At 56.4% G+C, this 120,835-nt stretch overlaps 1 protein-coding gene and 1 long non-coding RNA gene across 4 annotated transcripts; one reads left to right on the plus strand and one right to left on the minus strand.

Moving 5' to 3' along the window:
* Nucleotides 1–56,309: 56,309 nt before the first annotated feature.
* On the plus strand, nt 56,310–57,330 carry LOC117070062. The gene is made up of 2 exons (XR_004431758.1): nt 56,310–56,405; nt 56,539–57,330. It is a non-coding gene; the product is annotated as an uncharacterized LOC117070062 (long non-coding RNA).
* Nucleotides 57,331–57,514: 184 nt separating this feature from the next.
* On the minus strand, nt 57,515–101,967 carry ELFN2 (extracellular leucine rich repeat and fibronectin type III domain containing 2). 3 transcript variants are annotated; one of them, XM_033188667.1, is made up of 2 exons: nt 101,817–101,967; nt 57,515–60,403 (listed from the first exon to the last, which is right to left on the minus strand). In XM_033188667.1, exon 2 carries the CDS (start codon nt 60,004–60,006, stop codon nt 57,544–57,546), a length of 2,463 nt encoding a protein of 820 aa, XP_033044558.1. In that variant the 5' UTR covers nt 60,007–60,403; nt 101,817–101,967; the 3' UTR covers nt 57,515–57,543. The 3 variants fall into 3 exon arrangements, with proteins under 3 accessions (XP_033044558.1, XP_033044568.1, XP_033044578.1); XM_033188677.1 differs by lacking the exon at nt 101,817–101,967 and adding an exon at nt 78,629–78,925; XM_033188687.1 differs by lacking the exon at nt 101,817–101,967 and adding an exon at nt 69,007–71,376.
* Between the last annotated feature and the right edge of the window lie 18,868 nt (nt 101,968–120,835).

A 120,835-nucleotide genomic window follows, 5' to 3' on the forward strand; every position in this document is an offset into this window, starting at 1 on the left:
CCACACAGAACTGCGAGCTCCTTGTGGGCCAGACCGTGCACCTGCTCAGTGCCCAGCACACAATAGATGCATAATAACTGCTAGTTCACCTGAAGTTAACTGATAAAAGGCCCTCTGGGTCTCAGCATCAGCAGGTGCAAATGTCCGGAGGCCTCGAGAGCTATGAGAACGTTGGTGCCTCCAGGAGATGCAGGAGTACCTAGAGAGGCCACATCACAAGCCAGGAGCATGGGGAGCTGGGCTCTGACTTGCTGGCCCCCTGAGTCTCTCCAGGGCATCTCTGCTCACCTTCCTGCCATTCTGCCGCTCCTTGCTCTGGTCAGCAGGGGGCTCCCACCACACGTGGATAAGAGGTTTCAACACTACAGCCAGACTGGGTCCCAGGACTGACCGGCTGTCCCTTGCAGGGATGGGATCTCTGTCCACAGTAGAGCCCTGGCCCGGACATCCTAAAGGGGGAGGCACCTGATCTACCAGGGCCCAAGGGCTCGAGCAGCCCAGTAGACACCCATGGACACAAACAAGCATGGGCCTCCCTGCCACCCGTGCTGGGCACAATCACCCCGCTGGGGCTGGCATCGGGCCTGGCACTGGGAGACTCTCGTACTCTGGCTTTCTGGCTGTGGGGCCCCGAACGAGTTGCTTACCCTCTCTGGGTGGGATTTTCCTCCCTGAGGGGTTGGGCCAGGTGAGTTCCATGATGAAAACTTTGAATGGGGACTTCCACATGCAAAAGGGGCCCTTGAGGGTCTCAGGCCCCAGTGCAACACAGCTCCTGCCCTGGGAGGGATGGCAGGGGAGAAAGATGAGCAGGTACCATGAAAGCCATTACTGTGAGAGGGCACGGGGGTGGGGGTGGCAGCGGCAAGAGCCACCCAGAGGGCCACGGTGAAGGCTCACCTCTCCCCTGTGTCTTAAACAGGTTTCCTAAGTTCTCTGAGCCTCAGGTTTCCCATCTACAAAAGGGAAATAATTAAATATATGTAAAACGCTAAGAACAGCATTGGGCAGCTCCTGGGATGTTACGTGCTACTATTATTATGATCACAAGGCAGACTGTGGGCATGCATTCATGGAGCTACAAAAACATGGAGTTGGGGCCATTGGAGGGGGCAAGATTCATGTGGGCAGTGGGGCAGTGGGGGAGATCTGGGAGGACTTCTTGGAAGAGGTGTGCTTAGGAAAGATAAGCCAAGTGGAGGCCTCAGCCTTCCAGCCAGTGGGGCCAGTAGGAGACAGGACAAGGATGCAGGTCAAGGCAAGGTATTTCTGGAACTCCGTTGGGCCCCAAACACAAGCCCCAGTGGGTCAAAAGAAAGCAAGGTTGAGGGAGGCTGGATGCCGGCCGGGACTGAGCTGTGTGCACAGTGCAGGATCCTTACAGCTCTGGGGCCGCAGCTCTGGCTGCATGAAGCTCTGAGTGGGACATCCAGTAATGTGGCTGCTGAACGGAGACATCACAGCCTGAGGGAGGACTAACTTGGCACAGAAGGCTCTGGGTTGGAATAGACCAGGGCAGCGGGGCTTGAAGAAGGCAGAATGGGCCCCTGCCAGGTACCTGGGGAGGAGGAGCCCCTCCATCTTGAGGCCTGGCACACAGAGCTGCCGGGGGACAAGAGATGGGGGCAGGCAGCCCAAGTCGAGTGGCAGGTGTGAAAGACCTGGAGAAATTGATTTATTAGGGACATGAAAGGAGCTAAATATGTTTGCTGGCTCAGCAATGACTCAGGCTTTCCCCAGGGGTCTGCAAGGGTAAGCATCAAAGACAGGCCTGCTCCCACCAGGACACTGGCAGGCTCCAGCCCCTCCTTCCCTGCAGTGGGAGGACCACCTCCTACCCCAAGTGTCCTGAGAGCCTGGCCTCTGAGGGGTACCAGAGACCCAGCCACTCACACCTGCATGCCCCCCAACTCTCCAGACTGCACCCAGAATGGCTGAAGAATGAAGCCAGAGAGTGAGACACATCTGGGTCAAAATCCTGACCTTGTCCCAAACTGCCATGTGAAGCTGGCCCAGTGGCAGGCCCTCTCTGGACCGTCCCCACGAGTCAGCTCCACCTCCCTCCCTGTCTGGCAATGTTGTCCCATCCATTTCGGCTTCTTCCTGACAGCACAGCCTCCTCTGCCCAAGATCCACCAAACCACCCTCCAGGAGAAAAGCCAGACTCCGCAGGGCCTCGCTGGGGAGAGCAAGCTCTTCCCGTGGCAGTTCCAGGCCAGGCGCTGGGCTCTGGAGAAACGTGGGCGAATCTGGTCTGCAGGCAGGGCCAGCGGAGGAGGAAGAAATGACCTTGTGGTGAGGAGTGACAGTAAGGATGAGGGAAGGGGGGCTGTGGGGCCTGGGGAGACCAAAGCACAGAGACCCCACCCAGGAGTCTGGCACATTTGAGAAGCGGTGAATTCTTTGGTGGACCTGGAGGAGGCCTGCCTGGAATAGCGGGACTTGGAATAGAACGGAAGTGGAGCCACACTGGCCAGCCTGCATGGGTGACTTTACCAGGACGATGACGGGGAGCCAGGGAAGGGTTCAAAGCAGGAGAGAGACTCTGCTGGAGGCCGTCTGGGGATAGCCCCTCAGATTGACCACTCAAGGGATGGATTAAGGAGGCTAGGTGGGCCACAGGGGGCTGGAGAAGGTGAGGGAGGAACAGAGCGGTTGCTGAACAGGAGGAAAGAGGCTTGAAGGGCCTCCGGGACTAAGACTTGTGGGAGGTGACAGCATTCCCCAAAACAGCCCAGCAAAGGGCAGGTGGGGGGAAGGAGTTGGGAAGAGGGGAGGTGAACAGGTCAAACTGTGTCAGAGGGGCAGCAGGGCCTCCCCATGGACACCTTCAGCTGCGAGTTAGACAAGTGCCCTGGGCTCAGCAGACAGCCCTTCCCACCTCCTCTTCCGCCCCCTCTTATCTCCTCCTCCTCTCCCCCCTCCCACCTCTCCCACTTGCCCCTCCCTCCCCTGTCTACCCAATTCCACCCCCTCCCACTTCTTGGCCATTTAGTCTTGGCTCAGTGGTGTGTACTGGCAGGCACCTGGGTCCTGGGGTCCACCTGCAGGCCTGGGTTCCAATCCAAGTGTGTGGGTTCTTAACAGCACGTGACCCTCAAAAGTAACTCACAAAGACCCAGGTTTGCCCTGGACACCCCTGCCCACCCCCACCATGCCCAGCATCAATATGTCATGGCCAAAGCCGCCAACCAGGGAGCACTCACTAAGGCCAGTGCCTCCCCCTACATGCTGTCTTCTAACCTCCAGCACCCCCTAAGCAGGCGTGACTATCCTCACTTTACAGAGAAGGGCCGCAGGCTCGATCTGGCCCAGCCAAGAAGGACCTGAGCTGGCATGGAACCAGCGCTATCTGATTTGTTCTGATTTGAAACCTGTGTCAGGGCGGCCACAAACTCATCATCCATAATAGGCCCTTCCTATGAGTGCTAGAATCTGGATTTCAGGGGATGCCAGGACAACAGGCACAAACCAGGATTGCTCCAGGCACCCCAAGACATATGTCTGATATGACCCTAGATATCAGACATATGCACAAGGCGCAGCAAGGAACTGGGGTCACTCTGGGTGGTCCTGTGGACTGGAAGAGTTGTGCCCCGTGGCTGCTTTATCCTGGAGAAGGAAAGGACAGCTGTTTCCTCCGGCTCAGCCTCTACCACTACCAATTCACCCAGAGAACTTTTCTCCATGGTGAGTCTCCCCAAGTCCTACCCCAAAGTGGCACCGTGTGGACTGACACTAAATTGGGTAAACCTGGTCTACTGCATGCCCTCAGCAGATATTAGCTGTCACTATTACGTTCTTGATGGAGTCTCCCTCGAGAGGGCTGAGATCAAGGACTCTGAACAGGACAGAAGCATGGAAGGTAATGGGGGCTGTCTATGCCATCCTGCCAGCTCTCCTCCTGCAGGAAGCCCTCCCTGACCACCCCTGTCCCCAGGGCTCCTTTAAGACTACAGAGCTTTCACAATGTGGCTTTTGGTGGGGTGGCTTCCTCGTCTGGGGTTGCAAGGCTCAAAGTTTTTGTTCAGCTGCCGAACGCCAAGGCCTACAAGCCCTCTCCTTTTCCATCCTTCTCCACTTCTGTACAGGTCCGTCCAGCCCCATCCAGAAATGCCCTGGCCTATAAAAGTATCCTTCCTGTTCTTTCATGAGGAAATCAAGGTTCACAGACATTCAGGGACAAGCCCTAAATCACCCAGCACAGAGGCTCCATGAAGAAGGCCAAGGCAAAAGGCGCTGGCATTTGTAGAACATACTTCATCTCATCCTCCCAGGAGCCCACAAGGTAAACAGAATTATTCCCATTTAACAGACGAGGATGTGGAGGCTCGGAGAGCTTGTGACTTGCCCAGAGTCACATAGCCAGGAACAGGCATCTGATCCGATTGTTAAGGCCAGGAGGACCCACTGGCCGGAAGGCTCCAGCAGAAGGGGAAGATTAATTCTGTGACCTTTCCAGTCCCTTTGATCCTTTGAAGCTAAAGCTTAATTCTTCTCTTTCTCCTTCCCCCAAGGGATTTTTAGTTCATAAATAAGAGCCCAGAGGGGACCAACCTTTGATCCAAAGAAATGATTTTTTAAGAAAACATCCCCTATTTAAAAATTAATAAAACATGCTCATTGCAGAAAATTGGAAAGCGCAATGAAGAGGAAGAAAAATCTTAGACCAAAAAATGAATGAGATCATGTCCCCTGTTGCAACATGGCTAGAGCTGGAGGCCATTATCCTAAGCAAAAAACATAGACCGGAGCAGAAAACCAAATACCGCATGTTCTCACGTATAAGTGGAATCTAAACAATGACGACACATGAATACCAGGAGAGAGACAACAGACATTGGGGCCTTCTGGAGGGTGGAGAGTGGGAGGAGGGAGAGGATTAGAAAAAAATACCTGGTGGGTACTATGCCTATTACCTGGGTGACAAAATCGTCTGTATACCAAACTCACATGGCAGTTGATCTATATAAGAAACCTGCAGATGTATCCCAAACCTAAAAGTTTAAAAACAAATAAACAAAAGAAAAAACTAGACCAAGAATTCCTCTACCTGATATTTTTGTAAACATTTCAGAATATTTCCAGCACACCTCTATGCTTTATGTGTTATGTCTCTGCAATGATACAGCAAATGCAGTTTTGTAACCTTAACACTTAAGCCTTTTTTTTTTTTTTTTTGAGACAGAGTCTCGCTCTGTCCCACAGGCTAGAGTGCAGTGACATGATCTCAGCTCACTGCAACTTCCTCCTCCCGGGTTCAAGCAATTCTCCTGCCTCAGCCTCCCGAGTATCTGGGATTACAGGCATGCGCCACTGCACCCGGCTAATTTTTGTATTTTTACTGGAGGCGGGCAGGGTTCCGCCATGTTGCCCAGGCTGGTCTCGAACTCTTGACCTCAAGTGATCTGGTGATCCGCCCGCCTCAGTCTCTCACAGTATTGGGATTACAGGTGTGAGTCACCGTGCCCGGCCTAACACTTAAGCCTTAAGACTATGAAACCCAGATGTCCACGTGTATACCAGCCAGGACAGGTTAGGTTACACCGTGGCAACAAATATCCCCAAATCTCAGTGGCTTCACACACCACAAGAGGTTATGTCTTGCTCACACCGTATGCGCTGGGATTGCAGGGGAGGGGTTGGCATGGAGTCTCTGCTCATAGTCACTCAGGGACTGAGGCTGAGGAGGTGCCATCATGGCATGAATTGCCCGGATCGCTGTCTGGATGTGACACACCACTTCTGCTCACATTGCATTGACCAAAACATGTCACATAGCTACCTCACTGCAAGGGGAGATGAAATACCATCCTACCACCGGCCCTGCAACATGGGAGGACAGTAATACTTGGTGTGCGGCACTAGTGCCGATTATGGCTAGGGTGACCAATTGTCCCCATTTTCTCAGGACCAAGGAGTTTTTCAAAACGCAGACTTTCTCATGCTAAAACTGGGAAAGTCCTGGGCAACCCAGGAGGACTTGTCTGCTCCAATCGTACCACATTGTGTGGCCTTCACACACTCACTTTTCAAAACTGCACAGCAGCCATCTCGTAGATGAACCAAGGTTTCTGTCCCCAGTCCCCTATTGCTGGAGACTCAGAGTGTTTCCAGTATTCCATGTTTATAAATATATTGTCTTAAATACCTCCATGGATAAACCCATGTCTACATGGCTTCTCAGAGGTGCCATTGGTGGCCGTTTACAGGCTCACAATACCTGTTGTCCATATGTAATTCAAAACGGTTGGACAGATACAACTTGCCTTCTGCAGCAGAAGCATGTGCCTGCTTTCCTTACCTTCTCCTGGAGCCCAGAGCAGTCATTCTCTAATTGTGGCCTCCAACTCACCTGGAGAGCTCTTAAAACAGATTGCTGGGCCCCAGCCCTAGAGTTTCTGATCCACTAGGGGTGGGGTGAAGCCTAACCTTTGTGGTTTTTTTGTTTGTTTGTTTGTTTTTTGAGACGGAGTCTCGCCGTTGCCCAGGCTGGAGTGCAGTGGCGTAATCTCGGCTCACTGCAAGCTCCGCCTCCCGGGTTCACGTCATTCTCCTGTCTCAGCCTCCCGAGTAGCCCGGACTACAGGAGCCCGCCACCACGCCCAGCTAATTTTTTGTATTTTTAGTAGAGACGGGGTTTCACCATGTTAGCCAGGATGGTCTTGATCTCCTGACCTCGTGATCTGCCCGCCTCAGCCTCCCAAAGTGCTGGGATTACAGGCGTCAGCCACTTCCCCCTGGCCAACCTTTGCATTTTGAATGTGTTCCCAGGCAATGCTGATGCGGCTGTTTTCTGAATTCCGAATCACACTTGAGAACTATGGATGCCATGGCTTTTTTTGTTTTGTTTTGTTTTGTTGTGTTGTGTTGTGTTGTGACGGAGTTTCGCTCTTGTCGCCCAGGCTAGAGTGCAATGGCTCAATCTCGGCTCATCGCAACCTCCACCTCCTGGGTTCAAGTGATTCTCCTGCCTCGGCTTCCCGAATAGCTGAGATTACAGGCATGCACCACCAAGCCTCGCTAATTTTGTATTTTTAGTAGAGATGGGGCTTCTCCATGTTGATTAGGCTGGTCTCAAACTCCCGACCTCAGGTGAGCCACCGCCTCAGCCTCTCAAAGTGCTGGGATTACAGGCATGAGCCACCGCGCCCGGCCGGATGCCGCCGCTTTGTCACAGGACAGGTGACCCTGCTCAGCTACTCACCAGAGGTCTAACCTGGAGCAAATTCTGCAATTAGCCTCTCTTAGCCCAGGTTCCTATCTGTGAATTGGAGCCATTGGGAAGATGGACTGCCAGGGTAACCAAGAGTTCAGTTAAAGCTAGTTACAGTTATTCAGTGGTAGATGAAATAACTTTATGTTTTAAAATATTTGTGAGTTTGAATGGAATTGCATTGATGAATATTTGTATTCCTTTCATATCCGAGTGGGAATGAAGATTTTCCCTGTGAGGGTTAAGCATTTGTGTATCCTTTCTAGTGTGAATCATTGCTCCTGCCCTTTGCCCATTCATTCACCTGCGGGTTTCTCTGCCTTTCCTCTCTGTCTGCCCGGGCTCATTACAGAGCACAGATAAACCCCCATGGCCGTTCTTGATTGCTAGAGATTTTTCCAAAGCTGTTGCTCACCTGTCTGCTGGGGCCATTTTTCTGGCTTTCAGAGTGGCTGAATCCATCTGACTTTCCCATTTTTATTTTCTCTATCACTTTTAAGCTTAGATTGGAGCCCTTCTCCAGAATGTGACAATATAAAGGAAATGGATTTTGAATGATGAGATTTCCTGCACCTTGAGGGGTGGTGGGGGTGGGGGAATCCTGGCTCACCTCAAACGCTGTGGTGGTGATAGAAGGCATAGTCGGAAACCAAGGATCCCTCAGCACCAGGACAACACCTCACCCTCAGCTCTCCCCAGTATTAGCCACGCTGTCTCTCTCCTCATCTGTGGAGTCCCCCTGCAGAGAGGCACAGAGCAGGCCAGAGCTGGATGCGCTGCTGGAAGGTTAAAGGCGTCATCCTCAGGTTGGAGACAGGATGACCGAAGGTGTAAGAACTGACCAGAGGAGTTGGACAACTCCCAGCTCAGGTCTCTCCTCGACTGCTTTGGCCGTGTGAGCTTTGCCTCTCCGAGTCTCTGTTGTCTCATCTGTAAAATGGGCCTGACCATGCGTGCCCAAGTCAACGGAAGGATTTAACTAGATCAGCGCCTGAAGTCGGTGCCGGGCGCTGAGTATACGCGCCCAGTACACAGGGCTTGAGCTCATTACACGCCCCAATTCTGTTCCTGGGGTGGTGGCGTGAACCCCACCGCTTTTGCCTTTGATTGCACTGAAAATATCCAGCACCGCTGATATCAAGGGCCCAGGGCCCTGCGGAAATGAACTCCGAGACTTGGGAGCCCAGGTTTCCACGCGCGACCCCCAGCCCCTCTGGCTGCAGCTCAGCCCCATCGGCCCTGCGCGGGAACAGTGTCACCCGGGCACCCGGGCCAGAACAGGCCACGCGTGTCCCAGGAGCGCGGGAGGCTCCCACGTCCCCTCCCCCTACACCGCTCCTTTAGCTGGCAGACCGGGTCCTGCGCGCGTCTGAGCCGCACCGAGAGCCTCCCGCTCCCGCGCCATCCAGGCGCGCTGTTGGGGCCTGATTTCCATTATAATCAGCCATAGATCTCCCGAAAAGGCTGGGAGCGGCCGCCACCGCCCACCGGGGAAGCTCCCGAGGGTGGGCGCCCCTCTCCCCACCATCCCTGCCGCTGCCCCGGAGGGAGCCTCGTTTTTAAAAGCTTTCGATAAACCGTCCGTGCTCAGGAGGCAGCTGGGAGACACCTAGGATGTCGTTCTCTGCATTAAAGAGGGGGACGGCCGTGTGAGGAGGTGGGAGAGGAGGCGGCGCAGGAGTAGACCAGGCTCAGAGGCAAGGAGGGGAGGAGGGAAACTGAGGCAGCCGCGGGGTGGGGAGAAGTTTCAAGGTACATTCTCACTGCAGCCTCACAGCGACCCTGCGGGTGAGTTATCTACTATGCCCCACTTTACAGGTGGGAAAACTGAGGCCTGGAGAGGTTTCCAGTCTTCCAAGCTGGCAAGTGGCTGAGCGGGGACCCTTTTCTGAGTTGGGAAATTCAGAGCCTGTGACCTGCCCAGCACATTGCCTTCTGCCCAAAATGGGCAGGGTAGGGGCAGGATGCTCTGTGCATCTCAAGATGGGAGAACAAACCCGAAAGGGAAAGAAGAGGGGACTGAGGTCCGGCACACACTTGGAGCTCATCTGGTCCAGAAACCCGTGGGCCCGCAGAACCTAGTTTGAACCCCAGCTCTGCCACCTCCCAACCATCCCCCAAGGGATGGGCAAACTACAGCCCCTAGGCCAATCCTGTCCATCAACGGTTTTGGTACAACCAGAAACCAAGCATGTTTTTTTTCTTTTCTTTTCTTTTCTTTCTTTTTTTTTTTTTTTTTTTTTTTGGATGGAGTTTCCACTCTTGTTGCCCAGGCTGGAGTGCAGTAGTATGATCTCGGCTCACTGCAGCCTCTTCCTCCTGGGTTCAAAGAAGTCTCCTGACTCAGCCTCCCAAGTAGGTGGGACTACAGGTGTCTGTCACCACATCCGGCTAAATTTTTTGTATTTTCAGTAGAGATGGGGTTTCACCGGATTGGCCAGGCTGGTCTCAAACTCCTGACCTCAGGTGATCCGCCCTTCTCAGCCTCCCAAAGTGCTGGGATTACAGACATGAGACACTGCGCCCAGCTGGGTTTTTTCTAATTTTGAATATTAAAAAGAAATTCCTGACATGTGGAAATTACATGAAATTTGAATTTCCATGTTCATCCACATTTTTAATTAAAATACAGCCACACCCACTTATTTCTGCTACTGTCTATGGCTGCTTTCCCTCTATGGTGGCACCATTGAATAGTTTTGACCAAGAAGCATGGCCCATAAAGTAAAAAATATTTACTACGTAGCCCTTCCCGGAAAAGCTTTGCCCATCCCTGCACTAATGGGGCAATGATGAAGCCTCTACGCCTTGGTTTTCTCACCTGGACAAATGGGAATGCTATTAAGTGAGGATGAAGTGAAGGCTGGGAAAGCCCTGAGCACAGTTGGAAACACCTGTCTTAGAAATGCCTTTGGCCTGGCCGGGCGCGGTGGCTCAAGCCTGTAATCCCAGCACTTTGGGAGGCCGAGACGGGTGGATCGCGAGGTCAGGAGATCGAGACCATCCTGGCTAACACGGCGAAACCCCGTCTCTACTAAAAAATAGAAAAAACTAGCCGGGCGAGTTGGCGGGCGCCTGTAGTCCCAGCTACTCGGGAGGCTGAGGCAGGAGAATGGCGTAAACCCGGGAGGCGGAGCTTGCAGTGAGCTGAGATCCGGCCACTGCACTCCAGCCTGGGCGACTGCGAGACTCTGTCTAAAAAAAAAAAAAAAAAAAAAGAAATGCCTTTGGCCAGGTGCAGTGGCTCACACCTGTAATCCCAGCACTTTGGGAGGCTGAGGCAGATGGATCCCCTGAGGTCAGGAGTTCGAGACCAGCCTGACCAACATGGAGAAATGCCATCTGTACTGAAAATACAAAATTAGCTGGGGGTGGTGGTGCATGCCTGTAATCCCAGCTACTCGGGAGGCTGAGGCAGGAGAATCGCTTGAACCCAGGAGGTGGAAGTTGCAGTGAGCCAAGATTGTGCCACTGCACTCCAGCCTGGGCGACACAGCAAGACTCCATCTCAAAAAAAAAAGAAAAGAAAAGAAAAAGAAAAAAAAAATGCCCTTGACTTTTGCCAAGCCCCTGCTGCTTGCTGCCTCCCCATCCCGAATCACAGCTACCTGGGTGGATGCACCTTGAACTCAAGATGTTCATCTCCTGCCCCCATTCATCCTGCTTGTCCTCACTCCAAGCTTATCAACCTGGCCTCCAGCCGCCCTCCCCAGTCAGTGACCCAGCCTGACCGGTTCCACCTCCAGAACCCAGCATAATCCCTGCCCCACACTGGTTCTTAGCAAACATTTTCTTTCTTTTATTTTTTTGAGACGGAGTTTCACTCTTGTTGCCCAGGCTGGGGTGCAATAGCACAATCTCAGTTTACTGCAACCTCTGCCTCCCAGATTCAAGCAATTCTCCTGCCTCAGCCTCCCAAGTAGCTGGGATTACAGGCATGCGCCACCACCCCCGGCTAATTTTGTATTTTTAGTAGAGACGGGGCTTCACCATGTTGGTCAGGCTGGTCTCGAACTCCTGACCTCAAGTGATCCTCCCACCTTGGCCTCCCAAAGTGCTGGGACTACAGGCATGAGCCATTGTGCCCGGCCTCAGCAAACATTTTCTAGATGGATGGATGGATGGGTGGGTGGATTCTTTGCAGTCTTTCTCCATTCCCTCAACTCTGGCCTCCATCATCTCCTCCCAGGTCTCCCTGCTCCCCCTCTTCATTTCATCCCCGACTCTGCAGCCAGGGTCACCTGCCTCCTCCCTGGCTCCCCAGTGCAGCACAGGTGCTGAGCCACCATCCTCCACCAAACACCCAAACTGCTAGCACTTCCTTGAGCCCAGGAAGTTGTATCAAGCTTCCAGGTGTTTGCCCATTCAGTTTCCTCTGCCTGGAACCTTCTTTATTCCCAATCCAATGGGTTTTGCATCCTCTGCTTGACCCCCTAAGTCTATAAAGCCTTTCCAGGTCTCTGCCCCTTCTTCCACTGCCCCAGTATACAAAGCTATCTTGGTACCAGGGGGACTTTGGTACCTTTATGAATATGCATGAGTTTCTCCTGGTGAGCCTGTGAGCCTCTTGAGGACCATAACTGTGACTAGTATTTCTCTTTTTTTTTTTTTTTTTTTGAGTCAGAGTCTCACTCTGTTGCCCAGGCTGGAGTGCAATGGCATGATCACGGCTCACTGCAACCTCCACCTCAAGCGATTCTTCAGCCTCAGCCCCCCAAGTAGCTGGGATTACTTGGGGGGTGCCCGCCACCACACCTGGCCAATTTTTGTATTTTTAGTAGAGATGGGGTTTCACCATATTGGCCAGGCTGGTCTTGAATTCCTGACCTCAAGTGATCCACCCATCTCGGCCTCCCAAAGTGCTAGGATTACAGGCATGAGCCACCGTCCCCGGCCTATGACTAGTATTTCTGAATCACCAGTCCCAGCAAAGGCATGGCCCAGAGAAGACAATAAATTTTTAATAAATGAGTCAATGAAGGAAGGAAGGAATTAATACAGCTGGGATCATCTCCCTCCCTGGCTCAACAACTTTCAGACACTTCCCAGATTCCCTCTGTCAAGGCCCAACCTGGTCTTCAAGTCTTCAAGCACTGTACAAAGTGGCTCTGGTTCACCTCCCAACCTTGTCTCAAGCTGTATCTCCCACACGGTCTTCCCAAAGCAGTCCTGACCTCCAAGCCTCTGTTCACGCAGTTCCCCCTCCCTGTTTATCCTCCTCAGCCTACCCCGATTTGTGCCTGTGGGGGCCCTGGCCATCCTTGGAGATCTTACAGGGCTTCAGGGATCCAGGGGCGCCTGCAGTAGAGACAAGTTACCTCCACATTTCCCAAATCCCACAGCAGAAGGCAGTGAGTACGGGGTTTGACCAGGAGGACCTGGGTCCCGAATGAATCCTGCCAATGTTTACTATGGTGATGTCATTTCGGCTCTTGGAGTAAAGAGGAAGAGTCCACTTTACTTGTCTCCCGGGGCTGCTGTGGGGTTAAAGTCTCTAGCACACAGTAGGTACTCAATAATGGACAGCTAGTTCCAGCCTGTAAACAACCCTTCTGCCCAGAGAGGAGGCTCAGAGAGCCGACCTAGAGCTCCCCGCAACCTGCCCCAACCTTCTCTCTCTCTCTCTCTCTCTCTCTCCCCCTCTCTCTCTCCCCCCCCTCCCCCGTCTCTCTGCACCTCCTTTTCTCTCCCTCTCTCTCTCTCCCCCTCACCTCCGACAGTGCCTGCAGCCAGCGACTGATGCTGGTGTGAACAGAATGACAATGAGGCCAGGACCTAAGTGAGCCCATCGGGGAACCTAAGACTGTGGCAGAGGCTCAGATGAAGCCAGGGTTTGGGAGGGGCTGGACAGGGACGGGGCGGGCAGGGCAGAGCAGGGGTAGGAGCAGAGCAGTGCTTTGCCACTGACCCTACAGCTGGGACTCAGCTTTCCCTTCTGCCCAATGGGTGAACCATTCCCTCCTCTCAGGTTTTGTCTTGAGTACCAAGGGCCAAGTGAGAGTCTGGGATGAAAAGGGACAGAGCCAGCCAGGGCAGGAGCCAGGGAGCAGGGCAGGGGCAGGGTGGGGCCAGGGGATGGGGTTCACAATGGAGATGGGGCTGGGGCAGGGCCCAGTCAGATTTCTGATTCAGAGCAATCCAGATTGCTTGGGCAATCAATCAGACAAAATCACTCCCGGAGCAGGAAAAGAGAGTAAGAGTATTGGTGGTGGCGGGGGCTGGGGAGGGCGGAGGGGGGGTGGAGGCAGGGTGTGCAGGGAAAAAGGAAGAAAGAGAGAAAGAAGAAGGAATCTGAGAAGGGACCATGAAGGGGAGGGGGAGAAGCCATCCCCTGCCAGAGTCCTGGAGGCAGCCCCACTGGTGCCAGCCTTCTCCTTTGGCCGGTGGGACCCCTGTGGCCAGAGGGCCAGGGACTCACCCAGGCCCCAGTGAGGGGGAGGCAGAATGGCCAGAATAGGTGGGAAGGCGGGCATGGGAAAGGGGTAAGATGGGAGGTAGGGTGTGTCTGGCACAGGCCTGTGTAGCCAACAATCAGAGAGACGGCTGCCCCTCCTTTTGAAGTCGACACGACGGGCGGAGAGGCTGACTCTTGCCACACGGCCAGCTCATCCCACCTCCCTGCCTTTGCCCAAGCCAGTGCCCTGCCTAGGGTGCCTTTCTTTCCCTACCCTCACCCCAAACATTGAATCCTCCTCCCTAATTCCTCCAGCCTTCTCTCCAGCCCTAACTTCCCTCAGCAATGACTGTCTCTCCCTCACCCTCAGAGCTTGGTGTGAGCGGGGTTACAGTCTGGTGGCTTGCTGGCATCCCATAAATGTGCTTAGTCCTCACAAGCAGCATGGACGCGCATCACAGCCTGGTGGTTAAGCTCACAGGCTTGGGACTCCACCGGGCCAGGTTCTAGTCCCAGTAGCTTCGTTTTCACAAAGTAGTTGCTTCATAAATTCTGGGTCCCCTCCTCCTGTTCCATTGCTAGCTCAGAATGTGCACACAGCAGGTGCCCAATGGTGGCTTCTGGGCTGAGGTGCCCTTCTGTTCCCTAGTGGGCCCCTTGTCCCTGAAAGGACACATAGATGTCACCCCTGCCTTGGCCTCCAGGCCCAAGCCTGAGCAGCGAAGCTTGGAAGAAAGGCCCCATTGCTCATTCCCCTTGAGTCTGCAGCTCGGGCAATCAATCGGTCGCCATGGAAACCAGCCTTCCAATCGGAAGCAGGCACTTCTTGGCTGCACCAGCGCCACCTACCCACCCACTCAGGCCTGGCTGTGCAGTCCCTCACCTAGGACTGCCAGGGGTTGGGGGCAGGGAGGAGAAAAGGGAAGCTCTGGCATAATTAGGGCAAACCTGCTTGTATCCCTAAAGCCCTGAGATTCTCCAAAGAGAGAGCATTTTCTTGGCCTGGGGGTCACTACTCCAGTGACCCCCCTGATTTTTACAGGGTTCATTCCCATAGAGTATGGCCCTTGGTAATCAGAACAAAACCTGAGGGAAGGGAATGCTTCACCCATTGGGCAGAAGGGAAAGCTGAGACCCAGCTAGCTGTAGGGTCAGTGGCAAAGCTCGGCGCATGCCCCCTCCCTGAGCCACCAGCTCCTCCCCGCTTCTCCTTGGCCTGAGGAATGGGGCAGGGAAAGGAGAGGCAGAAGAGTTTCTGGCCTGCTGCAGCCAGCACCTGCCTTCCCACTAAATCTACGCCTAGCACTTCCAGGGCCCATTAGCGCCTGGCCCACCAGGGCCCATTAGCCAGCATCTATGGGCCTGCGTACCCACCTGCCCACCCACGCCCAGCTGCAGCCTCCCGCTCAGGCCCCTCCTTCCCCCACTGTCAGCTGAGATTGGACAGAGCCCAGGCTCTGAGTCACGCAGCCCCACGTTCAACAATTGGCTCCTCGCTACTGAGCCTGAGCAAGCCAGGAAACCTTTCTGAGCCTCAGTTTCTCTGTTTCGAAAATGCAAAGAATTACTCCTGCCTTACAAGGGAGTGAAGAGGAGTAAGAGTGCATAGGAGCTTAACACAGGGCCTGGTAGGTACTCAGTAAAAGGGAGACCACCTTCCCTGTCCCTGTTCCCTCTCAGTACCCAAGACTATCCCTTGGAGCTGAGCTAAGGCATCCACCTGCCAGGAGAAGGCAGAACACAAATGCTACTATTCTTAATAACCAGCCCAGGAAAGCAAATTACAAATGAGATTTAGAGAAGGGCAGCAACTTGCCCCCCGGCCCCAACACTGGGAGGGATGGGTGGGATTTGAACCCAGGTCTGTCTGACTCAGACCTGAGCTGTCTCTGCTGCAGCCCAGCCTCTCCTGACCCTGACCCAGCCCTGTTCCAGCCAGACAAAGCCTGTCACCCTGGGCCACTAGTGCCCAGCTCTGCACTGACAGAGTACCTGCTATGGACTTGGCATGCCAGGTGCCCACCACCACATACAGCACCCCTAGCACTCACAGGGCTGCAGAAGGGAAGTTGAAGGGATGTTGAGTCATGCTGGGGGATCTGACCTGGTTGAGGATGCTGGGGAGACTTCTGGAAGGAAGGAAGGAGGAGGCTAGACCAGCTCCTGGCCACCACACAGCTGACGCTGCTGCATGCTGTTTGGAGCTTTTGCCCTCTGCCTAGAAGTCTTCCATTATGGTGCCGTGTCTGCTGGGACCTACAGGGCGCTCCACAGGGAACCATGTGGTCATGTACCTCAAGCCCAGCCTAGCAGGGGTCAATTGTCTCAGCCCCACCCCTCCCCACCCCCAGTATCCTCTCTCCTTTACAGATCACTCATTAAGTGCCAGACACTGCAGAAGGCACACTGACTAATATTAAATACTAGCCCAGCTACCCTGCTGGGCTGTCCCTCTTAGAAAGGAGGAACTGGAGGGTTAAGTGGATTTCTTAAGGTCGTGCAGCTGGTAAATGGCAGAACCAGGATTTGAACTCAGGTGTGTATGACTTCAAAGGAAGACACCACTGAGGCCTCCTCTACTGGGTCTGCCTCCCCCCACCCCTGGCTCCTCAATGACGACTCCTGTAGGACAGGATGGAGCAGCTTGCTTCCAGCTATTATCAGATTTCTGCTTCCCCCTTCTCTCCTCTAGAAAACAAACTGATTCATCAAATTACACCTTTAATCTGTCCTAGGGAAGGGGAGGAATGGGACTCAGCCTCCCCAGCAGGGAGCAGGACGGGTAATCAGCCCACCCGTCCTCCCCAGCTCAGGCACAGCCACCCATGCTCTATCCTCCCGTGATTAAACACTAATTGCCGCCATGCTCTCAAATTGAGTATTTTAATTTCCAGAAACGCAAAGTACATTTCAATCAGTTCCTCTCCCAAACCATTCCTTCTTAGGAGCCAGGACAAGAACATAAGCCCCCCAAGGCCGTAGACAGCTGAGCCCAGCTCCTGCACTCCTGCCATCCCTCTCCCCCGCAACCGTTTCTCTCCTTCCCACATACCCCGTGGCGGGGCTGTGGGCACTCGAAGTGTGTGGGAGCATCCAAGAGACCCTACAATTCTCAGTTCAGAAAAGTGAGGCAGCCCCCCCACAACCATGGGGTCAGACAAGGGGACGGGGACTGTCCGCTAGAGGCAAGGTCCAGACTGCCTGCTCCTCACCTGCCCCCGACCCTCTCCCTGCACACGGTCATTAGATTCTCATTCCAGCCTTCGGAGTGGACAGAGGCTGGGCAGGAATCCCAGTGGGAGCAGAGACTGGAGGACTGGACACCTGGCCCTTAGTTCCAACTCTGCTACACATCTCCCCTCTCTGGCTCTTAGGGTCCCCATCTGTCCCAGGAAGGGGCTGGGGAGGGGCTCACAGTCATAGCTGGAAGGTATGTACTTCCCAGGCACAGGCCCAGGGCCAGGACCCAGCTGGCTGCAGATTCCCCTGGGGGTTCTCAGGAGGGGCCAGAAATGAATCTTGCTCTGTGGCCCAGGCTGGAGTGCAGTGGCACCACCTTGGCTCACTGTAACCTCCACCTCCCAAGTTCAAGAGATTCTCCCGCCTCAGCTTCCTGAGTAACTGGGATGACAAGCACCTGCCACCATACCCAGCTAATTTTTGTATTTTTAGTAGAGATGGGGTTTCACCATGTTGGCCAGGCTAGTCTTGAACCCCTGACCTCAAGTGATCCACCTTCCTTGGCCTCCCAAAGTGCTGGGATTACGGTCATGAGTCGCGCCTAGCCAAACTGGCATTTTTAAAAGGCTCTCCAAGCTGGGCATAGTGGCTCATGCCTGTAATCCCAGCTACTCAGAAGGCTAAGGGGGGATGATCCCTTGTGGCCAGTAGTTGAAGACCAGCCTGAGCAACATAGTGAGATTCTGTCTCTTAAAAAAGTAAAAATAAATAAGTAAATAAAAATTAAAATGATAAAAAGCCTCTCCAAATGATTCCAATATGTAGCTGGGGTTTGGGAACTGCCAGGCTAGTGCAGTCCTCTCTGTTGACAGGCATGAATATGGGCCCAGGGAGGGTGAGCCTCTAGCCCAGAATCACACAGCAAGTGAGAGATGCTAGCCAGAAGATAGCTAACAACCCTTCCAGTTTGGACATTTCAGAAAAGCAGGTGAACAAACACACATAGTGAAGGGAAACAGGAGTGTAGCACCCACTGTCACGGAGAGGAAGGGTTGCTGAGAGGTCTAGTCAAGAATTCCTACTTGAGAACCGCATTTCCTCCACAATGTTAGCTGTAGGTCTTGAGCAAGTTACTCCATCCCTAAAAATAAAGATGGGGCTAGGGATTTAACTGAGGTCTCTCCAAGGCTCTGGAACCCTCCTTCCAGGCCAGCTGGAAGCATAATAAATAACAATAGCAGACATTTGTTGAGCATTTACGAAGTCCAGGAACTGAGCTAAGCCTTCCGCGTGGACTGCTTCTTTCTAGCCACTCCACCATCCTAAGAAGGGCTATCTTATTTCCCTCTACCTCTCCTACAGGTGAGCAAAGCGCGGCTCGGGGAGGTAGCTCCCGCTGGAATCGAGCAAAAACGTCTCGGCTGGGAATCGAACCCAGGGTCGGTCAGTAGTGGCCGCGCTTTAGGACCCGGCGGTGCACCGAAGACCCAGCGGAGCGGCGCGCACCCCGGGCCCAGAGCTCGTTAGCCGGGCGCCGCGGGGGCCTTCATTAAAGCTCAGCGACGCGCAGGCTGCCCGCGGCGGTCCCGCCTGGGCGCTCCGGGCTGGCCTCGACCTGCGGCGTCGGCCTGGGAGCATCTGGGAAGGGGGCACGGGGCGGGAATGGGTAGGGCCGCCAATGCTCAGGGACTGTCACCCACCCCCTCCCCAAAGCCAGGGAGTAGCGGGGAGCGGGGCGAGTGCACTCGGGTATTGGGGAGAGCATCAAATCGGGGTGGGGGGGCCGGTGTCACCGAGCTGTCCCCAAACCTCCAACGGCCAAGGCCGAGCCACCCCCGCCCCACCCCCACACACTATGCACCCATTTCACAGATGGCAGGTCCTAGCTCAGAGGGTTAGGGCAGGCCCAGAACCGCCTCGCCATCGCCCGTTCCCAGGCCTGATAGAGAGGTTGGAAACGAGGGTGGGAAGGGAGTGAGGACCTGTAGGCTCTGCCAGAGAACTTGGACGGGGGCGGGGCGAGGCATCCAGGAAGAAGCCCCCACCCAGCCTTGGATAGGATAGGGTAGTATAGGATAGGAGGAGTAGAGAAGGGCCATGGGCTCCGGTGGCCGCAGGTCCCACCGGCATCCGCCAGGGTGGGGGCAGCAGGAGCAGGAACCCGCCTGCCTCCGCACCTCATCGACTCCCCTCTCCCGCCCGATTCCAGTCTCTGTGCCCGGTTGGCCACCCATCCCCCAAGACCCTCCGGGGGCCTCCATCCTCCTCCCCGCTCCCTGCTCTCTCCTCGCCTCCTCCCGCTTCTCTTGCCGGAAACTGATCCTGTCCCCTCCATCCCACTCCACCGGTTGACTGAGGTCACCGCCCATCTCTCCACCCCCGCTGTGTGATTCTAGAAGACCATCTTAACCTCTCCGAGCCTTAGTAAGTAGGCAAGTGGAAAAAGAAGTGAGAAGATTCGGGTGATGTAATGCCAGCCTTTAATGGGTTAAAAAGGGGGAAATGTATGTGTATGTATTTGCTTTTCTATGCATATGTTTGCTTGTCTGCGCCGACAGCCTGGAAGAGGAGGGAAGTCGCTGGCGAAGCTGACTGCCTCCAGGGAGGGAGCCTGGTCCCTGGGGAAAGGGTGCGAGGAGACTCGGTATTGCACACATCTCTTAAATATTCAAATGTGTAAATGCATTAGCAATTCCAGCTAATAAACAAAATAAAATACAAACATTTACAAAACTAAAATTTAAGAATAATATTAGTGAAGATGAAGCCAGAGAGTGTGAAGCCAGCAGACACACAGAAGTTTCAGTGAACCGCCCCTGTTTTGATCGTCGCTGCTCACTAGGTTTGCTGTCCGCTGCTCTGGGTCCCCGTCTCCTCCCCATCTCCCTCTGTCTTCTGGCCTCACACCCACCTCGCCTCCCCCTCCCTGCAGCCCCTCCCTGCGCTGAAGCCCCTTGCACCCCTCCCCATCTCCTCGGAGGGTGGCTGGACGCAGGACGGAGGAGCAGGGCTGCGGTGTAGCCATGGGGATGATGGAGAGTGGGGGCAACCGAGCCATCTGCAAGTCCCTAGGATCCCGTTTGGGAGGGGATTCCCAGTCCAGCTTCAGATATCTCCCCACCTCACAGACGCAGGGTCCCAGTGTAACCTTTGATGGGTGGAAGGGTTGGGAGTGAGAACTAAGAGCAGGGGGCGTGGCCGGGCGCCGTGACTCCCAAAGGATTACAGGATTACTCCTGTAATCCCAGCACTTTGGGAGGCCGAGGCGGGCAGATTGCCTGAGCTCAGGTGCTGGAGACCAGCCTGGGCAACATGGCGAAACCCCATCTCTACTAAAAATCAAAAAATTAGCCAGGCGTGGTGATGGGCGCCTGTAATCCCAGCTGCTCAGGAGGCTGAGGCAAGAGAATTGCTTAAACCTGAGAGGCAGAGGTTGCAGTGTGCCGAGATCGCGCCACTGCACTCCAGACTGGGAGGCAGAACAAGACTCAGTATCGAAAAAAATATAAATATATAAAATAAAAATTAAAAAGTGGTGGGTGAAGCCCCTACTGGACCACTGGAATCCCTTCTACATGCCCCTCCAAGACAAACGCCCCCAACATGCACACACAGCCCAGCACAGCATCAGCCTACACTCCATCCTACATGCACCTGAACAACCTCTGGCCTGCCCATCCCCCTCTTCTCGGCTCCTCCCCTCCCTGCCCCTTTCAGGACACAGTCTTGACGAGAAGGTCCCTGGAGATAGCAACAAGTAACTAGCTATCAGTAGGCCAGGCTGAGGGTGTGGCAGACATGGCCTCAAGGCAGGGCAGGGTGGGGCTGGCCCAGGAACCAGGGACCTTTTCAGAATGGGGCTCAAGGACAGGGAGGGGTGTTCCATGACAGGAAAGAGGGAATCACCCTTGCAGTCCCAGAAAGCTTGTCCAAGGGAAGTCTTGGAGCTCCCCTAGAAAGACCCCCTCTCTAGTCTTCCTGCCTCCAGCTCGTCCCCTCCAGGCCACCATCCCCGATGCACAGTTCAAGGCGCTTGACACGTGCTGGCTTTTTTTTTTTTTTTTTTTTTTTTTTGAGACGGAGTCTCGCTCTGTCGCCCAGGCTGGACTGCAGTGGCCGGATCTCAGCTCACTGCAAGCTCCGCCTCCCGGGTTTTTTACGCCATTCTCCTGCCTCAGCCTCCCGAGTAGCTGGGACTACAGGCGGCTGCCACCTTGCCCGGCTAGTTTTTTGTATTTTTTAGTAGAGACGGGGTTTCACCATGTTAGCCAGGATGGTCTCGATCTCCTGACCTTGTGATCTGTCCGTCTCGGCCTCGCAAAGTGCTGGGATCACAGGCTTGAGCCACCGCGCCTGGCCAATACGTGCTGGCTCTTAACAGGGCTTTCCCAATGCACACCTGCCAGGCCTGTCCCCAACCTCCCCTTGAGGATCAAGTTCATGCAGTACAGGTTGACATTCGGAGCCCTCAGGAGGGCCTCCCTGGCCTTCCAGGTGCAACCTCCTTTCTGAAGCTCTAGCCTCCACCTCAACCTGTGCTCTCCGCTCCGTTTGGAGTGAAAGGTACCCACCCGCCTGCTTTCTGTGAGAGCACTGCGCAGTCTGCAACCACAGCCTGGCCCCCAAGTGAGTGGAGAACCTAGAGGCCAGGGTCTGACTCATTTCTGAGTCCTCAGGGCCCCTTGGACACAAGGAGCCCAGAAGGGCAGGGGAGTGATGGCAAGTTCTGCAGATCAAGAGGGCTGAGCCGGGGCCCAGTGCCAGGCAGAGACACATCCCTGCCTTAACCACAGACCTGCAAGGCTGGCCTGATGGCTCCCTTTAACAGGAGAGGAAACTGAGGCCCAAAGCAAGTGTCTTCTCCAAGGCCACACAGGCCTTGTTTTGGTTCTTGAATCAGTTGGCACCCAGCTGGGAAGAGCCTGGAGGGCAGGAGGAAAGGCAACGCCAGGGGATTCTACCCCTCTCTGTCTGCCTTGGGCATGGCTCTGGCCAAATCTACACCCTCCAGAGCTCCAGCTGCTGCCAGAATTGCTCCTCCTGGTGCCATGGTGCTGAAATTCCAGCAGAGCCACCTCCTCCCTCTGTCCCCCTGGCCTCAGGAAGCAGCAACTTCCTGCTTTCCTACAACGCTGTGATCGCATTGTCCCTTTCATTTTTTTGTTTTGTTTTGTTTTTTTGTTTTTGTTTTTGTTTTGGGACTGAGTCTTGCTCTGTCACCCAGGCTGGAGTGCAGTGGCACAATTTTGGCTCACTGCAACCTCCGACTCCGGGATTCTAGCGATGCTCCTGCCTCATCCTCACGAGTAGCCAAGATTACAGTTGTGTGCCACCATGCCCGGCTAATTTTTGTATTTTTAGTAGAGATGGGGTTTTACCACCTCTTTGGGATTTCCCAAAGTGCTGATATTTCCCAAAGTGCTGGGATTACAGGCATGAGCCACCGCGCCAGGCCTTCATTGTCCCCTTCTAACACTTCCAATCCCCTATGGTAAGTTCCCCCCGTTCCACTCTATTTCATTTGGCCCCGAGTCCTGAGTGAGTGACCCCTGTGCAGTCCCTGGCCCCATTGCCCCAGCTGTTCTTCACTGATGATGGCCGACGCTGCCTGACCTCCAGGTTCCTCAGACTCACTGAGTTCTTTGGCGCCTCCGGGCCATGTTGCATGCTGTTCCCCCTGCCCGGACTGATCTTCCTGAAGCCCTTTGCCTGGCTGGCTCCATCTATCCCTCTGCTCAGCAGCCTCTTAGCGGCGCCCTCCGTGACTCCCAGTCTTCATCCAGTTTGCTTCCTCATCCCTCACAAGGCCCTGGCTCCCCCAAAGCCCTGGGCACTGCCTGTACTTAGGCATCATCTGATTATTTGCTTCTTGCTGGGTGTTGCCGTAGGCCCCCAGCTCAGGAACTCCAGGAGGGCAGGGCACATCTGTCTTCCTCACAGCTGCAGCCGTGGCTCCAGAGACTGACGCTGTGCCTGGGTGGAGGCGTCTTCAGTCAATACTTACCGAATGCATGACTCCATGGAAGGATCAAGGAGTGGAGGACAAGACTGGCAGATGGACGTATGGACTGGGCCAGATCACAAAAGGTCTTAAGTATTAGCGTAAGAAGGTGGGTGGGGCCAAGGAAAGATCTTTCATTTTCCCTTCCCTTTACCAGATGCTTGATTTTGTTGGGTCCCCAGGCTTACGTTGAAAGCGTAATAAATGTGTTTCCCGTATCCTAAAATCTTCCCAGCCACCCTGGCCCTCCCCAGTCACACACACAAATTGAGCCTGGGAGGCCCAGCAGGGCATGGGGGTGGAGGCTGTGCCAGGCAGTATGGGTCACCTGGAGGCCAGAGGCCCTTATCAGGTTCTTCTTTGCCCTGGGCGGCCTCTTGGGCCTTGTTGCTGACTCCACGCCTGTCCCCTCCCTTACCCAGACAATCCAGAGGAGGCATGGTGTCAGCATAGCCCAAGGCAACCCTCAGGGCCTACAGAGTCACCCTCAGAAAAGAGACACTGGGACCCGAAAAGAGGCATGGCGGTCCCTGGTTGCTCCCCATTAAACCTTGGCCCGGCTCAGGCCCTGCGCTCTCCTGGGCAATGCTGTGTGGCTCCGCTGAATATGTGAGCACCAAACTTGGAGGTCTTAATCCTGGGGGCTCATAGCACTGTGGGGCTGCTGTCTCTCTTCCTCAGTGAAGTGTGGGCATGGCCGGCATACTTCCACCCTCACAGGGAGAGGCAGAACAGAGAGGAGGTGCAAAGGCAGTGAGAAGGGGCGCACAGCTGGAGAGAGTCCCGTAGCCTCTCTGTGCCTCAGTTTACCAGTCTGTTAAGAGGGGGTTGTCTCATTATGTTAAGTAAGATAAGCCAGATGCAAAAGAACATATATTTTATGATTTCACTGATGGGAGGTACCTGGAATAGTTTAATTCATAGAGACGAAGACCAGCGGTTACGGGGGGTTGAGGTGGGAGGGGGCGTGGCACAGGGCATGCAAGCTTCTATTCGGGATCATGCAGAAGCCCCGGAAATGAATGATGGTCATGGCCACACGGGATTGTGAATGTACCGAATGCCACAGACCTGTATACTTACAAAGCTAAAATGGTCAATTTCATGTTATGTACATTTTACTGCAATTTAAAACACACACATAAGAGGTGGACCTCCCCCCCTGTGCGGGGCTGGTTGGGGGGGTCACACCAGGGAAGGGCCTGGGGACATGAGCCCGGAGGAGCTGTGCTGAGCCCCCCGAAGTAGTAGTGGAAGGGCTGCAGAGTTTTGACCTCCTTCTCAGTCCTGGGACCATTCCTGAGCTCAGGACAGGGCTGAGAGCAGGTGGAGCCCAAGGACCTGGGGTGGAGCCAGAGGGGTCCTGGGCGCTCTGCTGGCCTCCCTCGACACCCAGCCCCTCACCTTGTCTGCACCCCCATCTGCAGCTCAGCGAAACTCTTTCCCTTCCTTTAGAGGCTGGCATAGACCATCAGGCCTACCTTCCAGGAGGGGAGACTGAGGCCCCACCAGGCTCACAGACACCCCCATAGTCAAATGACCTGGTCCATTCCAAGTGGAGCCTGTGACCCCACCCCACCCCTGAGCTTCTCTCACTGCATTTAAGCCCAGCCTAGCCCAGCACTGGGAGCTGTTCTGGAAACAGGGCACTGTCTGCCCCAAGTCCTGCCTGGAACTGGCACCCCACCTACTCCTAAGTGCCCCTCTTAGTTGGCAAATGCCTAGAGAGTCTCCTTCCTTCCCTTCTGTGCCACAGCCATCCTGAGAATATCCTCACAGAGAAGAAAGAGGCAAGGAGATTCCTAAAAAAAGCCAAATATGCTGGTGAGAAGCTGCTATTAACCTCCTGGGAAGCTCCAGAGAAGAAATAGCAGGGAGCGGGGAGGCTGCCCGACTCCTGGGCAGTGATGGAGAGCCAGGAGGCGGTGTCAGGTGGCAGGTGGGTGGAGAGGCGGCCGTGTCCAATGATTCCCATCACACATTCAGCGTCTGGCAGCTCCCACTGAGTGAGTACCTGCTGAATGCTCAGGGGCCTCTGCAGGCGCGGCAAACCTTGAGGCCAGAGCCAGGGGTGCCAACTCCATGGTACAGATGAGAAAAGTGAGGCCCAGGTGAGGCAACAGGCACGTGGGCGTAGCCAAGATCACACAATTGAGGAAGGCCGGGGCTGCAGCTTTCAAACCACGTCTGTCTGAAGCTGAAGTCTAGGAGAGAACTAGATGGATGGAGGGCAGCAGGGCAGAGATTGGACTGAGAGAGAGAAGGAGAGAGGGAGGGAGAAGGGGAGGGATAAAGAGGGATGGAGAGAAAGAGGGAGAGAGAGCAAGTGAGCTGGACCATGAGGGGCACCCACCGACCTCACCAGCAGCCAGGGGGCAGGGGTCACCATGGAAACTGTGTGCTTACTGGCAATATGGCAGCATGGGAGGGGCGGTGCAGTCTTGAGTGGGTTAGGTGGGCCTCAGAGGCTCGCACGGCAGTGGTGTAGGGCAGGAGCTGAAGGAGTTCAGTCCCTCCCACCTTACTGCTGTCCCCTCTGGAGTCCTGCTGCTCCACCACTATGGCCAGGCATCCTCTCTCCTTGCCTGTCTCAGGTCCTCCTGTGCAGCTGTGGAGGACGGAGCTAGGTAGGCAGTACCTGCCTTTCCTCTCCAGCTCTGGGCTGAGCCCACTGTGCTCACCAGCCTGGGCCTAGAGGAGGAGGGAAAGTCTAAAGCCCTGGGTCCTGGTCCCTGCTCTGTCACTGGTGTGCTGTGCAGCCCTAGGCAAGCCACCTTCCCTCACTGGGCCATATTTCCAAGATGGTTGAAGGTTTCCCGGAAAATTCTATTTCTGGGGCTTTCACACTGTCTGAGAACAGCCCCATCTCAGAGAAATCTCTTGGATGCTATTTGGAGAGAACTGATTCTGGAGTCCAAAGCCTCAAAGCCTGACTCCCATCCCATCGTTAAGCACCTGCATGTGCCAAGCACTGCTTCAGAAGCCAGAAATACTGGTTTCGTTGGTGAACTCAAACCCCTGACAGTTCTGAACCTTGGTTTCCTCGTCTGCAAAATGGGTCAGTGAGGACAGAGCCCCTCCTCAGAATGAGGAAGAGGCACAAATGAGACCATTTAGGGGAATTCTTCCTACAGGCAGGTCGCTACCAGGATCCTCCTCCTGCTGGGGCCTTGTGGTCAGACAGACCTGGGCTCCAAGCCTGGCTCACCCACTCGCCATTTGCACTGCCCTGTAGGAGCCCTGACCCTGACATAAGACAGGCACAGGAGTGGCCTGCCATCTGCGTTAGTCATCCCAACCTGTCCCCTCGCCCCCCCATCACCGCCGCACCTCCATGCATTCTTTACACTCCTTCCCAAGAAAGGATGAGGGCTTGGGTCCATGGAGACCGAGCAAGTCTTCCCCTGAAGACTTGAAGAGGCACGGACAAGCCGAGTGAAGCAGAGCTTTCTACATATCCATCCCCTGCTCAAAAACCTTCCATGGCTCCCTATTGTCCTGCAAGTGACCCAGCTCCTCCCCAGCATTCAGCCATCCAGAATAGGCCCATCTGCCCCTTTCTGCCATTACTGCCCTTTCTCTAGCCTCCCTCTAGCAGCACCTGTTCCCCAGTGTCTCCTGCGCACCCCCTGTCCTCTTGCAGAGGAGAGGGAGAAGAAGGGCCATTCCAGGCAGAGGGATCATCCTATGCAAAGGCTCCGTGATGCGATGGGAGGAGTGGGGCGCACTGGGGCCCTCCCCCGAGGTGCAGCCCGGTCCTGCGCTCTGCTGAGCGGAGTCCTCCCTCCCGGGCCGCCCCAGTCCTGGGTCCCACTGCTGCCCCTGGGTTTTTTCCACCTTGCTCTTCCGGAAATCCACTCAAATTTCTCCGGGCCGGGAGCCGCTGGGCTTCACTGTTGATTTTTCACAAGTGATTATTGGCGGTAGAATTTGTCACGTGCACAAAGAAAGGAAAATGAACCTCTCATCAGAGCCAGTCTGTGGGCCCCTGAGGAGACTCAGCTTCAAGAGCTGGGGAACAAGGTGTGGGCGGGGGCACAGGAAAGGGAAGGGGGGAGGGGAGGGAAAGGGAGGGGAGGGGAGGGGGTAGGGCTGCCTAGGGCCAGGCCCAGATAGGTAGGTCTGTTTCAAGCCCCCATTCATTGGAAGATGGGGAAATTGAAGCTCAGAGAGCCTGAGAGCCTTGCCTGAGGTCACACAGTAGCTAAGAGACAGCTTACCTGGGCCCACTCAGCACCCCATGAATGCTGGCTCAAGTCACAGAAACAGAAAGGAATATGGCAGATGGTCTGGTCCCAGGCCTCTTCAATTTCACAGAGAGACTGAGGCCCTCAGAGGGACCGGAACTTGCCAAGGACACACAGTGAGGCCACAGCAGGGCGGAGACTGGAAGGCAGAGACTCTGCTACAGGCTCCTGAACTTCAGCCCAGCTCCTTCCTCTGTCCAAGGAATCCCATGAGTGAGGCAGGTGGGGGCCCCAGCTGCAAAGGTCTGCGTCCCAGGTCCACTCCTCCCTGCTCCCCCGCCCTTATGCCCCTGGGCTCTGAATGGGTGGCTTTGGGACAACCTGCCATCACTGAGCCTCAGTTTCCCCACCTGGAGATGGGCACTACACCCGCCCATTTCTTGGTCTGCTGTGAGGGTTCCCATCTGCTGGCTGATGCCCGCCTCTCCTGCTCCAGGCTGCCTCCAGTCTGAGGTTGCTGTCTCTCAGCCCCCGCCCTGGGCTCCACTGTTGGTTTCACGCCTCCTCCGCCTCCACCTTGGCCAGCTTCCCTCATTGCTGTGAGCCGAGCCTGTCTTACTCCCTCCCCAGTGCTCCTGCTGCTCAGCCGTGAGGATGATCAACACCCACCAGGCTGCCAGCCACCAGCAGGAGGGAGCGCAGAGAGCGCGCCTGGCTGGCACCCACCCCTCGGCTCCCAGACCCACCCTCCCAGACCCCAGCCTCCCCCACTCATCTCCAGTTTGCACCCATTTCAGTCCCCCCAGTCCTATCCAGCCCCTCCAGCTCCCAAACCCTTTCTAATCCTCCCCACACCCTCTCCAGCTCTCCCAAGCCTCCTGACCCTCATCTTCCCCAGTTTCCTCCAACACTATTGCTCCTTACACCCTCACACCCTCCCTGGATCCCTTAAGCCAGGCCTCTGTCAGAGAGCGAGTGAGACAGGGCAGTGGGTGGAGGCATGCACCACTGCCCACACCCACCTGCCCATGCCTCCCTGCCTACGCCCCTGCCCACGCCCCCTGCCCATGCCCACCTGCCCATGCCCACCTGCCCATGCCTGCCTGCCCATGCCACCTACCCACACCCCCCGCCCATGCCTCCCTGCCCACACCCACCTGCCCATGCCCCTGCCCATGCCACCCTGCCCACACCCACCTACAACACAGTGGTGGCAGCCACCACCCCTCCCACAGCCCAGTCACCACACTCACACAAGTCCTACACACACTGCTCCCACAGATACCTCCTACACTCACACACAAATCTACACGCACACATACACCATCACCCAGGAGCCCTGACCCCATCCCAAACCTCTAGCGTCGCCAGCTCTCAACACCAGGTAGACAGGGCACTGGGAGTGGACAGGAGGGGCAGCAAGACACAGGCTCAGGGCGCCCGGAGCACCCCCTGCTGCCCCCACACAGGCAGCCTTCCTGGTCCTGGCCCAGTGCCAGCCTCGATTCCTGGGAACACATTCCTCCCGGCCCTCATCCTGGTGCCTCTGATGTGGCAGGAGGAGAGGGACGCTATGACCCACTGTGGCCACACTATCACTACCCCCCTTCCACAAGAGCTACATGCACGTGGCCCTCAGGGGAAGCCCGATCCCCAGCATGGCTGACATCCACAGTCCTCAAAGGCTGACCTCTGCAAACTGCTTCTCCTGTCCTGGCACCACCATGAGCGTCCCCTCTGCCACAGGCAACCCGTCCCCGTCCATGTCTGCCCTCACCCTGCTCCTCAGGTGTGCAGGGGGCGCTGAGGGGTGAGTTCCCCCAATGGGCATCATGATCCCATGCTGCCTCCATGCCCAGAGCACACATCCCCCCCGCTCTGCCAGGGGTTCCTCCCCACTCTCTTCCCTGCTGTCAGCACCACTCTCCCACCAGGAGCCAGCTGAGGTACCTGTCCCTGTGGGGCCACGCTCCTGAGAGTCCCTGCAGAGTAGGCCTCTCTCCTCTGGGTCCCCCTTCACGCTGCCTCCATCACAGAGATCCACTTGGCCCACTACCTGCCTGTGCTCCCCTCTGGTCCCACCAATCTGTGTGCACCTTGCATCCTGCCACACTGGCTTCCTCCTCGTCATCTGCAGTCTTTTCTCCTCTTTGGATGTCGTTGTGCAGTTTCCTCTCTGCCCCTCCCTCCTCATCATCTTCAGAAACCACCTCCTCCAGGAAGCCTTCCCAGATGCTCTGCAAGGTGACACTGGGAAGTGATGTGCCGGCTTTGGACCCAGGATGATCTGGGTTCTCTCCCTATCTGTGTGACCTCAGCAAGTCGCTCCACTTCTCTGAGCCTTAGTTCCTTATCCATAACATGCATTAATAACATTCCCTGCCAGGGAGTCAAACGCCCTGGCGCACAGTAGGTTCTCCACAGCCCTGAGTCACATCTGCTCCCCTGCAAAGGGCCATGTCCTCCTTGTTTTTTATTTTTGTTACTGTTGTCTTTTTTTTTTTTTTTTTTTTTTTGAAATGAAGTCTCACTCTGTCGCCCAGGCTGGAGTGCAGTGACACAATCTCAGCTCACTGCAGCCTCTGCCTCCCGGTTCAAGCAATTCTCCTGCCTCAGCCTCCCGAGTAGCTGGGACTATAGGCACACGCCGCCATGCCCGGCTGATTTTCGTATTTTTAGTAGAGACGGGGTTTCACCATGTTGGTCAGGATAGTCTCGATCTCCTGACCTCGTGATCCGCCCACCTCGGCCTCCCAAAGTGCTGGGATTATAGGCCATGGCCTCCCTGCTTTTACCCTCAGCAGGGGGTGTTTTCTTTGTCCCATTGTTTATGTCCACTGTCACCCTCTTTCCCCATTGGCCCTGACATCTGCTGACCCCAAACCGCCCCCAGAAGCCCAGAAGCGGTACTGAGCACTTCCCATCCACCCTCGCCTGGAATCCTCTCCACCATCCTCTCAAAAACACTCACTAACCTCTCTGGGCCACAGATTCTTGGTTTCTTTGTCATTAGAACGGGATGATAACACCGGCCCAAAGTTGATGTGAGAATTAAGGGAGATAATTCGGGAAAAGCACTTGGCTCAAAACTTGGCAGCCACATCACGCCTGGGTTTATAGTTGAGAGTCTATTATTGTTCTGGCCTGGAGGAGCTCTGCCTGTGCACACGCTGGGCACTTTCCCAAACCTCCCAGACCAGGCCCCAGGAAAGGCTGGCCTTGAGGACCCTGGCCGAGGAGCGGGTGGGGTGAGGCTGAAGCAGGTTCCCCACCCACTCAGAGTCCAGAGTGCCCTCCGGCCTCCAGCACCTCCTACCCCACCCCTCATTCCCTCCCAACCCAGGCCCTGGGTGGCCCTGGCAGCTGCTCTGTCCCCACCCCACACACCCCTCCTGCCTTCCTCCTCTTATTTCTTCTTGAAATCTCTTCTCCAAAAGTTCATTCTGAAAGAAATCGATTTTCAAGCTGTTCGGAGATACAATTTGGTTTTTCATTTTGAAGAAATGATGGTGGAGGAAAAGTTTGGAGACTTAATCACCGGGGAAAGCCATGGAAATAAAGAATTCCTCTGCCCTTGGTTGGAAGCTAGGGGCCTGTGTTCATTCTCTTGCCGTGACAGCAGAAAACAGGTGCACATGGAGAGGCACGGCTCCTGTATGACACACATATGTGCACACCACATGCAGCACACACATGTTGTGAACACACACATGCATATGGACTGTGCACACCAAGACATACACACACACAGCCCTCAGTGAAACACCGTGGATGCCTCCAGCCCCCAGTCCCCTCAGCAGTGCAGGAACAGGGTATGGCTGGATTCTCTCCACCCCCAGCTCTCTGTCTCTGTCCCACGCCCTAATGCATCTTGCTCTTGGAATGACCCCATCTTCATTATCATTATTATTATTTTTTGAGGTGGAGTTTCCCTGTTGTTGCCCAGGCTGGAGTACAATGGCACAATCTCAGCTCACTGCAACTTCTGCCTCCCAAGCTCAAGTGATTCTCCTGCCTCAGCCTCCCGAGTAGCTGGGATTTCAGGTGTGCACCATTACACCAGACTAATTTTATATGTTTCGTAGAGATGGGGTTTCAACATGTTGGCCAGGCTGGTCTCGAACTCCTGACCTCAGGTGATCCGCCCGCCTCGGCCTCCCAATGTGCTGGGATTACAGGTATGAGCCACCACGCCCGGCCTCCCATCTTCATTATTTCCTGAAAGGCTTGACTTCCACTGCTTTCCAAAGGTTCTTTCCAAATCTGAAGCAGGTATTCATAATCAGACATCGCTGCCTCACTCAAGAAGCGTCGCGAGCTCCCGATGACCTGGCTGGACAATAATCACATCCAAAACCATGGGCAGAACCACCCACACCTCTGGCCGTGGAAGCACCTCTGCATTCCATGTCACTTCTGCCTCAGCAGCCCCTGACAGGAAGGGCAGCTGCTGGGACTGTGCCTGGGGCCTGCAGCCGCACCCCTCATGTCATAGATAAACACGCTTACCCAAGAGGTTGAGGGACTCACACAAGATTGTACAGGTGCTGGGTGGCAGAACACACACACACACACACACACATCACTGGCTGCATCTCTCATTATCAGTTCATTCTTCTGTATCTGGAAGATTTTCAAGAGTTCACTATGAAGATGGGCCCCTGGGAAAGTCATAATGTCTAACATACTAAGGCAGGGAACCCCCAAATTCCTTGGATTGGAGGACAGAACAGGCCCTAAATTCCATCTAGTTCAACCCCTCTGATATTTGAACCCCTTTACAGTACCCTTGCCTACAGCTCTTCAGCCTGCACTTGCATACCTCCAGGGCTGGGGAGCTCGCTCCCACCTGCCCATCTCTGGTCTCTTGTGAAGACTGGAGTCCCTCGTTCTGCTGAGCTGAACTCTACCCCCGGGGAGTCTCCCACCTTAGGTCTTGGGTGTCTGCTTTGGGGCTCCAAGCCTTCTCCTCTTCCGGCTGTCCTCAACCTCAGGAGCCCAACTGGGATGCCCTCGCCATTCCAAGTCTCTTGGCAGAGGCCGGTGTGGGCCATGTTGAGGCTGGAAGTTCACAGACACGTGCGCACATGTATGAGGCATTTGGCCTTCAGGCTGGGGAAGGAGGAGAGCAGGACCCGTCTTCTTGGGGGAGAACACCCCTTGGGGCTGGGGGTGCCAGGTGAGGGGCACTGTGCACAGAGCAAGAACAAGGCCTCCTTCTCACAGAAGTCTTAGCAAGGGTCTTCCAGGTTCAGTGGAGACAGGTGTGGCTGCGGGGTTGAGAAACAAAGTGCCCTGTGTTAGGGGTCAGGGAAGGACTGAGGGCTTCCTGAGGTGTGAAAGGACGAGAAACGGGGCTGAGGTGGGCACAGGACCCCAGATGAGGGAGGGGCAGCCTTCCTGGAGTGTCTCCAAGCTGGTCAGTCCCCTGGCGGTGCAGGGGAAAGCAAGGTCCGGAAGGTGAGGCCTGGCCCCGGGCCAGACCAGACCTCGGAGCACGGCTCCTGTGTCCAAACCCTTCCCCATGGTCTGGGTCTCTCTCTCCTGAAGAACGGGCTGTCCCAGGGAGGATACTCAGGGGCTTCCCTTCCCTCTCTCTGTCCTCAGCTCCCAGAGCCCACCAATCTGTGTCCTATCTGAGGAATGTGACACCCGAGGGGACCTGAGGAGCGGGAAGGTGGGAGAGGATGTGGAGGTCAATCAGACCCTGCCAGCAGGACAGCAGAGCATGAGGGGTCAGGAGAAGATCATAAATATGATTGCTTGCTTGGTGGAAGCGGCATCATGGGAGGCTTCCTGGAGGAGATGAGGTAGGAAGTGAGCCTGAGGGGCTGGGGAGGTCTGCGTCTACCCATCTTACACACTTACCCACAAGCTGGTTTCCCATTTGCTGAGCGTTTACTGCATGCTGGGTGCTTTACATGTCAGCAGGGCAGTCCACGATCTCTACAGAGCATCTGTCCTGCATGCCAGGCACTAGCCTGGGCTGGGCTGGTTGACTGTGATGGGCAGTCCTGGATCCCTGCTCCCCACGGCAATGTGATATACCCGGAAAGAGGCCAAACCCGGGCACCAGGAGGCCTGAGTGCAGATCCCAGCCCCACCACTTACCTGTCGTGCAGTCCAGAGGTGGCATAGGACTGTGTGCTTGTGAGAGCCAGAGGCTGATGGGATGGAGGTGGCCCGGTGGCCCTGCCCTGGACTCTCCCCACAGGGGCAGGTGGTAGAGAGGCACCGGTGCACAAGGCCCAGCCCTGGGGACCCACGGTGCCCCCGGCCCAGATTCCCTGCACCTGCCCCAGTTTGGGGCAGCCCGGCCTACTTCTCAAGGATGTTTGGAGGTTCCTGAGAGGCCCCCCAGGGGCCCTGCCCACACCCACCTCCAGCATCTGCTTCCTCCTACAGTCACACAATCTGACCCCCAGTCTGGCACAGGCTAAGTCCCAGCACGGGGACTCCCTTTGCATCCCCTCCTCCCCCAGGGACATCAGATCTGCCAGTCCCTTCCTCCTCCTGCCCTGCCCTGCCCTGCAGATAAGGCACTGGGTGGGAGGGGGGTGCAGGTGGGACCTTGCAGGGCACATTCGTCAGCCCACGCTGTGGTTTACACCCCACCCTCACCACCATCATCTTACACCTCCAGCCCAGGACACTCCAGCTTCTGCTTTCAAGGTGGGGTTGTGCCCACGGAAGTTAAGGCTCAGATTTTGAAATTTGAAATAAAAATTTGAAAGTTGTGTCAGAGAGAGCAACATTGGAAGGAGATTCCAGCCAATCCCTGGGCACAGAAGGCCTAAAAGCCAGCATTCCCCGAGGACAGTCAAGAGGTAAGTGGGCGCAAGGCTCCTGTTCCCGAGAGATGCCCCCTGTGAGATCAGGGAGCCAAGGCAGTGAGGAGCGGTGAGTGCTCACAGCAGCACCTGGTCCTGGCAGGCAGTGGGAACACGGTGTGAGGCTGCCCCGGCTGTGGATGGAGAGGGCTGCTGGCTCAAAGGACACAGCACCCAGAGACACCCTTGTCGGAGAAGGGAGCCCCACAGCTGGAGTCACAGACGCCCAGGAGTGAGCGGTTTCAAGGAGAACCTGATTCAACGGCGAAACCCCCATGTGTGCCGAGTTTGTCTAGAGTTTGTCTAGAAGGGGCCAGGTAGTAGTATAAACAGCAGGAACAGGGTGGGAGCCAAGGAAATGATTCAGTTTTGCTCCTGGAGGCAGAAGAAGTTCCATTGCTGCCACTTGAGTTTGCAGCCTGAGAAGGTCCCTCTGGCATGCAGTGTGCAGCTGACTGAGCAGACACTGTCGGGCGGCTGCAGGGGACTCGGTGACCTCAGTGAGCTTCGGCCACCCAGGGGGTGAGGGGAGGGACCCACTCACTCAGGCCCACTTCTGACCCCACGTTGCTGAGGAGGCTTTAGAGACAGCCCCAGGACCTATCCCCTCTTCCTCCCTGCCTCCCCACTGCAGGCCCCTAGACCCACCTGCCAGCCCCTTCCCCCTCCCCGGGCCTGGGCCCCTGGGAGCTGAGAGTGTATGTGACCCCAGAGCCCCCAGTCCTGTCATTAGCGCCGATTACTGCCATCAGCACCCCAGGGTGGGAGGCGGCAGCTCTGGCAGAGTGTCAGGAGTGCCAGGCATCCCTGCTCCACGCTGGCTGTGGGTAGCCACCGAGGGGGGCACCGAGAGGCGGGATAGGCAAGGTGGTGCTTCCCCACAACCCGAGGCCTCCAGGCAGTCTCCTTTCACCCCACCTCCAGCAGCCTTGGAGGGGCCCTCCCCTCTCAGAACTCCCCCACCCCTACCCCCTGCCCTATTCCATCTCCCACCCCTGCCTGAAAGTCAGGAAACCAGGCTCTGCCCTCTAATCCTGTCCCTGCCTCAGTGGGCCGTGGGACCCTGGATACATGGCTTCTCCTCTCCGGGCCTGGTTCCTTCTATTTTAAATGAGGGGTACCATTTCTTGATTCCCTTCCAGCTGCATCAGTCAACCCTCCTCCCTTGCAGTCCCCTGGGCCGAGTGGCCACCTGCCTGCCTCTCCTCCCTCCTCCTTCCTCTCCTCCTCCTCCCCTCTCTCCTCTGGGTCCTTCTCCCATCTCTTCCTCTCCCTATTCTCTCTTCTCTCCCTCCTCCTCTCTGTCTTCTTCCTGTTCTCTAGTCCCTTGCTCTTCTCCTCTCCTGCCCCCACCCCCAGCAACTTCCTGTCTCCCCGTCAATTAGACTGGCTCTGGCAGGAGGCTCAGAGAGCAGGCTAGGGCACCCAGCTGGAAAATTGGGTGTCGAGAGCTGTCTGGAATCCTAATGCCCTAGCCCTGCCCTCCTCCCCCTCCCTCACCTCTCCTCGAGTGACAGGTGCCGGGTGCTGGCATTGACTCTCTCAGTGGGGGCACCCTCCCACTGCTCTCATCCTGCCAGGCCTGCAGTCTCCTCTCACTGCCCCAAAGGCTCCTCTCACTCTGCCCCTTCCCCATGCTCCCACGTTCCCCTACCCTCTCGACCTCTGACCATCCCCGAGTTCAAGGCTTGGAGGAAAGAGCACTGGGCTGGGACTCCACACCTGCATGCTGGCCAGGCCCCCTTTCGAGGCCTCAGTTTATGTGTCTGCGAAGCGAGGCTCCACCTCGGAGCCCTCCCCGCTCAGGCTGTGTGACCCCCAGATGCATCAGCTTTTCAGCCAAAGCAGAGGGCTGCTGTGCGGTCACTCCTAACCTACTCTGGTGGCAGCCCCATTTCAAATCTTGTTTTTATTTTCACTGGGAATGGCTCTGGGCCAGGGCATTAGGATTCCAGTTTCTAGCAGATTGTCTCCTTCCTGTTCTGTTGCGGGAGTTGCCTCACTCATCTTTGTGCCTGCCTGGCCCCCGATAGACTGGGCTGCCCGACTCAGAGCCGGGAGCCACCCAGGGCCGGTGGGCATTCAGGTAACCTACGTCCTGGCCACCAGCGCCACCTAGTCTCATCCCGGGCAGCCCAAGAGGGTGCCCCTCTGGAAGTGGAAGGTACACACGCCTCACTCCCGGACCCCATGCCCTACCCTGTGGGTGCCGTAAGTTCGCAAGGTTCAAGGATGCCAATGGTTCACCCAACTCAATCGTTTTCTTTCGTTATTATTACTTTTTACTCTTCACCCACGTACTAAAGTAACCCCCAACAAGTAGCCTTCTTGTCCTCTACCACGCACACCTCCCCAGAGGGTGGAGCCTGCGCAGACTCCCAGAGGTGACTCCAGCAGCCTTTGGGGAACCGTCACTATCAATCAGGCACCTGCTCTGTGTCAGGCACATGCTGGGATTCCGGGGACACAGCAGCGGACCCTGCCAGCAAGTCCTCTTGTCTCACATTCTACAAACAAAATAGAAAAATAGTTCATTTCAGAGTGGCCGGTGGCATGAAGGAAAGAAAACAGAGTGAGGGGATGCTGACCCAGGGTAGGGCCAGATTGGAGGGCTCAGGGAAGACGCCACGGGGGAGGTGACCCTGAGATGCGCCCAAAATGATAAGAAGCTGGCGTGGCAAAGTTGGGATATATATACCATTCTAGATGGAGGTGGCGGTAAGTGCAAAGGCCCTAAGGCTGGAACACTTGTGGTTGTTTGAGCAACACGTGGCCAGTGTGGCTGGGGCAGGAAAGTGGCAGGGGAGGCTCTCCCACCCAGATCACATCCTGCCTGAATGGCCACTCCTGGAAGGAGTTAGTGATGCATTCTAAGGGCAAGAAGTAGCCACTGGAGGCTTTGTAGGAGAAATGCACTCTGATGTTCGTTTTTAACGATCTTGCTAGTTCTGGCTGCTGGGCACAGATGGGGGTGAAAGAGATGGCCAGGGCTGAAGCAGGCAGGCCAGTAAAGAGGATGCTGCAGTGATTCAGGCAAGGGGCCAAGTAGCTTCATAGAAAAGCAGAGAAGTGGCTCTGGCCTATACAGAGACCACAGGATGGGATCTACTCAATGTGTCCTGCCCATGAGAGCAGTAAGCCCTTTCCTGGAACCCTCTCCCATGTTCTCACCTCCGCTGTCCCTGAGCTGCGTACCTTGGTTCCTTTTGATTCCTTCTCTCCACCAAAGTCCTTCCTCCTCTTGTATCCAGTCTTCAGCATGCGTCGTGAGTCCCCAGCTCTATCTGGTTCTGCGACTGACCCAGTGGGGAATTAGGTCCTCAGGGAAAGGGGAGTGGGGAGGAGCAGAGGCCCTCATGGGGTCTAGTCCAATTGAGTTACTTTTATAAAAGACAGCCAGACCATTCGTGCGGCAAAGATTCACCTCCGGCTGTTTTTCAGCCTGTAGCTTATTATGGTAAGAGTGTCTGTTCCCTTTTCAGCCTTAAGTCACTTTACAAAGGCCACACTTCTATTACCTAGGCCTGGGTGATGCTAGGGTCCAGGACAGCATGGAGCGTTGTAAGCGAAGGAAAAGGCAAGAAACCGCACAGTGGGGAAAGATATTTGCAACAGGACTTTTAATTACAAATCAATGAGAGAAACGGAGATAACCTCATAGAAAAATGGACCGATGGCCCGAATAGGCATTTCACAAAAGAGGACAATCAAATGGCCCATAAAGATATGAAAAAGTGCTCAGCTTCATCATCAGGGAAATGCAAATTAAAATCACAGTGATTAGCAATTTACACACCCACCAGAGGGAGTAAAGCGCCAAAGCTACAACCTAACCTAGCCAGGCTTGGCCAGGAGGCAGCAGCCCAAGTGGAACTTTCATCTCTGGTGGATGGCAGTGTAAACCTCTGCAAGCACTCTGGAAACTCGAATGGTATCTAGGAAAGAGGAACACACATTTGCCCTATGACTGAGCGATTCATTCCTAGGTTTACACTCAACAGGAGCGAGTACATATGCCCAAGAAAAGACGTGTGAAAGAATGCTCATACCAGCTTTCTTCATCGTCTTGCCAAACGGGAAACTACCCAAATGTCCATCAACGGTTGAATGCATAAATCCATTGTGGCGCATTTCACAGCAACGAAAATGATCCAACCGCTGCTCCGATCCACATGAATGAATCATGACGCGTTGCTGAGGGAAAGACGCCAGTCTCAAACAAGGATGTCGGACAGGATTCGGTTCATGTGGGGCCCAAAGCAGGTTGGAAGTCAGGACAGCAGTTCCCCTCGCAGCCCTCGAGGGAGAGGCTGGCAGGGCTGCGAAGGGCCTCATGGAGCACTGGCCATGTTCTTCATCTTCATCAGGAGGCTGTGCCATGGTTGTGTTTACTTTGTGAAATATCTATTGTTTTGATTGACATGCTTTCTGTATGTGCGTATACACATGTATATTCACTTCAGTTATCATTAACTTCACAAATAATAATACACTGCAGAAGGTATTTAGAGTAAAAGGAATGACCACTCCCTACTCCACATGACTTAGGTATGTGACCTTCCGTACCTTTTTCTATGCAATTGTATGGCTTAGTTGAGTGTGGAAAAAGAAAAAAAAAATACACATACACACACAACCCCCTCCCCAGTGACAACCCCAGACATTGCCAAATGTCCCCGGGGGTAGGACTGCCAGAGTAAATACAGGACGTACAAATGGGATCCTACCATATCTTATGGAATTGTTGCTATCTTTCATTTAATACAAGGGTTCTCACCCTTGTCACAACTAACATTTTAGGCTAGATATTTTTTTTGTAAGCTGTCCTATGCATTGTAGAATGTATGACAGCATCTCTGGTGCCTTCCCACCAGATGCTGGTAGCACCTAACCATCCCCAGTGACAACCAAAAATGCCTCCAGACATTGCCAAATGTCCCCTGGGGTTAAGGCTGCCAGAGTAAATACAAGACATCTAGTTAATATGCACTGTCTGAAATTCAGCTCGAACCGGCTGCCCTGCATTTTTATTTCCTCAACCTGGCAACCTACCTAGGGGGCAAAATGACCCCTGGTTGAGAAGAGACGACATCTCTCGTTGCTGGGTCCTTTTCAGGACGGGAGGATACCCCCTCATTCTTTTCAGTGCTCTGCTGTGTTCCATGACGGGGACAAGCCATAGCCTGTCATAGCCCTTGGGATGGACACGGTGCTCACTAGCCAGTGGGAGGTTTTCTGCCACAAATGACAGAAATCCCTGCTCAGCCTCACGCGGGCCATAGGCCCATCCACAGTGCTGCCTGGCAGGGAGCATTGGCCCCTTGTGTGTTCTGCTCTTCCCCAACTCGAGTCAGACTCATAGGTCGGCCTCCACATCCAGGCTGGCGGGGTCCGAGGCCACCTGCGGGCCCTCCCTGATGTCTCATTGGCTGAGACTGGTCACTGCCCACACCTGACCTGTCACTGGCAGAGAGTGTGCTCACCCTGAGACCCATCAGGAGGCCCTGCCGTGGTGGTGAGGTGGAGGTGGAGGTGGCGCTGGCTCTCCTTCTGAGGCCCCTGCAGCGTGCGGTGAGCCACGGGATCATTAGGACAAACGCAGTCTGGGAGCCAGGCGGGCAGCAAACGCCATGTGCCAGTTCCGCATTTGCCCTGTTGCGAAAATGCACCATCTATGCCCACAACAACCAGAGGCTCAAATCAGATGGCGGTGCCCACGGGCTGGAAGTCCCTCTGTATACCAGCTGTTCTTCTAAGCTAGAAACGTAGCTCTTCAGGCCCCGTGTGACCTGTGCCCATCCTCCCACCAGCCAGTTCTTCCGCCTTCCTCTCTGGCTTCCTTGCTCCTCCTCTTCAAACCCCTGCCCTACCTGGCAGCCTTTGCATCTGCTGTTCTCTTTGCCTCGGATCATGCGTCCTAGGCTTCCTCACATTGTCAAGTCCCTTCTCAGACCTCACCTCTGCAGCGGGGCCACCCCTGAGCACCCATTGATTGTGGCCTTGTCTCCCCACCCAAGAGCTTTCCTTCCCAAGTTTTGCCAGAAGCCCCATCAGACATGTACCCTTAAGTGTCAGCTCCTGGAGGGCCCAATTCCTGGTGACTGCTGTGGTCTCGGGCCCTTCTGAGTACAGTCCGTGGCCGGGGGAGCCTCTCCACTCACACCGAGTGAACTCAGCAAGAGAGGGTGCCATTGTGCTCTGCAGAATGCAGTCCGGTCCCATATCCACAGCCATGAAACCCAAATACTCCCAGAACCAGAACCATACTCCTTTTCTTTTACCTATTTGCCAGCAAATCTGACCCAGATTGATGGAACAGTGTTCGGTATCTTTGTTTATCCCACTTACTGTGCTATGTGTGCAGCTTGCTGAAGAAATAATATGTTTGGTCAGGGGGTTATCTTGGGCTGAGTTCCCCAAAAGGAAAGCCTGAGACGGGACTTGAGTGCAGGTGGTTTTTTGGAAGGTGACAACAGAATCCAGGAGGGAGCAACCAGGGAGAGTGAGATGCGGGTCGGGAGAAGATAATACAAGGGTGGTTAGGGAGGTCACTGCAGAGGGCACTGCAGGAGAGGGCAGTCGACTTCTCTAGGACCTCCTGAGCAATGTGGAGTGCTTCTCTGAAGGACTAGAGGCTGCTGGGCACTTACCCACCTGCCCCTGGGCTTTACCAGCTGAGGGCTACCCCAAGGGCATTCACTCCCCAGAATTCCCCAGACGCACTCGAGGTGGGCTGAACACTCCAGAAGGTCTACAGCATGGGGCGCGCCCAAACCCCATGGAAGAGTAACACAGGATGGGGCCTATGCGCCAAGTTAGCTTCCGAAAATCTGAAACACGTTTGGCCCAAGGGATTCAGGGTTCTAGAGGTGGAATTTCTGGGTTGGAGCACCCTGGAGGGAGTCTTGTGTGTAGTTGGCAAGTTTTGAAACAGCAAAAGCCCTCTGGCTGTCTACGTTTCACACTCCTGGCCAGGTGTGAGCGTCTTTCCTCTACACCTGCACACCAACCTCAGGCGTGCCAGCTAAATAGTAATAGTCACGGCAGACACTTACACGTGCTGTGTACGGGGCTCTGTTCTAAACGCCGATTCCTCACAATGACTCTGTGGGGTAGTACTGGGTTTGACACTCATTTTTTAGGTGAGGAAACTGAGGCACAGAGGGTTACACACTTTGTCCAAGTTTCTACAGCTGGTAAGTCCAGAGCAGGAGGGATATTAACCACAGCACGGCACTGTCTCTAACAATATCATCGTCTTTTTAGGTTTCTGCCAATCTCATGAGTGAAAAGTGATCAGGAGTTTGGCAAATTCATGTCTTGTTTTGTATTTCTCTGTTGTGATCAGCTAGGTATAGGCACGGGAACAAATAACAGAGACTCAAGCCAGACATGTATTGCTTAAGTAAAATCAGGAAGACGGCAGTCTAGAGCCAGCATGTCAGCTCCACTGCATGGTTTTGGCCACCCAGACCCCTCCTCTTGTTACTTTGCTGTGTGTGATCTCTGTCCCCAAGGTCTCCTCATCGCCCTATAAGGCTGCTGAAGCCCAACCATCATGTCTCATATTCCAGACACAAGAAAAAGATAAAGAAAAAGGAAATAAGGAACACCTGTCAGCTGCCTTTTTAGGATGATTCCTGGAATCTGCTACTTCTCATTGGCCAGAACTTGAGCACGAGGCCTCATGCTAGACGGGACGTTGGGGAGTGTCTTAGTAATAGACCACATGCCTGACCGAAAATCAAGGGTTTTGCTCCTATGGAAGAAGGGAAGGTAGATACTGGAGAACAGCTTGTGATCTCTGCCACAACAGAGGAGTATCATTGCATAGGTTTCTTGGCCATTTTTATTTCTTCATTTAAGAATTCGTTTCCTACTCTCCTTTTCCTCTCACACTAATCATCCTTTTCTTACTGATTTTTAGCCACACTTCTCATGGGAAACTCACTACACTTCCCAAAACCATCTGTAGCAGTGCTTGGCTCAAAGAATTTGTGTCAAAATCAAATGGGAGCCACAGTGATGGGCCCAGCTCAGCACCTGGCTCACATTAAATGCCTCACAAATGTCGGCTTCCTTCCCTTGAGTCAGAGGTTGCAAAATTGTTGGCGTGTCCCCAAAACCCCCTAGAGTGCAACAACTTGGAGCCCAGGCTCGTTGAAAGACAGGGCCTGGGCCTTTGTGTTTTTACCAACTTCCCTGGGTGAGAATGATACCCACTGAAGTTTGAATGTGCCCTCAATTGTTGACAAACTCTATACTGTCATTGACTTCCTCTTGGTCAGCAGCATGAGCGTGGCCACTCCCTCCGCACATCACCGTGCCTGCATCTGAAGCCGAAGTGAAGTCCCACCACCAGCCTTCTCTTTGCCAGGAGAAAAAGCCCCACTTTCTCACTCATCCCTTGCATGGCAGGGTTTCCCAGCCCTTCTAAATGCTATCATTCTCAGCAGATGGACCTGGCAGGTCAACCTCCCTGCTAGTGTAGTCACCCTGGACTGACCGTAGCCTCTCCAGGTGGAGTCTGGCCAGTGCGGGAGAGCACAGAACTCTCACTTCCCCCAGCCCAGACCCCGTGATTCTATTCACATGGCTCACGGCTGCATCGGCCCTAGAAACAGCTTTGTCACTCCGTGAACCTATGGTAAGTTCAAATCCCCCACAGTCTCCAGGAAGTAGGAGTTCTGTGTTGATGGTTACATCTGCACATGCTACAAGTGGCACGAAACCTTTACTCAAGTGAGTTCAAGCAAGAGACATCAGTTCACATGAAAAGGCAGAGGCACAAAGGTCCAGGTCCCCCGGGGCGAGCCTCAGTCCACAGGGTCTGTTCTCTTTCCACTTGGACATCTCAGTATTTCACAGAGCGGGCCGTAGTGTTTCCTAAACTGCAGAGTTTCAGGCATCTGCATCCCGATTAGATACAACCATTTCTAGAGGAGGATTATGATATCCCTTCCTTGCCTTGCCCATTTCCTCTTCGTGGTTGGAACTGGGTTCCGTGGCCATTCCTAAGCCAATCACTGGCAGGGGGAGTGGGACTACCATTTCTGGCAGGTGCCAAGATCCAGAGGCATGAGTGGGTGATGGGCCTTCTCAGCATGACTGGAAGAGCCTGTGAGATGATTTAATAGATGAGGGGCACAGCCAGATGTGGGCCCACTGGCTGCTATCATCCCGCAAGTGAAGGGTGGTGTGGCTTGCACCCCAGGGGGGATGGGTACATGGAGAGGAGCAGCCAGATTCAGATGAGTTTTCAAGGTCAGGTCAGTATGAGATGAGGGGAAGGTGGAGACTAGTTCCAAAAAACGACCCATCATGTTGGCTTGAGTGGCAGGGGACTGCCACTTACATAGGAAGCAGGAGGCTTGGGGGCTGCTGGGCTAACTGAGATGGACATGGGGCTGGAAGTCACCAACATATATCCATATGTTGGTATTTGAAGCACTGGGACTTGGGGGAGTGCGCTAAGTAGGGAATCAGTGAGTCGACACTTTAGTACCCCTGGGACTGTCTCCAGCTGTGGCAGGAATCCAAGTGAGAGATGGAGACCTGGATTAAGCCCACCCTGCAGAGAATTGAAAATATAACTTGTAAGACTCCATGATCTAATCCAAGGAAGGAGGAAGGGAAGGAGAGGAAAGAGTTGAAGTAATTCCCGAGTTTGGATCTCAGAAAGGCTCAGATGGTGTGAGGTCGCTGTCACTGACCCTCAGCACAAGGGGCTCGGCTCTGCCCTGACTGGCCTGGTCCTTCTTGGGAGCCTTCCCCTGGCCTCCCTGGCCAGGCCGCTGCCACTCCCCTCTTCCTTTACCCCACTCGGAGGTTCTCCTGGCTCTCGGCCCTCTATGGGGCCTATTTCTTTTGAACAAAACATCTGCTTCCATTGCTGTATCTGCAACACTGTCGCAGCCTCCTTCATTCAGCCAACATTCTTCAGCGGCTTCTACCTGGGCCAGGCCACCCTCCATGAACGCTCCTCAGCTCTCAAGGCTTCTGTGCCTCGATGCAGTTTCGTGAAGCAAGTGTAGCTCACTCCATTTCACAGAAGTGGAAATTGAAGCTCTGGAGTTCGGAGGAGCACTCCGAGGCCCAGTGCCTGACCACCGTGGGGCAGGGTAGATGAGCCCCAAACTTGGAGCCTACCCTAGGAAGTTTCTTGGCTTTGCTCAGGAAAGAATTCAAGTGTGAGCTGGTGGTGGAAGAAAGAGCTTTATGGAGACAACAGTGTTACAGCTCTGTGATTGCCCCTGCAGAACAGGGCTACCCCACGGGCAGTGTGCTGAGAGCAGCAGCTCAGGGGCAGTTCCACAGTCATGTTTATACCCACTTTTAATCACCTGCAAATTAAGGGGCAGGTTATTTAGAAATTTCTAGAAAAGGAGCTATGACTTCCAGGTCATTGCCATGGAAAGTGGGGGGTAACTTCCGGGTCACTGCCATGGAAAAGGTGGTAACTTCTGGGTATTGCTACGGACAAAGGTAAAACTGATGGTGCTGGTGGTGGGCATGACTTCTAGAAAGAGGTGCTTTCAGGGCCTCTTCCTGTTTTAGCCACTCTTCAATCTGGTCTAGAGTTGAGTCTCCATCTCCTACCTCAACCACACTCCTTCCCTTGACCCTGGTGGTCAGTCCAGCCCTATGTTCATAGCCTGGCCTGGGGTGTCTCATCATGGATTTACAGGTGTAGAGGCAGCCAGGCCTGGGATGGGGACATGAGCCCCTGGAGTCAGGGAGAGTGGGCAGCCTGGCCTTGCCTATGTTAATCAGCATTTGTTGGGCCTCAGTTCCCTGGTCCATACATGGAGGGTAAAAATAACTACCTTTCTCTCATTAAGAGTACAGCAGAAATCAAATGGCCTCATGCCTACCTCATGGCTCTCTTGTGAGGTGTCACTGGAAGCTCTGCGTGTGAGCACAGTGTGGACACACAGTGGGTGACTTGTCCTTCAGTGAAGTCCTCCAGGTAAGAGCCGTGGACCACGCACCTCTGTACACCCCACCCCATCCCCCCCTTAGCAACCTCCGTCCGGCTGGCACAGGGACAGCTCAGGGACAGACTGAGGGGAGTCGATGAGCAGCTGTCAATGGGGACTCAGTGGGGAGACTTCCACTCTCAGGTCCTAAAGTCAAAAAGTTCCTTAGACCGAAAGGAGCTGGGAAAGCAGGGGCCATGGACCAGAAATGGGAGCTGCAGGAACTGAAATATACAGAAGCAAAACAGGAGGCAAGAGCAGCTCTGGCCACCAGGAAACAAAGCAGAGCAAAGAAGAGGTTCGCACAAGGCAGAACAAAAATGGAAAGGAAGAACCAAGATGGCCCAGAAGCCTCACTGCAGTGGGCAGAGTGAAGCGCAGCGTTCCCCTCTAGTGCTGTGTGATGGGTGGACTGTGCCCCCTGGAATGGTGTTTACAGCAGAGACCGAGCCACTCGAGGCTCCACTGTCTCCTGGGGTTACTTCCCGCATTTAACCCTCACCTGAAGCATGTCAAAGGACCTTTCTAATAAACAGCTAAAGGACAGCCACATCCCGGCACCTCCCCAGAGACAGAGGTGCTGCCTCCTTTAGGCTTTTCCACCGCAGGCGCCAGCCAGGGCTGGTGCCTCACATGGCACCTAGAAGAAGACTTGTGAGTTGACCCTCAGAGCAAGAAACTAGGTAAAGAAATGGGGCCATGTGATGCTGCTGAGCAGCAGAAGAGAGAAAAATGTGCTTTTTACTTAGCTGGAAAGGGTAAAAGGAAGATACCCCAAATGTAAAGTGACTTTCTGAGTCCCCCTCCTCCCTACCCCTTCTCCTGCCTTCCATGAGTAGCCAGTTCCATCCCGCCTTCCTCCCACTCCCAGGAGAAGTTCCTGCCAGCGCCACCCAACTCTTGAGCCCAAGTGATGCCATCTCCCCTTCCACCTCCCCAGTCCCCACGGGGTCATTCCCTCCTCTATGAGCAGCCTTCCAAGCCCACCCTGCTCCTGCCCAGACACAAAACAGCAAAACCACTTCCTCTTCCTTTTCCTCCATTTATAGCCTTTTCCTCCAAGCAGTGGGTTCATCCCACACCATCTGACTTCTACCCCCAGGCCCCATTAACCCGGAGCCCAGGCCTCCCCCTAGTATTTGCCAGGCCCGGGCATGAATACAAAGGGAAGCCCAAATCCTGTGTGTCTAAATACTGAAAAGTTCTCCATTCAGCTAACAGACTGTTAGAATATCCTCCTGCCTTGACAAATGTACCTTCATGATGACCTCTAACAGGTTTGAATTTCAAATTCCTGGCCTCCCTGAATGTGGTGGCCTATGGAAAGTCAAGTCCCATTCCCTGGCCCACAGGACACCCTCTTCTCCTCCCCACAGCACTATCTCACAACTTAAAGGATCTCACAGGCATGCATAGCGACTGCGACCCCACGCATTCAAGCTCTGCCTATAACTCCCACACACAGCTACTCCTTGGTCATCTCTCATGCCTAAGAGTGCCCACATGGGTGGCACGGTCCACCCTGGGAAGGACAGGCCTTGGAAACATGCCCAGGGCCCCACTGGACAGTCAATCCTGGCATCCCAGGTGCTTGGAGCATGGTCAAATGGAAAGTGTCTGGGAATGCCCGTGGGCCCTGCAGGCTCATCAGCCTGTGGGGAAGAGCAGGGAGCTAAGGGAGAGTCAGAGTAGACCATTCTCACATACATGCCCTGTGGCAGGGACCCCCTTGACCCTGGTCCCGCCTGCCTCCTCCTCCTCCCGTCTCTGGGTTATAATAGAAATAACTGCCAAATGTGACCGACCTCCTCTTCCCTGGTCATGCTTCCTATGACCACAGGAAGGCTCTCCCCACTTCCAACACTTATTTTTGAGGCTCACTCTTCTCATCTTTAAAGGAAGGATTTGGAGCAGATATCTCAGCAGGAACCAGAATTTTAGCAACAAGACAGGGGATGCAGGGGTTGACAGGGCCGGCGCAGGCCCCGGGATTATTGTACGGCTGGCGTCTCTTGACACTCCACTAGCCTAAAGTTGGGATGTTTGGCCATGCCCGATCTGGGACTCAGGTCTTTGGGCCCTGATCTCTAGGGGGAACAGGCAAAGTCTGGGAGTAAAGTGGGTTGGAACTCCATCCAGGTCTTCTGGGTATTCTGTGCTTGCTTGGGGCAATTACTGTCTCTGAGTCTTTCCCCCAAGTGTTGAGCAAGGGTGAGGCCCCTACTTCACGGAGCTGCTGAAGAAATAAACACACCCTGGTCCACGCACCGGATGTGAGGCATCAGCCCAACCCTGCCAAATCCTCTTAAAGCTGCAGGACAGATGTTTGGGTTCTGCAGATCAGATGCTCTTCTGAGAGCCTTGGAAGGAGGCAGTGAGGCAGAGAGATGCTTCAACCGCCATCGTCCCTGCCCTAGGATGAGAGTCCACAGCCCATTGTCAGCACCCAAGGGGTACCCATGCAGCTGCTGTGATCCTGGCACCAGCAGCCCAGGACCCCTCGAGGGACCATTTCGTTCCCTCAGCAGCCCCATGAAGCAGAAACAGGCGGCAGCTTCCTTGGTGGGTCAGTCCTGCACAGTTACTTTACAAGTCAGTCCAAAAGGCCACCCTCGACTCTGGTCTGCAGCCCTCCTGACAATTCCATCCACCTCTTGGTTTCCTCTTGTGAATTTTTTTCCTGCTTAAATTAGTTACAGAGAATTCTGTTCTCTGCAATAGACCCCGGACTGAGGTTTATATATATTCACAGCCATGGTGCTAAATATATGGGGACTGGGCCATACAATTTGTTTGAAAAGTGAGAAGACAGAGGGGTGGATGGGTGAGTTTTCTCCCCTGGACCATTTGCAGATTCTGGGAGCTATCTAAATCAAGGGATGCAAGAGTTGCCGGAGGAGTTTCACCCCACTGGGAACTCCTTTACACGTGACCTTGCTTAGTTTGACAAGGACCAGGAGGACGGAAGATGCACTGTCTGAGATGCAGGTGAGGGTGGTTTTAGAGGAGGCCGAGAGAGAGGGTGTTTTGGGGTGGGGACTGGGTAGGAATGGGTGTGGTGGGCTTGGTGCTAAGGAGAGGGGAGAGCTGACAGCAGGCTGGGGCCCTAGGCCTGGGGAAGGAGAAGGGGCTGCTAGCGTATGCTGGAGAGGCAGCCCAGGCCTCAACTGGAGGTTGGGCCCTAGGAGTCAAGTCATGAAACCCTCCAGGCAGGAGTGGTGGGGAAAGCAGAAAAGCCCTAGCTTCCTGACATGTCCCCACATGCCTGAGGGAGGGGGCAATGGCTGAGCTCCCAGCATGGCAAGGCCAAGAGCAGCCTGGACAACAAGGAGCAGCAGGAGGCCAGAACCGTCACCTCCAATGCACACCTGGCATCAGGTCTCCTTCCTTGCAGACAAAGGGCCTTGGGAAGGTAGCTCACGGGGCCCACCAGTTCCCCATGTGGGAGTCCTCAGATGCAGAGACCAGGAAGCTGCAGATGGGACCTGTAATCCAGGGGAACTGGGGTAAAGTGAGACCAAGAGCAGAACTCAGAATTGGACTCCCCAGCCCCACAGTCTGGGAAGAATGTGAAGAAAACACCTGAGCCAGAAGGGATCACCTAAGCCTCCCTTGGCCAAAGAGCAGACAGTAAAGGCTTTCCTGGAAAAAGGGGCTTGCAGACCCCAACCTCACGACACCAACAGGATGGAAGCCTCGGGGAGGCCAGAGTGATGGCGGCAGCAGGGAAGGAGCGCCTGGGATTCAAGGCCAGGCACAGGGCCACGGGGCAACCTCAGGGATGAGGGGCTCCGGAAGAAGCACAAGGGCTGCCAGGAAAGAGCTGGGGGTGCAGAGCAAGACAGACTGGCCTGGCCACAGCCCCAATGGGACAGCCGCACTGGGCCTGTGTGAGGGCACTCAGAGGGGCCGGGGGCCTGGTGGGGCCCAGGCAGGAAAACGGTGAGGGGCCAAGCCCTGGGTCATCCCAGAGGGTCCCCCACAGTTCAGCCAACTCCCATGGACGCAGAAAGGGAGCAGGAAAGCCCCATGGACCACAAGAGCCAGCAGGACACAGCTCCTGTAGACCCGAAGGAATGTGAGTCTGGAAGGCCTGGAAGGCCAGGAATGAGTGCCACACTATGACACCAGTCACAGGGAATAGCTCAGAACGAGGGAGTCCATTTAAAGCAAGCCACAACAAGCCAGGCCAAATCAAGGGGTCTTCCTGGAAGAGGGGTTGGTAGCAGTTGGAGAACAGGAGTTCTGAGAAAGGGCAGGTGGGCTCTGCCTCTGGGAAGCAAGGAGACTCGGGCTGGGCAGTGGGCTCCAGGCTGCGCCCGAACAGAGGCTTGGGCCGTTAGGCCTGAGGTCACTGGACGCTGGCCTGAGTGCTTCAGCGGGACCAGAGAGACAAGGCATCTCCTAAATCTGAGAAGGAGTAGGAGTGCTTCCTGGCTGTGAACAAAATGAACAGCAGATGGTGGGAGGGCACCAGAGGAGCGGGTGGGACAGGGGTCCAGGACAGGCTGCCCAGGTTGAGCCCAGAGGAGGACCAGTGGGTCCCACAGAGACCCTGGACCCACCAATGACAGCAGCAGGAGGAGGCCAGCCTCTGAGATGCTGGGCCTGGGGCTGAGTGCCTGGAGCCCTGCCTTCAGAGACTAAAGGAGACCCTGAGAACCAGTGAGACGCAGTGATCCCCTAAACCCTGCAGCCAGCCACAAGGGCTTCTTTTAGGTGCACCTCTGGAAGGAAAACATTTATAGTTATTAAGGCAGGGGGAACTTGAGGGAGGGGAATATTCAGCTAAACAACTAAACAGAAAAGGAAGTTCCTGGCCCAGAAGCTACGAGGGTCACCAGAGTCACCTTGGAACTGTCAACTCCTTCAAACCAAGCCCCAGCAGAGCCCAGGGAGCTGTGCTGAGGACACCTAGCTTCCTTGGAACCCTGCTACGGGGAAGAACATTAAAGAAGCTGGAGAAGGAAGCCTGCCCGGGCTGGAGAGGGCTGGGTGGTCAGTGAAGTCTGAGTTAGAGATATCTTGGAAAAATAGAAGGAAGAAAAAGGAGGAAGAACTTATATACCAGCAGCTGAGCCCTTGGGCGAGGCTTGGGAAGAGCACCCCACTTAGAGGGCATGACACAGAACGTGTCAAAGTGGGGTGCCCCTGGCAACAATGGTCTTGTCTACAGCACCCAGACCCTTGTCCCACCTGAAATATCCAGTTCCTGGGGCCCAGCTGTAACCCAACATTGTCCACGAGGTACAGCCACACTTCGAGACATTCGTCCAACAGACGGAGGAACTTCCCTTCACCCCAGAAAAAATTACACGTTTATGCCATAAAGTCACCTTTTTGTCATCTACATTTTGTGTCACGATATCTGAGCCTGTGCAGTGTTTCAAATATTCGCCAACGTCCGTGAGCCACTACGAATAAATAATTGTAAGTAAGGCATTAATTCAGAATTGGGGTTTTCTTTTTAAGTGATGGCTCGTATGTTAAGATGCAAGCACGGGTGAAAAGGTATGGAGGCTCACAGCGTTTGCTCGGTTTTCAAATGATCGAAGTGTGCAGAAAGGGAAGCAGATCTGCCACACTTACAAAGTGGGGGTTAGCTAAGGACATTTCCCTAATTGCCTTTGTAAACAGGACCAAAATTAGCCCCAAGCCCCAAAACACGTGTGTTAAATGTGCTCCGTTTAGAAACAGAATCACTTCTGAGTTGAAATGAAAAGGCAAGGGTGTTTGCGTTTGTAACATTAAGGAATAAAAGTGACTTTCTAAGCCTGAGTAAGAACTGTTTGGCCAGATCTCCACCCACTGGAGCAAAGCCATCCCGGAGGACACTTCCACACTCCAGGGGCCGCAGGGTTCCCCCCGCCCAAGGCCGGCGGAGGCAGCCGAGGGGAAGGGCCTGGACTTGGACTCCCGAGGTTCATGGACCACTTTGATCACCTCTTAAGTTTCCTGAGGAGCAGAATGAGTCCTTCAACAGAAGCAGCTCCTGCTGATGAAGAGAACGGGGACCCAGTGCGACAGGCAGGCAGCTGAGCAGGGGTTCCTGGAGCCCAGGGTTGGGTCTGGGGACCATAGGGCAGCCCTGGCTGAGGGCCCTGAGGGGACAGAGCCTGTCAGGGTCCAGGGCCTACCCCTCTGTGCTTCCCACAAATGTGTACCGCTGTCCTCCTCCTCCTCCCTTGGTGCAGGCTCACACTGAAACCTCCCTCACGAAGGAGGCCTGGGGCTGGCAGGAAGCAGAGCAAAGGAGGGACCCTGGCTGGCTGTGGCCCTCTTGGGACGGCTGCACTGAGCCTGTGTGAAGGCACTTGGAAGGGACAGGCATCCAGCTGGGGCTCAGGCGGTAGAAGGTGAGCAGCCTCAGGCTCTGGGCCATCCCAGAGGGTACCCAGAGTACAACCAACTCTTAATGGAGATAGTCAGGGGGAGCAGGACAGACTTGTGGGCCACCAGAGCCACTAGAACACAGCTCCTGCAGACCTAGGGCTGGGCTGAAGGCCACAGGGTGACATCAGGGAATAGCTCAGACCCACAAAGTTTAGAATACCCCATAGCAACCCGGGGTGAATCCAGGCCTTCCTGGAGGAGAGTTTTGTAGCAATTGGAGAAGAAGAGTCTGAGAAAAGGGTAGGTGGGCTCTGCCTCTAAAAAGCAAGGAGGCTGGGGCTGGGAGGTGGGCCCAGGCTGGCCCCGAACAAAGGCTTGGGCGGTTCAGCCTGCAGTCACTGGACGCTGACCTGAGTGCCTCAGCCTGACCAGAGACACAAGGCATCTCCTAAATCTGAGAAGGAGCAGAAAGCCCGAAGGACCAGAGAGGATCACTTCCCAGCCATGGAGAATCGCAGCAGATGGTGGGAGGGCACCAGAGGAGGGGTGGGCCAGGGGCCCAAGACAGGCTGCCCAGGCCAGGCATGGAGGAGGACCAGTGGGTCCTACAGAGACACTGGACCCACCATAGACAGGGGCAGAAAGAGGCTGACCTCAGAGACTGTGGTCACTGACTGGGGGCTTTTAAGTCTAGGAATGCTCCCACATGGCCCTGCCTCCCTGTACAGGGCTCTGAATCCTGGGGTGTGGGAGGCCAGGGCAGCAGAAAATTGAGTGACAGTACACAACAGAGGGACGTCTAGGCTTTTGGGAAGGGAGGTCATCAGGCTCCCCACCCATCAGACACTGTAGCATCTGGGCGCACACTGACCCTGGAATTGAGTTTCCTGTGGCCCCCTCTCTCTGGCAGACCTCCTTCTTTTTCCTTGACCACAGGCAGTTACCCCCGCCGTCCACTAAGCCTTAGACCCATGACTGGGGTTCCCAGTGGGAAGGGAAATGGGGAAAAGGACACCGAGGGTCATGGCAGTGCAACGTGGGAGGAATACAGCATAGACCGTGGCCCCGTAGCTTTAAATAAGAAATTTATTGCAAATATAGAAATTGATTCTCTCCATACAGGAATCTCCGAGTTGAGGAAAACAATTTCGTGCCATTCAGTTTTAAAACAGGAAATTGAGGGCAGGGAGAGGCAGATATAGGGAAGAGAAAATAAAGTTAACCCCCACCCCCAAAAGAAGAAAAGGAGAGGGTTCAAGGCCCTCAGAGGAAGGAAAGGTTTGTAACACAGCAAGGGTTCACAGGTTCAGAGCCCAGGGCCTAAGCCCAGCTCTGCAGGACCCAAACCAGGTGCCCAGCCACAGCCAACTTGGGGACTGGCGGCTCCGGAGGGAGGGAGGGAGGAGGGAGGGAGGGAAGGAGGTGTGGCCACCACTGCAGGAACTCCAAGCCCCTGTCAGCCCTGTGCTGGAGTGCGGAGTGGCAGAGGGGCAGGAGGAAGGAGGAGCAGGCCCAGACCATCTTGCCCGCCCTACAGGACCCCCTTCCTCTCCCTCCTGCTCAGCAGGACTGCCTGACCTTTAGTGAGGGCTGAGGCTGCCTCTGGAGGCAAACAGTATGGACCCTGGTTTTGTCTTAGAGGTGGAAGGACCCAGGGTCAGGGAGGGAGTGTGTCGGGATGGAATCTGAGCGTGAGAGTTAGAGGAGGTCCCCTCTCCTGGGGCTCAGCCACCTCCGGAGCAGCCACTTCGTCAGAGAGGAGAGATGGCAATGGGGTCGGGCAAGGCTGCCCCAACCTTCACACTGGCTTCCACGGGCAAAGTAAGCCCCTTAGGGCTGAGTTTCCCCACGCTCCCCAGTGGCTTGCCCCACCCATCCACATTGATGGAAAGGGGGCTCTGCTGGGCCAGGAATGGGCAGGGGCAGAGTAGTAGGGGACAGAGGCGGGGCTTGGGGGACAGGCAGCCACTGCAACCCCACTCCCTCCAGTCTCGTGTTCACACCCACCCACCCACCCTTCTGGCTCCTCTTGTCATTCAGAGCTTGGCTCCCTGTCCCCCCATCCCACAAGGGATGCTCCCTGACCAGCCTTGCCCCTCCCCACCCCATCACCCTATTTTAATTTTCTGCAAAAGGCACCAGTCACTAGAGAGCATTGGGTCTATTCCTTCCCTGCACTTAGGCCCCTTATAAGCCAGGACCTGTCACTGTTGTCCCTCTTTCCTGATGCCATCCCAGCCTTAGCACTGTCGCTACCTAGTTTCTTTTTTTTTTTTTTGAGACAGAGTCTCGCTCTGTCGCCCAGGCTGGAGTGCAGTGCCTGGATCTCAGCTCACTGCAAGCTCCGCCTGCCGGGTTTACGCCATTCTCCTGCCTCAGCCTCCCGAGTAGCTGGGACTACAGGCGCCCACCACCTTGCCCGGCTAGTTTTCTGTATTTTTTTTTTAATAGAGACGGGGTTTCACCATGTTAGCCAGGATGGTCTCGATCTCCTGACCTTGTGATCCGCCCGTCTCGGCCTCCCAAAGTGCTGGGATTACAGGCGTGAGCCACCGCGCCCGGCCTAGTTTCTTGACTCTAACTTTCCTTTCCTCTCCTTTCCTTCTCTGCACTTCTCTTCCCCTCTCTGTTAAATTTCCAGGAGGGGGTGGGGCAGCCGACCAACTTCCAGTTGAGAACATGGATGACTCTCAGCCAGCCTGACACTCCCCACTGCTGCTGCCTTGCCCCAGCTGCCTCCCGAGGGCGATCCAGGCCTGGCCTTCCCAAGTGGGTCTTTTTACTCCCACCCTCCTCACTCACCTGACAGCCCTTTTCCCAGACCTACCCAGACACGGACTCCCCAGCCTCAACACAGGCTGCCCCCACAGGCCTCCTGCACTGCCCCAGGAAGGGAGCCCAGGTGAGGAATCTTTGGTGGGCAGAGAGACTCCTCCTGCCGTGGGGAGAAGCAAGGCCGGGACCTGTGACGAGGTTTCCCCACCAACCAGGCTTTCCTGCCTTCCTTCCAGAGCTCTGTGTTTTGCTTCTGGAAGGCCATAAGCTCCAACGGAGGGTTAGCTGCACCTGCTGTGCCCTCCAGGAAGGGGTAGATCCATCGTGCTACTTCCCAGAAACGGCTTCAGAGGACCTTCTCCAACAGAGGCAGGCAAGCCCAGGTGTGACCTCGTTCGGGCCCAAGGCAGGAGGCTTCCGTCCAGGGCGCAGCACCCACATGTCCTCCAGCCAGCTTGGCCCCTCGCTCCACCGGGCCCCCATCTCCCCTCCCTCCCTGTGGCCCCCCTGTCCTCCTCTCCTGGTGTCTGCCCTGCTGGCCTGCCCCAGACCACAGCCCAGCTCCACCATGCTCATCACCATCACAACCCAGACCTTGGATGGCAGCGTTTTGTGAATACTTCCTTCCTGCCTGGGAAAAACTCATCCTGAGCAGGATGTGGGACACAGATGCAGGCCAGCCTCTGGGTGGGCTCTGGCCTGGCCGGGAGGCCAGACACCTGAGTTTAGACCCTGCTCGGCCTCACAAAGAACCACGTGAACTGGGTCTTCAAGGCCAGTTCCCCAACTGGATGATCAGAGTCCTGCTCTTTAGAAGGGCCCCTGTCCCTGCAGTCAGAGAGTCTGAGGTTTTGATAGATATCTTCACGCAGGAAGGATGGGGAAATGGCAAGCACGGGCCCCTAACTCCTGCTGCTGGGAACCCTCTCTGGGGCCCACCCCAGGCATGCTCCTTCTTCCCACGGGTTCCTTTCTCAAAGCCCCCAGCCTCTGCATGAAGCCCCCCACGAAGCCTCAAGCTCCTGGCCTCCTATACTCAGCAGTGTGACTGATCCTCCACCCCAGCTGGCCAGCCAAGTCACCAGGCCTCTGTCTGGGAGCCCTGACTTCCTCATCTGCAAAACGGGAACAAGCACGACTGACAGTCCCTTCCACAGGGATACAAGCCCTTGAGGAGGCTTCCCTGGGGCTGCCCTCCCTGGCATGGAGGAGGAGAAGGAACTACAGACGAGGGAGGTGGCAGTGGAGAGAGGGAGGGAGGAACGGAGGTGGCACTTGGGCCCAGTGCTAGAAACACAGGAGGTGGGTGTGGGGCAGGGCTGTGTCTTGGTGGCACCTGTTTTGGGTCTGTTTTTGCAGAGCTGACCCCTCCCTGGGTTTCAAGAGCTGCTCGTCAGATCACAACAGACGGAATGTGGGAAAGGAGGGCATCAGAGAGGGGGCGGGGGAGTCTGGACAAACTGGCACATACACGACAGATGTTTGCTCAGAAAAATACAGTAAAATCGTCATGCAAATATAACAGGGAGTCTGCTTCCTCACACCCCTGGCTTCTCTGCCTGCTTGCTTTTCTCAGTTGTGCCAACTGGGTGTGAGGAGGGGTTGGGGGCAGGTTTTGGGGGCCGGGGGAGGTCTGCTCCGCGTATCCATGCCGCCCCCTCCCCTCCTCGCCCCGGGAGAACAGTCTTTTCTTTGCAAACGTCACTCTCAAAGTGAGCCCTGGGCTTTGTCCACCCAAAGTTGGTGTGAGAGAGGTGCTCAGCTGAGCCCAAGCCTCCTAGCCCTCTGCTGTCCTCCCCTACCCCCTGCCCCCAGCAGGAAGGTCGTTGGGGTCCCCTAGGGGATGGCACTAGCTTTCCTTGTCAGAGCCCCTCCCCACCAACAGTGCTGGTCTTGGTGCCACTCCAGTGCCTACCCTCACCCCTCAGTCACACTCCCCAAATCTCAGGAAACCCAAGACTGGAGGTCTCCGACAGGGCCGTGGGGAGAGCCAAGGCCCCCTATGCTGAGGTGGGTGGGAGCCAAGGGACTTGTTGCTAGGCAGGCAAAGCTGCTAGTCCAAGCGCTCCCACACCCCACTGGCCCAGCTCCCCGCCAGAGGTGAAGGATGATGGACTTCGGCCCATCAGCATCCTGACTGGTCAAGACCCCAGTATCAGGACCCCAGATGTGCCTCCCAAAAGAGCTGGCCCCAGGAGCTGCTGCCAGGCTGGCCCTCCCTCACCACCCTCTGCCACCGCCTACACGGACAGAGAACCGCAGAGCCCAACGGTCACTCTGGACACCAACTGCCAGGCACAGGGTTACCATGGTGACAGAGGCCGCCTCGGAGGGGGCGGGGCGCCACAAACCCAACCTGCTCCCCGCCCCTCTCGGGTGGGGGCCTCACTGTTTGTGCTTTGTTTGATGTTGGGTGGGGGGGGGTCAGAAAAAGGGGAGTGGCCATTGCCATGGAAATATGGGAGCCCCTCTGGCCAGGAGACCAGGCCTGGATGAGCAGCCCAGAGTGGGTGGGTAAGAAAGCCCTCCTTCCCCAGGTGGGCAGCTGAGACAGGGGCCGAGATCCCACGATGGGGTCGGGCAGGTGGGGACGCAGGCCATGGGGACAGGCAGGAAGTCCCCCATGACAGCTCCTCCCTGTAGCCCCCCAGGCATCACAGTAGGGGTCTCGGAGGACCAGAGAAGCTGAGGCCGGGGGCCTGCACCTGAGATGTCCTGGTAGCCGGCCTGCCCACCACACGCCCTACTCTTCCCAGGCCACGTGGAAGACACTTGAAGTGGGCTGGTGGAATGTCGCCCTGCCTCGGCTCCTTTCCCATCAACAGGACCCTCTCCCTTCTCCTGGCTGCTGGCATAGGGGGCAAAAGCCCCCCAGGATTCTGAATCACAGCTGCACGCTCTGGGGGCATTGCCATGTGGCTTTCTAGGAAGAAAAAGCACTGCCTGACTCTCAAGTCCCTCAGCCCCAAGGGGAGAACTTCAGAAAGGGATGTAGGGTGGGCGGAAGGCGGGAAGGGGTCCACAAGGGAGCTGCAGGGGGTCTGGGACAGGACTGGGCTGGGAAGTTGGGGGACTTGAGGCTAAGCTGCTGTGTGACCCTGGGGTTGTCCACTCCCTTCTCTGGGCCTCAGTTTCCCCCTCTCTAAAGTGGAAGAAGACATTGCCCATTGTCTGTCTAATGCTAAATCTGCAGGTGACTTGACCCCCAGCTTGGGCGGGGACCCTCTCCCTACCCCAGAGGGGCTTCAGTCCCTCTCTACCCGAGCCTTCTTGGTCCCCACACCTGTTTCTAGCCCCAAACCCCCAGACCCCACACCCTTTCTTGGCTTCCTTCCTCCCCCCACTGGCCCCCGGCCCTGCACACCCCAGTAGAGTCCCTGGGCAGCACAGTAGACGACTGGTTTCGGTATCAGTTTGTAAACTTTAAGGAAAATGTGTCTCTGTTTTCCTGTCCGTTATTGTCAGATGTTGGTTTGTTCACAGTCGGGTGGTGGTCAGGTGTGTGTGTGCGTGCGTGCGTGCGGGTCTGCATGTGCGTCCTCTCCTGGGCCTCGGCCCCCGAGTCTGCTCCCCGCCCTGGCCGCCTGGGCCCTTCCCCCATAGGGCCCCCAGCCCTCTGGCTCCGACCTCACCAGGGAGGAAGGGGGGTCACAGCTTCTGCTGGGCCGAGACCCCCTTCCAGTAATCGAGGATGTCATGCAGATCCTCATCCTTGGCAAACTGGACCTTCTTGCGCAGGGCGTGACCAGCGGCCATGTACACCTCCTCCCGGTGGTGCTTCTTGTAGGGCCGGAAGCGCTCCCAGATCTTGTGCGTGCTCTCGGATGAGTACTCAGGGCTGGAGGAGTACCCTGAGTAGTAGTGTCTGGGGGAGAGCTGTGAGTAGGTGGAGTCACGCTTGGAGCGGGTCAGCGGCTTGAGGAAGGACACGCGCTGGCTCAGGCTGTCGGCACCCTCCTCGTAGTACAGGGCGGGAAAGCTGTGCCGGTGTTCGCTGCAGTGGTAGGCTGGCTTCACCTCCAGGTGGTGGATGCCCCCGCCCCCACCGCTGCCCCCACCACTGCCCGCCGGCACCAGTGGGAGCCGGTCCAGCGGGCTGTTGAGGGGGCTGCCCTTCTCGATGTACTTGGAGTCGCCCTTGGCCAGCCCTGTGGCGGCCGGATGGTCGGGCACGTCCAGGCTAAAGACCTTGGCGCTCTTGATGGAACCACTGGACGACACGCTGCAGGTCTTGCGGGTCACGGCCGCGTCGGCACTCAGCTGGCGCTGTAGTGGGTGGTGGGAGCTCTCTTTGTAGGGAGGTGAAAGGAAGCTGGGCCGCTCCAGGGCCCCGGGGGCAGTGGCTGAGGAGGCGGCAGCAGCTGCAGGGAGGGACTGGCACTCGAAGGCCAGCTCGGGGTCCCCACTGCCACTGCCGCCTCCCAGAAAAGAGGCCGAGTCCAGTTTGAGGGCATCAATGCAGTTGTTAATGATCTGGTTGACCTTGTCCACCTCCTTGGCAATGGTGGAGATCTCTGCAGCAGAGCCCTGGCCGTTCTCGAGGTCCGGGAGGTCATCCTCGGGCCGAGCCAGACCATCCCCACCGGCGCCTGTGCGCACCTCAATATAGTTGCCTTTGGTGGCCACCTTGGGCGTGTCCAGCCCAGCCTCCAACCCCTTGGCGGTGGGCAGCTTCTCCCCGATCATGGAGGGGATGGAGGCCATGCGAGACACGGGCAGCACGGGAGGCTCACCCAGCTTCTGGGCGGCATGCACAATGGAGCCAGCATCCACATCAGCCCCATAGCGCATCTCCAGGATGGTCTTCTTGACACTGACGGACTTCTGCTTCTCCTCCTGCATGCGCCGCTTGCGCAGGCAGTAGTACACGGCTCCCAGCACGATAACCATGCCGAAGAGGCAGCCCAGGATGGTCATGATGTAGTGGGTCGTGGTGGAGGTGCTGGGCGCCAAGTCTCCGGGGACGGGGTCCCGGGTGGTGAAGGTCAGGCAGGTGTGGTTGAAGCGGCGGCTGTTGCGCAGCGAGGTCACGCAGAAGGTGTACTCCGTGTGCGCACGCAGTTTGTCCAGCGTCACAATCTCCTTCTTGTTCTTGAGGGTCATGACGTCGGAGAAGTAGCTGTTGTTGTACTGCACCAGGACGTACATCTTGCTGTAGGGGTGTGGGATGATGACCACCAGGGTGGCCGAGGTGAAGGTGACGTGGTGCAGCTTGATGGCGGGCCCTGCCGACGCATCCGTGGTGGACGAGGCTGGCGGCTCCACCGAAAGGATCTCATCGGGGTTGAAGCCCGAGTTCTCGTCCGGCTCCCTCTGGGCATCGGTGGAGTAGGGTGTGGGGTGACTCACGGGCCGGGCGGGCAGCGAGCCGTTCCGGCACTTGGCCTGGAGTACGGTGATGGCATTGAGGCTGTGGTAGGGCCGGGGCACCAGCAGCGGGTAGCCGGCAAACTCCCGCGGCGACTCGCACTGCAGGCGGTCGTAGTTCTTGGTGACGTTGTTGAAGACCACGAGCCAGGCCAGGAAGCCGAAGAGGTCGCACTCACAGTTGAAGGGGTTGCCGGCCAGCTCACACACCATCAGGCTGGCGAGGCTGGCAAAGGTGGCGCCGTCCAGGCGGCTGAGGCGGTTGGAGGACAGGTCGATGCTGATGAGGCTCGGGCACTCGGAGAAGGCGGTGGGCGTCACCACCTCGATGAGGTTGTGCTGAACAAAGAGGAACTGCAGGCGGCTCATGCCACGCAGCATGCCCTCCGTCAGGTTGCTGAGCTTGTTGTAGCCCAGCTGCAGGACCTGCAGGCTCGACTGGCCCAGGAAGGCACCGTCCTCGATGTAGGAGATCTCGTTCTTGGTAAGGTTGAGGTCGGTGAGGTTCCCAAAGCGGTTGAGTGAGGAGTAGAGCACAGCTTTGAGCTTGTTCTCGTTGAGCCGCAGGTCATGCACGGTGCTGTTGATGTGCTGCGGGATGGTCTCGTAGGGCGGCTGGTTCTGGCTGCAGATGGCCAGCCACACGTAGCCCTTGTCGCCCTCAATGAGCCAGCAGTCGGCACTCACGACACCCGGCCGGCACACGCACAGCAGCGCCACCGCCCACAGCCCCAGGCGCAGCATGGCGCTGGCCTTGGAGTGAGGGGCCGGGGCAAGGCAAGGGGTGCCTAGTGGCCAGAGGCTGGGGCTGGCAGTACAGTCCTCCCTGGGGCCGCCACCATCTTGGGGGCAACCCCCAGCACGGGGGCCCCAGGCAAGGTGGGTACAGCTAGTGCCAACTGCTGGGGGCCTTCTAGGGTGCTACAGCAGGCACTAGGCCTGGCTGGGGCTGGGGGCCCCACGGCAGGGTTGCTCCTTGTCTCTTGCTAGGAAGGTACAAGAGTTCTCAGGGCTTGTCTTCCTCCTTGGCTTCCGGGCTCAGAACTTCAGACGATTCCCACAGGAAGCTGGAGAGTGCCGCACTGAGCAGGGAGTGAGAGAGATGCGGGCAGGAAGGAAGAGACCCATGTGCACCTGGTTCCTGAAAGGCAGCATCGAGAGTGGGTGACAGATCAGTGTGAGGGCTCAGAGCAGCCCTGTCAAGCTCCAGCGCAGGCCCCCCGTCCCTTCTCCACACCCCGTCCCAGGGCCTCTGTGCCAGCAAGCACTCTGGGGTCCCTGTTACATCAAAGAAGTGGGGTTGGTGGGTGGCAAGAGGCAGGAGGGGGCCCAGGGGCTGGGATGGAGGGAGAAAGAATAGTGGGAGTAGGGGCAGAGTCTGAGGACCATGGGCACAGAAGGGACACCGGAGAGAAACAGGTGGGCACAGGTGCAGACACACACCCCCCAGCACCCTGGAGACCACGCTCATCCCCCCACCTGCACAGAGAACCACATGCCCTCACATGAGCCAGACCTCCACGGCATGCACACGCAGACAGCTACACACACACACGAGCACACCTACAATCTGCACACGACAAGCAGGCGCATACACACACGTCCACATACCCAAGCGGGCACCCCTGAATCCAGATAAAGAATTAAGAAGCCCAGCAAAATGCCTCCTTTCCTCCAGGCCCAAAGATAAATAATTCATTTGTTGTGTAACTGCTCTTGTTCCAAAAATAATTCCCTTGTCTCAGCTTCCATGGGGGAGGGGGAGTAGAACATCGCAGCTGTCGGGCCCCCCAAGCAGGGGGACGCAGAAGCCAGGGTCTCCCACAGTGGGAGGGCGTGGGGACAGCTCGCCCCACAGGCAGAGCAGAGACAAGGGAAAGAAAGGCAAGCCTCTGGGAGGCCAGAGGTACCCCAGCATCGTCTCCCCAAAGTGCCTTCCCTGGAACACCTTGATCCTTGGGAGGGGGCCAGCCTTCTGGAATAGCATGGCTGAGGCCCGGCTCCCCTTCCATGGCTGGAGAGTCAGAAGCCCAGAGAGGGACAGAGATTTGCCCCAACTAACACAGCACAGCCTGGACCAGGATCAAGGTTCCCAAGGCACTGAGCCCAAGCCAGAAGTCAGGAGGCCTGGAGCCCCACATCTACTCAGCCCAGTCAGCTAGGTAAACCACAACATCTTCTGAGTCTATTTCCACAACTACAAAGTGGGCCCCTTTCCGGCCCATTTGATGGGGGAGAAGAAGCAGGGGACTCACGCTGCCCATTTCCAAGATGTAGAAGGGTAGGGGAGGCACCACGGGGGTCACCGTGGCAGACCATCTGCATCAACCCTCACTTTCCAAGTGGGGAAACTGAGCCACAGACTCAGGGGAGATTTGGCCAGGTTGCCCAGCAAGCTGGACACAGCTCCTTGGACAGACCCCAGCCCCAGCCCCCACCCTGTGCTCTCAACTATGGAAACAGCCCAGCAGGGGCCAGGGATGTGAAGATTAGGTCTGAGAAATCCACGTTTGGACACAGAAAGTCAGAGACGTTTCACAAGAGCCACCTCTGCCTCTCTCTCCTCCTCCTCCTGGGAAAGTCCAGGAAAGAGCACTTAAAACAATGTTTAAACCTTTGCCATTAAAGCAAAACCAATTTACAGCACTGAGCCCCAGAGGGCTGGAACAGAGGAAAGGGAAATGGGTGCGGAGGCGGGGTTAATCCCATAGGAAGTCCGAGGTGGGGATGGTGAGGTGAACAGGGAGTCCAGATGGCCCGCTGGACTAAAGGCTGACGCTATGTCAGAGGCTGTGATGATCTGGACCTCTGAGGCCAGCCTCACACCTCCCCAGTCGCTACAGAACCAGCTTGGGGGGTGCCACAAGGCAGCCAGGCAGCAAGGGGTGCCCAGGCAGCAGACAGCAGCTCTGTCCTTGGCTGTGCTACACAAAGGTCTCAGGGCTGCAGAGACCTTGGCCCCATCCAGTATGGCCACTGGCTCCTAGGGCACCCCAGGCCAGTTCTATTCCTCTCTGAGCCTCAGTTTCCCCTCCCACAGGTAGCAAGGTTGTACTGGAATTGCTTGCCACTTCAGAGATCCACGAGCCGGCCTGTCAGAGGACCCTCGTCTGCTCCAATGCAGTCCCTCCTCCTCATCGGGGAATGTCTGGGGACCGCATTTGTATGCAGGTGCACACGCAGGTGGCTCAGAGTGCCGATGCAGGGGTGTGCTGACGTGTACAAGTCAAGGATGTGCGGGCAGGCGCGTGTGCACACGTCCTGTGCATCAGCTGCAGGGGTATGTGCTTGTGTGTGGAGGGGCGGGAAGGTATGTGTGTCGGGGACGTCCCAGGGAATGCAAGCACCCATCTATGTTATAGTTGGCATGTTTAAGTACATGTGTGTTCTGTGTTCTACACGTGTGTATGTGTATGCCTACATGCAACTCCAGCCCCTTTCTTCACATCTGAGTTGCTCAAACCAGCATCCCCACAGCCAGACCCAGGGTACTGGACAAAGCCAAGCTGTCTGGAGCCCTGCGAAAGCCCAGGCCCTGCCGAAGGACAGGAAGATGCTGAGCGTGGAGGGGCGTGGGAGAAGAGGCCCACGTGGGAGGGGAGCTAGCCTCCCCACCAGCTCTTCCCAAACAGTCCAGGGTGGGCAGAGGCCCTCCGTGCCCCAACCCCAGCCACTCAGAGCTCTGCCCACCTGAGCCTCAAGGTGACCTGTGGCCCTCTCTCCTCTTCCTCCTGGTCTCCAGGATGGCTTGGGCTGGAACCAGCTCCCACCCACCCCCGTGACTCAGACGGAGCTGGGAGGAGGCTCCCATCGCCCTGTCCCAGGTGCGTCAGCTGCCCGGTCCCCATCCCGGGCTGCCTGCCTGACACCCGTGGAGACCTGACGCAGCCAGAGAGGGAACAGAGAGGCCGAGGCAGAGAAGGCGCTGACAGCAGCACTTGGCCCCCGGCCCAGCTGCTCACACACTCAAGGTGTGGAGGGTGGGGACGCCAGCCTGTCCTCTCAGGTCTGAGGCTGAGGGTCCAGTGGTCACATGGCCAAAGTCATGCCCTTCCCCTCCTCCCGTGAGGGTGGTCCTCCCACACACACAGCAGGGGGGACAGGGCAGCACCCCACATACCCAGGTGGTGAGAGACGGGAAGAAGGGGGGCGCTGCAGGGAGGAGGCGAGCATTGAGAATGGTGTAAAAGCAAAAATATTAAGACAGCCGAGCAGAGACAGACAGAGGAGGAGAGAAAAGGAGAAAGCGCGTCTGAGACAGAGGCACCGATGGTAGTGAGCTATCTAGATGATAGATGGGGGGGGGGGCGGGGGACACGGGCGCCTGCTTCCCTCCCCCGGCCCAGAGGCCAGGGAGACAATTGACACCTGGTCTGGCTGAACCACCGGAATGCAGCCTGTGACCAGCCCAGAGGGAAGGGGGAGCGACGGAAGCAGCTGTGGGGCACAGAGGCCTCTTCTGCCCAGAGCCTTGGTGGCACAGCCCAGGAGGGGTGCAGCCATGCAGGCAAGCAGGCATTGAGGGGTGGCGTGTTCCAGCAACGAGCGGTCCTCCCTGGCCTGACTGGACCCTTCCCCTAGAGCATTTCCCCATTCAGGTCCCAAGTATCCCACCAGCAGCTGTCTTTAAGGGGCGCTCTCTCCTTCCACCACAGAAGAAACAGCTGCACTGCCAGGGTACATGCTGCTATCGGGGGTTCCTGGTCTGCAGGTTGCATGCTGTATGACATTCCCTCTCATGGGGACATTTGTGGGCAGAAAGGAGAGTCAGTGAGACCCCACAGCCCCTGCTGCTCTGAGGGCAGAGCTGGTGGTGCAGGGGTGTTCGTTCAGAGCTGGGCAGGACCGCAGACCCCAGAGTCACTCCAGGCAAATGCCTCCCCTCTCCAGGTAGTCAGCTGCCCAGTGATCCCGCTGGCTTTGTGCCCTTTCCGCCTGGGTGCTCCAAGGTCCGGGGTCCCTCTCTGGACTCAAAACTGAGAAGACGAGGAGTCCTGGCTCAGCCCCACCCCGCCCCCCTCAGAGGGCAAGCCTGGCACAGTGCCCGGCCTCTGTGAATGACAGCCGCTGTTATTAACGGGGGTTTTATCATTATTTCTTCACAACCCTCATCACCCAAGATCAGGGTTCCCCTGGACTCAAGCTCGCTGAACCTCGGGGTCACGTCCTCTCGGCCTCCTACTATAGGCAGACTCCCAAGCTTCCCTGTCAGAGGAGCGTCTGGACTCCCGACCCGGGGAGAGCCCCCACTGCACTGTGGTGTGTGGGAGGGGCTGAGGGGGTTGGGCTAACTCCCCAGGGTGGATGACAGGGTGGACAGAGTGAGGCCAGCTGGGGATGCAGGCAGCGGAGGTCAGCAGGGAAGATGAAGGTCCGATCAGCTATGAGACCCTGGGTGAGTTGCAGGCCCTCTCCGAGCCTCAGTTTCTCCTCGCGTGGCAAGGTGAGTACCACCCAGCTCCCAGAGTTCCCCCGAAATCCCAAGACCAGACAGACACACACACGCTCAGTGCAGGGCAGGAGGCCCCACAAACGCACCACCCCAGGCTCCCACTTGTGCGGCCACACTCTTGCAGGGACACCCGTCAGCTCCAGGAGCAGGTGGGGGAAAGCGCGGTCTGTGTCCTGGCCTCCCAGGAGCAGGGACGTGAGGCTCGGCCAGGGAAATCTCATTTGCAGCAGCTCATAAGCCCTGGCACGGGCTCTTCCCTGAGCCAAGCTGGCCAAGGCTCCCGGAGGTGTCATTGTCACCGTCCGTGTCAATGCCATTACTGAGGATTAGGAGGATGGAGGACTCCTGGGGCCCAGCCAGGTCTCTCAGGCAGGCAGCCGCCTCACCCCTCACTGCTGGAACCCCAGCACCAGGCCAGGAACTCCACCCTCAGGGACAAAGTTTGCCACCCCCCCGGGGAAGAGACTCAAACCGGGGGTCCGAACACTGGTCTTGTCACCGCCTGGAGCTCCCTGGGCCTCAGTTCCTCGTCTGCAAAATGGGCGGATTATACCTTCACCATGGAATGACCGTTTGGTAAGTTAACTGGATTTCCAGCGCAATGAGCCCTTGCTTCAGGGCATGGATGGTGTGAGGAAGGGTCCTGGTATCGAATGCTGAGCTGTGTGACATCAGGCACATCACTTAACTCCTCTGGGCTTCAGTCTCCTGGCCTCTAAGATAGTCACATACCCTTTGTCCAGTGCTCCTTTGTGTCTTGACATTTGACGTTCCTTGAATCTTATATCAACCCCACACAGCTGGTGCTGTCAGCCTCATCGTATAGATGAGAAGACGAAGGCTCTCTCCTCCCTGGCTTCCCTCCAAAGAGCTGGGACCATGGCAGGGGCGGGACATACACTGAACCAGTCTACTGGGTTTTCTGCCCCTGTCAGAGGAAAGGTGCAAGGGGGAGTTGTCCACAAGCCTCGAGAGACTTCAATGTTTCCATCAATCAGGAAGTACTGATTCCAGGCCAGCTGTGCTCCTCAAACCCCTAGGCACGCTCCCACCCCAGGACCTTTGCTCTTCTCGCTGCCTGGAATGTTCTTCCCCCAGAATCCCCATAATCCACTTCACTGAGATCTCTGCTCAATCACTCCCTACCCCTGACCCCTGCCTTCTCTGGGCCCCCAGTCTGAAATAACTCACTCCTCACCCAACCCAGGCTTCGGTCCCCTGACAGCAGCCAGCACTACCTGGCGTCACTTAGTTCATCATTGCCCTGCCTTGCCCCATCCCCAGCAGAAGAGCAAAGCAGGATTTGACCTTGTTCCCTGCTGTTACCCCCATGCCTAGAACAGGGTCAGACACACAGCAGGTTCTCGGGACGTGCTGTGTGGAATGAGAGCTTCAGGCTAGGGATGCGAGGGAGATCCTGGAGCCCCTGACTTCACTGAGTCAGAATCTTCAATATCAGAGGGAGAAGCCTCCCTGTGATGGGGCACAAAATGTACCAAGCCTTCCCTTTGGCCTCACCACCCTCCTTATGCCACCCATTTTATAGGCAAGGAACTGAGACTCAGAGAGGTGCAGTGATGCGCCCAAGACCACACAGCCAAGAACCCAGGCCAGCCTGAGCTCGTGGAACCAGCAGACTTTCCAAGACTCCTCCCTGGAAGATGATGTCCCATCACCTGCCAACCTCCAGTGACAGGGCTCTCAGCACCCACCTAAAGCTACTGGTTCTTTTTTTTTTTTCCTTTGCTCACTGCAGCCTCCACCTCTCAGGTTCAAGTGATTCTCCTGCCTCAGCCTCCCAAGTAGCTGGGACTACAGGCACGTGCGATCACACCCAGCTAATTTTTGTATTTTTAGTAGAGATAGGGTTTCACCATGTTGGCCAGGATGGTCTCCATCTCTTGACCTTGTGATCTGCCCGCCTCGGCCTCCCAAAGTGCTGGGATTACAGGCATAAGCCACCGTGCCAGGCCTTTTTTTTTCTTTTTTTTTCAGACAGAGTCTAGCTAGCTGTCACCCAGGCTGGCGTGCAGTGGCACAGTCTCAGCTCACTGCAACCTCTGCCTCTCATGCTCAAGCAATTCTCGTGTCTCAACCTCCCGAGTAGCTGGGACCATAGGCTCATGCCACCACGCCCAGCTGTTTTGTATTTTTGGTAGAGATGGGGCTTTACCATGTTGCCCAGGCTGGTCTTGAACTCCTGAGCTCAAGTGATCCACCCACCTATGCCTACTAAAGTGCTGGGATTACACCCAGCCATCGCACCCGGCCCTGATTCCCTTCTTGAACAGCTATGATTGCTAGAAAATTTTTCTATTACAAAGCCAAGTCTGGCTCCTTGTGCTTCTGTTCATGGCTGCCACCTCACTCTCTGGAGCCACTAGGGACAAGGCCAGTACCCCATAAAGATCCTTCTGACATCTGCTGGTCTGTTATCGCTCTGTTTATCCAAGCTAAACAGCACCGCGTCCTCTACCTGCTCTTCTATGCTGTGGTGTCAAGTCCCTCCTGCCCTTGGGTACAGCTGCCCGGGTCATGCTGTCAAGGTCCCTCTTACAATGTGTTGCCTGGAACCAAGCACCAGTGCCGATGCGTTCGGAGCAGGATCAGCTCCAGAGGCCTCCACCTCCCTCGGCTGGGCTCCCTGCTTCTGTTCATGCAGTGAGAGTCAGGAGGGACCAGCGCTGTGTCCTCACCTTGTCCTAGATGTCAACCAAACCCCCAGGCCCCTTCACACATACGGCCAAGCAGCCCTGGTGCCCTCTCAAGGTCCTTGGGCAACTCTGGGCAGTATCTGTTTAGGTCTCTTCCGAGGTGCTGGGTGTTCATCCACCCCCATTCAATCATGTCTTGTTAGTCTCAGCCCTGCACACCAGCTGCTCTGGGTCTCGGGGGAGCTGGCTCCTGCCCCTCACTGCCTTGGCACCTGCTCCGGCCTCTGTGTCATCCTGCACTGGGTGAGCAGGCCATGACTGCATCTGTGTCACAGGGAAACAGGGACCAGGCCCGGGCGAGGGGCCCTGCCTGTAGTTTAGCCCTGGGCTGGGTGAGGCATGCGGCCCAAGCAGCCACACACTGCCCATGTTTCTGAACACCTACTATGTATTCCCTGAACACCTACTATGCGTCTGGCCCTGGGGCAGACAGATTTGCCTCCCCTTCACTAAGCTGCCTTCTTACTCAAAAGAGCTTAACAAGAACGACACAGCACCAACATCTGACAGCCAAGGCGTCAGGGGCTCTGCAAGGCCTTGGTGCTTTGGACGCGCATCTCCAGGCGTAACCTCAGCCAAAGAAGGGGCTTGGGGCTGGGCCGCTGGGCCGCAGTGTGACCTCGGGCAAGTCAGCGCCTCACTTCCCTGGGCCTCAGTTTCCTCATCTGTTTGGAGGAAAACCACAGTACACATGTATCTCTGGTTTGCTGAGCCACCCCAAAGCCCTGTCACCTGCCCACCGTGTCACCCCCTCATGGCTCACCTGGTCCCCGTGCCTTCCCTGCTCACAGGGTGCCACAGTCATCTTTAGTACCTACTCCATGTCCAAGCCTTGGTGGAAGGAGAGAGGCAGGGGGTGGAGGGTTTTACCAAAGGGCTTGGCCCAGGCAAACCGCCCCATGGCCCGAAAGGAGAGGCCTGAGCCTGGTTCTGGGGGCAGCTGTAACCACACGGCCCGTGAGCAGGGCCCACTCCCTGGCAAACCCCCACCCACCACCAGGCATCTGGGGACAGGATTGTCCCACAGCCAAGGATGACCTGTGTTTAAGAACCCACCTCCTGGCTTTCTTGGCTTTCCCAGAATTCTCCAGGCTACTCAAGACTGCCTCCCTCACCCGCTCTCTCCCCAGCCTGGCCTTTACCTCTCCTCCCCTGGATCCCACCTCCTCCATGGACTCTGCCTCTCACACCTGACCCCACCTCCCCCACCTGACCCCGGCCTCACCCCATTTGACCCCACCTCCTCACCCCCCCACGACCTCTAGCCACTCCCCACTTGCCCTTGCCTGACCCTGCCTCCCCCACCCGACCCTGGCCTCTTCCCACCTGACCCCAATTCCCACTCCCAACCCCTGCCCTCTCCCCACCTGACCCCTATTCCCACTCCCAACCCCTGCCCTCTCCCCACCTGACCCCAATTCCCACTCCCAACCCCTGCCCTCTCGCCACCTGACCCCAATTCCCACTCCTGACCCCTGGCCTCTCCCCATCTGACCCCTGCCCTCTCCCGACTTGACCTTCGCCTCCCCCACCGGCCCCTGCTGGCCCCCTCAGCTGCAGCCCCTGGGCACTACTCACCAGTGTCCACTGGACCCGCTCTTTCACCAGTGCCTGCGCAGCACGGCTGCCTCTGCCTGCATGGCCTCCATTCATTCATTCAATAAACATTTATGGAGCACCTACTATGTACCAGGCGCCGGCTAGGCCCGCCCTCCCGGCTCTGCCTCCTCCACCTGCTCCTCCTCCAGAGTCCCAAGGGGCGAACGCTTCCCTGCCCTCCAGCACCCTCAGGGCTGTCCCAGGACAGGGGCAGTGCATGTGGGGACCCCAAGGGGGAAGTGGAGGCTCCAGTGGCGGAGAGCGAAGCCCCCTGAGAGGTAGCCCGGGGAGGGATGGGCGGCCACGGACAAGATGAAAAGAGGCTTCAGTGCTTGCACCGGCTGGGCCTCTGCACTTCCCATATGAACTCATTTGATCCTGGGCCAACTTTAAACGTCTTAAAAGCACTATCACTATTCCCACTTTGCAGATGAGGAAACTGAGGCCTCACAACTGCTATGCAGTGGCTTCCAGCCTCCACGGCCCCAGGCTCTGTTCAAGAGCTGCTGTGGGATCCTGTTTCGTCTGGATGGTGGTTTTCACATTTTTTTTTTTAAATCAGTTGCCAATATTGAAAACTTGGCAGATTTTATTTCAAAAATTCTTATTTCTGAAATCCACTGAGATCCAGGGAAGATCTGGCTTCCCTGAGTCTGCATCCCTGGAGGGACAGCAGTGGCACGGGCCTAGGTGGCGTCCAACCTCCTCCCTGCCTTTCTGGTTTAGGTGGCCAGCTGACCCCCACACACTGGAGTTTATGAGGCCAGCAACAAGGGGACACCAGCGTGGGCACAAGTAGAACCCCAGTCTGTCAGGGGTATTTCTGTGAGCCTCTCAGCCTGGGACCCAACTGTGCCCCAATCCCTGCCTCCTGTACTTAACCCCTGCCCGACCTCAAGCCCCCTCCCCTATCCTCCTGACCCACGGCTCCTGGGTTTTAGCACCAGGATACTAAGAGCCTGGATCTGTCATTCAGGGAGGAAGGTCTCCAACTATGAGTCTGGGGCTCAAGGGTTCTAGGATGTATCTACCATTTATTTGGTCCTAAAAGTCTCCTGTGTCTTGGCCTCTGTGGGTCACCAATTCTACAGGACTTTAAGCTGTACTGACCCTCCGACAGCTTCCCCTTGGCTCCAAGCAGCCCCACCGGGGAGAGGTCCCCAAGCCAAGGGAGCTCCCACACAGCCACCCCAGGCCCACCTGCCACCCTGTGGGGCCCACTTCTCCACTGCCAACAACCCTGCCTGGGTCAAGTTTGGGGCTCCTACTGGGATTTGGGGTTACCCTCTCCCAAACATTACTCCCACCCCCACAGAACGCTGCCAGCCGACCTAGCCTAGGTGCTGTTTCCAGGCATGGCTGCTGTGGACACCAGGAGACCTGAGTTCCTGAAGCCACACCACAGTTCACCAAGGGGCCCTGGGGTTTCTGGAATGGCTCCTTGGTCCCACCCCTCTCCCCACGGACTTAGGATGCCCTCACTCTGCTCACCTGGGACTGGGAAACCTGCCTGCCACGCCCCAGCCTCCTGTCTCTACCAGGGCCCAGCACCCAGGGTCCTGGAGCCCTCTAGGCCCAGGCTGAGAAACCCCTCCTGAGGCCACAGCCCACTCAGCCTCTGTCGCTTCAGAACCTCTAACCAGGCGGTCGCAAGGGGTCACTATGGACACTACCTGGGGTGGCCCAAATTCCCTCCCCCTGGCCCTGAGACCAGCTTTCTCTAGAGCAGGTGGGAGGGTCCAGGCCAGACTGACGGCCGCCTCTGAGGCCACAGGGGGCCTGCAGCTGCAGCATCAGAGAACAAGGAGGCTCTGTCAGTGCAGAGGGGTCAACACCGAGCCCCGGAAACTCCCCGGGGAGGGCTGCCCCAGGACTGCCGGCTAGGCAGAAACCACAGCCCGAACGTGAGGCTATCTATGTGACAGCTCCTGCGTCCACCAACTCCGCGTGGCCAGTCCACCAAGACTGGACCTCCCTAATGTGCTGCTAAAGTGCAGGGTCCACATTCAGCTGGAATCCGGGCTACGCCACCTCACCCCGTGGTCCTGGCAAGCTCATCTTTCCTGGGTCTCAGTTTCCTCTTCTGTAAAGTGGGACAAGAAGGGCACTAGCTCAGAGGGCTGTGGAGGGATGGCCACAGGCCAGGGTCTGGGCAGGGTCACAGGTCCAGGAAGCTGCCTCCTGCAAGTATCGCTGTGGGGGCCTGGCGCGTGGCACCGTAGCACATGCCAGGCAGGCAGGAGGACCTCATTACCCACCGCAACAATAACAGTGAGGAAGGATGGGGCCTGACCTGACAATGTCTTCCTTTCAGTCCCGAGGGCAACACACCCCTCTTTGCCTCTGTCCCTGTCCCCTCTCTGAAGTCTAGCCCCCCCCAACAGCCTGCTCCCACCCCCACCTTCAGCCTGTTCCCCGGCCTCGGTTTCTCTCCCATTGCCAAAGCACAATGGCTGTTATAATTAACGAATTATCTCAGTGTGACAGCTGTGGTCCTTTGAAAATTAGCTTGAATAACAAGATCCTGGTGTATGGTAATTTCTTATCCTCTTTCTCCCCCTTTCTCTCTCCCTCACTTCAGCCTTGTCATGCATGCAAATGTTTTTCCCCTTTTCCTTCTTCCCCAACACCTTCCCCTCTGTAGCCGCCTCGTCCTCCTCAGGAGGGTAAGGGACAGACTAAGCTTCTGCCTTTGGGTGAAAAGATGCAGGAGCTGACCCTCCTGGGCACCTCATCCGCGCCGGCACCAGGCACAGCGCCTGACACGTCGCCTTCTGAAATCTCCCCGCAGACCTAAGTCCTACCACTTCCTTCCTGGGCTGGGGACCTGCAGCTCTGCTTTCCTGTGACCTCCCAGGCTGTGGCCCCTCGGGCTCCTCTGCTTGTACGCTAAGCAGTGGCCTCTCCTGATGTCCTGGTCCCTGCTCACTGCCTTGCCTTTCTCAAACCTGCTTCCCCCTCCCCTACCCCAAGAGCCTCTCAACCCCTCCCAAGGCTTCTAATGTCAGCCCCAGGCTGACCACACCCAAACCACCGTACCCAGCTGCCTCCTGGGCCCTTCTCTGGCACCTGAAACTCACTCAGCCATGTCCACCTCCATGACTGGACTCATCTCCCACAGCCCCTTCTCCCTCCTCCCCTGCTTCTCTCCCAGTTCCCAGACCCGGTGAGAGGCACCCACACCTCCCCACCTGCCCCTACTCCCTCCTTGCTGCCACTTCCTCCCCCTACTGCTCCTGCTGGTCTCTCTACCTCCAACCCTACCTCCCCACTCCATGCCCCCTCCACCCAGCAGAAGATGAGCTTTCTAGAACGTCAACCTGAGCATGGCACTCCCTGCCGAAAAGTCTTCGTTGGCTCAGGCTGATCTGGGAAAATTCCAACAGCATCCAGAGCCCAGCCCACGTGGTCCTGCGGGAGCCGCTGCCTGTTCTGCCCTCCTACCTGCCTGCCTTCTTCCGACCTGGCTGGGGTCTCTCCTGTGGGTCCCCACAGCCCCCTGCCCTTCCTCCATCACAACCGGAATCATAACTGCTGCTGCCACCCCTGGACTGAGTTCCCCGAAGAAGGGTCCTGCTTCTCCCAGTAGGTGCTCAATAAATATTTGTTCATGGCTGAGTGAAGGAGGCCAGCTCGCCACCCTCATATAGATAAGGAAATCAAGGCTCCGAGTAATTCATGACTTGCTCAGATCACACAGTTCATGCAAAAAACAAAACCAGGATTTGAACCAGGTCTGTGACTCCAGTGCTGGGCTCTTCTGCTCCCTGGGGAGGTCGGGGAGGGGTCAGCTTTTGCACAGATCTCAGGGGGACTTGAGTCTCCCTCCAGCCTCAGTTGGGCAATAAAGAGACCAGCTTCTAGCCTAGGCTGTCACTCCCTTGAGTTTGACCTTGGACTAGCCACATGACTCTCAGGACCTCAGTCTTCTCATCTGTAAAGTGGGAAGGAGCCCCGCCTCACTCTGTATCCCAGAGGGTGGCTGCTAGGGCAGAAACTCAGGTTTTGGAGAAAGCCAGTCCTGCTAACATCTGGGATTTTCCTGACCTCGCCCTCCAAACCCAACTGCATTGCCCTTGGCAGGCACCCCCCAGGGCTTTGTGGAGGGGGTCCCCAGGATGGGAGAGGTCACAGAGAACAGGAACCCTTTCAGTGGGAGGTAGTGGGAGAAGCATGGGGGGCTTGGGAGTCAGATCGTGACCTTGGGCAAGAGCTTCCTCTCCAAGCTCGGCGTCCTCCTCTGTGAACTGGGGCCGCAATGAGGACTAACGTACACAGTGGGTGACATAGTGCAGGAGCTGCCAAGGCCCCACGGCTGCAAGGTTCTACAGCAATGTGATCCTGAAGTGTGTCCCAGAGAGGGAGAGAGAAGAGGGTGAGACAGAGCAGGACCAGCTGTTCCTGACTCGCCCTCAACAGCCTACAACGGCTCCCACTGGCCCCAGAATAGAGCTCACGCCCCGACCTATGGCCCTAGAACCCCTCTCTCCTTCTGTAAGCTCACATCCCACCATGTCCTCTCGCAACCCTACGGAATTGGGGGCATGCCCACACCCACGTCCACCAGGCTGTTATTCACTGGCCGTTAGCTGGTCCTAACCCTAGGACCCATTCCCACCTGACCCCATCCCCCGGGCCCAGACCTTATGCCTCCTCCTCTGAGAAGCCTTTGGAGATCTCCCTTCTGCAGGGTGACTCCCCTGCTCTGACCCCACAACCCCGAGGCATAGCCCTTGGAATCCTGGATGGGTCCTAGAGATCATCTCCCCCATTTTACAAGTGGGGAAACTGAGGTACGGACGAGGAACAGCAGCTCTCCAGTGATGCACTTGAACCCGGGTCTCTGCTGCGTCCAGCCCGCCAAGCAGCTTCTCTCCTGGTGCTGAGCTGTTCAGCCCTTGCCTATCTTCTCCACGCCCCGCCCTGCCCGGAGCTACCTGAGGACAGGACCCCATCTTCCTCTCTGCGCCCCTCCCCCAGTGCCCAGCCTAAGGCCTGGCGCATAGTAGGCACTCAGTAAATGTCTGTTGAATTGAATTGCGCTCAGGGCGGCCAGTCGTCTCTGCTCTGTAAGAAAAGCATAGAGTTAGTGGAGCTCTCCCCAAGACCAGGGGGTAGGAACCAAGCTGGTGGGGTGAGGAGCCTGGCCTGCCCCAAGGAGCCCATGGGCCCTGGGGAGGGGGCCTGGGAAGCTGGAACATTCAGACTTAGATGAGTCTGAATTCCGCCCCAACAGGCAGCATGGCTCTGGTAAGTCACGCTGCGGCAGGGCCTCACTGGCCTCATCTGTCAAATGGAGATGACACTCCAGTCCCTCCAGGCTCTGAGGACTGCTCGTGATGAGGACCAGAGAGATGTGAGGAGTGTAAACAGTGACCCCCAGCTCACAAGCATGGAGTACCCAGTGCCAGACACTGGAGAGTCGGGTGCGAGTGATGCCCATTCTACAGATGAGGAGACTGAGGCTTGGAGAGGGGCCTGGCTTGCCCAAGGCCACACAGCCCGTGCATTGATCTCATGCTGTACACACGGCCTCCCTGCCAAGCCAGGAGGAAGCAAGGCGTGAAAATGGACCCCAGATGAAGAAGCTGAACCCACGAAAGGGTGGCCCCAACCCTCACCCAGGCCGGCAAAGATTCTGCAGGCAAAGGGCCCTGCGTGAGCCCCAGAGCTGTGAAGGGAAGGGTGAGAAGCCACATTCTCCCCTCCCCATGGGGGTGAGTTCTGATTCCACAGCCCCCCAGAGGGTTCAAAGGCGTCCTCAGATCCAGAGGCTGCCAAGGCCTGGGCAGGCCCGGGTGTTAATATAGAACAGTAGAGACTATAAATACATGGCCAGGCTGGACACTGCAGGGCAGCCGACCTGACACAGTCAAGACAGAGGCTCTAACCCCAGCCCTGCCCCCTCCCGCCACCCTTCTCCCTTCTGGGCCTCGCTTTCCTTGCTTGTCAACAGCAGGCTGCTCCCCGACCATGACTGCCAGAAGGTTCTTTACCCAGCAACACACAGTTTTCTGAACCCAGCCAGGCCGGCCCAGGGGGAGGCCCTGGAGGCCCAGGCAGAGACCTGGGAGAAGAGAAGGATGTACAACAGGATCACCCCAGATCCCTGAGACAGTCAAGTGAGGGGCTTGGCTACGCCCCTGCTCACTGGCCTGGAGCTGAGAAGAGGCAGAGAAAGGAGCCTAGAAGGCAGCCATTCATTCATTCCCTCCCTCTTCATTCAAACAGCCATTCTGTCAGCACTGCCTCCTGTGAGCGGAGGACTCATAGCCAAAGCCAGGCCTTCTGTTTGGGGCTCTGGTGGGGAAGACAGAGAGACGAATGAGCTTGTCTTTCCTTATCCATCCAAGGCTGTGTGGGGCCATCCTCCGGCTACTGACCCCCATCCCAGGTCGCATGACAGGGACACTGGTTTTACATCCAACTTCTGCCTGGACCACAGCCTCGTAGAGAACAGGGACCAAGTGTGGACAGTCTCACTCACCCTGTAAACCCAGGGCCCAGCACCATCCCCAGCAGGCTGTCTGTACACGTCCACGGCTGCAAATCACCCTGGGAACACAAGAGAGCCACCACACACAGGGCCATGACATGGGCCCAGGGACAGAGGAGCACACCGCACTGGCACCCGCTGTGTGCCAGGCCCTGCACACTTCACACGTGGCAGCCACACTGTCATAGGAGGGAACTGAGGCTGAGAAACGACAAGACACATGCCCAAGAGCCCACGGCTAAAGTGGCCCAGTGCCCACGACTCCCCAGATAGAAGTCCAGCTGATGCAGCAGACTGAGCATCAAAAGGACGGTGTCTGGAACTCCCCGAAGGCCAAGCATAGGTGAACAGCGTCCCACTTCCTCATCAGAGCCTCAAATCAACCCCGAGCAGCAGACAGACCTTTACATGACAGGGAGAGAAACTGAGGCTCTGAGAGATGACCCTGTCCCCAGCCCCAGGCCTGGCAAATACTGGAAAGGGCCTTCCCAGGCAGTGCGTGCGTCCCACATCTTCTGAGACTCAGGGGGAAGGGATGCAGACCTGGGCCCAGACCCAACTCTTGCCCTCGCTTGGCTGGGTGACATAGGCAGTGACCGGCTCCCTCAGAGCCTCGGTTTCCCCAAGAACCATCTCCTCTGCCCCATGTAGCTGCTACAAGGAGGAAAAGGATCATCAATGAGCGATTCCCCTTTATAAACTGTGAAGGGCCATTCATCTTTCTTCTTCCTTATCACTGTCAGTGCAACAGAAGCACCGTCCACCTTAAGGGAATTTAACCGCTACTGTTATACTTTCCTTGGCCCTCCTCAACCAATTCTCCGCCCTCGTCTCTAAAAAGGCTGACCCATGTTTGTGAGATGCTCACAATGAACTGACCCTTGTTAAGGGATTCTCTCACATTTCATCTTCAGGATACTAGGAACCAGTTTTTTATTGCCCAGGCTGGAGTACAGTGGCACGATCTGGGCTCACTGCAACCTCCACCTCCTAGATTCAAGCAATTCTCCTGCCTCAGACTCCCGAGTAGCTGGGACTACAGACGCGCACCACCACACCCAGCTAAATTTTTGGATTTTTAGTAGAAATGGGGTTTCACCATGTTGGCCAGGAGGGTCTCCATCTCTTGACCTCGTGATCCACCCACCTCAGCCCCTCAAAGTGCTGGGATTACAGGCGTGAGCTACCGTGCCCGGCCAGAAGCAGGTATTATTTTTCTTCCCATTCTGCAGATAAGGGAAGTAAGGCTCTCAGAGATTAAGTGACACCCCCAAGATCACATTGCAAGAAAGTGAGCGTGCTCCCCACACCACTGTATATTTGCCCTCACATATCTGTATGTTCCACTCTCAGTGGCTGCTCGAGCCCTCTGGCTGGTTAATGCCCATCTGTTCCCCAGTTTATCCGACTTCCCAGATGTATGTAATATTCATATTTCCATCAGCAACAGCTCACACACCCCTTTCCAAGGCCTTCAGGAGCTCCATTAATCATTCAGACACACCTGCATATTCATTAACTTCTGAATTAATACAGGGTCCCTTATTACTTCAGTCCTGATGCCTGCATTAAACACACTTCAACTTCATTCATTATTAAACTCCCCTGATAAATGATCACACCCCTCTTTCACAGAGCAGGACAGCACCCAGGCCCCGGAGCTGGCAGGCCTGCTCCCAGTGACAGCTGCTGTGTGACCTTGAGCCAGGCCCTCACCCTCTCTGAGCCTCCTGCATGTTTACCTGGTAAAATCAGGCAAAGGATGGTATCTGACCACCACCTGGCCGCATCAGGGTGGCCCTGTGTCCTCCTTTGTCCTTTCTCTGCATGTCTTTCTTGGACTCACATAATCCCTCCTCAAAACAGAAGTCGATCCTCTCTGGAGTTTTCCTTATGCTCCCCCATCAACAGCCTCCACTCGCACCTGGGCCTGGGCCTGGGCCTGGGCCTGGGCTTTGCAGTCTGTGGGCCTCAGGTCCTGGCACTGGCCCATCATCTTGAGGGTGGCATCTCTGAGCTAACTGGGCTTGGGCTTGGCAGACGATGACAAACGTCCCAAATCAGAGAGGACAACTGACACCCCCCAACCAGTTGCTGGACTCCAACTGCCACACAACAATATCGATGATGACAACAGTAATAGTAATAGCACCCAGCACTTACTGAGCCTGGACCATGCACCAGACCTTGCGCCAAGTCCCACACTGTCCCATCCTTAGATCAACCTCCACTTAACAGATTGGAAAGCTGAGGCCAGTGAGGTCAAGTCATCTCCCTAGGCAAGGCTGGAGCTGGCTCTGCACCCAGGCCTCTCTCACTCGGGGTCCTCAGGGCGTCCCCATCACATGTGCCACCAGAAGGCCCCGGCACTCGGCCACCCTCTTGCCCTGGCTCCTTCCAGCACCTTCTTCCCAAGCTCTTCCTTTATAGGCACGATCTCTGCCTAATGGAGCGGCAGGCGACACGGAATGGGTCCCCCATTCGCTGGCAGATGCCCCAATCCATCTCCATTATGCCTGGTGCTAAGCAGCGCCACAAATGAAGCGAGATGATGCCACTGCCAGCGTCACTCCTGCTGGCTCTGACCTGCCTGCCACCTCCACCCAACGTGCACACCAGGCCGCAGGGCCAGGACTGATGTCCACAGGCCCAGCTGCCACCTCCTACAGATGCCAGGAGGGAGGCTTTGCTCCTGGCCCCACTGGCTGTGTGACTGTGGGCCCCTTACTTAACCTCTCTGTGCCTCAGTCTCATCACCTGAATTATGCCTGACTCCACCCTTCCCCTCGTCTTTCATTTCCCATCCATCTTGACACTTTTCCAGGCCACACACCTGCGTGTCCACTGCTGTCCCTCAGTCCAAGCTTGTCTGGATGGCAGCACTTCCCAGGGTCTCTAGTGTGCCCCAAGGTCCTCCCCTTCCTCTGCTCGGCTCGGGTGCTGTCTTTTGTGGACTCACCGAGGCCTCTTTCTTAATGCCCTTTCAGCCACTTCCACAGTTCCCAGGCTAAAGCCAGGTGTTCTCCTGAAGGTCAAGGCCCTTCAAGGGCCTGGTCCGGCCACCTGTTCCAGGCTCCCTCCTGACCTCCTCCTGGGCAGCCTCACCTCTCCCAGGGTGACTCTTTGGTGAGCGTCCGGCCCCCCTGGACCGTCGGGGACCGCAGTGGCCAACACAGTGAGTCCTCCCCTGCAGCTTCCGCCCCCGGCACACGGTACGCAGAGCGATCCCACAGCCTGAAGGGATGCCTCCATCGAGTGCAGACAGCAATTTCATCCCACGGGCCGTGCTGACTGTCAACAGTGCCTCATACGCTGTAAATGAAGAACTCTTGACTCCTCGCCTGGGACTGAGCACTGGGTTGGCTGCCGCAAACTCAACACCCTCCCTCGACCTTACAGGATGTCAAGATAAAGATCATCAGGCTGGGCACAGTGGCTCACGCCTGTAATTCCAACACTTTAGGAGGCCAAGGTGGGTGGATCACGAGGTCAGGAGTTCAAGACCAGCCTGGCCAACATAGTGAAACCCCATCTCTACTAAAAATACAAAAATTAGCCGGGGAAGGGGGCACACGCCTGTAATCCCAGCTACTCAGGAGGCTGAGAGGCAGGAGAATCACTTGAACCCAGGAGGCAGAGGTTGCAGTTAGCCAAGACCGCACCACTGCACTCCAGCCTGGGTGACAGAGTGAGACTCTCTCTCTCAAAAAAAAAATTAAATTAAATAAAGATTGTTGGATTAATTTCTCAGATGAGAAGACGGACGCTCAGAAAAATGAGGTGGCCTCACCACCTCACAGTTGGTAAGTGGTAAGGCTGGGATTCAGACCTGGCTCTGCCTGTGCCTGGTGCCGGCAACCAGAAGAAACGTCCTAGAAGTAGTCAAGGAGCATCAATCGAGTGCCAACCACATGCCAGACCCAAGTAGGCATTTACATCAATCACTTCATGAAACCCCCTCCACGGCCCTGCGAGACGGGTGCTGTTTTTCCACCCATCTGAGACATGAGGGATCAGGCCCAGAGTAGTGAAGCCACTTTCCAAAGGCACACAGCTAAGAAGGGGCAGGGTCTGAGACACACCAAGGTGTTGCCCCTTCTAGCTCTGCCCAGATCTCCTTCCCAGCCTCCTCTGCTGTCAGGGGCACTCTGGGGGAGAGAAGTGCCCCTTGGCTGGCTCTGCAGCAGCCAGGAGTGGTGCAAAGCCCTTCTCTACCTGGGCCTTGGCTTCCTCACCCACGGGGGGCGGTGCGGACAAGACAACCCGGGGATCCTGTCAGCACTGGCACAATATCCGTGCACCCATGGGCCCTCCACACACCAGGCTCTGGGCTTGGCACCGTGGGTTGCAAAGACCTGCAAAAGTAGTGTCTGGTATGTAGGGCATCACCAAGGGAGGCCCAGGGTGGGAGGGGCAGGGAGCCACCTGTTCAGGGCTCAGGGGACAAGCAGGGTGCAGGTCCCTGTCTGCTGTCAACACAAGCACCACAGAGCCAACAGGAAGCCAGAAGAAGGGTCATGGACATGGCTGAGCCCCCAGACACGAAGCTGGTGATTAAGTGAGAGGCTCAGCACCTCTGAGGACCCACTACCACCCAAGAGAGCTGGAGACCCCTGGAAGGGCTGCACCCAGCTAACCAGACATTTCACATCCAATGAGCACCTGGCCTAGGAATTCAGGCACACCGTGGAAAAGACAAAGACAAGCCAGGAATTTACAGACAGACAAATGCACCGGAGACTTCGACATTTAAAGAAAGCTTCCTGTGAATTATTTTATAAACTAAGTATCAGCCTCCAATTCCTCATCAAAAGCTTGAATTTTCAGATTGGGTCTGCCGAAAGTGAGCTAACACTCCTGGCTTTCCAGGTGCTTCTGTATTGCATGCCCCAAGGGTGGGACCAGGGCTGTGTCCCCACCATGTCCCCAGCCCCCAACGTGGGGCCAGCGTGAAGAAGAGGCTCAGCAAATGCTGCAGGAGCCAACTCTGTTAGCAGACTCATTTCCAAACCCAGGAGCAGAGCTGCTTGGGTGCCAGGATCCCCTGCCTGGCACACCTTGTGCCATCTACTTTCAGATTCTCTGGGGCACTTTGAAGGAGGTCAGAGCTGGTAGATCCCTTAGCACTACCCAGGGCTCCTGTCATGCAGCAGGTGAGGAAACTGAACCCAGAGAGGACAACAGCCTTGAGCCCCATGGCCTCCTAGCCACGCCCCTTCCCCTTCCAGGCCCTCCCTTCCTGCCCAGACCCACTAACCACCGCTGCTCCTCCAAGCTCTGTCCCTGGCCTGTGGCGCCCTCGTCTGGCCTCTCCTCCAGGGTGGCTGTATGCACGCCCCTGGCTGCTCAGATCGCACTCGGTCATGGCCACCACCGCCTGCCTGGTTGCTCAGGCCACAGAGCCCAGCTTTCCCATCAACTCCTGCCTCTCCCACTGGAAGATGAAGATCAGACCAGCCTCCAAGTCCATGCCAGGACAGGCCACTATCATCACTTGCCTGTCCCTCACAGGGATCTCCTTTTTTTCCAGCCAGAGGGAGCCTTCCGCAGGGCAGCTCTGATGCTGTCTCTCCTGCTCAAAATCTTTCTAGGGCTCCCTGCAGCCCCAGGGCCAGAGACCAAGCTCCTTCTTGGCAGGTGACCACTAACACCGTGAACTCCTACCAGCTTCAGCTCGGGCATCACCTCCTCCAGGAAGCCTGCTTTGAATCCCTGGTCTGGCTTCACCACTCCACTCCACAGCACCCCCATGCTCACCACCTCCAAGTAGCATCCCATTGAAGGGTCACTGTGTCCCCTCCAGAGGGCCAGGAAGCACGGCGTGCCCCTCTGTGTCCCCTCTGTGCCCCCAGTGAGAAGCCTGGCACAGAGAAGACACCCAGGGAGTGAAAACTGAAAAAGCAAAAGAACCACATAGGCCCCCAGGCATGTAATTCCCAGCTGGCCTCTGTCTCCACTCACTCACCCCCACCCACACTGAGTGTGCCCATTATGACTGACGACAGCCAGGCCTCCCAGCTCCTTCTGGCTGCTGTGACCATCAGGAAGCCATCCAGTATGATGGCTCCCATGCTGGCCCTGCCCTCAGGACAGTCTGGTCAGGCAGGTGCAGAGGGACAGAGAAAGGGGAGGAACGTGGACAGAGACCCTGCCGGGAGTCTCGCCTAGACCACAAGGTCAGCTGACACTGCTGGCTTGCGGGAGCCCCCTGTGACCTTATCAGGGGACATGGGGCTCTCACTTCCAGATGAGGAAACTGAGGCTCCAACAGCAAGCAGCTGACCTGAACCCAGAGATCGGCATTGGTCTCCTGCCTGTTCTTCTTACACTGGATCCAGGAGCTTCCTAAGCGCGAGGAGGGGAACAAGTTTACCGGGCTGGGCATTTTACAGGCGTTCTGGGAGGCTGTGGGCACCCGGGAAAGAACACCAAGTCTGGGGTCCTCATAACCTGGACTCAGATCCTTGTTCGGTTCCCCTCCCAGATGTGCGGCCTCGGCAGTCTGCGCAGCTTCTCTGAGCTGATGTCTTCACCGGACCCCGGGGATGCGAGGCTGCCCTGCAGGGTTGCTGTGTTAAATGAGATGGTAAGGACACAGCCAATAATGGCTGAACATCTTCCAGGCCACGCTGCGGGTGGATTATTTCATCTAATCCTCACAGTGACTCTGTGAGGCTGAGTCTAATGGGGTCCCCATTTGACAGACAATGAAATGAAGGTGGTGAGGTGAAACGCCTTACCCAAGACCAGGCAGCTGTGGGTGGCGGAGCTAGCGCTCAGTCCTGGGTAGACCGTGTTGAGCACACGGAGGGCCTCACTAAACGACATTCTTTTTTGACTCCAACCTGCCCTTTATTCCTCAAAGGCCCCTGAATATACTGGCCCCCAGCCTGGCCTCTCCCTCCTGCGAGCCTTTGTAGGGACTGTTCCAGCCACCTGCTGTGTCTCTCCTTCCACTTCCAGAAAGCAAACCTCTCACCTTTTACATTCTGATCAAATGCTACCTCTTCCACTGAGCCGCCCTGAGCTCCACCACCCCGCTCCTCTCTGGCCCCTTCCCCCAACCCCAGTAAAGCCCCCCAGCACAGCACAGCAGTCTCCTAACTGACTGTCACCTACCCTGCCTCAGCCCATCCTCTGCACAGCAGTTGAAGGAAGCCTCTTGCAGTACAGTCACGTCGCCGCCCTGCTCTAAAGCCTCTGGTGCCTCCCCAGCTCCTCTGCTCCACAGTTTAGGCCTCTCATGATCTGGCTTGGCCCTGTCTCTGCAATGTGCCCTCCAACACCATCCGGACAAACTGCTCCCCCCTTCACACACGCAGGCGTGCACACACACGCATCTACACGTCACGTGCACACATGTACACCTCTCCAGCTGCTGCGGGATCTCCTAGGCTCCTCCCTTGCTTGGGCCCCTACCTCCACTCCTGCCCTATCCACCTTCCCACCTCCAACCCCACCCCAGAACAGCACCTCCAAGAAACATGCCCCCCAATTCCTCAGCTCCCCCCACCAGCTCCTTCCTGCAACACAGCATCCACATGGCCTGTTCCCAAACACACACGTGCTCCCTGCTGCTGGAAGACACAGCCTCCAGCCTTCTCCTGGCCCGGAGGGAGCTCAGGGGCCTCTGGCCTCCTCCCTAGACTCCTGGATCCTCCCTCCCCACTCCCAGACATGGGCACTTGAGCTTCTTACCCCTCTCTGAACTCAGAGAGGCTTTTCGCACCTCTTGGCCTTTCCCCTTGAGATTCCCAGGCCTGGAGTATCCTCCTGCCCCATCCCCGCCCAGTGAGTGCTGCTTCTCAGGCGGGACTCAAAGCTGCCTCCTACAGGAAACCTTCCAGCCCACCAGGCCTCAGCCACCCTGTAAGGACTGTAAGGACTGGCCGGCAAGTCTGCCCCTGTGGTGGGCTTCCTGAGGGCACGGACTCTTTTCACGCCCAGGCCCATACTGGCTCCTTGAGAACTGTCTGCTGAGGAAATACGCTCCCTCCTGTGCCGCCCCTGAGTGCCTGGAGGCAGAGCAAGCAAGTTCATCAGACCACGGAGACCACCAGCCCACCTCTCCCACCTCCACTGACCACAGGGACCACCGGCCCACCTCTCCCACCTCCACCGAGCCCCCCACGTAGCACACCTGGGCCACCGGCCTCTGCCCTCACCGCCTGCTGGCTCCCATGAGATTGGAATAGTATCCAAACTCTTTCCAGACTTCACTTCTTCACCTCCCCCCTCACTCACTCACTCCAGCCACCACCTCCCCGCCATGGCCGCCTTGCTCCTCCTGGTAAATGAAAGAAGGAAGGGCTTGCAGAGCTTGACCAAATGCTTCCTCAGCACTCACTGAACCCTCAAATCAGCATCATCTGCAAGGCACAGAGGAGGAAACTGAGGCACAGACAGGGGAAACAACTGCCCAAAGCTACAGGGTGAGGCCTGCAACCACCCCTCCCTGCCTCCGAAGACCAGGCCCTCCATGTCCCCAGCCCATGCAGCAGGTCCCCGGGAAACCAGGAGGGGCAAGGGGGTGCAAGGGAGAAGAATGTAAGGGAAGGTGGGGTTATTATCCTCCAAGGTCAGGGGCCTCAACCACCCTCCACTCCACTCAGAGATGCTGACCCATCCCCTCTTGTCTACCCCACCCACCCCACCCCGGTCCAATCAGACTTCACCTTCTGTCCACAGGCAGACTCCCACTGTGGACAGAGAGCTGCCCCCACTGACACAGGCCTGAGGGTAGCAGCAAGGGCAGCTGCCTCCTCCCCCGACCCTGCGAGGCCCACACACCTGTGCCTGAGGGGCACCTCAGCCACCTGGAGGGCCAGGGCTGCCTGGGCAGGGCTGGGGCAAAGCCATCCTGGCATCTTAGGGCCTCCTAGCAGGTGCCTGGTGACAAAATCTGACAACCAAGAACCACAGCCTGGCAGAACTGGGAGAGCTTAAACCTCTTCACTGTCACCCATTAGACAGATGGGAGCCTGAGGCCTGCAACAGTGCCAGGACTCCCCAAAGCCCCCTTAGCCTCCCCACCCACCCTCGGTGGGCACGCCTGTTGGGAGCAGCCCCTGAGCCCCTGGAGGGAAGGACACAGCCTCACTCCCCACCAGGGTCCCAGCACCCGGCCCAGAACAGGATTTCAAAATTTCCTTGAACAAACGAAAGCGTGAGACAGTCCGTGCCGAACACAGGCCCTGCCTTGCCTTCTTGTAGGTGATCTAAAGGTGGAGATCAAATGAGGGCATTAGCCTGAAAGTGCCTTCAAACCCATAAATCACTACACACCTGGAAGGGACTCGTAATCCCTAAGTGGCGAAAACGGACACAGGTTAAGTATTTCTTTCACTCATTCATTCCATACCGCGTCTCAAGTCCTGGCTCTGTGCCAAGTCCTGGGGCAGGTGCAGGGGACTGGCAATGACCTCAACAGACACAGCACTGCCCTGAGGAAGCTCACAGCCCCAAGAGAGGCAGTCATGCAGGGGAGCAGGAATTACAAGTGGAACATGTGGGGACTGTGGGGCCTAGGCCAGGTGGGGCTGCCTGGTCTTCCAGAGGAAGGGTCACCAAGCTCTCAGGTCTATTGGAGACACAACGTCTCCAAAAACACAGGTCAACTAGCAAAGGGAGCATAGCGCCCCAACCAGCCAGTGTCATCTCAGGTGGGCAGTGTCTAAGAAGGGGACACACAGTTGGGCAGTATATATACACTGTCATTGTCCCCATTTTAAAGATGAGGAAACTGAGGCCCAGAGAGCCAAAGCAACATGCCTCAGGTCTCACAGCTCTTGGCAGCAAAACTGGTGGTCATGGGACCTCCTGCACATTCTCAGGTCCCTGGGGAGGCTTGGAACAGTTTCCAGAACATTCAGCCGGTGAACTAAGGGCCAAGCCACTGTGATGGGATTCAGGCCAGCTGCTCCTCTCCCAGCAGGCAGGGAGGAGGCCGCAGCCAGGGTAGGCCAATGCCAAGCACACGGTGGGCCCTCAGGAAACACGGCCCCAGCTGGACCTGCTGAAATGACTAGAAACAGCCCAAACAAACCATCCCTGCACAGGAGCTGCCTAATGCAAGCCTGGGGGCCACCACCCTGGGAGGCGTCTGAGGTTCCCAGTAACTGAGCTGGCCCCGGCAGCCCTCCCTTTAATGCATGCAAACGAAGGGTATAAATTCCTGCTTACTTAACTTCACAAATGTTAACAAGCCCATAAAAAATAAGTTATTCTTCCCCAGCTCCACAACACCCTTCGTTTGTTTAATTTTGTTTCTCCTCTCCCTGCCCCCAGCCTCCTTGGCGACAAGGGAAAAGCTACCATCTTCGTCTTCTGTCTTTCCCTGCCTATGGGGTCTGCCCTTGCTTCAACCTGCCCTAGGGAGGCTGAAGGAAGAAGCCCCAGATAAGAAATTAGAAGGCCGAGGAGTGAGTCCTGCTCCCTCCTCCGCAGCTGTGTGACCATGGGCTCCTGACTTAACCTCTCTGTGGTTTAATTGCCTCATCTACAAAGTAGGAACGGTAGCTGCACCCTGCCTGCTTTGGGGTTCCTGGGAGGATCAGAGGAGATAATCCAAGTAAAGTGCTTAGTTGTCTCTGGCACAGAGCAAACCCTCAATAAATGTTAGCCCTTGTTATTATGTAAAGAAGAGTTAAATATCCCCCAGTTAATCCATTTGTAGAGTTTGCCTTCTGGGGCAAGCTGGCAGCTCCAAAGGCAGCCTGTGGTTCGGTTTTGTTGGCAGACTCAGTGTTGACACACATTTGAGTTTTGATGCCATCCAAACTGACCACTGGAGTTTGCCACAGGCCCCACCACACCCTACACAGACCAGACGTACACCTTGCAGTGACCCGGCCCTGGTGAGCATCTGAGTCTCCCACCCCTAGCTCTTGCCTCTCAAAAGCCTTTCCAACTGGTGATCTCATTAGAGGCATCACTGGGCCCAGCTGACAGAAAAGGAAACTGAGGCTCATGAGGGGGGCAGCAACTTGCCCACAGTTCCCAAGGAAGGGGCTGTGGGGCCAAGGCGAGAGTGTAGCCACCAGTCTCAGCCTGTCTTCTCTCCTGAGCCCCTGTGCCACCACGACAGTTTGAGGGAAGCCTCCCCAGCAGCTGAAGGAGCAAATAAATGGCCAGTGACGCAGGTGGCAGGAGAGATGGTGTTCAGCCTCCAGGGGCTCGGTGGCTCCCAGGACCAGGCAGGAGACTGAGCAGAAGCTAGAGCATGCCCTGGGCCTCGTCCCAGCCAACCCAAGGCATGCCAAGCTAGGGTGGCATTGTTGTGTACTGAGCACAGCACTGGGGACTCTGAAGCATAGGAGACGGGGGTTAGAGGTGGCCTGTTTCCTTCAGGTCTTCTCCACATCCTCCACTTAAGCACACCTCCAAGAATGGCCTGGGCCAGAGACTATGCCCCACTTGCCTACAACTGCCCCCTCCTGCTGGCAGAAAAAGCCACAGCCCCAGCCTGTCCCAGTTACTACCAGCTACATCTTCTCCAACAACACCCCAAGCTGAGGCCACTTTCATTCTTCCCTCTGTCACCAATCTTAAGTGCCCCTTGACATATCACTCCATGACGCTCCACCCCCCACCCTCAGGCAGGTCCACCTGTCCATCCATTCCTTCTGCAGAACAAAGCTAGGCTCCCAGCACTGCAGGGACTTGCCCAAGGTCCCACCAAGCCCAGAGTGAAACCCAGCTCCTAGACATCCTGACCACGACCTTCCCAATTTAGGAGGAGTCCCCAGGGGCATCCCCAGGGCAGAGGGCGGGGCCAGGCCCCTAAGGGGAGGGGCCATGTGAGGCGGGGCAAGGGGCTGGAGGGTGGGGGTGGGCCGAGAGAAGACTGGATCCTGGTCTGGGTCCCGGTTGCCTTGGCAACACGACTAATTAATTCTGACTCCATCTGTGCCTTGGCTGGATGGGCGGTTTGGGCTCGCACGTGTTTGTTTTGAAGCAAAGGGAGAGAAGCGAGAGGGCCTGGGAGGCTGCGGCCTCAGGGTCTAGCGACGGGCTGACACTCACCCCAAATTCATAGAGCATGCCCTCACCCCCACCACAGGAAAAGGCAGAAAAGGCAGGCCAGGCATCCAGAGACCACCTGGGACCTCCTCTCCCCAGCGAGGATCATCATCTCAGCCCAAACGGGGTCTCACACAGACAGCCATCCGCGGTGCCCATCGTGTGCACACGTGCACACACACCTGCACACGCTGAGGAGACCACAGGCCCCAGAATGAGAGAGCCTTCGGTTTGGCTGCCAGCTTCGCCTTCTGAGTCTCAGCTTCCCCGTCTGCAAAATGGGCAACATCACTCCTCAAAGGGCTCTTGGGAGAAAGAGACGGACGTCCCCAGTGCAGGGACATCTGAGGGGCCTCATCTGTCCTGGGGTCCAGGAAGGCTTTGCTGAGGGTGATCCTGGCGAGGGAACCATGTACGCGGTACCCAGAAGGTGGCACTTTTGAGGAACTGGAACAAGGTCAGGAGAACTGAGATCAAGATATAGAACGTCAGAAGGAGAGGGAGCCCGAGGCCGAGCCAACTCCTTGCAGATCTCAAGGTTCTGGATCTTGGCCCAAGGGCAGTGGGGAGCCAGTGACATGCTGGGGAGGTGCCACCAATGGAAGGGTTCAGAATGCATCGGAGGGGCGGGAATGGCACCAGCAGCCTGTGAGGAGGCTGCAATGAGACGGGCCTGGAGGGTGACTTGTTGCAGGCAAAGACAGCAGGGTGGGCACATGAAGGCAGATTTGAGTCAGGTGTGGTTAAGAGAGTCGGGCAGGATGAAGAGAGAGACCAAGTGGGAAGCTCAGGGATGCCGCCCAGGGTCTGGGAGGGTGGCTGAGTGAGGGTAGTGCCTGCCCTGGAACAGGGAGCCTCAGAGAACGGGCAAATAGCAGTGCAGGAGGACAGAGGCAGAGCCCGGGTGGGACCAGTTGAGTTTTAGGGGTCAGAGGAACACCCCAAAGGAGTGACCAGTCAGCAGGTGGCCACATGCAATGTGCTACAGCCAGAGGCAGGTGACAGGGGAGGATGGAGACTCAGGCATCCCTTGCACACAGCTGTTAAGATGCTGGCCCGAGAGCAGTGGCTGACACCTGGGCTGGGAGGGTCAGCGCTCAGGGACAGGTGTAGCAGGGAGTGGATGCTGGTGCTCAGGAGCCTGCCACACCCACCTGCATTCAAAGCCAGAACCCAACACCTCACCCGCTATGGGATCCTTGGTAAGTCACTTCACCTCACTAAGCCTCAACTCCCCAACCTGTAAAATGAGAATAAAAGCAATACCTACCACATAGGTATGTGAGGAGGGTCCAGATCCTTAGCTGAGCCCCAGAGACACAGGAGTTCCAGCTACCTGCTTTTTCAGGGAGGGGGGTCAGGACACTAACCTGTGTTTAGCACCCACTATGTGCCAGGCACTTCACATGTGTAATAGACCACACGGAGTGGTGATCAAGAAGGAAGGGCTGGGCGTCAGGCCCTGGGCTGAATCCTGGGTCCCCTACTTACCAACTGTGGAATCAGGACGAGGCTCCTCACCTCCCTGAACCTCAGCTCTTTTTTTTCTGAGACGGAGTCTTGCTCTTGCCCAAGCTGGAGTGCAATGGTGTGATCTCGGCTCACTGCAACTTCTGCCTCCCAGGTTCAAGTGATTCTTGTGCCTCAGCTTCCTGAGTAGCTGGGATTATAGGTGCATTCCACCACACCTGGCTAATTTTTCTATTTTTAGTAGAGAGGGGGTTTCACCAAGTTGGACGGGCTGGTTTTGAACTTCTGATGTCAGGTGATCCATCCGCCTCGGCCTCCCAAAGTGCTGGGATTACAAGCATGAGCCACCGTGCCCGGCCACCTCAGCTTCTTAAAATGTAAAATGGGGATAGTGAAGATATCAGCCCCACGGCTCACGGGGTCATTGTAAACATGAAATAAGAAAACAAGTCAGGCATGGGTCACCTGCCTGGGACATAGCAAGCACTAAAGAATTCATCACTGCTGTCATTATTACACTTATTACCAGTGCTCCTCCCAATGACCCAAGAAGGGGGATGTGCTGATGCTCGAACAACAAACAAGAAAGACAAAGGCCTCAACCTAGCATCCAGGAGCTGGACTGACCACCATGTGTTCACAGGATCCCCTTTCCCGGACCAAACAGTCCCCTTAGCCTGAGATAGGGCTGCATGAGACTACCAGGATCTGAACCCTTTCCTGGCCTCTCCGAACTGTGTGACCTCAGACAAGTCATCTCACTTCTCTGAGCCCCACATTCCTCCCTTCAGAAAAAACAGGGGGTCCTGGGCAGGCACAATGGATCACACCTGTCATCTGAGCACCTTGGGAGGCCAAGGCGGGAGGATCACTTTAGCCCAGAAGTTTGAGACTAGCCTGGGCAACATAGCGAGAGCTATGTTGTTTAAAAACTTAGCTGGGCATAGTGAGACGCACTTGTAGCCCCAGCTACTCTGGAGGCTGAGATGGGAGGATCACTTGAGCCCAGGGGGTTGAGGCTGCAGTGAACCACGATTGCACCACTGCACTCCAGCCTGGGTGACAGAGTGAAACTCAAAAACTAAAATAACAAAACAAATGAAAAATAAAAAGCAAGCGTCCCCTATCTGCACCATTGTCTTGAGGACTGAACGAGGAGATACCTAAAAGGTGTCCAGTCCAGTGATGGCACAGAGCAGGTGCTCAACAAGTGACAGCAGTTATGATCGGTGATTGGATATGAAGAGCTGGACACGGGGACGAATGACTGCATACAAGCACTCACAACAGAGTGCCGGGGTGTGGTGCCTGTCAGCTCAATCACACACCCCAGAGGGCTGCGCGTCTTGGGATGCACCCCAGGTGGCCCTCCCTGGTGCTACCCCATCAGGGAAAGGGCAGAGAGCAAAGGGACCTCCAGACGGTGCCTCCCATTCATGCCACCCCCACTCCCACCATCCCTGCAGCAAGCACACAGCCACGCGTGTGCACCCCAGCCCCATCACCAACTAGCAGCCCCTCCCTGTCCCCCACTCTGCATCTGCTCAATTAGGGAAACTGGGGAGCGAGGGAAACAAAGACTTAATTTCTGAGCTAATCAGCCTGCCTCATACTAATTACCATCCTCCCGGGCATTAGGGCAGACTTCCTGGGGGAGGCTGAGGGGGAAGCTGGTCCCTGGAAATGCCACCTCCTTCCCCTAAAGCCTGAGAGCCCAGCAATGGGAGGGTGGTGGTGCAGGGGGACCGGGAGGCTTGGGCAGGTGGGATTTCAGGGTGGGATGAAGGAGACGTGGTCAGAAGCAGGAGACAGAGTCCACTGGGCAAAGCAGGGAATGTGCCTGTGGTCACCGGGACAGCCCCACCTTCCCAGGGTTCCCGCCCCATCCTCTGGGCAGCCATGGGTTTGGGGGAGGCCCAGAACAGGTGCCCCAGTAGGCATGCAGCCCATGGCCTTGGCCAAGAGGACAGATGGACAATTTGAGGCTGGATAATTGAGCAATGATCAGAGGGAAGCTTCTGGATCACAGCCTACTGGGTGTGTGCATGTGTGTGTGCTTGTGTGTGTGTGTGTGTGTGTGTGTGTGTGTGTCGTATGTGTGTACATGAGCACACAGAACAAGAGGGAGCCAGGAAGCCTGCGTTCAATTCCCTGCTCAGGCTCTGGGAAAGTCCTTGCCCCTCTGAAATTCCGACTGCACCATAAGCGAGCTGGAGGGCACGATTTTCAGAAATCATTTCAGAGGTGACCACAAGGCCACTTATTCTTCAAAAAATGCTTATTGAGCACCTACTATCATGCAGCCGGCTCTGTGCTGGCACCACAGGCACATTCGTGAACAAGACAGACCAGGTCCCTGGCCTCACGCTCCTTTCACGGTGATGGGGGAGCCAGGGAGTAAACATGAAAATCAAGAAACAAGTGCTTTGGCATTGGCAGATAGAGGAAAATGCTCTGTAGAGAACTGAACCATAGGATGTGGGCAAGCGACCGGGCCACCGCAGGTAGGGCTTATGGCAGCATTTTCAGAAAAGGCCCCACCCAGCAGCCAGGTGCAGTGGCTCACGCCTGTAATCCCAACACGTTGGGAAGCCGAGGCTGGCGGATCACAAGGTCAGCAGATCGAGACCATCCTGGCTAACACAGTGAAACCCCGTCTTTACTGAAAATACAAAAAATTAGCCAGGTGTGGTGGCGGGCGCCTGTAGTCCCAGCTACTCGGGAGCCTGAGGCAGAAGAATGGTGTGAATCCGGGAGGTGGAGCTTGTAGTGAGCTGAGATCATGCCACTGCACTCCAGCCTGGGGGACAGAGCGAGACTCCATCTCAAAAAAAAAGAAAAGAAAAGAAAAGGCCCTACCCAGCAATTAAACTTCAGATAATCCCAACTCACAGAGGGCCTCAGAGCAACCCCCCTCCCTTCTCTGGACCTCTGTTTCATGCACACAGCACGGGAGCCGGATGAGACCCTGTCCAAGGCTGATTCGGTCCCACAAGCGGGAGTTCTCACGAGTTTCTCCATGCCGAGTGTGTGCATGAGAATGTCTGCATGATCCCCCAGGGGCTGCGGTCTGGCCCACACATTTACAGAAACACACACAGATGACCACCGTGTCCCCAGTCTTGGGCCCAGCTGCATGATGGATATACCAGGTAGACAGGTATGTGCCTGATAATGAGAGGGGCAGGGCATCACACGCCCCAGGGCCCATCAGTTCCCAATCACGGGCTCTGGGGTCTCCACTCCAGGGGATATACTCAGCTCTGCTGGCACAGGCGTCCCTTGAACTGCCTCCCTTGCACCTGGTCATGGGGCCTTCACAGTGGCCCACCATGTGCTGAGCACCTGAGCCTCACTGCATGGAATTCTCACAACAGCCCTGCCAAGGAAGGGCTGTTACCCTGTTTTACAGATGGGGAAACTGAGGCTCCGCTAGGTCAAGTCACTTGCTCAGTAAATGATCAGCTAGGCACTCAAATCGGGCCTGATCCTAAACTGCCACCCCTACCATGTGCCAGGACCTTCTTCCTGGACTACTCTCAAGGCTCAAACCAGGGGACCAGCCTGGACCAGCCCTGCCCAATAACTGCCTTCCAGGGATTGCCAAGGGTACCCAACACAGCAAGGTAGTCAGGTTCAGATGGCCAGGTTCAAATCCTGATTCCATCACCGAGTCGCTGTGTGACCGTGGGTAGGATCCTTAACCTCTCTGTTCCTCAGTGTCCCCATCTGTCAAGTAGGGATGGTGATAGTATCTATTTTGCTGGGTTGTCATGAGGATTTTGCTAAGTTCTATAAAGTTCTTAGAACAGTGCCTGGCACATGGTGTGACTTGAGTGTTGTTGATAAAAGGAAGCTATGATTCCCTTTGATTCTGTGAATGGCCTGACCCTTGGCTTCCACAGAAGGTAAGAGGCAGAGCTGCAATTCAAACACTGGACTCAGGACTCTCTGTCCAGCGCTCTCTCCCTACAGCATTAAGGAATCTCCAGCTTGGCCAAGGGAACAAAAACATCCCAGGACTGGTCCAGGCTCAGCCCCCAGCAGGAAAGACAGTCTGTGAGGAAGGCTAAAGGGATGAGATCCACAGGCCAGTGGCCAGACCCTGCTCCATCGCCTGCACCTCCTTCCTCTGGGCCTTGCACTGGCCTACCCAGTCCCACCCCCAGCTCCGGAAGGCCCCAGCACTCCTGTGGGCACTCAAGGACACTGGGAGGCTCCTGGGCCCTGAAGCAGCTCCCCGTAGCCCCAAGGAGCCCAATGCCCAGTGATCCTGGAACACAGCAGGTGGAGAACAGCAGGGAACAAGTGTGGTCTCCTGGCACTGCCTTCCAAGTCCCTGGGTACTCTGTCCCCAGAGACAGCCAGGGGTCCTGGCCCTGGACCCCCACACCCTACCTTTCCCTAGGTCCCACGGAGCCAGGAGGCAGGAATCTCAGCCAGAATGGGCTCCTGCCTAAAGTGCTCAGCCAAGAGCGAGAGGAACCCAGACGTCCACACTCAGCCCTAGAAACAGATCCCCGCAAACCAGCCCACCCATGCCCCGGGACAGCTGGGCGTGATTTGATTCTGAAGTCAGTGAAAGTAGAAGAAGTACAAACAGCCCAGGCACTCATAACAGGGAAACGTCCTTTCAAGGAAAGCCCATTCCAAGGTGGATTAGGACCCAGGTCCTGCCGCACCCCTGAGGAGGGTGCTCAGGGTGCAGTCAGGGGCCGCAGGAGGCTGCAGGGCCAGCTGCGAGGAGAATCCCTCCTGGGTAAGAACAGATGGTGTACATGTGTTTGTAGGTGCCAGGAAACACGGGCCAGTGACAGCCTCTGGGGAGGAGGCCTTGGGAACAGGCAGTGGCCCGTTCCGTTCTGCTGTGCACACCGAGAGCATGCGTCAGTTCCCCAGGTATAAGGGGGTTTGTATACTTGCACATTGTTTTACACGTACGTGTCCCAAAACCCAGCAAATGGCAAATGCACAGAGATCACGAGGGCGCGCGCACACACACACACACACACACACCTGCCCATGCGCGCCCAGCTTCTGTCCAGCCAGCTCCCTCCTGCGGCCTGAGAGAGAGACAGGCGGCTGCGGCAAACAGACGGGCAGGGCCAGAGAGACGGGTGGGCAGACAGAGACAAAGAGACACGGAGAGAGACAGAAACAGAACGAATGAGCTCAGCTCAGGCCCTAGGGTGATCCTGCTCAGAGCAGCCACTTCAGACTGGCCCAGGGGCTGCAGGAAGCCAAAGTGCCCAAGAGGAGAGCAGGCAAGGCTCCACCCTCAGCCTGGCCACTCACTGCGGTGTGGCCCCGAGCCAGCGCCTCACCTCTCTGGGCTGCAGCCTGCCCACGAGTGCGGGCAGTGGGTGAGAGACCTGCGGGCTCCGACCCTCCAGCCCTCCGGGGTCCTGGTTCCCTGTGGAGGCCCCGCTTCCCCTCTCCCCAGATGGTCCCGAGGACAGCGTCCAGGTCAGCTGCCATCTCAACCTAGCCAGGAAATCACTCCCAAAGCCCCTCCCTCCTCTGCCATCAGCCCTAGCACCAAATCGGAGAGGGACAAGCCGGGCACTGACCGGAAACTGCAGGCGTGGATACTGCTGTCTTCCTGCCTCATCTCACCTAATCCCCATTCTACCACGCGAAACAACCGAGGTTCAGAGGACGATCGGGCCAGAGCCCCACGGCCAGCAGCGGATGAATATGAATGAGCTGGGACGGAACCCACGCGTCCACTTCAAAGCCCATCGGCTCCTTCCACAACATCCTGTTCAGCAGGCAGCAGGAGGGGCCACAGAGGCAGACACCCCCACACTTCCTGACCTAGCACCCAGACCCGGGACTCCACAGGCCCCAGCCTGTCTCCAGCAGCCTCAGAGGTGACTCTAGAATGGCCCCTGAAGCCCTGCCTCCCTGCTCCAACCACCAGGAAAGCCAGAAACAAGCCCAGAACTAGCTTTCCTGAACACTCACTGCATGCCAGGCATGGCGCCAAGGGTTTCATAGAGTCACCCTTGGGAGGTGGGTACTACTTTTATTCCCATTTGATGGGTGAGGACACTGAGGCACACATAGGTGGGGCAACTTGTCATGGGTACAATCGGAAACTGACAGCTGGGCCCATGGGCCTGATCACTGTGTCGCTCCATCCTGCAACCTGGGAGTTTTTCCACTCTGACCTGCCACCCCCAAGCCAAGGAGTGTCTAGAGGGGCAGTAAAGGCCTCACCCAGAAGCTCTGCTTAGATCAAGGGCTCTAGAGCCACTGCCATTGGGGACCCCAGTGCCGACCCCTCTCTGCAGCCCATCTCCTCTCAGGATGATGCTTGGGGTCCCTGGAGAGCCCCCACCTCCATCCTTGAGTCCCAGCCCTGGGTGAGGAGCGGAAGTGGAGAAGGTCTGTGCCCCCACAGACCTCAAACAGTGTCCTCCGGGACAAGGGCTGTCCTTTGCCTGAGGTCCAGAGAGAGTGTGAGACAAGCAAGGCTCACACAGCAAGTGGGAGACAGGAAGGGGCCCGACATCCCTTCATTTCTGCCTCCCAGTTTGGCACAGAGGGCACCCTACCTCCTATGCTGGGCAGGTTGAGCTGCTGTGACCCAGTGTGGAGACAGGGATGGGGCTATGGGTTCTCAGTAGCTTCTAGAACTCCTTAGGCCCTACCACGCAGCCCTCGGCAACCCTGTGGGCCTACTGTGTGCATATACTCTTATCTCCAATCCTATTTCACTCCATCCCCTCCAGGAGCCTGGCAGTATCCCCATTTCACAGATAAGCAAACTGAGACTGGGACCTGTGACCACTCAGGCATGGGATCTAACTCAGGATGCCTCACTTCCCACCACTAAACAGACCTTCCTGCAGCCACTGCCCCAATCCAACCACTCCCAGCCCTCAGGGACTGCCTCTTCCAAAAAACGAAAGTCTTCCCAGAGCTCCTGGAACCCTCCACTCAGTGGACCATCTCTCCTCCGACATTCAGAAAGCAGACTGAGGCTGGGCGCGGTGGCTCAGGCCTGTAATCCCAGCACTTTGGGGGGCCGAGGCAGGTGGATCACTTGAGGTCAGAAGTTCGAGACCAGCCTGGTCAACATGGTGAAACCCGGTCTCTACTAAAAATACAAAAATTTTCTGGGCATGGTGGCAGGCGCCTGTAATCTCAGCTTTCTCTCCAGCCTAGGCAGACAAGCAAAACTCCATCTCCAAAAAAAAAAAAAAGAAAAAAAGAAAGAAAGCAAACTGAGGCCAGCACACCCACAGTGTCTCCACCCTCAGACTGGGGCTCCTGGGAATTGAGGCTCTATCTCCCTCAGACAGGGCACTCCCGTTCCCAAAGACTACGAAGTCCCAGGACTCCCTCCTCCAGCACCTCCATCCACACAGCCAGCCCCCTACCCGACTGCAGGACTCTGCCTGAAGGGGCCAAGCAGGACTCCAGGCCATGCCTCAGCCCCTCCTCTCCCTTCTTCCTGGCGCTCCTCCAGGCCTGGCCAGTACCAGGCAGGCTACCCCCGCACCACCGGGCCCTGTCCATGAATCCCACCTCTGTTGGGCACCACAGACCCCCCTTTCTCCTCCCCAAACAAATGGAGTGTTGAGTAAGGCACCAAGACAACCACACACAAGGCCAGATCTATTCCCTGGACTGGCGCGGCTGCCAGCGGGGTGGGCAGTCAGGCTCGCGGAGCAGTCTGTCCCTTCCACAGCCCCTCCAGGTCCAGTCTCTGGCACTGGGAGCCGGGCACTCTAACCTCGTCCTGGCAGGGCTGGGACCAGCAGCCCCCATCCCCAGGTGACCCAGGAGTGGGCCTGGGCCAGGCGCCCCAAACCACACTCCCCACTTCCTCCTCTCTCCCTTCCCCTGACACAGTGTGGGCAGCCACCTCTGAGCAGAGTCCAAATCTCTGCTCTGCACCTTGGAAGAGGATCTCTCCAGGCCTCTGTTTGGTCGTTTGTAAGTGGGTGTGACACTCCCCATGCTACAGGGGCTGCTGTGGCCACAGACGGGGTGGGGTACAGGCAGAAAATCCCAGCACAGAAGAGGCGCTCAGTCCAAACCGGTTTTTCTCTCTCCATTCCCTCTTCTGCCCCAGGGGGATAAGAGGTGGGGCTGGCAGAAGTGGGGGTGAGAGGGCACAGGCTGGCAAGGTAGAAAATGACTTGTCCCAGGCACTTAAAATGTTGCCTATTCCAAAATCAAAGTCTCAAATCCCTCTACAGCTGGCAGTGAAGTCTCCTACGACTAGGCTGGTTAAGGCTCCCAAGACCCCACAGCCAGCCTGGGCAACACAGTGAGACCCCATCTCTAAAAAAAAAAAAAAAAAAACAATTAGCTTGGCATGGTGGTATGTGCCTGTAATCCCAGCTACTCAGGAAGCTGAGATGAGCAGATCACTTGGGTCCAGGAGGTCAAGGCTGCAAGGCTGCAGTGAGCCATGACTGCACCGCTGCACTCCAGTCTGAGTGACAGAGCAACAGCCTGTCTCAAAAAAAAAAAAAAAAAGATCCCACAGTCCATTAATGGCAACACTGGGAAGGAGGCCTCAGAGCCAAGCCCGCAAATCAAAGCTCCAAGCCCACTGCTTCCTAGAAGCCAGCCTAGATATTATCCCCATTTTGCAGACAAGTAAACTGAGGTACACAGTAGTTAAGTCATATGCCTGAGATCACACAGCTAGTGAGCATCTGGATTGATTTCTTTTGACAATTCAGGCTGTTACCAAAAGCTGTTTGTTATGGCACAAGCACTCCCTAAGAATCTGTGATTTTGACTCTGCATCCAGAGTCAGGTGCAAGTTCTTTAGCCTGAAACGCAAGGCCTCCCAGCAAGGTGGTATATATACAGCAGCAGAAGACAGCACTAGACCTCGAGTCAAATGCCAGGCCTGCCACTCACATCCTGCTGTGCACCCACAGCAACTTACCAGGCCTCCCTGGCCTCACTGTCCCCTTGTGTAAAATGGGAATAACAAGACTGACCTCCCAGGGTGGTTGGTGGGGTTACCTATCCATGCAGTCACACAAATTTATTGAACATCTACTATGTGCCAGGCCCCACTCAAGGTACTTGAGATAGAGCAGAGAACAAGACAAAAAAAAAAAAGCTGCCTTCAGGGAGTTGATACTCAATAGCAGTGGGAGGGCAGAGAGTAAGCAAGCAAATAAAACAGCATCCAGTTGTGTTAAGGGCTTTAAGAAACCAGAGGGAGGAGGCCAAGGGCAAAGGACAGGGTGGTCAGGGAGGACTTCCCTGAGGCGGTGACAGTTAACCAGAACAGGAGACAGCCATGCACTGAGCCAGGGGACCAGCAGTGAGCACGGAAGGAACAGCAAGGCCAAAGGCCAGTGAATCAAATGAGAGCTAGAGCCTGTGGGAAAAATGCCTGGCACATAGTAGATGCTCAATAAACTGCAGCTGTGTTATTACTCTAAACCCCACAAACCCCTTGCTCCTTGCCTTCCTCTTCTGGAAACCAGGTTGTGGTGCAGCTTGAAGTGCATCCTAGGTCTCTTCCACATTCCTTCATTCATTTAAAGTAACTCTGCTTCCATTAATAGTCCTCCCATTTTGTGGGTGAGAAAATTGAGGTTCCCAAGATCCCATAACCCATAAACAACAGCATCGAGACATGAACCTAACTCTAGTGGTCTCAAACCCCATGCTTCTGGCAGCCTTGGGCGGTCTCACCTACAAAGGGCGCTCACTACATTCACCCTTCCCATCCCAAGACACCTCAGCCTGTCAGAATGTCTCTAGCATGAACCAAGGTCTGAGCCTGCCCTTTGAGGCCAACCAGGACAGCCCTCTCTCCTCTTTCCCAGGTCACCCTGAAATGTTAGTAGCTGCCACCCAGATCATCTCCCAGTGCCAAGCACTGTGCCTTACTTTGTCCCCTGGCTTTGCTCTGGCAAGGTGAAGTAGGGATTCTTATCATCCCCATTGTACAGGTGAAGAAACTGAGGCCCAGAAAGGTGGAGAAACATGCCCAATGGCAGCTGTCAGGAAAGTGGCAGTGCTGGGATCTGAACACAGGCCTTTGTCACTTGAAAGACAGTCACCTGTCACTTCCCAGGCCTCTCAAATGGCCTTCTTTGGGCATCACCCTCAGTCCCTTGCCTGGCCTGTCCCCCTGGTGATGCCCAAAGGGTAGATAGGACAGGCCTCCCCTGACTCGGTTATTCTCAGGGCACCACCAGTCACATGCCTGGCATGCTGTGGCCTAGGCCAGGGCTGGCTGAGCAGCTCAGAGCACCCAAGTCCCACGAAGGAGACCAGGGGACAGGGCTCACCTGATGAAAGTGCACACACAGGCCCTGGGGCAGGCTGGAGAGGAGTACCAGACAGGGAGCCTGCCACACCCGGCTCCATCCTGGCTCAGCCACCCGGTACACTATGTGCCTGTCAGGAGGCTCTCTGCCTCTCCAGCCCCGTTCCTGTTACCATGAACTCAGGACTGTACTCCTACCCCTAAGGGTCATGGGGAAAGGTACGATGCCACAGAACTCTAGTGAGATCTGGCTTCCCCGCGCGTGTCAGGAAATCATTTTAAAACGATTTTTAAAAGTAATGATGGTGGGCCGGGTGCGGTGGCTCACACCTGTAATCCCAGCATTTTGGGAGGCCGAGGTGGGCGGATCACAAGGTCAGGAGATCAAAACCATCCTGGCTAACACTGTGAAACTCCATCTCTACTAAAAATACAAAAAATTAGCTGGGCATGGTGGCACGTGCCTGTAGTCCCAGTTACTCAGGAGGCTGAAGCAGGAGAATCACTTGAACCTGGGAGAAGGAGGTTGCAGTGAGCTGAGATCATGCCACTGCACTCCAGCCTGGGCAACACAGCGAGACTCCATCTCAAAAAACAAAAAACAAAAAAAGGAATAATGATGGTGGTGGTGGTGGTTCCCAGTTACCTCACTCCCCACCCCTCCACCACCAAGAACCCCCACTTCAGCCTGTGACAGCAACACCAAGTCCCCTGCAGCAGCCCTTCCCCCACCACACCTCCTCCATCCTCTGGGGTGCACCCACCACCCTGCACAAGCCCCCTGGTTTGTGTTACATACCAGGAACCACACAAAGGACATCACATCCAGGAGCCCAAATAACAGCCACCCTAGGAGGCATGTGCCTCATCTCCATTTCACAGAGGAGGAAACTGAGGCGAGAGGTCCCCCGCCATAAAAACCAGAGCTAGGATGCAAACCCAGAATTTGCTGTTCTCCTATGCAGCTTCCTGTTGTTAGTGTTTGAACGAAATGCTGCTTCAGGAGAACCCCTGGGGACTGGGGGGAGAGAGAGGACTCAACAGTACCAGAGAGACAGGCTCAGGGAAGGAGTTAGGCCTGCTGAGTCCGGCACTCAGGGAAGGAGGCGCTGCCCGGAATGTGCCTGCTGGGTGACCTTGGGCAAGTCACTTCCCCTGTCTGATTCCTCAAAGGCAGGTACCAATGTGGTCCCCCCAGAGAACGGCACTGGGTCAACAGGTCCTCAGCAAGCATGATGAATGGGGACAAAATCACTTGGGGGCAAGAAAGGAGTATGTGCCCAGAGGAGAGACTTATGTGACCAGAGGCCCTGGGGAGCGAGAGGGCTCAAGGAGGCAGAGGTGGGAAGATCGTGGCCATAGAAGTGGGAGGGAAGGGCTGGGTGGAGGCGCTGGGAGCAAGCATGTGCTGGTGCAGCGGGGTCTCCAGTCCGTCCACAGGGCAGGCAGGATAAGCACAGACCCACCCACTGTGCCTCACTCCCCACCCCTCCACCACCAAGAACCCCCACTTCAGCCTGTGACAGCAACACCAAGTCCCCTGCAGCAGCCCTTCCCCCACCACACCTCCTCCATCCTCTGGGGTGCACCCACCACCCTGCACAAGCCCCCTCCTGGGCACCCATCACTACCCCTTTCCTGGGGACCTCCAACACCTCGACAGCCACAGCCCCTCCATGTGGGGACCACCGCACCTTGGAGACAGCATCTCCCTATCCTTAGCAACCACCAACACTGCGCAGCCAGCCAGCCTTCTTCCTCTGTCTCCTCCTCTCTCCACGGAGACCACAATGCCACAGAGGCGGCTCCCTCGCCACGGCAACCACCGTCACTCAGCGCCGCCTGGACAACAGCTCCCTCCACGTGGCCGCCACCAACACAGCCTCAGCGACAGCCCCAGCCTCTCCTCTCCTCTCCAGGGCAGCCACCAGCCCCAGCCAGGACGGAGCGGCTCCTTCTGCCTGCCTGTCTGCCTGCCTGCGGCCTCCTAGTGCCAGACGGCTCTCCCTGTGCCTCCAAAATCCAGTGACATAGGATCAGGCCCCATATCAATTCCGCTGGCATTTTCCCCTGCTCCCAGCTCACTTCCAGCCCCTCTCTCTACAATGGAAAGACCCCCACCTGAGAGAGACCCCCACCATGTTCTCCCAGGCCTTCCCCTGCAAGCTGGCTCTCCACCCCCAGCAGGCGTACAGATGCCCCCTGCCCTTCCGGGGTGCAAACTAGGCCTGGCTCAGCCTCTCCACCGGGTGATGGGGCAGGAGCTGGGGTCCCTGAGCCAACAAGGGCTTCCTGCCCACCCTCCCCAATGGGCCTGTCTTAGCCCCCAACAGGCCTGCCGCTCTGGAGGCTGCCTCACAGGCCCTGTGGAAGGAAAGCTGGGTGGGAGGGGTGCCCACGGCTGGGGGCAGGGGCCAGGCCCGCAGGAAGGAGCACACAGAAGCCTGAGGCTGGGCCACATCACAGGTTTGCAAGGCCGGGTCATGTGAGCTATGCTCACAGACAGCAACACACACACAGGCAAAAGGACCCTGTCCTTACCAGATGTCTGCAGCAGAGGAGGCCCCTCCGGCACTGTCCCCGACCTGGGTCTCAGAAAGGTCCCCCAGGCAGCAGCGGCAGCAGGAGCAATGAGATCTCAGGTCCTGGCCCAGCCCGGGTGGTAGCAGCTCCTCACCCAAGTCCTCTCCTTCTGCAGGGAGGCGAGGGGGAGAGAGGGGAGGGAGGGAAGAGAAGGGGAGGAGAGGGAGGGGGGACAGCAGGAGGGAGGGAGGAGGGAAAAATGCTGAAGTCTTGAAGGGTACACTCACTTCTTTCTTGGGTTTCCCATGGCAACCGAATATACCACAAATGAATATCAGGGTGAGACAGACAGAGGAGGTAAAGGGAGAGGAAGAATGGAGGGAGATGGAAGAGAGATGGAGAGAGACAGAGATAGAGAGATGGGGGAGACTGGGTGGGGAGAGATGGAGAGATGCAGAGAGAGATGGAGGCAGAGACGTGAAGGCACAGAGATGGAGAGATGGTGCAGGGAGAGGAGAAGAGATGGAGGTAGAGACAGAAGGAGGATGAGGCAGGAGAGATGGGGGGCTGAGGTTTCCCATCGTAACCCATGGGCTCAGGGGTCAAGGGAGAGGTCAGGGGCCACAGGGTTTCTTTCAAGCCCCTGGGCAGAAGGAGCAGGCACAGATGAGTGAGTTTTCTGGGAACCAGGGGGCCCCTACACCCACCCCTCCACCTTGTCCCACACTCCCTACTGGGCTCCACAGGCTGGAGGTGCCTCCCAAGTCACATCCCAAACTCATACCCCACTCACAGCCATGGTCACACATGTCACACCCACGTGTGTATGCACACACACTCTCACACTCGCCTGACACCCAGTGCCCCCACACAGCCTTCACCTCCTCCATGCCCAACCACTCCACTCTCCTGTTGGTCACTCGGATCACCAACACCGCCCAACCCCATCATCAGCCGGGCCCCAGGGAACAAAGACACCCTTGCCCTCGGCACACCCTCTCCTCTTCAGAACTCTGCCAGGACTGGCACACGCCTTCCCCTATGTGCCCAGCCTGTGCCCAGCCAGGTGTAATGCCTCTGGCCCACCTTCCCGCCATATGGGCTCACACACAGCCTAAGAGCACAGTACCTGGCTGACCTCCACCTGCACAGACAGGCGCTCCCAGACAGATGGGCCTCGGAGGAACCTCGCCTCCATCTGAGCAAACACGTGCACACAGACACTCAGCCCTTCCCCAGGAGGCCCCTCTCCCGGTCCGGCCCCGCACCCCACCAGCCCAGATGGTACTCTTGGCCCTCCCCCGCAGGCAGGGGCTCACACCTCAGCCCCCTCGGCATTGCCATTCACAAACATAGACCCACCAAGTGCTGGCAGCCAGCGGCGCCCGACGGAAAATAAACACACACTCGGGCCTCCCTTCCCCCACCCCCCACACTGTCTCAACTCCCTCACCCCTACCCAAAGGCAGAGAACTAGCAGGGCCGGCTTTCTCCAGGAAAGGCTCCCAGGCCTGGCTGGGAGCACACAATTGACCCTGAGCCCCTCAGCCAGCAGGGATGGGAAAGCACTCCGGAGGCACACGCTATACCCAAACACACACACACACACCAGTCCTCCCGGAGCACACCCAGAGAGAATCCACACAGGAGACCTTCCCAGGGCCGCAGAGAAACGCACATCCCAGACCCAGAGACCTGCGTGCCTAGAGACCAAGGTTCACTGCACACGGCTGAACCAGAACACAGGGGCGCCCCACACAGACACACTCCCCTACGCGCAGGCCCACGCTGGTGCCAAAATGCATGGGGCCACCGCACAGACGCACGAATCAGGGGCACTGTGGACTGCCCCACCCCAGGCTCACCAAACATACCCAGAAAAACGTGCCCAGGGGCACAGGGCCCCCAACATAGACACACGCCAAAACATACATGCCCCAAGCATGCCCACACACAGGGAACCACTCCCGGACACACGTGCCAATGCACATGTGCCAACACACCCCCAGCACAGCCACGCCTGCACGCCACAGCGCTCCTAGGGCAGTTCACGCGGCGCTTCCCCATGTCGTCCACACCCACTTGGCACACACACCCCCTCACCAGCAACTCTCCGGGTCCTGGCTCTGGTCGCCCCCTGTACCCCTGCCCAGCGCGGCCGGCCCCGCCGCCAGCCCCCGCCCCTATCGGCCGCTTTCGGATCAGGGGCACCTCGAAGAGCTCAGAGGCTACGAAATTGGCCGCGAGCATCAGGGGTTGCGGATGCAAATTCTAAACACAGGCAAGTAAGGCGGAAAGCCTGGCCGGCCGGGCGGGCCAGCCAGGCGCAAGTTCCGGAGGCCCGCGGGGCAGGCCGCGAGGAACGAGGAGCCTCAAAGAGCAGCGGACTGCGGAGGACGGTGCAGGGGTGGCGAGCGCGGCGGGGTTGGGGGGCGGGGTGGCGGTGCGGCCCCGGCGGGGCTGCGATCGAGCACTCCCGTCCCCACCAGGCCAGGTCCGTGGCAGTTCCCGCCCACCCCCTCCTCCGGCCAAGCCGCCATCGCGCACCTGCCCCGTATGTCCCCAGGACGGACAAGCCCCGCCGCCCGCCAGACCCAGGTCTGCCTCCGCCAAGTGGATGGACCGTATCGAGCCACCGCTACGCGGCTGTGCGTCGCCTCTTCCAGGACGTCTTCTCTGCTTTCCGCCCTCTTCGCCGCTTCTATGCCCTCACCTCCGCCTCCGCCTCTGGCCTCTGCTCACGTGCACAGCCGCAAGCTCAGCTCCACCAGCGCCCTCTCTCCACAGGAAGCGAGATGGAGGGCATTCGCCCTGCTCAAGGTGCTGGGGCAGGCCCGCTCCAGCCCCACTTCATCCGGACCACACTTCAGGCTGCTAACGTGCCTAGCTTTAGCAACTGTGCAGCCTCGAACCCGTGACCACACACTCTGCCTCCGATTCCTCATCTGTGCAACAGGAATGATGCAGTGGGGTGTTCTGAGGATTTAATGAGGGACTCCTTAAACAGGCTTAGAGCAGCAGGCAACGAACACGGAAGACGATTAGCCAGTATTATCAGTCAGTATGGGCCCCTGTCTTGCTGCTGTGGCACGGAAGGTTAGGCACTTCTCTGAGCTCAAGCTCCTCCTCTGGAAAATGAGGATGGCTCTGCTGGCTCTGGAGGATTCTGGGAGGAGTCTCAGAGACCCCGAGGAACATGCAGCTGCCATCCAACCAACAAATGTGAGTGAATTAATCTTCGGGAAAGCATTACAATTGCAGGTTCCTGGGCCCCTCGTCCGCTCTCCCAATCAAAATCTCAGTGGACAGGGCCCAAGAATCTGCATTTTAACAAACACCCAGAGACTCTAATGCTCCCTGACAAAAAGGATATTACTCAATTTCTTGGTGCAGCATGGATGGTCCCGTGTGGTTGATCCTCAAACTACACGTCCAGACTCATTTTCTCAAAATCCACTCTGGGCTTCCCAACCTCCAGGACCCTACTCACACGATCACTCCATCTGGCACGCCCCCACCCAGGGACAGGCAAGACCTCTTTCACAATCCTCCAGCCAAAATTAAACAAGATAACAGAGAGTGCTTTACCCGATGCCTGGCACATAGCAGGTGCACAACTGAGGGAATTCTGCAGAGCCCAGAGCAGAAGTCGGCACAACCTCTCCAGCCCTGCCCGGGAGCCTCACTCTGCATCTGGCCACCAGCCTACAGCAGCAACCCCCTCTCGGTCAAGTCACAGAGGGACAAGAATCACCTGTCAAGCAAGCCCTACTGTGGGCAGACCCCATGCGGGGCACTTGTCAGAGATTCCCATGTCTCACCTCTCCTCCAGGGCCCTGAGCTCTGCCAGGCAGGGGCTCCTCTCTGGGGGTTCCTGTCTGAGCCCCGGGGCCCAGCATTTCTCCCTGGGTGAAACATGCTAATAAGGGTGTGTGTGCACACACCATCTGAATGCAAAATGCAGCAATCCGTCCTTGGTAGCATGTAGATAAAAGGAATTTGTTTAATAAGTATTTTTTGAGGGCCTACCAGTCTCCGCCTGCACAGAGCTGACATGCAGTGGGAGAAATAGACAGGAAATAGGCAGATGTAGGAAATCCCCTGGGAAATGAGAAGGGCCAGGAAGGGAGGGAGGCAGGTAGGCTGACCCCACAGCCTCTGTCTCTCCAAGATTCAGGGACAATTGTAGGGGGAGAGGGATAACAGACAGGCCAAGGAGGGAAACTGAGTCAGGCCTGAGTCTTGGGACTAGGCCCACGGCAGGCTGGTCAGGCAGCCCTTGGGATTCAATCCCTACTTCACCCTGAGAGAGGTGGGGACCAGTGTATACAAACAGTCACGCACACACAGACATGCAAAGACACAGCCTGCCCCCTCCTGGCCCCACTGCACATTCCAGCAGCGGGTGGGGGGGTGCGGGCTGGCAGCACCCAGGCTCTTCTCATGCGTCCTTAGGCTCCCCCCGCAGCAGTTCCCATGCACTTCAGAGGGTGAAAAGCAGAGAGCGAAAAGGGTAGGAAGGAAACAGACATGTGTACATATAGTACAGACCCCTCCAGGAAGCCAAGAATGAATGGAGGGGGCAGATGGGAAGGGGGAGGAAAATAATGGCATCCCGTATGCCAGGGGATGTTATACCCGTGCTCTTCTCTTACCTAACCTTTAGCACGACCTTTAGGACAATCCAGAAAGGTTAAGAATTCGTTTTTTGTTTTTTGGTTGTTTTGTTGTTGTTGTTGTTGTTGTTGTTGTTGTTGTTGTTGTTTTGGTCAGGGACGGTGGCTCACACCTGTAATCCCAGCTACTGGGGAGGTTTTTTCTGAGACAGAGCCTCACTCTGTCACCCAGGCTGGAGTGCAGTGGCACAATCTCAGCTCACTGCAACCTTGGCCTTCTGGGTTCAAGCGATTCTCCTGCCTCAACCTCCTGAGTAGCTGGGATTACAGGCATGCACCATGACGCCTGAATAATTTTTTGAATTTTTAGTAGAGATGCGGTTTCACCATGTTGGCCAGGCTGGTCTCGAACTCCTGACCTCAGGTGATCCTTCTGCTTGGCCTCCCAAAGTGCTAGGATTACAGGTGTGAGCCACCGCGCCCGGCCAAGTGTTCGGTACTTTTGTCCCCACTTCACATTGGGGAAACTGGGCCTCGGGGACAGGAAGTGACTTGCCCAGGTCACACACCGAGGAGGAAAAGAGGTCAGATTTGGAGCCCTGGAGAAAGCCTGGGCCCCTGCCCTTTCCACAAGCAAGATGGCCAGGAAGTGGGGAGTCCAGGGGGCCACAGCTGAGGCTGCAACAGACTCGGGACCTGAGGAAGATACTGACCCTGCGGCAGCCTCCCTGCCATCACCCGGGGGAGCCCTCCAAGCGCTGCTGTTCGAGGCACTGTGGGAGGGCCAGGGAGCGAGGGGCTGCCTTTGGGGGAGTTCCATCACTGTGGGGGAGGGGCGCAGGAGGAATGGGATGGCGGGATTGAGATGCAGGCACCACCCACAAGGCCCCGCCTTTCCTGTCTCTTCTTGCAGCCAAAGCAAAGGGTGTCCCCCGCTCCCGCTTCCCTAGGGCAGAGTCACTGGACCCATTTACAGGTAAGCAAAGCAAGGCCCAGAAAGGCCTTCAGTGAGAGGGGTATGCCAAGATGGAGAGGCCTCCAGGCCCACCTGGCAAAGGAGTTCGGCAGCCAATGGTGGTGATGGGAGAGTCTCCCTTCGGGGTTCCAGTCCTGGTTCCATCGCTGTGTGGCCCCGGACTGGTCTGTAACCTCTCTGTTTCTTGTCTTCAAAATGAGGAATAATAATAGCGCCTACCGCAGCTGGCTTTTGTGGGACTAAACGAATGCTGCCCACAAAGAGCTTCAAACTGGGCCTGGCTCTCAGCAGGGGCTCAATAATATTAGCTGATGTCATTATTATTATTATCACTATAATTATTACTATTTCAATCAGCAGCATCGTGCAGCCAGCACCCTTCCTCTGGCACCCCAGGCATAAGCAAGCCTTCCCAGGTGGTTCTTCAGTCCTCAGGGCTTCTCTGGGGCTTTCCTGGGGACTGTCTGCAGAGCTTGGGGGAAGGAGGGGGGCTCAGTTATTCCAACCCCCAGACACCATCTCCAGTAATAATGTCAGTGCCTCTGCCCCAGGCGGTAATTGAGCCAAGAGAAGGTTAATTTAATCAGGGATTGGGCTGGGACGGCAGGAGGCAGAGGATTGGGTTAACCTTCTAGACTATTAACACAGCTCCTGAAGAGGGCTGACTTGCTAAGAAGGCTCAGGCTTCAAGGCAATCCTACTTCTCGGCCATCCACTCCACACAGCACACGTCACAACACGGGGCGGGTGGGGGCACCAAGAGAGAGGAGCTTGGCCCCCAGGCACTGTGGCTGGAGCAGGTGAGGGTAAGCAGCGACGTGTGCCTCCCAGCCCCGCACGCGGTTGTCACACTTTCACAGTCACTCATCACACCCGCAAGGGAAGCTGCCAACGCCCTCTTAACGAGACAGGAGAGGCTGACCCCTGTCACACACAGCCAGGACGCAGATGCGGCAGGGGTGTCACTGGAACCCAGTTCTGCCGCCAAAAACAGGCATCCTACAAGACCTCAGGGAACACTGAGGAACAGGCATGGAGCCCCCGGTGACCGCCCCAGACATGCCCCTCTGGAGAAGGCTTGCTGGGTGTGCCCGTTTCTATCACCCTGACTATTTCTGGAGCTTGTGGGTAGAAGAGCAAGAGAGCACTGACCTGGGAGTCAAGAGCAGCCTCTCCTCGAGCCAGAGACCTCTTGGCCTTGGGCTCATCACCTGGCACCCCACCCCCAATTCCTCATAGCTTCATATCTCTCCATGAAATGAAGGTACCCCTTGAGAAAGGGCTGGCTAATCAAATGTGTCTCTCTGCAGCCACTGAAGGGGCAGGGTAGGGGGTGGGAATTCACATTAAATCAACAGACAGCTTATTCCAGAACTCAGTTTACTCATCTGTCAAATACCCACATAATAGCAGCCAACTCACCCACCTCAAAGGACTGTCGTGGAAACCCAAGGAAAGAAAAGAAAGTCCTTTGCAAAGTTAGCCTTAAACCAAAACAGGAAAGCAGCTACTCTGGGCTGGGGGGATAGGAGGTGAGAGGACAGAGCTCACGTGAGCTGAGCCCCCACCATATGCCAGGCACCAGCACCCGTCCCCCACAAGGCCCATGGTCTCCTTAACCCCCATTCACCTCTCTAACCCCCTACTCCATGTTACAGAGGAGACACTGAGGATCAGAGAGGCGACGTGAATGCTTAAATCACAAAACACAGAAAGTAGCAAAATAGGATTCGAACCAATGGTTTCAGGCTCCCTGGCTATGGCCATTTTCTATTGTCACATGCACCGACACACTCACATACACGCTCACTCATTAAAGCACATGCACCCAGAGGTGGTGGGCCGGCTGGGATGAAGAGGAAAACAGGGACTGAGGAGGTCAGATGGGGGGGCTGTAGCACGTCGGGGCAGGTGAGATGCACTATTCAGGGGGCAGGACTTAAGGAAAGGGGTCCCATGCCCACTCAGGACACTGGGAAAGGGGGCCTCTTGCGAGGGACCACGCGTCCTAAGGCTCCATCCCTCTCCCCTTCCCATGCCCTTATACACAGGGGACATAACCACACCCGGCTACACACACTTCCCTAACATCACACTCACACACTCCAGCTGGGGAGAGTGACCCCGACAAAACTGTCCCGCTGATGTCACCTGCGGCCTGGAGCTTATGTCACACCTGAGGTTCTCACTGACGTCACATACATACTTTTTCCTGATGTCCCCACAATTAACCCTCTTTCTTCCTGCCTGGGGTTGATGGCCCAGAGGTACCCACCTCCCCACCCACACAGCTGCAGGGCCCCCGGCGCATCAGGACAGCACCTGCCCGTACACCCCTCTCACAGGACACACATTTGCACACATGTGAATACCCACATGCTTTGCTGATGGCCCAGACGTGACACGTCCCACAGGTGTCCACGGGCCACGAGAAGAGGGGTGTCAGCCATGCACATACACATACACACACGCACACACTCCCAGTCCCGTCTTGTGATGCAGCTTGCATATTAAAACGCCCCTCAGTAACTGCGCCGGCAGTCCATGCCCCACAGCTTCCACCACATTCCTCCAGGTGCTGCCAGCACCCCCCTCCCTCCAGCTTTCTGCCTCTGACAGCCTGGCCTGCTGACAGCAACAGCCGCAGCCCAAACACACACACACACTCCAGCCCAACACCTGTGTCTCAGCAAGGGACCAAGGCAGTGCCCTCCACCCAAAGCTGCCGGGTGGGAGGAGTCCAGGGGGAAGGGGCATAGCACAGAGCCCTGAGCTGCAGAAAGTGCGGAGTACCACGTTCCTCCCCAGCTGAGTGCACGGTCAGCACCACTGTCCCCTCGTCTCCCTCCTTGGGCACACCTGACACACCACAGCCTAGTGGCCTCTGTTTTGGACACAAGTTCCGCAAATGTGCATGCGAACACACACACACATACACACACACACACACACACACACACCAGCTTTCTTCCCTCCAAACATTGCGAGGAAATCCTGCCTGGCCACTGACAGTGTGCGTGTGTGCGCTTGTGTGTGTACAGACAGAGAGCAGGGTCCACCCCTTGTCCACACACACGCACACACCACACACACACAGCACGCACAATCCTCCCCACATGCACACGGCGCCCCACCGGCCAACACACCCACCCGCTCCCCCTCCCCTGACAGCTGCTGGAGCCCACACATGCACACACACACACACGCTGGCGCGCGCACACACACACACACACACACACACACGGCAATGGCCCCGGCCCTGCCAGAGCTGCAGTCTCTGCGATTTATGCCGCCTCCCGGGGCTGCCTCCCTCCTTGTCCCTGGCCAGCGCCTCTGCAAGGGTCCCCACCCCCCAATTCTGGTCTTAACAACCCCACCGCCGTCAAGCCCCACCCTGGCCCCCCTTTCCCTAGAAGACATCCACCCTGTCAACCCCTCTTACCAGCTACAGGATGAATGCCTTGACCCGACAGCACCCCGTGAAAGAGGGGGGTTAGGGCCCCGATTGGAAAAGATGAGGGCAGAGAGGTGCAATGTGGCACCGGCTGGCACAGCATCCACCATCGAGCCTCTGCACCACCCCCAGAAACGCTCACCTCACCGACCGTCCTCGCTGTCCTCCCACCGCCTCCGCCCACCGCCACCACCACCTCCCTCGCGCAGGGTGGTCCCCCGGGGGTCTCACGGGGATCCCCAGACCCAGGAGACACTACGGGTGGCTCTTCCCGTCTCATCCCCCCTTCCGTGCCTCTCTCCAAGCCCCACCCCCACTGACGGAGGGGGTACCCTCCGGCTCCAGCCCTGACTCCCACCGTCTCCCCGGTCGCGGCGCTCGGATCCGGAGGAATTCACTTACCCCAGCCCCAGCCGGGATCCGGGCCAAGCACCGCCTCCGGGAAGCGAAGCGGCCGCCGCGGGGCCTGCGCGTGTGAGTGTGTGTGTGAATGTGAGTGTGAGCGCGGGTGTGAGTGCGGGGTGCGTGGCGCGTGGCCGTGGGGTGGCCCGCGTGTGTCTGTGTGTGTGTCTGGGAGCGCGCGTGTGCGCGGAGACGCCGCCGCCCCCTCCTCCCCGCCGCCGCGCCTCTGCCTCTCTCTCGGCGGGGAGGGCCCCCGGGAGGGGCCAAGCGGCGCGCGTCAGGGACCGCGGCAGGCCGTGTCCGTCTGTCCGTCGGCCCGCCCGCCCGCGCCCGGCGCCCTCAGCAGGCCTTTCCGCAGCAAGCCCGCTCCCGCCCCCGAGCCGGCCGCACGCTCCACGGACACACGCGCGCTCGCAGACACACGCCCGCGGGGCGGGGGCCGCGCCTGGCGCCGCCGCTGCAGCTGCAGCGCCGGGGGAGGCGGCGGCGCGGAGCCCCGAGCCCCGGCCGGGCGCACCCAGTCCCCGCCCCGGCCCCCTGCGCTGCTCACCCCGCGGGATCCGGGTGGGGGTCCGGGTCCGGCCTCCGCGAGCGCATTCAACAGCTGGGGGCAAACTTGCGGCGTGGCCGCCCGAGGTGCGCCTGGACTCGCCCTCCCCCTGGACTCCGCCTCCGCGGATGGGCCCCTTCTCCGCCTTGTACCTCCATGACCCGCAGCCTGCGCCCTGCTGGTTGGTCCCGCGTTCAACCGCTGGCGACTGGGGAAGTGTGGCTGCTGCGTTCCCATTTTACAGGCCAGACAACTGAGGTTCGAAGAGGAGTGATTCCCCCCAAGGTTACACAGGGAGCCTGCAGACAGTATTAGACTTTACGATCCCCTACCTTGTGCCAGGGCGCTCGCTGCCTTTCCCCACCCCTCCAGGAGTAGGTCCAAGAGATACTGGGCTCATCTGCAGCCTAGAGAAGCTTCATTAGCCGTCCGGAGGCCCAGTTCCCCACCCCTTACCCCAAAGCCCCTGCCACCTGCAAAGGGGTGTATGCTGGGGGGAGGAGGAGGTGGTGGAATATGCAAGAAGCTCTGGCACCCAGGGCCTATACCTTGGTGCTTGGTCAGGCAAGCACCTCCTCCCGAGGCCCTGCGAGCTGCATGTCGGAGGCCTGCCGCCAGCAGGCCCTGTACTTCTCCATCGCTTTTATAGGACCGCATGCACCGGCGCCTGTTCTCAGGTGTTGCACATCAGAAGTGAAATTCAGGCTTCAGGAACTCCCCGTCGGAGCATCTCATGCAGGTCTGGAATAAGGAGACTCCCCAGAAGAAGCCACTGCCTGAGCTGAATCTTGATGGATGAGTAGGAGTTGGCCAGCTGAAGAAGGAGGAGAAGGGTGTCCCGGACTGTGGGAATAGCATGTGCAAAGGCACAGAGGCATGAAACAGCTTTGTATGTGTGTATAGGGAACTCCACCATTAGTAGAACAGAAAGAAGGTCTGTCCAGAAATTCCTTCCTCCTGTCAACTAAGACCAGGGAACGGCCTAGGATGGGGCTGGGAGGGCAACCAAGCACTGGGTCACAGGCCACTGGTTGTCCCGGGTTATGGAGAAAGACTATTGGGCGCTCCCCATCTGCACCCCAGGCTCCCTGGCACACTCCTACCCATCCTGCAAGGTCCCTCGCTGCAAACCCAAACAAGCTATATGCTGTCAGTGCCCTTTAAACTGAGCCCTCCTACAGGGCAGGGGCGGTATCCAACACATGGTTTGTAACCCCCGCAAGGCTGGGCAAGAAGCAGGGTCCCCGCTCTGAGACCCTGCCGGAAGAGCCCCTCAGGCGGAACATAATGGCCTCTGCGCCCTCTGGCGGATCCCTCGAGAAACGAGCGTGCTCCCCAATCCAACAGCCCCCTGTGGCTCTCAGGCCCAGACACTTTCTGAGATGGGCACTGGCAGACGCAACCTAATCCGCTCCTGCCCAGGGAACCCAACGTGATGACCCCAACGAATACCAGGCAGCAAGTGGCAAAACAACCTTTTGCGGCTCCGTTTCCGAGACGTTTCCAGTCATCTTCCAGAGTGCAAGTCACAACCCTCTCTGAGCCTGTTTACTCCTTTGTGAAAGGAATATAGCAAAAGCAGCCAGTCCCCCCAGCACAGTGCCGGCTGCTCCCTTCTCCCTGGAGACCTCCAGGTCTGGCTGGATTTGCTCAGAGTTGGTTTGAAGCTCTAAAACAGTCTAAGAATCTCCCTTTGGAGACTTTGCTTTTACTGAGCAGATGTGCATTGACAAGAGTTTCAGCTCTTAGCTCACTTTCTGCCACCATGTAGAAGATGGAGTTGGCCTGGCCTGAGGGTCATAGTGGACCACACCATCTAGACACTCGATCGGGATTTCTCTAGACCGTAGTGGAAAGGATACACGTCTGCACTGTCAAAGACAGTAGCCACTAACTGCATGTGGCTATTGAGTGATTGGAATTGTGGCTAGTGTGGCTGAGGAACTAAATTTTTAATTTTTATTTTTATTACTTTAAATGTAAATAGCCATAATGTGGCTTGTGGCTGCCATGTGAAATAGCGCAGCTCTAGACATATAGCAAGCTCCTTGCTAAAATCAAGCCCAGACAGACCTAATGCACACACACAGAGAGACACACACGCACAGGGAACCCTGAGGACCTGGGAATGCGGGGAGCGGGGAGCTCAGAAGACTGCCTGGAATCTTTAGCTGGATGGTTAAGACTGAGGCAAACGTGAGCGGTAACATGTCCATTCCCACAGTCACTGTCCCAGGCCAGCCTTGCCGTCACCTGGATACTTGCAACAAACTCCCTCATCACCCATCGGTTTAAACCCTCCCATAGCTCCCCAGAGCCTGTGCAGGGAAGCAAATAGGTTCTCTTTCTCATGACGAATGATTGGCAGCAGCTGCCTAGAGGTGCTCACCCTTTGCAGAAAATGGCATGATCAATTGGTGATGTCTGCCTCAGGAATAAACACAGAGATGGACGGTAAGCCCTCTCTGCTACAGGATAAAATCCAAACTCTTTATTTATTTATTTATGAGACAGTGCCTCTCTCTGTCATCCAGGCTGGAGTGCAGTGGTGCAACCTCTGCTCACTGCAACCTCCACTTTCCAGGTTCAAGTGATTCTCCTGCCTCAGCCTCCCGAGTAGCTGGGACTACAGGCACGTGCCACCATGCCTGGCTAATTTTTGCATTTTTAGTAGAGACGAGGTGTCCGCATGTTGGCTAGGCTGGCCTCAAACTCCTGACCTCAGGTAATCTGCCTGCCTCGGCCTCCCAAAGTGCTGGGATTACAGGCATGAGCCACCGCGCCCTACCAAAAATCCAAACTCTTTAACTTGCCCAAATAAGGCCCTTTGCAGTTGGTCCTTATTTACTTCTCCAGCATCTTCAATATCACCCCACAAATGTTACCACCAATATCTGCCCTTTCCAGACTATGCCACGAATCTCTCACCGCATCATCTTCACACCTTTGTGCTTTTGATCCTGTTCCATTGATGTGGGAAGCCTCTCCTCCTCTCGGATCTCTTCCCTACCTGTCTACTTTCTACCTATCCTCAGGTACTGCTTGAAGGCCATCTCCTCGGTGAAGCCTCCCCGGACCACTCCTAAGCTGAGCTGGCTGAGCTACTTCCTTCTCCACTGGCTCCCAGAACACTCTGCGGAGGTCTCAATGACAGCACACATCACATCATGTCATTATTCATTCTCTATGTGCCCACCTCCCCCAACTTATTCTTCACTTGGTCACCTCTATCAAGTAGCAGCCATGTATCAGGGCCTCACTCAGGGCCAGGCACTGTGCAGGGTCATTTTCACACACTATTCTTATTAATAAGCCACAAATCTAGACATGAGGAGATTCTCTTCCAGGCGCACAGCATCCACACCCCTTCCTACCAGCACCCCAATTTCTCCTCTCCCCACCACCATGTACGGTCTTGGAGGAATGTGAATCCAGGTACCTCTTCCTGCCCTTAGGTGGGCTAATTGCACTGTGGGTGGAGTGATGCGTGGGTAGGAAAATTAGCCAGAGCAGAACCATCCCCGAAATGTCAGTGCCAGGTGACATGGGTGGGCTGGGCCCCTGCCCTGCATCCCAGAACCTCATCTGCTCCGCCATCTCCCAGAGGCGCACAGGAGCTGTCCGTGGCTGACAGCTCACCAGAAAGTGCCCTTTATCTTCAAGGTGAACAAGCGTAGCCCACATCCAAATGACCCCACTGCCCCGGCTATGTCACCCGAAGGACATTTTTTCCAGAAAGTCCTCCTTTTTTCAAGGCTTGGAGAACAGAGGAGGAAGAGTGAGAGGAACACAGAAATGCTAAAAGCTTCGCGCGTTGTTTAAGGTGAATAACAAGATTTACCCTTTGTACTTAGGTGACATTTTTTTCACTTGGTCTCCGTGGCATTTTGAGTTGATGCTAAGAAAATTAGGTTAAGTGATTCTTTCAGAGAAACACACACACACACCAGAGCCTGTGCGGGGTGTCACATTCCTCCTTTGGATCCAGACCTAAAATCACATTTCTGTTGTGCCTCCAGTGCTGGAACTGAGGACATCAGCTCATTGAGGACAGGAGCCAGTGGTGAGACACAGCCTGGAAGAAAAAGATGGGCCTGGAAGGAAGAGCATGGTCCTTGCCCACGGTGGAACCATCCCAAGTGGACTAGGAAGAGATGGGGGCTGAGCTGCCTTCTGGGGAAGGTGGGCCCTCTTATCTAGGGGTTTTGTTTTTCTGGTTACTGCGACAGGTCAGGGCAAGCAAGGGTGAAGGTAGTTGTCAGATGCTGGGGCTTAGGGGAGAATGAGTAGGAGAGAGAAGAGACCATAGGTCAGGAGGAAGGTGAGGTGGAGGGAAGCCCCTCCCCCAACCCCAGGAAGCCTAGTTGCAAAGAACACATGTATTTCTGGAAAGGATTTTGACATTCTTTTGCTGTGGTGTGTACAGTATGAGCTCCCTCCCCCCACTTCAGTCTCCCTACCACCTCCTTCCCCTCACTGCCTTCAGAAAAGTCTGCGTGTTTCTCCTATGAGTCATTTATTGCTTTGTAATGAATTACCTCAAAACTCAGTGGCTTAAATTTGCAAAAAGACATGCCTATGATTTCACAGTTTCTGTGGTCAGGCATTTGGGAGACGGTGATTCAGCCTTGGAATGTCTCATAAGCTTGCAGTCAAGATGTTTGGCTGGGGTTCCACCCATCTGAAAGCTGGATTGGGGCTGGTGGATCTGCTTCTGAGATGCTTCGCTCACATGGCTGGCAGGTTGGTGCTGGCTGTTGGTGGGAGGCCTCTGTGTCTTGTCACATGGACCTCTCCATAGGACTGTTTGAGTGTCCTCACACTCAAATGGCGGCTGCTTTCTCCAGAGTGAGAACAAGTAGGAAGCCTGTGTCTCTTAGGACCTGTCCTCAGAAGTAACACTCATTTTTGCTTTCCTGTTGGTTCCACGGATCTGACCCGTTCATTGTAGTGAGGGACCACACAGGGGGTGGAGCCCAGGAGGGAGGTACCATCAAGAGCCAGTAGATTTGAGATCAATCAGTTATATTTGGGGAAGTTGAGGAAGTTCTGTGTTCTACATGTAGACTAGCAAAGATGAAAACAGATCTAGAGAAGTGGCGGCCAACACAGGATGGCCTGATTCCTTAGGAGTCCGTGATTCTGAGAGCCTATGGTCTTCATTGTTTATGGACCAAGGGCAACTCAAGGCTCATGATGCATGAAAAATGTGCATAAGGACCCTAGGTCTGGACAAGAGTCAAGGGTGGCCAAGGGTGTGGCGCCCAATGAGGGGGTGCCTGTGAGGACCACAGGCCAGGGTCACACTCTGGGAGATACTTTGAAGTGTCCAGGTGGATCCCCGTTGGTCCAGAGACCCAGTTATGGGAGAGACCCCAGAGAACCCTTTGAGAGGTGCTGATGGCACCCTGCTTGCCTGGCTTGGGGCTGAGATAACAGGATGGTGAGGTTTGCCAGGTTGCCTCCCCACCAGTCTTGGTAGAGCAGCCCCAGAGTGTGCTGTCAGACAGGGAGGGGACAAGAGGACAATAGGGGATAACCCTTTTGACATACCTGCTGCCTCCACTAGAAGGTGAGCCATTTTCAGCCAATTCAACCATCGAATCCAGATCTGTGCCAGTCACAGCAGGTGCTTGGAGAGGGTCCTGGTGAACTGCCCCACCCAATGGTGCAAGGGCCAGACTGAGAGTGTCCACCCTTCCCCCAACCCCGAGGCCTGCTCCAACAGAAGTGGGATCTGCCGAGTGTGTACAGCCCCACGGCAGACTGCCTACCCCCCAGCTCTCTGAACCAGGAGACTCCTCTGAGACACCCCTAGGGAGAGCTGGAGGAGGAGGGAGGAAGGCTCTCTGCATCTGCCTGACTTATCCTGTCCCCTAGCCAGAGGCCACTGCACCCCGCACTGTTGTGTGGCTGCCATTTGGATCTGAGCACCCTTGCAGGGAGCTCTGGAATTCTGCCGTCCTGGGATTCTGCGGGAGCCACAGTAGAGGGAGTGGAGTGAGCCTCAGCTGGCTCAGCGGCCACGAGGTCAACCCGGCAGCCTGCATTATTAAACCATCTATCTGGCTCCATCCAGGGAGATGCTGGGGGTGGGGGCAGGCTGCTGCCTGGGTCCGGAACTGGGGCAGCTGGCAGCTCCTGGGAGCTAGAGGTCACCGGCCTCATGGCTGGGCTTGTCACTGCTGACCTGCTGCCGGCTCCGAGGTTCCAGATGCTGCAGGGGCTGGAAAGGAGCTGACTGGCTGGTTTCTTCATGTTCTTTTTTTTCTGCTCAGAAGCTCCTAGTCTCTGACTCCATAGGGTAAAGCACCAGCTCCTTACACCGGCATCTGGAGTTTTCTGCAGCCTGGCCACACTCTTCCTAAAATCGTAAGAGCTCAAAAAGGAGGTGTTTACTCTCCTTCAGGCTTGGTGCCATGTGCTCTACATGAATTAAAGTTTCTGTGAATAATGACAACAATCTACGAGATACTTCTGTTATTCTCATTTGACTGCAGAGGCTCAGAGAGGCTAAGCAATTTAACCAGGATCACACAGTGAAGAAGAGGCGATGATTCCCCCAGGCTTTCCTGCTGATGCAGCCAGGCTGTGGCCACGAGACACTGGGGATATTTTAGGCTCAAAGCCCCATTCTTAGCCCCACGATCACTTGTCACTTCCCAGAGTCGTGCCTTTCCTGAGGTTCTCTCAGTGTAGAATCTGGGGGACTGACAGTCCCTGGGGAGGGGAGTGCATAGTATATATTCCCAAGACTCCATGCGGAAGGGATGGTTTGTTTGGCTGCCACCAAGTTACTCAGGCCCAAATCCCAGATGCTACCTGGATGCCATCTGGATGCCACCTGGGCTCCTGTCAGCTCTGCCTGCTAAACCAAGGCTTCCTCTCTCCCTCGCTGCCACAAAGGCAAAGGCAGGTGGGTCCCATTCACCTTGGTGTGCTCAGGGTCTGGCATGCAGACGGCACTCCAAAAATATTTGCTAAGGAAAATGATCAAGTGTATGCCTGAATGAACAAATGAAGGAAGAAAAGAAAAGGGAGTGGCCAGCATGAGGAGAGGAAACGGATAGGTGAGCAGGAAGGTCGGTGAATTCGGCTCTGCCCTGGGGGCCGGGGGTGGGCACTGGGCAAAGGAAATCTTCACACAAGAAGAGACGCTCCAGGAACCTGCCTGACAGGTGGGAGGAGCACGCAGGCAGGGCGCCTGGAAGGGGCAAGGTGTGGAGGAAGCTTTGGGAGGGGGCAGTGAGAGCGGGCCAGAGAAGAGGCCTTGGTCTCACTGAGATCCTTCTGGTAGTTCTGACTGGTTTCTCCAAAATCTCCCCATTTTCTCTCATCTCCTGCTTTCCATCTGCCCTCATGCTTGGAGGTCATGGAACTGCAGCTCACACGGCCCATCACAACTCATTCTCAGAGCAAGCACTGGCACAGCCTTGGCATCTGACACCTAGCTGTGCCTTGGTTCTGCCAGGTCTGGCCAGGGCAGTAATAGGGACTTCCCCTCTCTTCCGCCATAGACCCAGCTCTGGTCACAGCCAAGACCCCAGTTCCCCACATCCAGGAGCTGGAGGAGGCTGGAGCGGGGCCTGGAGATGGGAAGAGATTTGTGAACCAAGCGGGCTCCTTTGAAGCAGGACCTCTCCTTCCTACCAGGGGCTGAGTAGGACCAGGAGGGGAGCCTGTGTCAGGGCCATAACCACGCAGACTGGAGTTCGAGGCAGTTCCCAGACTCCTTGGAGAGGATAACAAGACCCCTCACCATGTAGGGGTGGCTCCCCTGTGCCAGGTTGTAGATATGCCACTATGTCCTCATGACAACCTGAGAGCATGTCATCAGTCCCCAGGACTCATTGGTTGTAAGTGACAGAAACCCAACTTAAACCAGTTTGAACTGGATTACACTCAAAGGTGATATATTGATTCCCATAACAGGGCAGGGTGCCTTGAGGAAGACTGGGAAGGAGGAGAAGGCCATCTTGAATGCCATCAACATCCTCTCTTTGTGCTTCAGTTCTCTCTGGCCCACTGTCCCTGTTGCAGGAGAACCGGGAGCCTCCACAGGCCCACACTTACGTCCTGATAGATTCATGGCCAGAGTGGGAAGAGCTTCTCTTCCCATTCCAAGCTGAACAATTCTAGGAAAGGACTCTGATTGGCCCAGCATGGGTCACATGCTTATCCCTTGAACCAATCGCTGTGGCCAGGGTGACCCAGCCTGGGTCAGGTACCCCCGCCCTTGTAACCAGGGAGAGGACCTGTCAGCAGAGGAACTGGGAGGGACCCTGGCCAGACAACAGCAACAGCAGCAGTGCAGGGACTTTTTAAAAAAACATGTTTTATTTGGGAATAATTCTGGATTTATGGAACCAATGCAAAGATAGCACAGAGAGTTCCTAGATACCCTTCACCCAGCTTCCCCTGAAGCCAGCATCTTACATAACCATGGTACCTTTGTCAAAATTAAGAAATTAGCATTGGCGCATTACCATTAACTAAACTCCAGCCTTCATCCAGATTTACCTGTTTTTCCACAGATTCTTTTTCTGTTCCCAGATTCTATCTGGGACACGACATCGTATTTAGCCATCATGTCTCCTTAGTCCTCTAGCCTGGGACAGTTTATTGTACTACGCTTGCTTTGCTTGACCTTGACAGTTTTGAAGGGCCAGGTATGCTGTAGACTGTTCCTCAATTTGGGTTTGTCTGATGCTTGCCTTTTTTTTTTGTTTTTTTAAGACAGAGTTTCATTCTTGTCACCCATGCTGGAGTGCAATGGCTCAATCTCGGCTCACTGCAACCTCCACCTCCTGGGTTCAAGCGATTCTCCTGCCTCACCCTCCCAAGTAGCTGGGACTACAGGCGTGCGCCACCATGCCCAGCTAATTTTTGTATTTTTAAGAGAGACGGAGTTTCTCTATGTTGGCCAGGCTGGTCTCGAACTCCTGACCTCAGGTGATCCGCCCACCTCGGCCTCCCAAAGTGCTGTGATTACAGTTGTGAGACACCACGCCTGGCCTGTCTGATGCCTTCTTATCATTA

The sequence above is a fragment of the Trachypithecus francoisi genome, unplaced genomic scaffold (assembly GCF_009764315.1).
Source record: "Trachypithecus francoisi isolate TF-2019V2 unplaced genomic scaffold, Tfra_2.0 Contig01580, whole genome shotgun sequence".
Taxonomy (NCBI): domain Eukaryota; kingdom Metazoa; phylum Chordata; class Mammalia; order Primates; family Cercopithecidae; genus Trachypithecus; species Trachypithecus francoisi.

What these genes read in the sequence shown, in the direction of transcription:
- ELFN2 (XM_033188667.1), bottom strand. Translation starts at nt 60,006, where the DNA reads ATGCTGCGCCTGGGGCTGTGGGCGGTGGCGCTGCTGTGCGTGTGCCGG.